Here is a 144,179-nt window from a genome sequence, read left to right on the forward strand (position 1 = left end):
CTCAAGTTGGGACTCCAGAGCAAACAGGAGAGGCTGAAACTAAGCCCTTACGTCTTGGGCAGCTGAATACAGTCTATATATACTTACTGGGGTGGGGAAGAAAAACAGGTGGGGTCTTTCTGCAAAGACACACCTTCCCTTCCATGAGATAATCTGTATTATTAACCTGAATACATAACATTAGTACCTACTTACCTTTCTTATTTGAAGAGAGATGTTAAAAAAACCAGTGATAAACATTTTATCTTGTGACCCAGTGCATATTCAATAACAAATTCTATTTCACAATTTTAAAAATGATGCTCTTTAACATGCTGAAAAATTTACAAATGAAGTAGAAGATTTGCTTCAAAATAACATGAGAGGAAAAAAATAACTTGAGAGGCAAGTGGACAGGAATATAGATAAAATTAGATCGGATATGAATTGGTAACTATTGAAAGTGATTATTGGTACTATACTATTCTTTACATTTTTTTTTCCATGCTGCTTGATTCACTAAACTGATTTCACAACCCAACTAATGTATCACCTGTTGCTTGCAAAACACCAAGTTCGAGAGTATAAAATTAAGCACATTTCAAAAGGATCCCATTACTCCATAATCTGATTGCAGGTACCTTTATTTCCTTCAAGCAGCACTTTCTCAAGATTTGTTTAAGGGGGAAAAAACAGCTTACATGTTCAAGCCATTAGTGATCAAATACCAATCAGAAATTAAGGTTATGAAGAAAAAGCCTCCTAAGGAGTTAGGATTTTAACCTGAGTGTGATGGGAATCAGCATCATGCTTTATTGTAGGAGTGGTAGGGGCAGATTTTGGATTTTGATTCTACAGGAATCTGACTGCAGCATAGAGGATGGTTTGGAAACAGAAAAGAGAACAACAGAGATTAGTGGCAAGGAGATTAGGTTTTGGCAAAGTCTACAAGAAAGATGATGAAGGTCTGAACTGGGGCAGTGGAGATCCAACTGCGGATGGAGAGGATAGATTTGAGAAATATTTAAAAGGCAGAATGGTTAGGGCATGTTGATGGCTTGGAGGAGGATGGGTCAGGGAGAAGGCCTGGCATATATACACACAATAAATAATATAATCAATGAAAATGTGTAATCAAAGCCTGAGGGAGATGCTTCACTAAGAACTCAAATTGGGGAAAGTCAGCCTCAGGAGGAGTTAAGCTATAGAGTCCACATACAATGGATGAAAGCAAAGATATGCAAAGTCAACTCAAAGAGAGACTAGCTATAGCTACTCAACCAGCCAAACCAGACTGTAACCTGATTAAACATATTAATCTAAAAAATGTGTTCATCAGATGGCCCAGGCAGCCCTGGCTGCAGAGAGAGAGGAGCTTCAGAGGCAGGAGGCATCTTGGCACCACCAGCAAGAGGGGAGTCTTGTTCAACCAATTGTGGGTGTTCTAAACCCTATGGCAACTTTTGCTGAAAACTGACATTCTGGTCTCTACAGTAGTCCCTGTGAACTTGCTTAATGGGAGCTCTGTTTTACTGATGAAAATCAAGTTTCTAAACTTGAAGGGCAGACCTTGGGCCACGCTGAATTCACTAATTAATAAATGCTGCTTAAGAGGTCTCCTGGGAAACTGCCAGGATTTCTCAGTCAACAGAGCCCTAACGTCAATAAGTACGGCCTTGTGAGAGCTATACTTTTTAAAAGTTTCTAGTCACCATTTGTTTTTACCAATGCTAGAAGTAGAATACTTCCTCTGGGAAGACTTCCCCGATCATCTGGGCTAGAACTATTCTCTCCTTCCTCTGGATGTCCCGGCATTCCTATTATAATCCTCAGTGTGTAATGTTGTGGAATTAATCAAGAGAAGATGTTTATCCCTCCTATTGTATCACCACTGATGGCAAGGCCCTCATAAGACTCTTCTATGTCCCTAGCCCAGCACAGCACTTGGAACACAATACACCTTAGCAAAAGGTGAATGGAATGACTGATTTTCTCACTGTACGTTTCCAACACTCAGACATTTAGGGATTTCTGCCAGTAAGAGGTACACTATAGATCTATGCATCGGAAATGTCTTAATATAAGGTTTTTTCAGCAGAACAGAGTGATTGAGGATGGATTCTGGAGTCAGACTGCCTGGATTAGAATCCTAGCTTGGGCACTTTTTAGTTCTGGATCTTAGGCAAGTTATTTAACCTTTTTGTACCTCATCTTTAAACTAGAAATAACAGTACCGAACTTAAAGGACTGTTATGGAGAATAAAAGGAATCATTATATATAAAGTGCTTCAAATAGTACTGGCAAATAGTTAAGTGTTGTTAGCTTCCAATAATTTTTTTTAAATAACTCTATCCACAAAAAAGAATGGAAGTGCTTTACACTATGAAACAGAATCCATAAGTATAGAATGACAAGGTGCAACAGCATGGCAAACTAAATTAGTAGATTTAATAAAACTTGCAGAATAGAGGCTTGGAAGTTAGCCTCTACTCCAGTGATTCTCAGAGTTAGGTTCCCTGGGCCAGCAACTTTAACATCATCTGGGAAACTTGTTAGAAATTCAAATTCTTGGGTCCAACTCTAGACCTATTGAAATCAGAAAAACTCAGATAGGGTTGCAATCTGTATTTTAATAAGCCCTCCAGGTGATCCTGGTGCTTGCAAAGTTTGTGAACCACTCCTTTCACTCAACATATACATCTAATCAGCCTTGAAGGCCTGCTAATTCTCCTAAATTAATTGGTCCCCATCTCTCAGGCCTCAGCCATAGCCACATTTTAGCTCCTTACCATCTCACCTGAATGATGCCAGCAACCTTCACCTGCTCTTCTTGCCTTGCCTGATTTCCCCGTAAAGCAATCCTCCAAGTCACCACCAATAAGATCTTTCTTACATACAAACACAAATACTTCACTCTTTGCCCACAGACCTAAACTCTAGCCACAGTGAATTACTTTGATACCTGCTACTTGCTAGCACACTATACCATGTCCTACCCCTTTGTCTTTTTCTTTCTTTCTTGAGAGCGAGAGAGAGCGAAAGGGCAAGAGAGGTAAAGAGCATGTGCATGCAAGCAGGGGAGCAAGGCAGAGGGAGACAGGGAGAGAATGTTAAGCAGGCTCCATGCTCAGTGCAGAGCCTGACACTGGGCTCAATCCCACAACCCTGGGATCATGACCTGAGCCAAAATCAAGAGTTGGACTGAGCCACGCAGGTGCCCTCACTTTGTCTTTTATATGTAGTCATCGCCTCTGCCCAGAATGCCTCATCCCTTTGTGCAGCAAATTCTTCAAAAACTACTCTTTGCCTACCATTTTATGCATTTTTCAGAGCTTTGCAAGTACTGATAAATTACTTTTCATTGTTGCTACCTTTGTGATTTTAAAATTTGTATTTCTTTAATAAAAGCAACACTGACCATCTCCCCTATGTACTTATTTATCACTTATGGTAATATTAACAACTAACAATGGTTGAGTGCCTTCATGGGTCAGAAACTATTCTAAATCTTTGTAAGGATTAAGTATGAGAATGAATTGGAAAATGTCTTTGAGATGCCATGTGCTATGTAGTAGGTCTATTTCATTAATCAAGAGCAGATATTACATGGATTATTCTATTTATGATATTTCTCCTCTGGCTTCTCACCTTTAAAAGAAATAGCAAGGGGCGCCTGGGTGGCGCAGTCGGTTAAGCGTCCGACTTCAGCCAGGTCACGATCTCGCAGTCCGTGAGTTCGAGCCCCGCGTCAGGCTCTGGGCTGATGGCTCGGAGCCTGGAGCCTGTTTCCGATTCTGTGTCTCCCTCTCTCTCTGCCCCTCCCCCGTTCATGCTCTGTCTCTCTCTGTCCCAAAAATAAATAAAAAATGTTGAAAAAAAAAAAATTAAAAAAAATAAATAAATAAAAAAAAATAAAAGAAATAGCAAGTAGTGGTTAAAACTCTGGTGCCAGATTCCTGAGTTCAAAGTGGCCAACTCTGCCACTTACTAGGTACACAACCATGGCTTAGTGGGGCATCTCTTCTATACAATGGGGACAATAATAATTATTATTATGTTTACATTACAGAGTTACTGTTATTGTGAGGATTAAATGAACTAATATATGTAAAACACTAAGGATTCAGCCTGGAGATTAATATGTTATTTGTTGTTATTATTTTATCATGTCCTGTTCTTGGTATTTCCTAGAAGCAAACTTTTTCACACAAAGACAAAGCATGGTAAACCGGAAAGAGTATCATGTTTTAGAATTAGAGAGACCAGAGTTCAAATCCTGGCAAATCTACTTGTTTTAATTTTTTTGAGCCTCAGTTTACCCATTTCAAATAGAGGATGATAATAGTATTACTTAGGGCTGTTGTAAAATTAAACAAGAAAACACAGATAAAATGCTTAGTATAGTGCTTCACACTCAACATGTATTCAATAACCAATGGCTTTTTCTTTCCTTTTTTTTTTTAAGATATAATCAGTTTATTATAAAAGAGACATGGAAATTATTTATATGATGAAAGATTCCAGAACTTCAGTGGAATGGGCAGCTTCACCTGAAAATCATTTCAATAATGACATATTTCAGTCTACATACTTTCCGAGAATGTCACCATCTTTAAATAAGAAGTAATCCTTATCATCTAGAACTGCTCTGGTGCCTCCATTATTCTGGAAGAAGAACTTTCTCTCCAACTTTTACAACTGTTGAAATCTCTCCACCTTTAGAGCACGATCCAATAGTTACTACTGTTGCCTGCAATACTTTTCTTTTAGATTTTTCTGGAAGCATGATGCCTCCCCTTTGGTTACAGTTTCGGCTACACACCTTTCAACTAAAACTTGGTCAAAGAAGGGCACCTGGATGGCTCAGTAGGTTAAGTGTCCAATTCTTGATTTTGGTTCCGGTCACGATCTTATGGTCTTGAGGGTTGTGAGATCGAACCCCACATCAGGCTCTGTGCTGGGTGTGGAGACTACTTAAGATTCTTTTTCCCTCTCCCTCTGTCCTCCCCCCACATGCGTGCTCTCGCGTGCTCTCTCTCTCTCTTAAAAACAAAACAAAACAAAAAAAAAACAAAAAAACCCCAAAAACCTTGGTCAAAGAGGGAAAGAAACTTTCTAAATGCCTGTCCTGCCATTCTCCACTCTCACACTGCCATCACAAGGAGACCAATAGCTACTTTCACTACCAGTAATAACATGGCTGACTTTAATTAAAGTAAGTAACATTAAAAAGCTGCCAAAGACGGGGCGCCTGGGTGGCTCAGTCGGTTGAGCGTCCGACTTCAGCTCAGGTCACGATCTCACGGACCGTGAGTTCGAGCCCCGCGTCGGGCTCTGGGCTGATGGCTCAGAGCCTGGAGCCTGCTTCCAGTTCTGTGTCTCCCTCTCTCTCTGCCCCTCCCCCGTTCATGCTCTGTCTCTCTCTGTCTCAAAAATAAATAAACGTTTAAAAAAAAAAAAATTAAAAAGCTGCCAAAGTGAAATCCTTCAGAAAAATCCTATGAGTCAAGTATTACAATATTCATTTAGATAACGAAAATGAGGCTCAGGGAGGCTAAGTAAGTTTCTCAAAGATATCTTTCTCCAAACTGGCAGACTAGGGATTCAATCCCAGGACTACATGAATTTTTTATGTCATGGTGCCCTCCTAGGGTCCAGGTCACAAATCCTCATTCAACAAATATACACAAAGCCATGTATGTTTCAGGCACTGTCCCTATGCATACACATTTCCTATCTTTCTTTCACAAAAACAGGACATGATAACTAAAAATAGTAGTTGATATTTATTGAGTATTTACTCTATACCAGGTACCGCATCAAGCACTTTACACATATTAATCAGTGCTGACTGTATACCTACCCCTCCTTGGACACAGCATGGACATAACAGAGAACTGCAAAACTCCATTTCAAATAGGATATATGGATAGTATGCTTTATTATTACTTAAAGTTTATTGTTCTCATAATTACAGGCTACAGTTTGGAAGTTTGAAACATAAGAGAAAAGTCTATAGAGAGCCCAAATAAATTTGAACAAGTATGTGGAAGATGGTTAAAACTTTGTAAGTAGTGCCACTTAGCTCTCAGGAATACTTATCTGTCCTTTTAAAGCACAGGCTCTGCAGCCAGAGTCAACGACATAAAATGTAATCACAAATGACTCTAAGACATTCATTTCCTACGAGTGAGCATGGAGCAAGATTATATATATATATATATATATATATATATATATATATATATATACACACACACACACACACACACACATACATATGTATATAATATATATACATACTTTAATATTATATTGGCCCACTGAGTATACATATTTTAACAAAAGGCAAGAATCTATGTAATCCAGTTAAACAAACATAAGGTTAGGGTACATTTATTACATCGAAAGTTGGTATTTATAAGTTACAGATATTTAATATTTTCCAGAGTGGCTTTTTAATTAAAAAAAATATTTTAAAAGCATTTCAAACATCTGTTCATTTTCCCAGTGCAAAAGAAGGTTATTCAAGTCAACTTACCTTTTTCCTGAAGTTTAAGGGGAAGGAAAAAACCCCCCAAAACCACTACCTAACAACTCCCAACACTACCCTTTCAATCAACTTTTGTAGTATATCCTTAGGTCACTGGATTAGTTTATCTAAATTAAAGACTTACGATTATGAGTCAGCCCTTGCTTCATATGTATAACTTCTATGCTGAAATGTTTCAATTTATAAAAGTATAAAAAAGCAGTGCAAGAATGTGGTTTAAGTTTGTTTTAAATTGTGTGTGGAGAGGAAAAAAAAGCACCATTTCAAGATAAAATGAATTGGATATTTTGGAATTTATTCATAGGCTAGGCAATAAGTTACTCTGATTAACACAGATCAATACCACCTTGACTTGGTGACCACAGAGATTTTTAGTTTGTAGGTGCATTTTTCATCTCGGTATTCAATACATTATCTAAGTCAATTACTGATGTTAAAAGAAAACTAAGGTTATTCTACAATTTACAGCCTACACCACAGTCTATTTCAAATTCAGCTTGTCTGCTAGCTCAGTTTTACAGGAGACAGGCTTTTAACACATGAAGAGCTTTGACAATTTGGTAGGTCTCTTCTCTCCCAATTAAAAAAAAAAAGATTTTTTTTGCTAGCCTGCCAACTTTATAGGTTAAAAAACAAACAAACAAACAAACAAACAAACCCAGGAAGAGAATTAACTATTTTAAACCACAAAGATGGACAAAAAACAATAATATGATTTAATACATGTCACTTCTCATTTGTATTCAGTGGAAGTTTTTACAGTTCAAGTAAGTGAGCCTTCATTAAAGGAAACAAAAATATATGTATACAAAAATTTAAAGTACCTTCCAGTTCTAGCTTGCTAAAGTTTCTTCTGCAAAGTACAAAAATAAACCTACCATGAACTAAGGAGGACAGTGCCATACCAATGGCAGAATGGCTGCCATGTTAAGATTTTTGCTTACCTTATACTGATGAGGATACTTTAAGTGATAGGGTTTTCTCCACTATCTAGTACTTAAAATTATGGAGAGGTAATCTGTTCATCTAAAATTCTTTAAGTCCAGAGAAGTTTTTTTAAAAGTATATTTCACACATGAGGCTTTAACATTTTTATTTAGGACAAGATTGAATCTGAAGCTGTAATGGTTCAATCTAAAGCATTCCTTTTTCAATAGTGGAGTCAATTTACGCAAAATATTTTTCCTTGTCTATAAAAAACAAAGTGAACGGTATTAATTATAAGGAAATACAAACATATACTTTAAACTAGCCAATTTTCACTATCATAAAAGAAATAGGATGTTCTTTCCCTTCCCCTCCCTCAACCATTCAAATCAGAGAAGAGTACTGCAAACTTTAAGAACCCCACTGGCTATCATCAGAGTAACTACAGAACAAGGGTAGCACAGGGATGAAACTATTTCTGTATATTCCAGAAGGCAGAAGCTTGGGTACTCTAGCTTTACAAGTAAAAGCACAGGCAGGCAAAAGCTCACAGTAAATGCACACCAGAATAGGGGTGTAGGTGAAGTTTTCTGACTGGGTTACTGCTTTTATAGGTGGAAAGAAAAAAAAAAAAGACAAATCTGAAATGGAGTAAGAAACAAAAACAAAAAACCAAAACAAACTTTTGTCACATTTACAGGAATCGCAAACCTTTTGTATTCCCATGCTCATAGGTAGTTTTCATACACACTGTAAAGAGCTTCAGTATTCAGGAAGAAGAATACTGTATGGTTGACAAAGGACAGGAGAATTCTTCATGCTTCTGATATCTCAGATTTGCTGAGTGCAATAGCCAGTTCTAAGTCTTCCTGCTCTTGCTGATTCAATCGGGCAAGCCTCTGCTCTTCCTCTCTCTCACTTTCCCTCTTGGCCCATTCGATCATATCTTCTTCAGAGGGATACTGCCATTTAAAAGATGGATAAACAAGTTAATGAGTAAAACAAACAAAAAGAAGGAAAACAGTTGTTACAAAGGACATTAAATACTTGTTTCACCTGCAAGGACTCTGGGAATAGTCTTATTTGCTACCTGTTAATTTTTTTTTCCCTGAAAACACACTTAGTTTTACCAGTTATTAAATGTGGTTTAATTTTAAAAATTATTACAGTCTACTGATAGAAAGTCTATAAAACTAAATATTAAAACACTTTTAAAAAGTAGAAATGCTTAAGGTGAATTAGGACATTTACAAACAGGTAGGCTAGCCTTTTAATGTAATGCAAAACACTAATTACTTCAACCTCAGGGAGCATCCTCACATGATCAATCATTTCAACTTAATCCCACTGATGATTTCCTACCTTACCCTCGCTCTCATGTACAGAAAAACTATGTAGCAAGAATATGCTGATTTTGCTATACATAAAAAAAGAATACTGGGTATACTAAACAAGAAGTGGACCAAATTATTTTTTTAATGCATTGTAAAGATTTTTGCAGGCACTGAGAACTTTTTGACTCAGTCTAAATAAAACTATACACTTAAAATTAATAAACCTTAAACCTTAACATCAGTCAGGGAAATATTTTTATCTACCCAAAACAGCAACACTGACAGATACAAAATAAAAAAGTTTTCCTTGGTTTGAAGTCTTGTCATACAAAGGAATACCATAACATGATGAAATTAAAGAAATTGTCAGGCTTTTTGAAGATGGTAGCTTTTTCCCTAGTGAGTTAGAGGGAGTTTGAAACTTAACAATACTTAACAAATCTTTCATAATGAAAAAAGGCAGGCATTTTTATTATGAGTTGCGTTATATTATACTATATTGAAATTCTGAAGTATAAAATAAGCATAATGCCTCTACTATTGTTCAAGACTTATTCCAATAAGATTCTGACTTGCTGAAATCATATTTAAGATATTAAATACCACAGCCAGAAGGTATTTTATAATAAGCAGATTATAATTTCCTAAAGAGAGCAATTTCTGGATTCTCTGCTTGAAACAACTCAAATTCTATGTAACAAAGTTAAGTCAGTATAATTCTGACACTCCATTTTCTAGTATTCAAAATATTGATTCTTATTCTGCTCCTTCACATTCAGAAGAAGCCACTGGACTTCTTCTATGACTATGGAGTACATAGTCAAAAGCTGGAAAAAAAAGAAAGAAAGAATGAAAGGTGGCTTAGTCTAATTTTGTCTGCATGCAGATTCCTGGCTACCTCCTTTCCAACTAGAAAGAGCTATAAGGATACATTGCCTGGTTGAATGACCCAATGCTATACTGAGGGAGACATGAGACAGACTGTGGCCAGGGTTACCCAGATCTTCTATTTCCAAATACATCTCAAGGGGCTAAGGTGGTAAGTAGAGGAAAATTCCTTTATTATAGAAGAGGCACTATGAAAGTCATTGTCTAAAAAAAATCTAGGGAAATGAAGCTTCTGTTACCTACTCGAAGATTCTTATTTAAAAAAAGCTTTGTTTTTATGTAAATAATGATGGAATATATATCACTGCTTTGTCCCTCCAGAGTGACACCTCCATAGTTGGTTACTCCATTTCTGTGATCTTATAGCCCTTATCTATGGGTTATCACAGCATCTTTCCATTGTTTTTAATGGTCTGCCTATTTCAGTCAGCTCTGGGAGAATGCAGAGTAAATATGGAATATATGGAATTTCTAATTGTGAATTAGAGCCCTCCAAGTAATTAAAGATTGTTTAGCTTGACAATTGTATTTATTTCATAAAACCAACATGTACATTTTAAAAATACTATCTTATAAAAAACAGAGTTTCGCCTTCTATTCAAAGAATCCTTGGCCTTACCCTCTCATATAATAGTTGCTGACAGGTCTCCAGAAATCATGAAAACTTTATACACAAACACACATACACAGTTACAAATACATAAGCTCATTATTGCCATTATTCATCCAGCGGGCAGACAGCAAATGACTCTCTAATGGCCCATCATCCATTACAATTTGCAAAATAATAACTGTCAAGATTTCATTTATATGTTTACTAAGACTAAGAGAAGGGTTTGCAAAACAACTGGTATATATCACAAGAACTAAGACTACTAAAATCATTTGTGCAATGGAACAATGTTAGAACCATCAAAACAGAATCAAACAGAAATTTTGGTTGGGAGAGGAATATAGATCATTTTTTGTATGTTGGTAAATTTAGTTGAAATGATGCAAATTTGGCAGACTCCAAAGTAATCTTTGAAAACCTTTTAAACTGTAAATGGAAATATTTTCCCCCAACCAGCCCATTCACAGTACTTACAGCACTGAAGTTAGCAAAATTGCTTGGGTCAGCCTCTTTATTGGTAGTGGTAGCAGTGGTAGTAGTAGAAGTGAATGAATCACAAAACATATCAGGATCTTTTTCTTTAGGGCTATCATTGTCTGGGAAAGGCTGAAATGGATCATTCAGTTTAAAAGGATCAGAAGAATCCAATTTGTTGATGGGTCTTTTCCCTGGATCAAAATCATTACAATTAACTCAACATGCAAAAATGGCAAACAAACACAGAAGAACATGAACACAGAGAGCATTAAAGAACTGGGGGTGGGGGAAGGGAGGTGAGTGCCTAAAGCACATTTTTTAGTATGGTCTTTAATGACCACACCAAAGGTCAGTCCTCAACTCTTTAACACACAACCTCTCAAATATATTCCAGCTCTATGTTGCTAAATGAAGAAACAGCAAAGGGGAAAGGAATGGGCCAGGAATCATTTCTGCCCAGAGAGTAAACCCTGTCTTCCCCAAAGTAGCATGTTCCCAAGAAGAGAGAGGAAAGGATGGAACAGGAAGAGATGACAAAAAATAAAGACAGAAATGGTCTTTGCTGTTATAACCTCAGCCTGATAGAGCAGGAGTAAGGGCAAATGACCTCTGAAAAATGACTATAACCCAGCAATTGCACTACTAGGTATTTATCCAAAGGATACAGGTGTGCTGTTTTGAAGGGATTCATGGACCCCAATGTTTATAGCAGCACTATCAACAATAGCCAAACTATGGAAAGAGCCCAAATGTCCATCAATGGATGAATGGATAAAGATGCGGTATATATACAATGGAGTACTACTTGGCAATCAAAAAGAATGAAATCTTGCCATTTGCAACTACGTGGATGGAATTGGAGGGTATTATGCTAAGCAAAATTAGTCAGAGGAAAACAAATATCATATGACTTCATTCATATGAGGAATTTAAGAGACAAAACAGGTGATCATAAGGGAAGGGAAACAAAAATAATATAAAAACAGGGAGGGGGACAAAGCATAAGAGACTCATAAATATGGAGAACAAACAGAGGGTTACTGGAGGGGGTGTGGGAGGGGGGATGAGGGGCATTAAGGAATCTACTCCTGAAATCATTGTTGCACTATACACTAACTATTTTGGATGTAAATTAAAAAAATAAAAGTAAAAGTAAAAATGAAATAAAATAAAATAGAAGACTATATTCTTCTGATTTTTCTCTGGATCAATCTATCTATCTAATACCTGGGAACATGATTAAAACTTACCTTGGAGTACCCCACCTCCTTTTTGCCACCTACGATATTTCAAATTGAAGAATGAAGAGAATGTTTTGAAGCCCAGGGCCTAAACTTTTGTGGTTGCTGATAAACTAATTTTTGATCAAACCACAGTGTTCTGCTGTCGCTCAACTCATCACCATTTTCAAACAAGTTCTCTAATTTTAAAGTCTTAACTTAGTACTTCTTGAAGGAAAATGACACATACAGGTGTTAAATATTTTCAAATACGTATTTTTCCTAAAATTTGTTAAGCTGCTAATAGCAATCATAACAGAGTCTTTTCATCACTGTAGCAGCTTACAAAAGATGTTCATATCGATCCTTCTAACAATCCTGTGAAGGTAGGCGAAATTGGAGTTTTTGCCACCACATCTAACAGCTCAGACAGCTGAGGCTCAGACATATGAAATTACACACTCAAGGGGCACCTAGGTGGCTCAGTCGGTTAAGCGTCCAACTTTGGTTCAGGTCATGATCTCGCGGTTTGTGAGTTCCAGCCCCGCGTTGGGCTCTGTGCTGACAGCTCAGAGCCTGGAACCTGCTTCAGATTCTGTGTCTCCCTCTCTCCGCCCCTCCCCCACTCACACTCTGTCTCTCTCTCTCCTTCAAAAATAAATAAACATTTAATAAAAATTTTTAAAAAGAAATTACACACTCAAGATCACAGAGCTAGTCTGAGGACACTCAGATTCAGCACCCAGATCTTTAAGCTCCCAGTCTCTTTAAGCTCTCTCCAACAAACCATCCTTTTTTCCTTGACACTTCTATAGTGATGTATACTCATTTTGCTGAAAATCCTTAGATTATATATTATTTTACTTAGGATTTAAAAAAATAACTTCTCTATTGGCATCATACAGGTATAAAACTTAAATAAGGGGCGCCTGGGTGGCTCAGTTGGTTGAGCATCCGACTTTGGCTCAGGTCATGATCTCACAGTTTGTGAGTTCCAGCCCCGTGTCAGGCTCTGCACTGACCGCTCAGAGCCTGGAGCCTGCTTCGAATTCTGTGTGTCTCTCTCTCTGCTCCTCCCCTGCTCATACTCTCTCTAAAATAAATAAACGTTAAAAATTAAAAAAACCCAAAAAACAAAAAAACTTAAGCTAATTGACTCATTTGTTTTTTTTTTCTTAATTTTAAGTCCATTATAGTTAACATAAAGTATCATATTAGTTTCAGGTGTACAGTGTAGTGATTCAACAATTCTAATATATTACTCAGTGCTCATCACTGTAACTCTTAATCTCCTGCACCTATTTCACACATCCCCCACCCACCTGCCCTCTGGTAATGATCTGTTTATTCTCTACAGTTAAGAGTCTCTTTCTTGGTTTGTCTCTTTTTTTTTTTTTATTCATCTGTTTTGTTTCTTAAATTCCACATATGAGTGAAATCATATGGTATTTGTCTTTCTCTGATTTATTTCACTTAGCATTATACTCTCTAGATCCATCCATGTTGCTGCAAATGGCAAGATTTCATTCTTTTTTATGGCTGAGTAATATCCCACTATATATATATACTGCATCTTCTTTATCCAATCATCAGTTGATGGACATCTGGGCTCTTCCATATCCTGGCTATTGTAAATGATGCTGCTATAAAGTAGGGATGGATAAATCTTTTCAAATTAGTGTTTTCATATTCTTTGGGTAAATACCCAGTAGTGGAAATACTGGATCACATGGTATTTCTATATTTAATTTTTTGAGTAACGTCCATGCTATTTTTGACACTGGCCACACCAGCTTGCATTCCCACCAACAGTACACAAAGGTTCCTTTTTCTCCACAACCTCATCAAGACTTGTTTCTCCACAACCTCATCAACACTTGTTTCTAGTGTTTTTGATTTTAGTAATTCTGACAAGTGTGAGGTGACATGTAGTTTTAACTTGCACTTCCCTGACAAAGAGTGATGCTGAGCATCTTGTCATATGTCTGCTGGCCATGTGAATGTCTTCTTTGAAGAAATGTCTGTCCATGTCTTCTGCCCATTTTTCAATGGGATTATTTGTTGACTTATTTGTTTTTTAATATACTCTTGACAATCTTACCTTCTAGAAATATATAATATAGGCTCTTTTTCCTTAAAAGATAGAAATCATTTAATTTCTTTACCTGATTTTTCAACAGATAATCGAGTATTAACAATTGTACATGCAATTTTTTAAGTCAAAAAAGAAAAAAATAATCTGCCCAAGAAATACCACAGGGAGGTTATTATGAAAGGCAAGCATAAAAATCTATAACTACTGTGGCTAAAAATTTGCCAAGGAGTGATACGTGATTAAAATAACCACGTACCAGATAGGTCTTCTCACATAACAGCCTAGCAGCACTATGTCTACTCAGGGATTGCCTTTTTAGCCACTTCTTGTGAACTATCTTCGTTAAAAACAAAACAAAACTAAAAACTAAAAACATTAAGAATTTATTCCTGGACCAAAAAAATTACTTTCAGAAAATAAAGGAATCTCTTATTAAGTGAGGTAAGATAATACTTTGCTTCAAGAAAAATACATTCTTTTAAATTGCTATGTTGCTGAATTCTGGATACCAAAAGGCAATATATTGTCACATCAAAGGATTTACGGAAACTTTTGCATTGGGCAGGAAAAGAAGGGGCCTTCAACTTAATCTTCTCTTACAGAAATTAATTTAATTAAAGCACCAAAGTGAAAAAACTGTTGGGTAAATGGTAATCAATGAGTTTCCGAAAAGCAAGCCATTTCACTGATAACTGTCCTTTCCATTTACTGCCACTCTAAAATGATTTAAAAAGAAATGAGCTCTTGCCAGAAAAGTGGTTCATGTTACCCATGCTAGCCTCTTAGGCACATGTCTGTAATTCCGTACGGAGGTCAGAACAGTTTCTGTCATGTTTTTTGACTTGTTTTGTTTAAAGCCCTTTATCTAAGTCTATGAGGCCCACACCAATATTTTTCAGAAGGAGAAAAAGCATCTCAGTTGACTTAAGAAAGATACCAACTCTCATACCAGGTGGTGGTGGGCAGGGTCTTGTTGGAGTTCCAGTCTTTGGTGGCAGTGCTGGGGGTACATCTTCACTTTTGACTGATGTTTCCTCAAGCACATTTTTTTTAATGACCACATTATTGACAGAGCTTGATGTGGCTGAACCAAAAGGATCTTCATTGTTGACCTTTGTTTGAAAAGAAATGTTATACGTGGTTATATAAATTATACCAACCAAATTATATACGGTCATGTAACATTTAGAAGAATGATCTTCATTATTATGCAGCTTTATTTATTTCAATTCGGAGAGCACTGACATGTTAACCTTTGCATTCAGGGCCAAAAGGGAAAAACTTTTAAAAAACTGTTTTATATGAGTAGTGATTATAACATCACTACTTATTAAAAGCAACATATCATACCAAAACAAGCCAACTCTGGATTAAAAGTCTTTCAAGCTTGGGGAACCTGGGTAGCTCAGTCGGTTAAGCGTTGGACTTCAGCTCAGGTCATGATCTCTTGGCTCATGAGTTCAAGACCCCACATTAGGCTCTGTGCTGATGGCTTGGAGCCTGGAGCCTGCTTCGGATCCTGTGTCTCCCTCTCTCTCTGCCCCTCCCCTGCTCACACTCTGTCTCTCTCTCTCTCTCTCTCTCTCTCTCTCTCTCTCTCTCTCTTAAAAATAAATAAACATTAAAAGAATTTTTTTAAGTTTTTCAAGCTTCAGGAAATACAATACCACCTGAGGTCCATTTTAAAGGGACTATATGTTCTTCCTCAAGTGAATATTTGATCCAAATGATAAAGAAAAAAAATACTGATTCCACACTTCCCAATGTAATTAAATATAGGAAAGATTTAATACTAATGCCAAAGAAAATAGCATCTTGAAAAACATTAAAAACAACTTGAAAGTTAATTTTTAAAAGCAAACTGATCCCATGAAATGACAAGACTTAACGTGCCTTTCTAATACTGGGAGTAATGAAAGATTCACTTTTCTATAATGAATCAAACATGATGGGTTTAGATCATATTTAGGCCAGTATTTTTCTACAGTACTACTTAAAATGTGGGCTGTACATAATTCTGTGTTGTGGGGAGACAGACACTGTGCTGTAGAATGTTTAACAGCACCCCTAGTCTCTATCCACTAGATATGAGTAGTCCCCCTCCCCAGTTGTGACAACCAGTAATGTCTCTAGACAATGCCAAATAACTGAGGGTTGGGGGTGGGGGAATAACATCCAGCTGAGAACCGATGATCTAGACAATTTTACATATACTCTAATTTTACTCTTTTGGTCTGAATCAATCCTAGAGCTACACTGGAAAATAGATAGTGGACATACAGAGCTGGACTATGTGTATTAAATGTCTTAATACTAACCCTAACAGCCTCAGAACATAAAATGAAGTAACCAATGCAGAGAAGATAGAATGATGCCCAGATTTTACAGCTATTGACCCAGATAGTCAACAGGGGGGAAATGTAGTTCAACTGGAAGAAATATGTTTAATTTTCTTTAATGCTTATTTATTTTTGAGAGAGACAGAGAGAGAGAGAGAGAGAGAGAGAGAGAGAGCGTGAGCAGGGGAGGGTCAGAAACAGAGAGGGAGACACAGAATCCAAAGCAGCCTCCAGGCTCTGAGCTGTCAGCACAGAGCCCAACACGGGGCTTGAACTCATGAACTGTGATATCATGACCTGAACCGAAGTCGGACGCTTAACTGACTGAGCCACCCAGGTGCCTCTTCAACTGGAAGAAATATGTTTAAAAAGGCAGAAGACTTGGGGTGCCTGGGTGGCTCAGTAGGTTAAACAGCCCTAATTTGGGCTCTGCATTGGCAATGTGGAGCCTGCTTGGGATCCTCTCTCTCTCTCTCTCTCTCTCTGCCCCACCAGCCTCACTCTCTCTCAAAAATAAATACTTTTTAAAAAAAGACAGAAAACTCTTAAAATGAAGCTGTTGAGCTAAACTGTCAGTAGAAAATTATAATTACCTGTACCATCACCACCATCTTTATGTATTGAAATATGTCTACTTTAATTATATCTTATCATTTCTTTTTTTTTTTTTTCAAAAAATTTTTCATGTTTATTTTTAACAGTCAGAGAGACAGAGCATGAGTGGGGTAGGGGCAGAGAGAGACAGAGATACAGAATCTGAAGCAGGCTTCAGGCTCTGAGCTGTCAGCACAGAGCCTGATGCAGGGCTCGAACCCATGAATCATGACATCATGACCTGAGCCAAAGTCAGATGCTCAACCAACTGAGCCACCCAGGCGCCCCATCTTATCTATCATTTCTATCTGAAAACAACATTTACAGTAACTTGCTGAAATCAAGTTGCAATGTCTGTGAGGGCTACATAACTGAAAGGAAGGATTGTTCCACTGGTAGAAACACAGTATATTTTACTTTCCCACTTAATCATTGCAGATTACCTTTGATAATGTGCTGAAGTCAGCAAATCCATCTTCAAATGATTCATTTCCAAAAACAGAAGCAAAGGGATCTGTGGCTAAAATGAATAAAGAAAATCAATCCAATAGGACAGAAATACATCAGAATTTCATGACCTCTTTTGGTTGGTACAAACATTCAGACAGATGAAAAACACCTAATCCTAAATATCAGTTCCTGAATTTGTGACTTAAGTTCACAAAGATAGTGAACAAATTGATACCTCACCCCTGACACACATACATTACATTCTTTTGTATAAATCAAGCCATGAATGATTTCAGATCAAAAGCAAGAAAACTAATTCTAGGTTTAAGGCTTTGGAATATGTCAAATCATATAGTTCCCATGCACTTAAACTATTTCTAATAAAGCCATCAAGAAATTAAAAAAAGCCAGGTCCCATTAATTTCACATTTCACACTCATCCTTCATGGCACATTTTAAATGTTGCCTCATCCACAAAGCCTGGGATAACCTAGGTGTCTCTAATTCCCACAGCAAGAAGTGATTTCTTCCTTCTTTGTGGCAGTGACTGCATTCTAGTTTGTATTATGGTTATCTGTGATTGATATGTCACCATTATTAGATTGTAAAGTCTTTAAAAAAAGTGAATACGGCTTATCCAATGAAAAATGGTCAAAAACATTTCTTGAATATCAAGTCCAAGAAAATACAGTTCTTACCCCCCAAAATCTTGCAGTCTAACAAGGAGTCTAACAAGAACATGTTGTAGGCTTCTTACATTTGAGATAGGTCTTTTAAACAAGGAATATATGGAGGTGGGAAAGAGAAAGACATTCCAGGCAGAAGGAACACGAATTGCAAACATAATTATTTAACCTGCTCCCAGGCATGAGAAGTTTTCTGTTCGATCACAGTGCACTGCTAAATGGATTAACATTTCAGCAGGAATAAACTGATCTACTCTGAACTATGTTTCATCTATTCAGGCATAATGACTACCAATAAAGTCAAAGAATGTTTATAAGAATTGTTACTTGATATAGGAAAACAGAAACAAAGGAAGGCAAAGAGAAGTACAAGAGACAGGGTAAGACAGAGCAAACAGGCACTGAAAAACTTCCCTTATTCTTCCTTAAATCTTCATCTTTACACCAAATTGGTTTTAAAACAAAAGTGTGTGATGAATCACTGGATTCTACACCTGAAACCACTATTGCACTGTATGTTAACTATAATTTAAATATAAAATTGAAAAGAAAAAAAAAATAAAAGTATGCCCACATAGCCATTTAAATGTGTAAAGTGTGCCTTTACCTCTAAAAATCAGTATACCATGGACATAAACTGAAGAGGGGCAGAAAGGCATATATTACTTTTGGTTGCTTTGTTACCAAGACAGTCATGAGGTGGAGGAAGCAGGTAAAGGTGGTGGGAAGAAGCATAAATAAAATCAGTCCTTTAGAAATATAACAACAACTCTGATCTTAAAGAAGAAAAAAATCCAGAGTTACAGGAAATTCTACACGTTAGCCATAAAAGATATTTTTTTATAACTACACAGCCTGGGGACCAGCCTAGTCATGGCTGTTGTTTTAGGCTTTCCCTTCTTTTTCCTTCTCTGCCTGTTATTGCTGATACCACAGCAACTGAGGCACAACCAGGGTACAGATGTTCTCCTGACTGGTAGAATGGTAATGAGGGAGAAGGAGTTGGCTCATTTCCTTGGAGGGACTAGAAAACCTGCTTCATGCTTGTTTTCTGCCACAGCTCTTACAAGAAGTCATGACATACATGGCAACAGTGTTGAGTTAGGTCAAGTTTGACTGAAATACTGTGAAGTGCACATTGTGAAAGACATTAATAAAACACATGACATTTGTGTATAAAGAATATGCTAAATATAGTTTACTGGAGTTTTTCTACACTTTCTTCATCAGAATAAACGACCTATTCAGCATTGGTCCAAACACTGGGGAATGTATCCTGGATGAATGACAAAGCACTTTTGCCCAAAGTGGGGGATTAAGACTTTGGCAAGAATTTTCTAAGATACTGATCATGGCTGATGTGAAGTAGAGGCCTGTCTAGAAACTGGAAGGACTCACTGAGTATGAACTTATCCAGACCATGTAACAAGACACAGTCCCACAAACTGAAATCATGACCTGAGCTGAAATCAAGGGTCAGATGCTTAAACAACTGAGCCACCCAGGTGCCCTAAGGGAAACTAGGTTTTTAAAAAATGTTTATTTATTTATTAAATAATAAATTATTTATTAATAAATAATAAACAAAGAAGGAGCACACGTGTGGGGGAAGGGCAGTGAGAGAGTAAAAGAACTTGTAAAAAACTTGTAAAAGAACTTTTGCAAGCCAACATAAAGTATATGTAGAAACTGAGTAACCTGCATTTGCTTTAGTATTCTTTCAGTCTGCAATGTGTCTATTCACAAGGATAAATGATAAAAAGACCCCAGTGTGAGGCAAAATATTCAAAATATCTGATGTCCTTCTATCTCTATTGTAATCACTCAATTTAAAAAAATATTTTTAATGTTTTCTTTTGAGAGACAGAGAGAGAGACAGAGCGTGAGCTGGCAAGGGGCAGAGAGAGAGGGAGACACAGACTCCAAAGCAGACTCCAGGTTCTGAGATGTCAGCACAGAGCCCAAGGTGGGGCTTGAACCCATGAACACAAGATCATGATGTGAGCTGAACTCAGATGCTCAAGCTACTGAGCCACCCAGGTGCTCCTGCAATCACCAAATTTTAGAAGTAGGAGTAATTTATCATTTAATTTTTAAGAACAAAAGTTTATCTTTAGGTTTATAATTATTTTGAAAGCTTACATTTTTCCTGTTCTATGGGATTAATCTTTTTTTCCTGGCTAACCTCTAAACTTCTTGGTGAAAAATAGCAGGGATATAGGGGTGAGAATAAAGAAGGCAAACATTGTGACCTTGGGTGTATAATGCCACCTCTAAGAGTCTCAGTGGTTTCCAGATGTTAGGATTTTGTGAATAAGTAAACTAAGTAAATACATTAAAAACAAACATACATACATAAAGTCGGGGGAGGGGACAGATATCTGCTCAACAAAAATAACTAAAAGAGTACATTTTTCATTTCACAAACAAAAGGGTTTTAAAAACCAAAAAGAAGAGAAAACAATCTTGGACTAAAAGATTCCTTTCCAGGAAAAGACAGCTGGCAACAATTCTTATTCTCTCTCTCTCTCTCTCTCTCTCTCTCTCATCCCTATTTCACTTGGAACTATCAAAGAGTATATTACAAGTAACATTAATCAGTAACATTAGCCAGGATTTGGAAATCATTAAACGAAAAAGTAGTAGTAGCAATAGCAGTAGCAGTAGCAGCAGTAGTAGTAGTAACGGTAGCTACCATTTACTGTGATAGGTACCACAATAAATACCTTAACATACATCATCTCATTTAATCTACCCAACAAACCCATTAAGTAGAACTATTAACCTCATTTTATTGTTTAGGAAATGGAGACTAACAAAACCTAAAGAATTAGCAACTTTTTAAAATTTTATTTATTTATTCTGAGAGAGAGAGAGAGAGAGAGAACGAGTGAGAGAGAGCACATGGGAGGGGCAGAGAGAGAGAATGAGAGAGAGAATCCCAAGCAGGCTCTGCACTATCAGCACAGAGCCCGATGCGGGGCTCAAACCCATGAACTGGGAGATCATGACCTGAGCCGAAACCAACAGCTGGACACTTAACCAACTGAGCCACCCAGGCGCCCCAGCAATTTTATCTGAATAAGTCCAGGCAGTTGGACTCAGGCACTCATGTCCTAATCATGACAACCCCTCTCTAAACTGTTTACACTTCCATTCAATTCAAAATCTTATGCCAGTGTAGCAGATTTGAGACAAATCATTTATTTATTGCTTCTGCAGTCAATTGATAAGACTCTGCTATGTCCCAGAAGCTCTGGGATGGGAGTGTAGGGATACAACATAGGATGACTCCCAGGTCTCTGCTTGGGCAACTGAGTAGATGGTAATGCTATTAACAGAGATGTGATATCCACAAGATGTTTAGTACTGTTTTATATTTCATAGGGTGAACAACTTTACTTTCTGACATACACCTATGACACATTAAGTAAAAGACCATTAAATATATATATACATATAATAAAAATATAATATAGGTAATATAGTAAACATCATTTTAAAGAATATAAGTAATAAATAAATTTTAAAAAATTACATACACATGTATGTGTGGAGAACAGGGCTAGCAACTTAGGTTTGTGGTTAGTAACATGATCAAATGTTAAGAAAGATCTCTCTCTCAAGTTAAAAACATACAAGTGCCTGGGTGGCTCAGTTAGTTGAGCATCTGACTCTTGGTTTTGGCTCAGGTCATGATCCCAGAGTCATGGGATTGAGCCTGTGTCAGGCTCCCCACTGAGCATGCAGCCTGCTTAAAATTCTCTCTCTCCCCAATACAAATAAAAACCATAATGAGATACTACCTCACACCTGTCAAAATGGCTAAAATTAACAACTCAGGCAACAACAGATGTTGGTGAGGATGCAGAGAAAGAGGAACCCTTTTGCACTGCTAGTGGAAATGCAAACTGGTGCGACCACTCTGGAAAACGGTATGGAGGTTCCTCAAAAAATTAAAAATAGAACTACAGCAATTGGACTACTAGGTATTTATCCAAAGGATACAGCAGTACTGTTTTGAAGGGGCACATGCACCTCAATGTTTATAGCAGTGCTATTGACCATAGCCAACGTATGGAAGGAGCCCAAATGTCCATCAATTGATGAATGGATAAAGAAGATGCGGTACGTATGTGTATACACACACACACACGCAAACACACACACACACACACACACACACACACAAACAATAGAGTACTACTTGGTAATCACAAAGAATGAAATCTTGCCATTTGTAACACTGAATGGAACTAGAGTGTATTGTGCTAAGCAAAATCAGTCAGAGAAAGACAAATATCAGATGACTTCACTCATATGTGGAATTTAAGATACAAAACAGGTGAACATAAGGGAATGGAAGCAAAAATAATAGAAAAACAGGGAGGGGGACAAAACATAAGAGACTCTTAAATACAGAGAACAAACTGAGGGTTGCCGGAGGGGTTGTGGGTGGGGGGATGGGCTAAATGGGCAAGGGACACTTAAGAGGATACTTGTTGGGATGAGCACTGGGTGTTATACGTAGGGGATGAATCACTGAGTCTACTCCTGAAATCATCATTGCACTATACGCTAACTAACTTGGCTGTAAATTAAAAAAAAAAAAAAAAAGATTCTCTCTCCCCGCCTGCCCCTCTCCCCCACTCATACTCTCTCTTAAAAACAAACAAGCAAACAAAAACAGGTTAAAGACTATACTAGCAGTGACATAGATGACAGATTATCAAGTAAAAAAAGAACGGAAGCAATTTAAGATCACACTCCAACTGAAACAAAGTAAGAATATCAAGCAAAGCTGAGCATAAGAGGAACAATCAGGGTCCATTTGGGGGTAAAACAACAGGATTTGGCAATCTATTGAAGGTGAGGAATGACAGAGAAGTCTAAGATGATTGGCTAACTGTATCATTAGCACAAAAGTAAAAATGCTAATACTTTGAAGGGGAGAGTATTTAGAAAAGATGATCATTTCAACTTTTAAGCTTGACACCTAAGGGGAAATATCCAGCAGGTAACTTGAAGGCACTGAAGGCTCAGGAGAGGGTTCAACACTAGAAGGCTAAATAGGAGTCATCAGGAAACAGGCTGTAGCTGAAGGCACAGAATTGGACATCCCCACCACAAGAAGTGTGTATTTTGAGAAGAACAAAAGCACCAGGCTAATACAGAACTAAAAAGATAACCTCTACTCTTAAGCTTTTTCTCCAGAACACTGAGATTATTCTCTTGCTCCTGTTTTGAACAAAAGGAGACATCTGTCCCAGATACCTCCTGGGAACAAGTTGTCTTGAGGGAACAGAGACCAGAGCAACAGGAAATCTCTCAGTTCATATTAGATCAGAAGTTCTCAAAGTGTGGACCCCAGAGGTCCCTAAGACCTGTTTAGGAAGATCTATAAAGTGAAAACTATTTTCAGAATATTAAGATGTTATTTATATTTCTTAATGTGCTGATATTTACAACAATGTTGCAAAACCAATGGTAGATAGAACTGCTGATGCCTTACTGGGAATCAAGGCAGCAGCACCAAACTGTACTATTTGATAACCATTGTATTTTTCTCCATCACAAACTTGCAGGGAGGAGAAAAATAAAGGGCAGTTGCACTTACTGTCCTGGATAACCAATACAAATTATTAGTTTTAATAAATTGTGACCCCAAGGCACACATCTTCTTGTAATTCTGAGTAACAAAATGGGAAATACACACAAAGCACCTCTGCTGAGTAGCAAGTATGATGGCTATCTGGAGGAAAAGCACTTGCATGATGGTGTGAGAAACAGGTTGAACTAGCTGCTTTTTTCATGAAATGTCCTTTTTACTTGAAAGAAATAACAGATAAACAATGATTATTCAGATTTGGGTATTTGGCAACATTTCTTCCAAAATAAACAGTGAATCTGTCACTTTAAGGAAAGCAACTGATAGTATTTGTTGCAGATGATAAAAATTCAAGTAAAAATCAGTATCTTGGAAAGTTGTATTTGCCCCAAATCTTAATATTATACCAATACTTAAAGACTCTGATAAGATGGATGGTGATACTAATAAATTTAACTTTAATTAAAAAAAAATTTTAAGTTTAATTATTTTAAGAGAGAGAGAGAAAGAGAGTGTGAGCAAGGGAGAGGCAGAGAGAGACAGAGACAGAGAGAGAGAATCCCAAGTAGGCTTCATGTCGCCAGTGCGGAGCCCAACATGGGCTCGATCCCATGAACCGTGAGATCATGACATGAGCTGAAGTCCAGAGTCAGACACTTAACTGACTAAACCATCTAGGTGCCCCAATAAATGTAATTTAAAAATATTTATACTGAAATGTGTCAGCATTTGTAAGATATGCATAACTCAGTGAACCAAGATTTCCCAAATGATCAATGCAAGTTACAAAATCATATATAGGTAAAAGATTCATTCAAAGTACAAGACAGACCAATGGATTTTAATGTAACAGAGTATAAAAGGTACTCAATACAACCCTCTTCCCGGGGCTTGGCCGGAAAGGGGGCCACCCCGTCACCCATCACACAAGGCACATTCGTGGGGAACCTGGTGCTAAACCATTCCTAGATGACCTGCTTGCTTCTGGGTCGGGGTTTCATACGTAGCGGAGCAGCTCCCTCGCTGCAATCTACTGAACGTCAATCCTCGACACAAGGGTTTGTAAAAAAAGGAAAAAAAAAAAGAAAAGAAAAAAAAAAAGAAAGGTCCTCAATACAGTTTCATGTACAATACTACAACTAACTTTGAAGAAACTAAAATATGTTGAAATGTAGTATAATAACAAAAAAGAATATCCACAATTATCTTTAAAAAGGTTGTTGAAATATTCCTCCTTTTTCCAACTACGTATCTGTGTGAGGCCGGATCTTTTTCATTTCACTACTTGAAGCAAAACAATACAGTGCAGCAGACTGAATGCAGAAGTAGATATGAGAATCCAGCTGTCTTCTGTTAAGGCAGACATTTAAAGAGTTTCACAAAAATGTATGAACAATGCTACTCTTATAATTTTTTTTGGTTTGAAGTTATTTTTCATTTTTAAAAAATTTTTTAACATTTTATTTATTTTTGAGAGACACATACAGAGAGAGAATGGGAGTGGGGGAGAGGCAGAAAGAGCGGGAGACACAGAATCTGAAGCAGGCTCCAAACTGAGCTGTTAGCACAGAGCCTGATATGGGGCTCGAACGCACAAACTGTGACATCATGATCTGAGCCACCTTGGCGCCCCTGAAGTTATTTTTCTTAAATATGTTATTTATGTTAATATGTAATGGGTTTCTTATCATGTTTTTAAAAGAAATTAAAAACTCTTTAAATTCTCAGTTTTAATTTCTAATATGGTTAGTACTTTAGTCTCTAATATGGTTAGTACTGATAGATATAACCAATATAAACAAAAGCTCTTTAAGGGCCTTCATTTATTTTTTAAAAAGCTGCTTGGGGAGGTTGGAAGATGGCGGCATAGGAGGACGCTGGGCTCACCGCGCGTCCTGCTGATCACTTAGATCCCACCTACACCTGCCTAAATAACCCAGAAAACCGCCAGAGGATTAGCAGAACGGAGTCTCCGGAGCCAAGTGCAGACGAGAGGCCCACGGAAGAGGGTAGGAAGAGCGGCGAAGGGGTGCGCGCTCCACGGACTGGCGGGAAGGAGCCGGGGCGGAGGGGCAGCTCGCCGGCCAAGCAGAGCACCCGAGTCTGGCAGGCAAAAGCGGAGGGGCCGGACGGAGTGTGTTCCGACAGCAAGCGCGACTTAGCGTCTGAGAGGTCATAAGTTAACAGCTCCGCTCGGAAAGCGGGAAGGCTGGAGGACAAAGGGAGGGAGAGTTGCTGAGCCCCCCGGACGACAGAGCTCAGCTTGGCGGGGAACAAAGGCGCTCGCCAGCGCCATCTCCCTCACCCATCCCCCAGCCAAAATCCCAAAGGGAACCAGTTCCTGCCAGGGAACATGCTCGCTCCACGCAAACACCCAACTCTGTGCTTCTGTGGAGCCAAACCTCTGGCAGCGGATCTGACTCCCTCCCACTGCCACAGGGCCCCTCCTGAAGTGGATCACCTAAGGAGAAGCAAGCTAAGCCTGCCCCTCCTGCCCCCGTGAACCTTGCCTACCCACCCCAGCTAATACGCCAGATCCCCAGCACCACAAGCCTGGCAGTGTCCAAGTAGCCCAGATAGCCACGCCACCCCAGAGTAAATCCCGCCCCTAGGGGAGGGGAAGAGAAGGCACACACCAGTCTGACTGTGGCCCCAGTGGTAGGCTGGGGGCAGACATCAGGTCGGACTGCGGCCCCGCCCACCAACTCCAGTTATACACCACAGCACAGGGGAAGTGCCCTGCAGGTCCTCACCACTCCAGGGACTATCCAAAATGACCAAACGGAAGAATTCCCCTCAGAAGAATCTCCAGGAAATAACAACAGCTAATAAACTGATCAAAAAGGATTTAAACAATATAACAGAAAGTGAATTTAGAATAATAGTCATAAAATTAATCGCTGGGCTTGAAAACAGTATAGAGGACAGCAGAGAATCTCTTGCTACAGAGATCAAGGGACTAAGGAACAGTCATGAGGAGCTGAAAAGCGCTTTAAACGAAATGCAAAAGAAAACGGAAACGACGACAGCTGGGATTGAAGAGGCAGAGGAGAGAATAGGTGAACTAGAAGATAAAGTTATGGAAAAAGAGGAAGCTGAGAGAAAGAGAGATAAAAAAATCCAGGAGTATGAGGGGAAAATCAGAGAACTAAGTGATACACTAAAAAGAAATAATATACGCATAATTGGTATCCCAGAGGAGGAAGAGAGAGGGAAAGGTGCTGAAGGGGTACTTGAAGAAATTATAGCTGAGAACTTCCCTGAACTGGGGAAGGAAAAAGGCATTGAAATCCAAGAGGCACAGAGAACTCCCTTCAGACGTAACTTGAATCGATCTTCTGCACGACATATCATAGTGAAACTGGCAAAATACAAGGATAAAGAGAAAATTCTGAAAGCAGCAAGGGATAAACGTGCCCTCACATATAAAGGGAGACCTATAAGACTCGTGACTGATCTCTCTTTTGAAACTTGGCAGGCCAGAAAGGCTTGGCACGATATCTTCAGTGTGCTAAACAGAAAAAATATGCAGCCGAGAATCCTTTATCCAGCAAGTCTGTCATTTAGAATAGAAGGAGAGATAAAGGTCTTCCCAAACAAACAAAAACTGAAGGAATTTGTCACCACTAAACCAGCCCTACAAGAGATCCTAAGGGGGATCCTGTGAGACAAAGTACCAGAGACATCACTGCAAGCATAAAACATACAGACATCACAATGACTCTAAACCCGTATCTTTCTATAATGACACTGAATGTAAATGGATTAAATGCGCCAACCAAAAGACACAGGGTATCAGAGTGGATAAAAAAACAAGACCCATCTATTTGCTGTCTACAAGAGACTCATTTTAGATCTGAGGACACCTTTAGATTGAGAGTGAGGGGATGGAGAACTATTTATCATGCTACTGGAAGCCAAAAGAAAGCTGGAGTAGCCATACTTATATCAGACAAACTAGACTTTAAATTAAAGGCTGTAACAAGAGATGAAGAAGGGCATTATATAATGATTACAGGGTCTATCCATCAGGAAGAGCTAACAATTATAAATGTCTATGCGCCGAATACCGGAGCCCCCAAATATATAAAACAATTACTCATAAACATAAGCAACCTTATTGATAAGAATGTGGTAATTGCAGGGGACTTTAACACCCCACTTACAGAAATGGATAGATCATCTAGACACACGGTCAATAAAGAAACAAGGGCCCTGAATGATACATTGGATCAGATGGACTTGACAGATATATTTAGAACTCTGCATCCCAAAGCAACAGAATATACTTTCTTCTCGAGTGCACATGGAACATTCTCCAAGATAGATCACATACTGGGTCACAAAACAGCCCTTCATAAGTTTACAAGAATTGAAATTATACCATGCATACTTTCAGACCACAATGCTATGAAGCTTGAAATCAACCACAGGAAAAAGTCTGGAAAACCTCCAAAAGCATGGAGGTTAAAGAACACCCTACTAAAGAATGAGGGGGTCAACCAGGCAATTAGAGAAGAAATTAAAAAATATATGGAAACAAACGAAAATGAAAATACAACAATCCAAACGCTTTGGGACGCAGCGAAGGCAGTCCTGAGAGGAAAATACATTGCAATCCAGGCCTATCTCAAGAAACAAGAAAAATCCCAAATACAAAATCTAACAGCACACCTAAAGCAAATAGAAGAACAGCAAAGGCAGCCTAAACCCAGCAGAAGAAGAGAAATAATAAAGATCAGAGCAGAAATAAACAATATAGAATCTAAAAAAACTGTAGAGCAGATCAACGAAACCAAGAGTTGGTTTTTTGAAAAAATAAACAGAATTGACAAACCTCTAGCCAGGCTTCCCAAAAACAAAAGGGAGATGACCCAAATAGAAAAAATCATGAGTGAAAATGGAATTAATACAACCAATCCCTCAGAAATACAAGCAATTATCAGGGAATACTATGAAAAATTATATGCCAACAAACTGGACAACCTGGAAGAAATGGACAAATTCCTAAACACCCACACACTTACAAAACTCAATCAGGAGGAAATAGAAAGCGTGAACAGACCCATAACCAAAGAAGACATTGAATCAGTTATCAAAAATCTCCCAACAAATAAGAGTCCAGGACCAGATGGCTTCCCAGGGGAGTTCTACCAGACGTTTAAAGCAGAGATAATACCTATCCTTCTCAAGCTATTCCAAGAAATAGAAAGGGAAGGAAAACTTCCAGACTCATTCTATGAAGCCAGTATTACTTTGATTCCTAAACCAGACAGAGACCCAGTAAAAAAAGAGAACTACAGGCCAATATCCCTGATGAATATGGATGCAAAAATTCTCAACAAGATACTAGCAAATCGAATTCAACGGCATATAAAAAGAATTATTCACCATGATCAAGTGGGATTCATTCCTGGGATGCAGGGCTGGTCCAACATTCGCAAATCAATCAACATGATACATCACATTAACAAAAAAAAAGAGAAGAACCCTATGATCCTGTCAATCGATGCAGAAAAGGCCTTTGACAAAACCCAGCACCCTTTCTTAATAAAAACCCTTGAGAAAGTCGGGATAGAAGGAACATACTTAAAGATCATAAAAGCCATTTATGAAAAGCCCACAGCTAACATCATCCTCAATGGGGAAAAACTGAGAGCTTTTTCCCTGAGATCAGGAACACGACAGGGATGCCCACTCTCACCGCTGTTGTTTAACATAGTGCTGGAAGTTCTAGCATCAGCAATCAGACAACAAAAGGAAATCAAAGGCATCAAAATTGGCAAAGATGAAGTCAAGCTTTCGCTTTTTGCAGATGACATATTATACATGGAAAATCCGATAGACTCCACCAAAAGTCTGCTAGAACTGATACATGAATTCAGCAAAGTTGCAGGATACAAAATCAATGTACAGAAATCAGTTGCATTCTTATACACTAACAATGAAGCAACAGAAAGACAAATAAAGAAACTGATCCCATTCACAATTGCACCAAGAAGCATAAAATACCTAGGAATAAATCTAACCAAAGATGTAAAAGATCTGTATGCTGAAAACTATAGAAAGCTTATGAAGGTAATTGAAGAAGATATAAAGAAATGGAAAGACATTCCCTGCTCATGGATTGGAAGAATAAATATTGTCAAAATGTCAATACTACCCAAAGTTATCTACACATTCAATGCAATCCCAATCAAAACTGCACCAGCATTCTTCTCGAAACTAGAACAAGCAATCCTAAAATTCATATGGAACCACAAAAGGCCCCAAATAGCCAAAGTAATTTTGAAGAAGAAGACCAAAGCAGGAGGCATCACAATCCCAGACTTTAGCCTCTACTACAAAGCTGTAATCATCAAGACAGCATGGTATTGGCACAAAAACAGACACATAGACCAATGGAATAGAATAGAAACCCCAGAAATAGACCCACAAACGTATGGCCAACTCATCTTTGACAAAGCAGGAAAGAACATCCAATGGAAAAAAGACAGTCTCTTTAACAAATGGTGCTGGGAGAACTGGACAGCAACATGCAGAAGGTTGAAACTAGACCACTTTCTCACACCATTCACAAAAATAAACTCAAAATGGATAAAGGACCTGAATGTGAGACAGGAAACCATCAAAACCTTAGAGGAGAAAGCAGGAAAAGACCTCTCTGACCTCAGCCGCAGCAATCTCTTACTCAACACATCCCCAAAGGCAAGGGAATTAAAAGCAAAAGTGAATTACTGGGACCTTATGAAGATAAAAAGCTTCTGCACAGCAAAGGAAATAACCAACAAAACTAAAAGGCAACCAACGCAATGGGAAAAGATCTTTGCAAATGACATATCGGACAAAGGGCTAGTATCCAAAATCTATAAAGAGCTCACCAAACTCCACACCCGAAAAACAAATAACCCAGTGAAGAAATGGGCAGAAAACATGAATAGACACTTCTCTAAAGAAGACATCCGGATGGCCAACAGGCACATGAAAAGATGTTCAACGTCGCTCCTTATCAGGGAAATACAAATCAAAACCACACTCAGATATCACCTCACGCCAGTCAGAGTGGCCAAAATGAACAAATCAGGAGACTATAGATGCTGGAGAGGATGTGGAGAAATGGGAACCCTCTTGCACTGTTGGTGGGATTGCAAATTGGTGCAGGCGCTCTGGAAAGCAGTGTGGAGGTTCCTCAGAAAATTAAAAATAGATCTACCCTATGACCCAGCAATAGCACTGCTAGGAATTAACCCAAGGGATACAGGAGTACTGATGCATAGGGGCACTTGTACCCCAATGTTTATAGCAGCACTCTCAACAATAGCCAAATTATGGAAAGAGCCTAAATGTCCATCAACTGATGAATGGATAAAGAAATTGTGGCTTATATACACAATGGAATACTACGTGGCAATGAGAAAGAATGAAATATGGCCTTTTGTAGCAACGTGGATGGAACTGAGAGTGTGATGCTAAGTGAAATAAGCCATACAGAGAAAGACAGATACCATATGTTTTCACTCTTATGTGGATCCTGAGAAACTTAACAGAAACCCATGGGGGAGGGGAAGGAAAAAAAAAAAAAAAAGAGGTTAGAGTGGGAGAGAGCCAAAGCATAAGAGACTGTTAAAAACTGAGAACAAACTGAGGGTTGATGGGGGGTGGGAGGGAGGGGAGGGTGGGTGATGGGTATTGAGGAGGGCACCTTTTGGGATGGGCACTGGGTGTTGTATGGAAACCAATTTGACAATAAATTTCATATATTGGAAAAAAAAAAAAATAAAAACAGAACAAACTGAGAGTTGATGGGGGGTAGGAGGGAGGGGAGGGTGGGTGATGGGTATTGAGGAGGGCACCTTTTGGGATGAGCACTGGGTGTTGTATGGAAACCAATTTGACAATAAATTTCATATACTGAAAAAAAAAAAGCTGCTATACTTGATAAATTCCAAAGTTACTGCTTGTGATTAAATAACCCACTTTCTTTTGTTGTTGAAATAGGAGTTGAAGTCTGGAATTTTCTCCACCAAGAGTCTTTTATGGATCTTCTACAAATTTCTTACTAATATGTATTAATTTCTTAACATTTTTCATTTGATTGTTTCCCCTGTGCTCTCAGTACCCTTTATCAAATTTTGGGTTCCAAGGATTTATTTTTTTCACTTACATTGTAGATAAAGAGGCAGGATAACACAGAGGAAAATCAGCGGAAATGGACTGAGAAACAAACTGATATGTAGCCCTGGGGCTCAGTTTTTCCTTCCATTTTTAGGAAATGAGGCTAGATAACAGTGTTCAAATCTTAGATGAAATGCCAATATATGGAACAAGTAAATAGGATTTTAAAAATTAACTCTGGGTGGCTTAGTCAGTTAAGCATCTGACTCTTGATTTTGGCTAAGGTCATGATCTCACGGTTTGTGAGTTTGAGCCCCACGTGGAGCTCTGTGCTGACAGTGGGGAGCCTGCTTGGGATTCTCTCTCTCCCTTTCTCTCTGTTCCTTCCCCATTCATGAGGACTCAGGAGTGCTCCCTCTCTCAAAATAAATAAATAAACTTAAAAAAAAATAACTCTAAAATCATTTTATGTACAAATTTATAATATTTACTTATGATGACAGTGAAAACATGAAGCAATTTTGATCAACAGAAATGTTTAAAGTCAGGAGTTGAACTTATTTCTGTAGTTGGTTTTGGTTGCTCTATCTGAAAAACAATTCATCCAAAGAAGTAGTTTTATACATTTTAAAACAAGAGCCTTGCAATCTCAGAGTAGTTGAAAATAATTTATATCCAGAGGTTTGCATAAAAACCAGTTAACCTGATAGTACTTTAAAACACCAATGTACTACAGTATGTCAATGTGGTTTGTAACATATATGAATGCATATATATTTTTACAAATTCAAAGACATTTAAAAAATATGAAACAAGAATCTGCCAACTCTCTGAAGACCTACCTGGAAACTAGTTTTGTGAAAAATAATATGAAAACTCTGGCCTATAGCAGGTCTATGATTCCTTCCAGTTCTAACAAAGTCAGCAATGTTAAGTTTGAGAGAGAGAAAAAAATCTGTGAATAACCTTACTGCCATTTTTATATTGTGAGAATTGGATGAGAAGATAAGGCAGAAGCACCATAACAAAGTGGCTAATAGCATGAGCTCTGATATAAGACATGGATTGGACACTGCAACAAGTAATGCAGCCTTCGGCAAACCGCCTAACCTATGTTTCATTTTCCTCATCCTTAACATGAGAAAGAATAGTACCTGTCTCTATAACCACGGAAAAGATTAAATGAGGAAGATGCAAAAACGAACTTTGGATGACCTTGTGTATAGCTGTTAAGAAAAAAAGTAAAAGAAAGTTCAAACCTCTGATACTTTTGGGTCTGTGTAAGGTCTCAGCCCCAGATACCACTAATAGGTAGCCTACTCAACTCAAAAGAGTTTTTGGTTCTAAGATCCTTATTCAAATCAACACATAAGCAGCATGCTAACAGCATGCTAACAGCAGGCTAACAGGATACAGGTTCTCATTTGTATGTAAGGATGGTTCAACATGAAAATCAATCAATAAAATACACTCCATTAACAGAATGAAGGAAAAGACTCCACATGATCCTCTTAATTGATGCAGAAACAGCATCTGACAAAATTCAACATCCTCTCATGATAAAAATAACACTTGGCAAACTAGGAAAAGAAGAAAACTATTTCAACATTGTAAAGGCCATATATGAAAAGCAAACAGTGAACATCATATTCAATGGTTAAAGACTGAGATTTTTTTTCTCTAAAATCAGTAACAAGCCAAGGATGCCCACTTTTCACCACTCCAATTCATCATAGAAGTCCTAGTCAGAGCAATTAGGCAAGGAAAAGAAAAAGGCATCCAAATTGGAAAGGAAGAAGTAAAATTATCTCTGTTGCAGACAATATGACCTCACATGTAGAAAACCCATACACACACAAAAAAAAACCTGTTTGCAATAAATGAATTCAGCAAAGCAGGATACTAAATCAACGCACAAGATCAGTAGCATTTCTATGTACTAACAATGAACAATCTGAAAAAGAAATTAAGAAAACAATTTCATTTATAATAGCATAAAAAAGAATTAAATACTCAGAAATTAACTAAGGAAGGCATGTATGCTGACAACTATGAAACATTCTGAAAGAAATGAAGCATACAAATAAATAGAAAGACAGGCCACTTTATGGGTTGGAAAACTTCATGGGTTGGAAAACTTCATATTGTTAACATGTTAATACTATCCAAAGCAATCTACAGATTCAAAGCGATCTCTATCAAAACCCCAATGATATTTTTCACATAAATAGAGAATTCATCCTAAAATTCACATGGAATCTCAAGGGAACCTATACAGCCAAAACAATCTTGAAAAAGAATAACAAAGTTACAGGTATCAAACTTCCTGATTTCAAAACTTACTACAAAGTTACAGTAATCAAGCAGTGTAGTACTGGCATTAAGACAGACATTTAGACCAATGATATAGAAGAGAGAACCCAGAAATACACTCTTGCACATATATTCAAAAGATTTTCTACAAAGATGCCAAGACCACTCAATGGGGAAAGGCCAAGTCCTTTCAACAAATGGCACTGGGAAAGTTGAGTATTCATGCCAAAAGAATGAAGTTGGACTCTTACCTTACCTTACTACAACAAATACAAAAAATTTACTCAAAATGTATCAAAGACCTAACGTAAGACCTAAAACTATAAAACTCTTAGAAGAAAACATAGGGAAAATCTTCATGACACTGGATTTAGCTATACTTTCTTGAAATGTTTATGTGCACATATTATGTGCTCAGGCATGGTTTAAAGTTCTTAGGACACACCACTAAAAGCATGGGCAAAAAAATTAAAAGTGGATAAACTGGACTATACTAAATAAAATTAGTTTTATGCACCAACAAACAGTATCAAAAGAATGAAAAGGCAACACATGGAATGAGAGAAAATATTTGTAAATCATATGTTTCAGAAGGGGTTAATATCCAGAGTAAATAAATCCTACCACTCAACAACAAAAAAGCAAACAACTGATTGAGAAAATGGCAAAGTACTTGAATAGACATTTCTCCAAAGAAGATAAGCAAATGGCCAATAAGTATATGAATAGATGCTCAATATCATAATCATTAGGGAAGTACAAATTAAATCAATGAGATGCCACTTTATACCCATTTGGTGGCTATTATCAAAAACCAGAAAGCAGTAAGTGTTGACAAGGATATAAAGAAATTGGAACTCTTGTACACTGCTGGTGTGAATGTAAAATGGTATGGCTGACATGGAAAACAACCCAAGTATCTACTGATGGATAAATAGATAAACTAAATGTGGTACATATATATAAAAGAATATTATTCGGTCTTAAAAAGGGAAGAAATTCTGATACACACTATAATATGGATGAATCTTGAGGATATAATGATATGTGAAATAAGCCAGTCACAAAATAACAGACACTGTATGATTCCATTTATGAGGTATGCAGAGGAGTCAAATTCATAAACACAGAAAATAAATGGTGGTTGCCAGGGGCTAATGGGAGAGGCTAATGAAGAGTTCTTATTCAACAGATACAGAGTTTCAGTTCTGAAAGATGAACAAGTTCTGGAAATGGATGGCTGTAATACTTGCACCAATGAACTATATACTTAAAAATGGTTAAAATAGTAAATGTTATGTATATCTTAACACAATGTTAAAAAACCCACTATCAGGACAAAATTGTTAAACAACCCCCACCACCCCCTATTCCCATCCTATATGTTCTGTAGGAAGAGTAATTGATTCATCCATTCATTCAGTCATATTATGTGCTCAGGTATGGTTTAAAGTTCTTAGGACACACCAGTGAATACAAAGATCCAAATTCCCTGGGACTTAAAATCTAGCGGCAGGAGGAGGAGAAAGATAGAGAAAAACAAAGTAACTTATTTAGTATGCTAGAAAGTAGTAAGCCATAATGAAAAAATAAAGAGTAGAGAATAGTAAGGGAGGAATGTTAGGCTAGGTGTGGAACTCATAAATGTTAAATAGGGCCAGAATATGCCCCACTGACAAGGGGACATTTTGGCAAAGATTTATTAAGGTAATGTAGCAAATCAAGTGAATATATGGACAAAGATCATCCCAGAAATAGGGAACAGCTAAGGGCCTAAGAAACTGGCCTGATGTTTCAGCAACAGCAAGAGAGCCAGTGTGGTTGGAGCAGAGTGAGTAAAGGGAATAATGGTAAGAGATACTGTTAGAAAGGTATAGGCCATTGTAAATCTTTTGCTGGATATAATCTGGAGGTAGAGCCAGTAAGATCTCTTGGAAGATTATGGATAACATAAGAGAAGAAGAACCAAGGATGATGCTAAGGTTTTAGGTCTTAGCAACATTAAAGATGAAATTACCATGAACTGAGATGGAACAAGTTGCAAGAGAAGCAGGTTGGGAGAGGAAGACTAGGTGTTCAGTGGCAGACATATGTGTTAGCTATACCTATCAGATATTCAAATACAGATATCAGAAGGTAGTTGGATATATGAGTTTAGAGTTCAGGAAAAAAGATGTGGCTAGAGATATAAATGAGCATATATATGGTATGTGAAGCCAAGAAATCAGATAAGGTCCCCAAGGGAATACAGATAGAGAAGAAAGAGGTCCAGAGTCTAAGACCTAGAGTAATAAAACATGAAGAAGTTGGAGAAGAGAGGAAGAATCAGCAAAGGAGACAGAAGGAATGACCCAAGAGGTCAATGGGAAACCAGAGACCTCATTTGAATGTGGGTCCATTCATTACTCTTCTTTAACCTTGTGAAACAGTTTCATCTCTCCATGTTTTGATTTTCCTTGTCTGCACAATAAACATAATACCAATTACCTCATGTAGTTGCTGTGAGATTTAAATGAGACCAGGTATTGGAAAACAGCTAGCCCATGTAGTACTGAGACTGTGCAAGAGCACAATAAATGGTATGTTATTAAAATGATTAACAACAATGAATGGTAGTTCCCTCTCAGGCTATTATAGTCATTTATTCTAACACTTTACATAAAATTAGTTAGGAACTAGAAACAAAGGCAATAGACACCCACAGTAAGCCTGCAATCTACTACACCAGCCTTAACCTGATGGTTCTTCTATCTATAAATAAGCTTTATCAAAACACCTGGTTTTCCTTGAACATGCCCTGTAAGTCCTGCCTCCCTTCCTTGCTCATGTTGCTCTCTTTGCTTCATTTACTCTATTTCCATATATACTTAACTAAAATTCTAACCCATTCTTTCAAGGCATACCACAAAAGCCACCTTCTGCTTTGAAATCATTCATGATTTACCCTGATTGGAGGTGATCTCCCTTTCCTTTAAATTTTTACAGTTTTGATGAACTTCCATGGCACTTACCATTTCAATCAAGAGTTAATTACAGTTGACCCTTGAAGTGTGTTATATGCAGATTTTTCTCAATAAATGCAATATAGTACTGTCAATGTATTTTCTTTATGATTTTCTCAATAACACTTTCTTTTCTCTAGCTTACTTTATTGTAAGGATACATATAACATACAAAATATTTGTTAATTGACTGCTTATGTCATTGGTAAGGCTGCTAGTCAACAGTAGGCTATTAGTAAAGGTTTTGGGGAATCAAAAGTTATATGAGGATTTGCACCTGCATGGGAGCGAGGTCAATGTCCCCAACCCCCATATCGCTCAAGGGTCACCTGTATAAATATATTAACCTTTCATTTTATTTTCTTAGGTCTTCCTTTCTAATCATACAATATCCTTAACAATATATTAATTCATCAGTTTAATAATGAGAGTCTAAAAAATGCACATGTATTTTTAAAAGATATTAATTTAACCACTGTTACTTCAATAAGCCTTTTAGAAATCTTATTTGCTGCTATTCTAAGCTTTGGCTTAAATCAATACCCAGCACTACATTAAATCTTGTTTTCTACATATCTGCCTATTATATTCCTTTTTGTTACTCGTGTTGGAAGTTAATTTCCAACCTGAAAACAACACACACTGCTAAATTTCATATTGTTATAATTCGTACAAGAAATCCAAATTGTGAAGGCATTTCTACTAATTTTTCTCTATGCTCATAATCCTCAACTTGTCACATCAGCAAATTTGTGTACTGAATAACTCACCCTATATTCATCTGGAAAAATAAGGAAATCTATTTTAGCATGGTAACTTAAGGAATTTACATGTTTGCGTCCACTTCCCTCTAATTTCCTGCTCTCCTACACAATAGATGGTCTGTTTTATTTTTTAATGAATAGTGAGAAAGAAGCAGTGTTACTTAGTTGCAGAAGCTTTTAGACAAACCGGACTTTGGTTTGAATCTTGGCTTCACCTGGTTCAAATCTAGTAAACTATACAATTTTGATCAAGTTACTTAAAGTTCTGGTCCTCAGTTTCCTGGTCTTCAAAATGGAAATATTACTTAAAAGGATAAATTGAAAATTAGATACCATAAATAAAGCATAAAGACCGGATGCTAGAATAACATTTAGCTTTTCTCTGTATTATTAAAAGAATCTATCCATTATTTGTAAAGCTATTACCATTACCTACTGGAAGCAACTAGTTTTTAAATTTAGGCCAAGATCCATTAGAGTCGTTACTGACTTAGAAAATACCAAACAACACTGCCTTTTATAAAGCAAAAAAAATTTTTATTGGTTTTACTGGCTAGAGTACATTTTCTAGCAAGATTTTTTTTTTCAATAAAGTATAGCTGACATACAATGTTACATTAGTTTCAGGTGTACCACACAGTGATTTGACAAATTTATATGTCATGCTATGCTCACCATGAGTGTAGCTACCATCTGTCACTGCACAACACTGTTATAATAGCATTGACTATATTCCCCATGCTGTACACCTTTTATTCCTATGACTTATTCATTCCATAACTGGAAGCCTGTATCTCCCAATCCCTTCCAGTAAGATCTTTAACATGAATAATAAATGAGATAAATGAATAAGAAAAGTAGAAAGTGATACGCCAACATTTGCCATTATTATTAGTAGATTACAATTGGCTCTATGCAGTAATTAAAAAAAAATTTTTTTAGTGTTTATTCAGTTTTGAGAGACAGAGAGCAAGCAGGGGTAGGGCAGAGAGAGAGAGGGAGACACAGAATCCGAAGCAGGCTCCAGGCTCCAAGCTGTCAGCAGAGAGCCCGACGTGGGGCTCGAACTCACGAACTGTGAGATCATGACCCAAGCCGAAGTTGGACACCCAACTGACTGAGCCACCCAGGCGCCCCAACTATGCAGTAATTTTAAAGCCTTAAGTAAGTAAATAGGACAAATATATTTGGAAACAAATAAAAAAGAAGCTTAAAGAAAAGGGTAATATTTACTGTTCAAAGAAACTGATCAATTATTTCCTTACCTGAATCACTTGCTGCAACAACAACTGTTCCACCAGGAGCAAAAGGATCATTGTGCTTCAATGTTTCTACCTAAAAAAATTACACAAAATCATGATTATGAGAAGCAATGTTTCACAGCTGAAACCTCATTGCCACACCAAGGAAAATATTCTTCACAAACTCTAAATTAGTTAAGAAATACAAGGCATTAGGAATAAATGTTTCCCCTTATTGATTTGCAATCTAATTAAATTGGAATGATAAACATCATTTTCTAATCTTCTTTTATTGTATAATATAATATCCATTCAAAATGGTATATGAAACATGCATGTCTTGACAAACAAGTATCAAATGAACACTTATGTAATCACCTTCTAAGAAACTGCCAACACCTCAGAAGTCTTATGTGCCCCTCTCCAATCACAATACCATCCTTCCTCGGTAGAGGTTATTATCATCCTGACTTTGGCGGCATTCATCTCTTTTCTTCATAGTTTTGCTACTGGTACAAATACACACTATTACAACTTTTCATTTTGAGGTAATTTTAGATTTCTAGAACAAGTGTAAAGATAATACAGAGAGTTCCCATATATCCTTCACTCAGCTTCCTCTAATATTAATATCACATGTAATCATAGTACATTACTAAAACTAAGGAATTAACACTGATAACAAAACTATAAGCTATAGATTTTATTTAGATTTTTCCAGTTTTTCCACTAACATCCTTCTATTCCAGGATGACATGTTGCATTTAGGGTGCATACTATTCTAACTCTTAAATATCCTAGTACTTAATATCAGTAAATACTAGATTTCTACTTTCTAATTGTTATCTAAAAATAATTCTAGCATTTGTCCCATCAGAGGAACGTACACATGTCCAGAGGAAGGGGGAGAAGAAAGGAGGGAGAAACAGAGGAAGGGAAGGAAGGAGCACTCCTAAAAAGATCCTTCTACTTTCAATAGCCAGGTAAGAATCTGGACCAAGTGACAAGGGTGAGTGGCTACAGAGTGAGGACTTTACCAGAAGCCAGAGATTTCTGCTATAGAACTGTTTTCCTAACTTATTTTAGTTTTTAATCATAAACAAAGTATGTACTTAGGAAGAATTAACTGAACTTCCTCTTTCTGGCATCAGGCTCTTGTTAAGAAGCCAACAAAAGCCTTAGCAGACTGTTAGATGAAAGGGGCATGAAAAGGTTTGGGAACATTTATCTCCTCTGACTCATGGCTATCCATGTCATGTGTATTACAGGCTCTATTTCTAATCATCAAGAAATTGGTTATTACAATTGAATGTCAAAGAATATTGCAGAGCTCAATTGATACATTTCCAAATAAAACAAATGTATTTGAAAAGAGAAAAGTATTGCTAACCAGGACTTGTAGTACAGTCTCTCTTTATAAAAGAGAACCCATTTAAACTACTATTAGAAAGTGGTATATATACACACAATGGAGTATTACTCGGCAATCAAAAAGAATGAAATCTTGCCATTTGCAACTACATGGATGGAACTGGAGGGTATTATGCTAAGTGAAATAGTCAGAGAAAGACAAAAATAATGTGACTTCACTCATATGAGGACTTTAAGAGACAAAACATATGAACATATGGGAATAATATAAAAAATATAATATAAAATAATATAAAAACAGGGAGGGGGACAAAACAGAAGAGACTCATAAACATGGAGAACAAACCAAGGGTTACGGGAGGGGTTGTGGGAGGGGGGATGGGCTAAATGGGTAAGGGGCACTAAGGAATCTACTCCTGAAACCATTGTTGCACTACATGCTAACTAATTTGGATGTAAATTTTTAAAAATAAAAAATAAAATAAAAAAAGAAGTAGTTAATATTAATGAAGCTTTTAGAACTAACGATGACTACTTATTTTAACTGATGCCAATAATATTATTATAAAACTATCACACTAGCTTATATTCTGATTATATTTGCTGAATGAATACAGAGCATTCAAAGGGGAGCCTGGGTTACTCAGTCGGTTCAAGTGTCCAACTCTTGATTTCAGCTCAGGTCATGATCTCACGGTGCATAGATTGAGCTCTGCATCAGGCTCTGTGCTGACCACACAGAACGGGCTTGGGATTCTCTCTCTCTCTCTCTCTCTCTCTCTCTCTCTCTCAAAATAAATAAACATTAAAAAAAAGAGCAATCAAAGAAAAATACTAAGCTGGTCTATATAGCCAGATAACTTTGCATGGTTCCTAATTTAATAGTCAAAATACCAGTGTGAGAAATAGTCACTGACGTAACCTAAGTCACCAACTATTATTGCTTCTTCTCTTTACTTTCAGGGAAGGAAATGCTAACAGGCCTGATTTTTAACAAAAGCTTACAGATTTATTTGCCATCACAGAGAGAATTAGAAAAAGCAGGCCTACATGAGTGTTGGGTTTAATTTCTATTACTTCATCACACTGTGCCCCACATAAAAGACCATTAAGACAGTAAGAGGAACAGGAGGGACTGTGCAGCCCATGAAGGAATAAGAGGCCACTAAATGTTAGGTTCAGTGTGATAATTAGGCAATTTAGTACACACAAGTAATTTCATAACTAAAATTCAGATGGCATGATTTTATAGAATGTTTCAAAATTATCATTGAAATTCTCTCTCTTAAGCATCACTCATCTACCCCTCCACTCTGACTATATCATTTAGTACCTACACAATGCTACCATACACTAGCTAGGACAGTAAGGAATGGCAACTATTTGGTTTGGGTTGGTTTTTTAAATTCCGTCCCTCTGAGAACAGAGACTAGCCTTGAGGGAATAGAAAAGACTTTTGGGGACAGACTCAGACCTGAAAACATAATAGAGGCCTATTTAAAAAAGAAGGACGATCACAAAACACAAGGGCACTGTAGCTGGGAAGAATAAAGTTTAAATCTTAGACTACCGTGGTGAAGACCTTAGATTTTGGTCAGATAGACCAAGGTCTGAATTCAGTCCTAACACTTACTAACTTACTATCACTTAACCTCTTTAAGCCTCACTTACTTTATCTAGAAATGAGTCTGCCGGTGCCTAGGTGGCTCAGTTGGTTGCATCCGACTTCAGCTCAGGTCATGATCTCACAGTTCATGAGTGTAAGCCCCTCATTGGGCTCTGTGCTGACAGCTTCCAGAGCTTGGAGCCTGCTTCAGATTCTGTGTTTCCCTCTCTCTCTGCCCCTCCCCTGCTCGTGCTCTGTCTCTCTCTCTCCATCTCAAAAATAAACATTAAAAAAAATTTTTTTAATTAAAAAAAAAACGAGTCTGGTAACCTGAGCTTCATGTGATTATTGTGAAGCTGAAATGAAATAACACAGGAAAAGAGCTTAGCACCACACCTGGCACAGAGAAGAGATGAGACAAACAGAGCTATTAGTATATTGCCAGTTTGGTTTTTTGTTTTGTTTTTAATGGAGAAATCAAGAGCAGTCAGCAAGGGCAATGTCAGTTTCAAAAACTGGGGAGGAAGGAGAACAAGTAAATAGAACAAACAGTGGAAAAATTTTACCAGGCAGGAGGAACAGGAGAAACTTGTTTTATTTTTAAGTTAGGAAGAGCTGCTTTGGCTTTCTTGTTCTTTAATGATAAGAGTGGAGAATAAGAGGGGCACCTGGGTGGCCCAGTTGGTTAAGCATCTGACTCTTGCTCTTGGCTCAGGTCATGATCTCACAGTTCATGAGTTCAAGCCCCACATCGGGCTCTGTACTGATTGATGGTGCAGAGCCTACTTGGGATTCTGTCTCTTCCTCTCTCTGCCCCTCTCCTGCTTGTGCTCTGTCTCTCAAAATAAAATAAATAAACTTAAAAAAATAAAAAAAGAGTGAATAAGAGACTAGAATAAGGTAAAAGGAAAAAAATTCAGGTTGCAGCCAATTTTAGAAGAATTTGGCAAATGGGTCCACATTGCAAACTAAGTGTTATAGGAAAACACAGTATCCAGTAGCCTGTGGAAACCACAAATATTCAGTTACGGAGGCACTTGCTCAGTTTTACATCAATGGAAAATACCAGTTATTGGCCAAATAGCTCTTTACTCAGTACAGAAAGAAAACAATTAAAGAATATCAAAATCTATTACTTTAAAAGAATCAATTACTCTTTTAAGGGAGTATTCTTAATCTAAGAGAATTAAAGAGACACAATTTTTTCTTTCAAATGCCTGTCAATCAACTGTTCCTTTTTGGGTCTGTTTTACTTTTGGATAAGAAATATCATCCTTAAAAAAAATAAGCCTCCAAATAAAAACTAAAAATAAAAACAAAAAAAATTCCAAAACCATTCATAATTATTGAATCTGGGTGATGGATACATGGAGGCTTATTAAAATATTTCATTATATTACTCTATCTTGGGTATGTTTAAATAACCATAATATAAAGATTTTGAAGGCTCCAGATGATAAAGCACTTAGCTGTATGACCTTGGTTACTTCTGAGTTCCAGTGTCCTTATTGTTAAAATAGGGCTACCAACACCTACTTTGCAAGGCTGATGATTAGAAAAAATGAATGTATAGCACACAGAAGAACTGGGATCACAGTATGTGGTTATTAAATAGTGACTGTTACTTGTATATATGTTCTCAAGAGAGTCTGACATTTAGTGGGAATTTGTATTTCTTTACAAGATTAATGTGTTATAAAATATATATAAAATATGTCTATAAAGTAATATAAATAATTTTAGTTTTCTAAAAGATCAATGCTGTTGTTTTTAGGTTGATTTTCATTATTTCAATAATGCATACCACACATTTCTGAAAAGCTTTATTGAAGACTGGTTTATGGCTTTCCAATCATTTATTTTAAATATCCCTAGTGGGATATTTAAATGGGGATATTTGAGCCTTATGAAAGATGGACTTGATTTTTCAATGAAATAAGTTACTCCAGACAATTCCACTGTGTGATAAAACTGTGAAATGCCAGTTTGAACCCAAAACTAGATGGATTGGATGAGACTGATTTTTTACATAGCCCATCAGAAGTAATCTAAAAGAGAATCCTTTCATCACTGTGTATTTCAAAAACTCACTTAGGGCACTTCTTATCCATTTAACAATTTTTAACCCACCCACTTACCGAAGTATTACTGCCATTGTTGGCTGCGCTGAAAGGGTCGGTACTTGAAGTGGCAAAAGGATCAGTAGAGGACTGCTTGAAGAAACAGTCAGATGCAAATGGATCTGAACCTTTGAAAGGATCACCTCCAAATGGATCTAAGAAAACACAGCACATACATGAAAGACTAAAAACTACTACACTAAATTTCCTATCACTTGAAGGTATGATAATTGACTTAATAAAAAGATATTTTTAACTTCTACAGAATCTAAAATAGGTACTTTGGATACAATTATTGATTATAAAAAAATATAGACAGTTGCACCTAAATAGCTTGAATTAATATTCTTTTTCCTATTTGTTCATCATTCACCCAAAGCAAATCAACAATGCCAACACTTACTACACAAAGTTTACCTGTATGCTAGGTTTAAGTAATTCCTCTAAGCAGGTGATTCTAATTTTAGGGGAGTGGGAATCACAAATTCCTTTGTGATTTGGTTAAAAAATACAGTCTTTCAACTAATAAACTTATTTGGAACAGGTTTGGGAAGCATAACCAAATGGTACACAAGATTTGCTTTAATTCTAATGTAAAATCCCAGGGAAAGAATATATTATAAAGCCTGATATTTAGTAATTCTTTAAGATGTTTTCTTTCCCCCCATTCATACACTGTAATCTTAGGAAAACAAAATGTTCTAAACCCTGTAGTAGCGCAGATCACTATACTCATCTAATCCTTGGTGAACAAGGAAAAATCAGTCTAAGTATTATTAAAAGCATCAAAATATAAACATTAATGTTATTTTTTAAAAAGTAATGCTAACAGTTCATTAAGCAAATTCACAAGCATCTACCACTTTCTTTCTAAAAGTGCCAGGCACCTACAATATCTTAGTGGGGCCTTATAACAGTTTAAAAATTGAATAAAAAAGAAGTCCACTTACTATAACTACCTTTGATCTCTCATTTCTAAATACAACATTAAGTTTATAATCAAGCAGAATCAAATTATAGCTAAGTTAGACCTCAATAATATACTCACCAATTTTCCCAAAAGGATCATCCTTAAAAGGATCACCTGTGATAAAATAAATAAGTAGGAATCACAATAACAATATTTACTGTGTGACATCATTACTTAAAAGTAACTTTAAACAAAAGCAAATTTTGTTAAAGCAAAGTCTCTTTCATTAACCACCTCAAAGTAGATAAAACACTAAATGCCATTCACCTTTAGGAAACACTCAAAATAATAAAGAGTAAAGGCAGAACATTAACATACCTCATAAAAGAGGCTAATTTTAACTGGAGTCAATTATACTTAACTCTTGATCACAAGTTGAAGTTACAGACAGAAGGGAAAAGGCAGGCACAACAGCAATAATTTTACTAACAAAATTCTCTACTCTTCACAAGAGTACTGGATGGGTATTACCATCACCAGTTCAGAAACAAAGACACTGAGCTTCACTGAAGTAAAAAATAATTCTTCTAGAACTAAAGAGTCCAGAAACAAACCCTTACATTTATGGTCATTTGTTATTTGACAAGAGTGCCAAGAAAATTCCATGGAGAAAACAGTCTTTTCAACAAATGATGCTGGGACAACTGGACAGCCACATGCAAAAGAATAAAGTTGGACCCCTATCTCATACCATATACCAAAATTAGCTAAAAATAGATCAAAGACTGAATGTAACAGCTAAAACTATAAAACTCTTAGAAGAAAACTTAAGAGTAAATCTTAATGACTTTGGATCTTAGATATGATATCAAAAGCACAAGTGATGAAAGAAAATACAGATAAGTAGGACTTGATCAAAATTAAGACAATGCAAAATACAAGAAAGTATTTGCAAATTATATATTTGATAAGGGACTTGTATTCAGAATATGTGAAGAACACTTAGAAGTCAACAATAAAAAGAAACAATAAAAAATGGGCAAATTATTTGAATAAAATTTCTCCAAAGAAGGTAGACAAATGGCCAATAAGGACATAGAAATATGCTCCACAAAAGATACTTGTAAATGACATATCCGATGAAGGGTTGTATCCACAATCTATAAAGAACTTATAAAACTCAACACCCCCCAAAAATAACCCAATTAAAGAGAGGGAAGAACACATGAATAGACATTTTTCCAAAGAAGACATACACCTGGCTAAGAGACACATGGAAGATGCTCAACATCACTCATGTTCAGGAAAATATAAATCAAAACTACAAGGCGTTATCACCTCACACCTGTCAGAATGGCTACAAGTAAAAACACAAGAAACAGGTGTTGGCGAGGATGTGGAGAAAGGGGAAGCCTCTTGCAGTGATGGTGGGAATGCAAACTGATGAAGCCACTCTGGAAAGCAGTATGGAGGTTCCTCAAAAAATTAAAAAAAAAGAAGTTTACCCAAAGAATACAAAAATAGTAATTCAAACGGGTACATGTACCCTGATGTTTACAGCAGCAATATCTACAATAGCCAAACTAGAGAAACAGCCCAAATGTCCATCGACTGATGGATGCATAAAGATGTGGTATGTATGTATATGTATCATGGATATTATTCAGCCATCAAAAAGAATGAAATCTTGCCATTTGCAACAATGTGGATGGAACAAGGGAGTGCAAAATAAGTCAAAGAAAGACCAATACCATATGATTTCACTCATATGTGGAATTTAAGAAACAAAACAAACTATTATAGGGGAAAACAATGAGAGGCCAACCAAGAAATAGACTCTTAACTATAGAGGACAAACTGATGGTTACCAGAAGGGAGGTAGTCAGGGGGATAGGTTAAATAGGTGATGGGGACTAAGGAGGGTACTTGTGATGAGCACCAGGTGTTGTACATAAGTGATGAATCACTAAATTCTACACCTGAAACTAATATTACACTGTATATTAACTAATTGGATTTGAAATAAAAACTTAGGGGGCCTGGGTGGCTCAGTCGGTTGGGCGTCCAACTTGATTTTGGCTCAGGCCATGATCTCATGGTTTGTGGGATTGGACCCCATGTTGGGCTCTGCACTTACAGTGGGGAGCCTGCTTGGGATCCTTTCTCCCCCTCTCTGTCCCTCCTTGCCCCTCTCTCTCTAAATAAATAAATAAACTTAGAAAGTAATAATAAATAAAAATAAAACTGTTGTAAACTGACCTATCAGTTTCACAAACTGATTTGGAAATAAATTGCAAAAAGAGCTTTGACACAGTGGTATATAACACAGTTTACATTAATATAAGGTATTTTAAATTATTAAACTTATATTTATTTCTTCAATAACACATTAGGCACCTTAAGAGCAGGGATCAGGCTTCTAATTGCTATAGATTCCATTGTTTTAAAAGCACGGTGTGGGCACTTTAGTAGTAAAAATTGCTGGTTGACTTAAGAGTACCTAATCTCTTCTCCTGGTCCATAATATCTCTTTCTTTTGATTCTTATTCTGAAGAAGAAAAATGCTCTTAATCAGAGGCTCGTAAGACATAATCAGTGGCTTAGTCCCACAAGTTAGTTGCCTGAAGAGGACAAATACAGCAAGTACAAACATATCACATCTCTACTCCCCTCTATTTTTGTTGTAATAAGTAGGCTCTCAAAACTAATTCTTATATAATTTATATATGAAATTCTTATACAGTTTATATATTAAAAAGCCTTTTTTTCTGGTAAACCCATAATATAAAAATAAGAGTACTTACTGCCAATAAAAGGATCAGACTGGAAAAAATCCAAGTTTGTATCTGCAACTGGATCAGGCAGTGAACTTGATTCTACATTAAATGGATCTCCCTAAAAATAATTTTAAATTAAAAAATATTGTTTTAGGAACCAGTTTTAAGATGTAACATTTTAAAATATAACATGCTATGAAAAATCAATGAAAGGTAATATAACAAATATTTCTATAGTCATAAAGTTCACTTAACACATTTTTCTTTCCTTAGCCTAAAACAGTATATAACCCATCCAGAAAAACCAGTAAAAGAACACTTACATATAAAATTATTTTTTACCTCTTTTGAATGTCTGTCACTATTAAATTCAGAACAAACTTTCTCACTAACAGCTGTAGTCACGGCTTCGTTGTCATCAGTCACACCAGAAGGCAGTATTTCAGGACTACTTCTTGCCTACAAAATATTAATGTTACATGGACTAACAATGTATTTTCTACTTGTCATAGGAAACTAACAAAGGATAACCAAAACATACTAAAAAATACAAAAGACAAACAGAACATATTCATTAAATGAGTTCTTCTCTTAAAAGCTTTCTTAGGAAAATGGTATCATCAAGTATCGAAGTCAATCAGGCCAGAAAACTTCAGGTCATCCTTAACTACTTCCCTTTGGTCATCCCCCAGCTAGCTTCCAAGTCTTGCTGAGTCAACCTCCTACCTTCTTCTCAAATCCATTCCTTTTCATCCTCACTGTCACTATCATCCATTTATAGTATCATCATTCTGGTCTCTAGCTCACTGTAAAAACCTTCCAAATGACTTCCTGCTTCCAATATGTGCCCTTCCAATCAATCCTTCTTATAGTAGCCAAAATAATAGATCTAAAATGTGAGTCTGATCATGACCCTTCTGGTTAAACTTTCTTCAGTGGTTTCCCATTGCTTTCTGGATTTTGACCAGTAGGTAAAAGGGCTTAAGAAGTGGCAGAAATCTCCATTTCATATCACCCTATGTTTTTGAAGGATAACCGAGTAATCTGCCTTTTGTACTTAAAAGAATATTATATAATGAATCCAAGATTGCAATGCCTAAATAAAAATCAGTTTGTTAATTTTATATCTTTTATATTTCTCAAGCTTGTATTCTTCTCATCATCATTCCTCCAATTACTGCTTAAGTTTAGGCTAAAACAGTATCACACAGACCATTCCGATAGTTTCTTAACAAATCTATGTGTCCAGTCCCACTCCTGAATCCATTTTCTACATTTTCTAAAAGGTAAATACAATCATGTCACTTCTTGCTTATAATTCTTCAGTGGCTACTCAGTGCAATAAAATAAATCACCCAATCCTTCAAGATGAATCCGAATATCTTACTCTCTAGCCCTTTGTAACCTAAAAGTGGTCATTTTTATCCAGGTACACATCATAATCACTTGTGGAATTTTTTTGTAAAAATATATGTACCTGGCACCATTCCAGAAACTCTAGTTCAGCAAGTTTGGAATGGGGTGCAGACATCTCTATTTTAAGAAAGAGGTAATGCAGGTAGCCACTATAAGAAAGCCTCATCTCCTATCAATACTCTCCCCACCATCACAAGATGGCCTTCAAGAACTTCTTGTGACCCTATGAGGCATGTTTTCTCCCATCTCATACCTATGCAAATGCTGTTTTCTCTGCCATGAACATAGCACCTTCTTCTTTACTTAACCCTTCTTACTCTGAAACTCACCTGTATACCTTTCTCTACAAAATCTTGAGCCCCCTCCAAGCTGTCCTTCCTAAATATCCTGTGCTTCCTTTATCACAGCCCTTTAACACAGCCCTTTAACACAGTGTAACACTACTAGACTGTATGCTACTTAAAGGCAGGGCTAAAGTCTTTTGTGTCTGCAGCTCTCACACATAATACAGCAGCACTGCTGCACATAGCTGGTGCTCTCTAAACAGCTGGTAAATAAATGTCCTCAACATTATGAAATAAAGAATTACTTTCAGCATCGGGTGAGAGTACTTAAAAAATGTTTTATAAAGTTACTATCTATAGAGCTGTTTTGAAAACACACTTTAGGGGCGCCTGGATGGCGCAGTCGGTTAAGCGTCCGACTTCAGCCAGGTCGCGATCTCGCGGTCCGTGAGTTCGAGCCCCGCGTCAGGCTCTGGGCTGATGGCTCGGAGCCTGGAGCCTGTTTCCAATTCTGTGTCTCCCTCTCTCTCTGCCCCTCCCCCGTTCATGCTCTGTCTCTCTCTGTCCCAAAAATAAATAAAAAACGTTGAAAAAAAAAAAAAAAAAAAAAAAGAAAACACACTTTATAATTAATTGATTGAAATTATATTTTACACTAATTAAAACTGTTAGAACTGCTGAATCAATACCTACTATCTGCCTCTTAGAGGGAAAAAAAACAAAAACAAAATTCAACCATCCTTAGATGAGGCAAGGCCACATATTTATATCAAGTATGATGTCAACAAAAACTTTTCTTCTTCTGAAGTTGATTATGGAGGTTATGTAACTATTAGACTCACTGGAGATTCCTGGTGTATGGGCTCAGACTCCAGGTTGCCTTGGCCTTCAGCATGCTCATTAAGGTTAGCTGTTTCACTGCTGCTGGTGCTGAGGCTGCAATAATCTGTAGCACCATTTACAAGAATGCTGTGTGGGCTACTGCACCAATTTAACTGATTATTATGGTTTTCCAGCTCTTTCATCTCCATCAGTTTCATTTGCATCTGTCAACACAAAGTAGAAATACAAAACAGAATTTATTACTAGAAAGACTCACAACAGAGAAATAGCTATACCCTTAGACTGAGTCAAAGATAAATTTGCTTCCATTAAGGAGAATCCTCTGGGGATGCAGTATGACTTAGAGATTTCAGTAATCCATCCCAGAAAGTTCTCCTGAAATTCCAGTAAAAATGGATTTGCTTTTGTACATCTTTTGAAAGTTTCAAGAATTTTGATTCAAATATCTGCATTTTGGTGTCCTTTAGGTATAATTGGGTAAAATGTCAGGGTATTGGGAAAAAGATAGCAAAGTAAGAGAGCAAGAGAAGATTTTGTGATGAAGCGTGGAAGAAATAAAGGAAGTTGAGGGAGAGCACACCAGGGTTTGGAGCCATCTACACTCCTATTGGGAAGGAAAGGAGTGAAGACGAAGGTAAAATGAACTACTGTCCTATGCTCTGGCATTATTTATTAATGGGCTAGAGTCCTAGGAATGGTCTCTAAAACTAAGCTATTCTAAACATGTTAAATAAAGGACAAAGTATTTTGGATTTCAGTATCCAAGTGACTTTATATTTCTGGGACAATAGGGGGACACAGAGGCAGAATTCAATAAGCTGTAATATTCAGTATTGAAAGAAAAAGATTGGGACCAGAAGCAGGAAAAAAATGCTTATTGATACCAACAACTATAATAAAGAAAAATAAATTAACAAACATCTCAAAGAAACTGAAGAGAGGTCAGAATCAAAATATGTTTCTAGTTGGGGTGCCTGGATGGTTCAGACAGTTGTGTGTCCACCTTTGGCTCAGGTCATGCTCTCATGGTTTGTGAGTTCAAGCCCCGCATCGGGCTCTGTGCTGACAGCTTGGAGCCTGGAGCCTGCTTCAGATTCTGTGTCTCCCTCTCTCTCTGCCCCTCCCCACTCATGCGCTGTATCTCTCTCTTTCAGATATAAATAAACATTAAAAAAATATGTTTCTAGTGAAAAGGAGTAATGAATGGAATTTTACTGAATAGTGCCCATTTTTCATAAAATATATTTTTCATGCTACATTGGAATTCCCTTTATTTATTAGCATGTTGTGTGGTTGTTTTGTTTTGTTTTAGGAAACATAAAAATTACCTATTAGCATTTCATAAATCAAGTCTCAATACCCCTAACCTTATTTTCTGCATAAGGTTTTTAAGTTGCTCATTTTGGAATCTGTAATTTACCAAAGGTCTTTTCAGGGTCATCAGCTGAGAAAGGAACACTATTTTGGACTGGGAGACAGATGTCAATCAAGCTCTATCACCTTCAACTCTCTTAGTCAAAGTTTAGTCTCCAAGCTTCCACTTCTCAACCCATGAAGTAAGAACTATCTCCACAGATGATTAAATGAAGCAGAAATTTTTGAAAAAACTCTGTAAAATGTAAAGGTCTGTGTAAACAGTGGACATTGAGTATAAAAGTGCCTAGCACACTGCATTTCTCACTATTATACCAATTAAATTTTCCTATTTCTTTTCCACTAATTCATTCCACATTTAAAAAGTTAAAGACCTTGATCTCTTTGTGGGCAGGGACCACAACTTTTGCCATCAACTTTGTATGTCCAACATCTAGCACAATGATGTACACCGTAAGTGCTTTTATGTTCATTGAATGGACACAAGTATTGTGTTTATAAATTTAAACAGTGGATTATCAGTAAGCATATGTATCTACCAAACTGTACTGTATTGAGAATTTAAACTAACAATCCAAAATACTACACATTTGTAACACATAGCATATGCCTTGTATATTCCTAGTGCTATTGAGTTGTGGCTTATAAATATTTTTTTACTTTAATCCATAGAAAGAAATAGATTTTACACCCTAACACAGTAAATATATATGTATTTATTTGAATATGCATGTACATAAACACATATATAGATACACTGATCCATATAAATAATTTACACACATGCACACACACATATATACACATACAATCGTGAAAAAATTTCATGATAGTACTTATCCTTATGCCATGTAATGCACCCTGATGTTTCCTATTCTGTCTTATTTCATTTTTATTTGTATTCATTTTTTCAAATACAAAGTATGTCTTTATTTTTTCTAAACAAAAACAACCGGTATAAGTATATATATGAATGCACAGGCACACAAAGACAGGTGCATCCATGTGCAGACAGAATTCTAAAAAGATACCATACTGCAAACATTGTTTTTCTCCAGGAGGTAGAATTATCAGACTTCTCACTTGCTATTTTTACAAATGTACATAGTGCAGTGCTCCATTATTAACAACAGTTAATTTGATCTTTTATACATTAAATACTTGCAATGTATATGAGGAGAACAAATGTGCATGTATAAAACAATTTTATGCTATTTGGATAAAACAATTTTATGTTTATGGGTAAGGCAGTGTTTCTCACTGAGTTGGGCACAATCACTGACTATACAGGCCAGGGAGATGTTTTCCGTGGGGACCAGAGGCACAGCTCTCCCCTTGTCCATCTGCTTCAGAGCTGCCCAATATCTCCTCTATATTTTCCCATTTCTGACTTTTTTCTTGTTCCTGACTGAACCTCCTAAAGCTCACAAAATTATTTTAACACACCAGGCTGCAAGCATTTGAGGAGCGATAAGATGACATTTATTCGCTTCCAGTTATCAGTGGATGTCAAGTTGGGTCGGCTTCATGGAGTCTGAAATAATGAACACCTCAGTGATTAGCAGCACCAAAGACTCAAAAGCTTTGAACGCTTCAGGACACTCTTGCTTTATTTCATTTTTTAAAAGAATTTTATCATGACCATTAAATAAATTTCAATACCCACTACACCTTTACAGTCTAAAATTTAAAACCTTGGGGTACTTAACTAGCTCAGTTGGAAAAGCATGTGACTCTTGATCTCAGGATTGTGAGTTCGAGCCCCATGTTGGGTGTAGAAGTGACTTAAATAAAAAACTTAAAAATAAATGAATGAATGAATGAATGAATAAATAATTAAAAGAATTTTCAAACCTTAAATACCCATCATATAGATGAAGCAGTATGTGGAAATACTTGCCAATCAAAGAGTTCTATGTAGGACAATTTATTCCTTATAATTACTTCTGAGACAATAAAATCTTGAACAAAACTAGGCTTTCCCGTGTCTCGCTCTCTCACGCAACTCTCTTCTTCCTTAGTCTCTGCATAAACTTAGAGGATATAGAGAAAAAAAATCACACAACTAACACAAGCTCTATCAGAATGCCAGAAACACATAGATTAAAATAGTATGTATCATGTAAGTAAGATACATAGACTTAAAGCCAGAGGTTCTTTGCTTTTTCTTACCATAAATACAAGGTAAGAAGATGAAAATTCAGCAAATCAGAAAATTTTTCTTCAATTATTCCTTTTACCAGAAAAGCTGTCTGGCTTTAAAGGGCAATTAAAACCGCAGGAAAATTTACAACTGGATTTTCATTTTTATAGACCCATGGGAAAATACTGCCCTTTGTGGGAAAGACACAAGTCACTCAGTCAAATGTAAGAAATTGCTATGTTTGTTCTTTCCTTTTTTATTTATTTTTTATTTATTTTTATTTTTTAAGTAAACTCTACACCCAACATGGGGCTTGAACGTATGACCCCAAGATCAAGAGTCCCATGCTCTACTGACTGCGCCAGACAGGTGCCCCTGGTATGTTTGTTTTTAAGGTTTGGAGATCAGATGCAAGGATATAATTCCTTCCACAGATCCCAAATATCTTCTGGCACACTTGGTAGAATATTTTGCTGAGATTATTTTCCTTGCTCATAAATACTGTTTTTATTTTCTTGGTAATAATTTATAATATCCAGAGTCCTTTCTACTTTTCTCATTTATGTTCCTTCCTTTGAAAAAAGTCTCCTTTCAAAAACCTCAAAGAAAATGAAAAGACAAGCATGATATGGGGAGAAATTATTTGCTAATCAAATATCTGATAAAGAACCTATATCCAAAATATATTTTTTTAAATGCTTGTAATTTCATAATAATTAGACAATCCAATTTTTTAAAATGGTCAAAAGACTTACACAGACATTTCATCCAAGAGGATTTACGAATGGCTAATAAGCACATGAAAAGATGCTTAACATCACTAGTCATTAGAAAAATGCAAATTAGAAACTATGGGACACCACTTCACACACACTAGAACAATTATAATCAGTTAGGTAGGCAATAAAGTGTTGTTAACATTGTGGAGAAACTGGAACCCTCATATATTGCTAGTGGGAATGTGAAATGGTACAGTGACTTTGGAAAACAGTTTGGCAATTTAAAGTTTAAAAAAATTTTTTTTAATGTTTATTTGTTTTTGAGAGAGACAGAGCACAAGTGGGGAGGGACAGAGAGAGAAGGAGTCACAGAATCTGAAGCAGGCTCCAGGCTCTGAGCCATCAGCACAGAGCCCAATGTGGGGCTCGAACTTATGATCTGCGAGATCATGACCTGAGCCAAAGTCGGACACTTAACCAACTGAGCCACCCAGGTGCTCCTAAAGTTAAAAAAAAAAAAAAAAAAAAAAAAAAAAAAAATTAAAAAAAAAAATTTAATCAGAACTTCACAATATAACCAACTATTCCATATCCAGGAGAAAGGAAAACACATGTCCATATGAAGAATTGTATGCAAATGTTCATAGCAGCATTATTCATAATAGCCAAGAAGCAGAAAGAATCCAAATGCCCATTAATCAGTGAATAGATAAACAAGATACTTTATAAATATACAATGAAATAAATGTTGATACATGCTACAACACAGATGAGCCTCAAAAACATTATGCGTGTGAAGGAAACCACATGAAAAAGGCTGCACAGTGTTTGATTTCATCTACATGAAGTGCTCAAAAAGGCAAATCTATAGAAATAGAAAGCAGATTAGTAATTACTTAGGGGTAGAAGTGGGGACTCACACAGATGGGCACAAGGGATCTTTTAGGAGTGATAGAGATGTTCTAAAACTGGATTGTGATGTTTGAACAATTCTAAATTTACTGAAAATCACTGAATTGTATGTACCCTTAAAAGCTGTGAATTTTATGGTATGTAAATTATACCTCAAAAAACCAATTTTAAAAAAAACTCAAAGAAGAAAATTATTTTAAAGAATATTCATTCAGTTGGTAGCAGTCTCACTAGGATAGCATTCTTTTGGGTTACCTGTATATTGAGTACCTATACTGGGATAAGAACTACGCTAAATGATGACAGAAAAAAAATGTGTAAGTTTCTAGACCAAAAAGCTCAGTCTGCTTGGGGAGACAGACACAGAAACAAATATTTAGGGGAAAATGTTACGAATGCCGTAACAGAAGTCGAGTCCAATAAAGGCAGGGTTCAGAAAATGCTATAAAGAAATAAGAAGTTAAGCTATGTCTTGCAAGATGAGTGAGTAGGTATTCACCTACAAGAGAGGGGAAGGAAATATATTAAGGGTAGGGCTTCATTATACATAATAATTAACTGAGAACATTGGACTACATGTTAGAAGATCTGCATTCTAGGCTGTGGCTCCTTTTTAAAGGCTATGTAACCATAGGTGAGTTGCTTAATGTTCCTTGGCTTTAGCTGGTTCAAATTCAAAATGAAAGGAATGAGCTACATGATCTCTCTGCTCCTAACTAACCATCTAACTATCATTCTACAAAATACTATTCTCCACATAGGGAAGCCCAGAAAAAAACAAAGCAAAAGGTCTATACTCTGGACTCACACAACATGGCACGTTTATCTATACAAAGAACAATTTTCTAATAAAAAAAATAAAGGTCTCCAAATGAGCAAAACTGGTTTTAAGATCAGAATCCCAATTTTGTAAATTTTGTTATTTACAAAAATAAGCAACAGTTAGCAAGCATTTATGTACCAAACACTACGCTAAAATGTCTCACAGTTATTTAAGCCTTTACATTGCATTTAATCCTTACAACAGACCTAAAAGGTAGAAGTACTGTTAATTTTCTAATTGCAAAGATAAGGAATCTGATACTAAGGTAATTCACACAGTTAAGTGGCAGAGACAGCACTTAAACCTAAACCATGTAACCACAAAACCCATACTCTTAACCAGGACTCCAATGATAATAATCAGATACACGATGTATAACAGTCTCAATTTATGACAGGCAACAAAAAACCTATTTGTACAAAATTAATGAAAAATGAATAATAAACTAGGCAGAGGGTAAAGGAACACAAGTATTATTCACTAAGAGGATATGGTGAGGCCCCGTTTGAGCATGTTTCTCGCTGTCACAAAGACTTACTGAACTGATTTCCTGTTGTGAATCTTGGAGGTGCTGCTGAAGAGGTCCGAGCTGAGCCTTCCCTGACTCCACACTCTCCTCCAATTCTGCCGTTTCTTGCTGTAAGCGACTCAGCTCCTCCCTAGCTTTGGCCAGCTCTTCCTCGTAAGTGGAGATCTGTGATTCTTGACTAGTCAATTCAGCTTTCAGGGATGAGATCTATCACATGGAAGTGAATGAGAAGAAAGAGAGATAAAAAAGAGATGTCATTAAAATGTTCCATAATGCAAATATGTTTATTTGTTTAGTTTACTATTGTGGTGTTTTTTGAAGTTTATATTTTTGGTAGAAAAGGGCAATTAGGGGATGAATAGAGGGAACTTGAAGGTATAGGTACCATACTTTCAGCTAAAATTTAGAAAAGTAGTACATTAAGGGCCCTCTTTCCCCTAAAGAGGGCCTGTAATTTCCGGATGAACAGTGCTCCAACTCCTTCATGTGCCCCAACTGTTGATTAGATTGCCACCTAACAACAACAGCAACAACAATAATAAGCAAAGCATGTTCCCATCTTACACCAGGAAAAGCAACCAAGGTATGGATACAGACAGCAGCAAATGGCCACTTTACCAGCTGGGCCTCCTCAGCGCATTTCTTTCTAACTTCCTTCAGTTGCTCCTCCAGCTGGGATTTCTGCTCATCTAGTCCATCAAGGAGTTCCTGTACTTGCTGTTTCTGGGCCTGTAATTTTTGCAGATTAGTATTCTCCCTTTGAACTTCATCTTGAAGATCCTGAAATACAAGAAAATTAACATATTTATTATCTTTGGAGAGAGGGGAAGGTTAACAATTTTTAAAAGATTACCTTAAGGGAAAATAAAGTCTCATCTTATTCAGCATATTATGTTGGTGGATTGGAGGAATCCTAGCTTTAAATAACGGTCTTTACTTGAGGATTTCTTCCCTAGACTCCAGGTTTTAAAATCCAATTTGCTTACTCAAATCTGTCCTTCGATGTCCGATGAACTTCTTGAACATGTCAAAAACAGAACTCCTGGCATTTCCACCCCCCAAATCTGCTTTATCTTCAGTCTTCCCCCTCAGTTTCTCTGGCCAAAAAGAGCAGCATCTTCTTTGACTCTTCTCTTTCTCTCACATCTCATCTCCATCTGTCAGCAAATCTTACTGCTTCTTCCTTCAGAATATATTCAAACTGACCATTTTTTTTCCTCTACCTTGGTCCAGGTCACTATTATCTCCTCCTGGATTGCTGCCTTCTAACTGGTTTCCCTGCTTCCACCCAGGCTACCTACAGTTTATTTTCAGCACATCAGCCACTGTTAAAAACCTGTGTCAGATGAGTCACTCCTCTACTCAAAACTCTGCATTGACTCCCCATCTCCCTTTCTATAAAAAGTCCTCACGGTGCCCTATATCTCTCAACTTCGTTTCCTACTGCACTCTCCCTTGCTCAGCCACTCTAGGCCTCACTGCTGCTCCTCCAACAGGTTCCTCTCAAGATCTTCCACTGATTACCCCTTCTTCCTAGAAAGTTCTCCCCCCAGGTATCCATATGGCTCAGTCCCTCATCTCTTTCAAGTCTTTGCTCAACCATAACCTTCTCAGTGAGGCCTTCCTCATCAAGCATCGCCAGTACCATTACAACCACCTCCCTTCCCTAAGTCTCCTTCATATATACCAATAATTTTATTCATTTTCTAGAACAGCTTTACTAAGATAAATATACTGAACAACTCACCCATTTAAAGTGTACAATTCAATGGTTTTTAGTACCTTTACAGAGCTGTGCAACCATCACAATTTCTTTTAGAACATTTTCATTGCCCCAAAAAGAAACCCCATACCCACTAGCAAGTCACTCTCTATTTCCTTCCCAATATCCCCAGCCCTAGGCAACCACCAATCTACTTTCCATCTCTAAAAGCTTTGTCTATTCTGGATATGGAGAACCATTCATGCACCCCTAAAAATAATGATATCTTTTTACTAACATACCGTTCAAAGACCCCAACAATCATTCATCAGAGTAAGAATCTAAGAACAACAAAAGAAAAACTTAGAAGGTTCTGAATTACACACGATTTATACAAAACAAGGACGTCTACAATAGCCCTTATAATGTGCTAGGTATTGGTCCAGGCTCCTTACATACATGAATTCATTTATAATCCATATGACTGACCTATGAAGTAGGTACTATTGTTAATCACATTTTACAAATGAGAAAACTGAGGCACAGATGGGCAAGTACTTGTCCAAAGTTACAGTTAACAGGTGATGGATTCAAACTAGGTTCTGATTCTAGAGTCTGAGCTCTTAATCACTAAGCTATACACAGTGTCTACAGATTAAACTTTCACAAGTACACCACTATTTCTTAAATACATGTAGATGCTTGGGTGATTAAATAAAACATTGAACAATGCTTTTAATAACTGATTTTTACTTATATTTTCTCAACCAACTGATTAATCTAAAAGTGCAACTACTATCATGCTGCTTTCTTTAAAAAGTTCCTTTAAAAGGGCCAACACAATAGATGATCATGAAACCCTTCTTGTGCGTAAATTCCATGAGTCTATGTGATCATAGATTCGTAATGGTAAGCTCCACTAGTATTTTATCATCAATTTCCCAGAATGCCTAATATTTTTTCATGCCTAAATTTTTAACCTTGCCTATACTATTAACTGAACCATACTCAAAATGAAGATGTTGTTTTAGATATGCACCTGGCATTGGCCCTCAATAAATACATGCTAGTTTTCATTGTCCTTTCCGTGACTCATGCTTTATTTTTCTGCCTTTGTTTCTTCCTATTACACATGTCCAACTTTCTTAAGAAAACAATTCATTGTAAAGAAGAGTTCTTTAGTCACTCTGCTATAAAATACATAATGGCTCCCTCTTATCTGTGGGATAAAGTAAAACTGCCTGCAAGGTACATTAGAACCTTTAATTCTGGGCCCCACATTATCCTTTCTCTTCTATTACCCTCTTTTCCTTATATTCACCAGTGCCCCAGCCTCAATACACCATCTTCTTTCTCCAAGACACAATATACTTCAATGTCCCTGTGCCTTTTGCCTAAGCCATTTCTTCTTCCTTGAGTGCCCTTCCATACCATGATTATCTGGAAACACTATTCATTCTTCAAAGCCCAGTCAAATTTAATCTCCTCGGACTCACCTTGAGCTTCCTTTACTTATGTTCTTACAGCAGTTTGTACCTAACCTCTATTACCACACTTACTACACTGTATTATAGTTACCTCTAAATAATAAGCTGCTGAAGGACAAAACCAATGTCTCACCTTTCTTTGAGGTTCCACAATCTAGTATAATGCTAGCACATTCCAGATGATTAAACAATGATTTGTAACTATCACAAAGTTTCTAGTACCTGGGAGAAACTATTGGAAAATGTGCCTGAGGTTGATAGAAAGAAAGGATTTTATGTTCTTTTAACATGCTGTGAAAAGCTTCACCCTGTATTTAAACTATAAGTAAATATTAATAGTAGCCTCAAACTGACCTAATAAATGGTTTTTGTTAAAATACCACTTAAGTTTCTGTACTGGTTCAATATTTTTATAGTCTATAGACCAAGACTGATCTGACATTTAAAATCTCCATTACTGTATGTGGAAATAATCTTTACTGCTTTAGCATTTTACTATAACATATACCTTTCTTACATTTTTAAGCGTTTATATTTGTGCTTTTTTACATAATATTATGTACTATTATTTTTTTTAAAAGAGAGAGAGTACGCAAGTTCGGGAGAGGGGCAGAGGGAGAGAATGGGAGAATCTCAAACAGGTTCCATGATCATCCTGGAGCCAAAATGGGGCTCAATCCCACAAACTGTCAGATCATGACCTGAGTCAAAAGTAAGAGTGGGATGCTCAACCACCTGAGCCACCCAGGTGACCCTATATGCTTACTCTTCAGGAAGGCAGGTTCACTTTAACACAGTAACTTGAAAAACTACAGTGGATTGAAAATTTCTTATAAGTCAATTATAAAATATTTTTTAAATGCCACCTGCAGCTCTAAAGTAATTTTACTGATTTGAGAATATAATCCATCATAAATACCTTACTTTGGTTATAAAGTTATTATTATATAGTTTATATATAATGATATGCTGGCCTAAAAAGCATTTTTTAAGAATCCTGTGGAAAAAATCTTTTTTCTTTTTCCCCTTAACTAAAAATGTGCAGGGGTGGGAAAAGGAAAAAATATCTGTTACCTACTCCCATCCTCAAACACTCTAAGTTCCCAACCTCTCTCAACCTCCTGCCTCCCCCCTCACCCCCCACCCACACCAAATCTTGGACTTCATCTCTAATAATACCTGGATGTTATAAATAGATATAATTTTGATGTCTCTACTTTTATTATGAATCTAATTAAAAACAAAATTTACCTTAAAAGGGTCATGTAATGTAAGAAAATGTCTAGGACCTAATGTTAATTTTTAAAAGCTAAATACAAAGGCATGTACAGTATAATCACAAATAAATATAAAACCATTTATGTATATTCATTAAAAATACAGCAAAATGTTAACAATGGCTCTCGCTGAAATTGTAGAGCTTTTTCTTTTTATATTTTTCTATATTTTATAAATTATGGACCAATATTACTTTCATAATCCAAAAATGTCAAGTTTGCAGTTTAAGTATCATATACCTCTGGTGGTTTCACACCAGTATAAAAATATTCAGATGTAGGGGCGCCTGGGTGGCTCAGTCGGTTGAGCGAACGACTTCGGCTCAGGTTACAATCTCGCGGTCCGTGAGTTTGAGCCCCGCGTTGGGCTCTGTGCTGACAGCTCAGAGCCTGGAGCCTGTTTCAGATTCTGTGTCTCCCTCTCTCTGACCCTCCCCCGTTCATGCTCTGTCTCTCTCTGTCTCAAAAATAAATAAACGTTAAAGAAAATATATTCAGATGTGACTGAATTTTTATGTAAAAGCTACCAATAGTAGGATTAATACTGGTTTCCTTTAATAAACTGAACTATTTTTCAAAACTAGCATTTTTAGTGAGCCACTTTGAATACACCCTTAGAAGACAAATTTATGCAAGAGGAAAGGGAATAAACAAGCCAATATAATATTTACTCATTCTTGACCTTTCTCTTCCACGGAGCAAACAAAGTCACTTAAATTTCCCAGCCTCACTTCTTAGCTGCAGTAAAAAGCCACTTAGTAACATAAAAGTATAGACCTCCAAGGGAAAGGTTACTGAGAAAATACCTCACATTAGTATCTAAGCTGGATAGATGTCCACATCAAAACTAATTATAATTAATGTTTCTCCATGTCTATTTCTAAGTATGATAAAAGATCTCTTAAAAAATTCCAACACTAGCTCATACACAAAAGCATCTACTTTTTCAGTAAGCAGATTTAAAATGATTAATTTGCACAAAAGCAAAATGAACAGATGCAAACATACACACTACAAGAATAAGAATCAAATTTCACTGCAAAAGGTGACAGATACACATCTGTGTAGGTAACAGATACACATCTGTGAAGGTAACAGATACACATCTCCCAAGGATCCTTACCCACCCCTCACCCCTCCAAACCCCCACCTCACCCTCAACCAGGGCAGTGGCAGGCTCTCCTAACAAACAGTATCTTCCACTAAACTAGGATAACTGACTCTTAACTTTAGGGTAGCCCTTTGGGAAAATCCTCCTCTGTGTACAACCTCAGCACTATCAAATGCCATCCCATGAAGTAAGTGACTAAAGACATTTGCAGAAGCCTTCCTAGTTATGCTCTACTTTCCGTGATCATGCTCTACTTGCCTATCTGTTCCATCAACAGAAGAAAGGAGAATAGCAGCAATTAGAGAATGGCAAGAATGGAGTGAACAAAAACTACAGTAACACAGTGCCAAGGTTTGTTTTAGAAAAATACCAAAGCAGTCACAGCAAAGGTTCCTCATCAGGGAAGGTATCTTGGCTTTATTTAAAAAGAACTTTCAAGGAAAATGTCCTGTTTTCTAGAAATCACACAAGGTACTGAAAATGATAAACTCATTCCCATCCTTCTATATCCCATGAAGTGCTACAAAGGTAGTGAAAAGAGAATTTAAACAAATAAATAAAAACTCTTTGCTATATTAAAAGACTAAAACAATTCATTTTAGCAACTCAAGTCAGTTGCACAACTGAAGAAGTAACTTCAGTATTAACCTAAGAAGTATTGGGGCACCTGGGTGGCTCAGTCAGTTAAGTGTCTGTCTTCAGCTCAGGTCATGATCTCAGGGTTTGTGAGTTAGAGCCCCACATCAGGCTCCCTGCTGGCAGTGTGGAACCTGTTTGGGATTCTTGCTCTCTCCTCTCTCTCTCCCCCTCCCTGCTGGTGCTTTCTCTCTCAAAATAAAGAAAAACCTTAAAAATAAACAAACAAACAAACAAACAAACAAACAAGCCTACAAAGTGTTAACAACATGAATACTTTTGCATCTGTTTCATATAAAATAGAGCAAAATATAAACAAAGATAGCACTAACTTATGAATAAAACACTTACTTAAAAACCCCAAAGCATATATACAGACATGTATTTATACTAGAATATCTATACCTGAAGAAGAATTATTAAAGAGAACAGGGGGAATTTTACACATTTTGGAAATCTTATAAAAATGCTATTGAATTGCTTTTAAAAATTCTATAGACTAATCCAAAACTAGAAATAATCAGGTACATTCATTATGTTGGCCTAATTTTCAAAATGGAAGTTATAGGAGTATTCTTTTTTAAGTTTATTTATTTATTTTGAGAGAGAGAGGGAGAGAGAGGGAAAGAGACAGGGAGACAGAGGATCCCAAGCAGGCCGCATGCTGTCCTTACGGAGCCTTACACAGGGCTCGATCCCACAAATTGTGAGATCATGACCTGAGCCAAAATCAAGAGTTGGATTCTTAACCAACTGAGCCACCCAGGCACCCCAGGAATATTCTTTTTTATTTTATTTTATTTTATTTTTTATTTTGAGAGAGGGACAAAGAGAGAGAGAGTGTGGACGCACACACACCCACACACACCCCCCCACACACACATATAAGCGGGAGGGACAGAGAGAGAGAATCCCAACCAGGCTCCGCACTGTCAGTGCAGAGCCAATATGGGACTTGAACTCACAGACTGTGAGATCATGACCTGAGCTGAAATCAAGAGTAGGACACTTAACCGACTGAGCCACCGAGAGAGAGAGAGAGAGAGAGAGAGAGAGCGCACGCAAGCAGGGGAGGGACAGAAAGCAAGGGAGAGAGAGAAAATCCCAAACAGGCTCTGTGCTTATAGCACTGTGGGGCTCAAACTCATGAACCGTGCATGAGATCATGACCTGAGCCAAAATCAAGAGTTGGACGCTTAACCAACTGAGCCATTCAGGTGCCCCAGGAGTATTCTTAATATAAAAAAGTTATCAACTGTAGAGCAAGATGTTTAGGTCAAAGAACAGAAAGGCAGTCTATTAAAGTAGGTGGGTGTTAGAAACCTCATCAACAGCCTGCCTTTATTTCCCAATCATATGCTTCCCAGCATGTTCTAAGAGCATTATCGCTAGGAAAAGAATGTTGAGCTCATGTATCTAATTTTACTTCCACCCAAAATAAGTCCTTCCTCTTCATCTAAGAAAAAAAAAAACTAAGTGATTAAAATGAAGAAAAATGGACAATTACTATCAATTACTGAACCTTTATTGATAAAGTATAACTAAGTGGGAGCTTCTTTTGCATGAGAATAGCATAAACAAGTATGAACTCTATGGAAAAATCTGACTGTTTGATACCTACCATGCTCCCAATCCTTTCTATGATTTCTGGGTGTGTCTTGTCCTATTTTTAAATTTTATGCATAAAACTGAAGTTTATTCATTTCTTTTGTCAACAGCTTTCTTAAATTTATCTCTATCTAATAATACCAACTATACTGAAAGATTTGTTCCAAGGTACAATTTCTTAGCTTAAGGAGTTTACAAGAGAGGCTGGAAGATACTGAATCATACACACTACACTAGCATAATAAGGTAACATACCGGACATACCATAAAAACTGAATACACACTCCTCTGGGAGTTCTGACAAGGAAATACTGATGTAGACTAAGGGACAGAGAAGGAAAAGTTTTATTTAGACAAGTGGTGGGATTTGAGCTGGGCTTTAAGGCACAGGCAGGGAGATAATTCACATAAGCAGGGAGATAGGGAACATTCTAGATCACCACAACAAAAGATGTAAGTGTGGAAATAAGAGAATATGTAGGGCACATAGTTTAGAGACAGACAATAAAAAAACAAAAACAAAAACCAAAAAACCAAGTAGTGCAGGAGGAGGATTTGTATCTCATCTTTTTTTTTCTACCTCCAATATACCCATGAGATACGACATCCTCCGATCATTAACCACGGCAGTGGGCAGCAGTAAAGATTTTCACATCTGAGAGTCATGATACTAAAATTGGTTTAGGAAGAAAAGCAAGAAGAAGATGGGCAAGAAGAGCACTTATGATCTGACTTCAAAATTTCAGATGTTAGGTAATAAGGGTGGCAATAATGAGAAAGAAAACACTGATAGAAATAGGAGAGTCTAAAATTGAAGCCAATTTTTTTTTTCAACAAAATGAGACTCATTTCAGACACACTGACTTCAAAATGATAAACACCAAAATGTCTAACTGGAGATGTGATGCTGGAGAGCAGAGAGCTTGATAAATATTTGGGAGTCACCAGCATATGGATGATAGGCGGCATGGAAAAGGAAGGAAACAAGGTGGGAGCATATGTATCAGTCAATCTCCGCAAAGGCAACAGAAAGGAAGGGGTCAGTGAGGCAGGAGAATATCTCAGAGAGCACAATTCAAGAAAGCAGGAACCAATGAAGGAAAGGCCAATAGATTGGGTCATATGATTATTCTCAGTTCTGGGAAGAAAAATTAAAGCACACTGGTACAGGTAAACAGCATACTAAACAGGATTACTGAAAGGCTAGAAAGAGGGAAAAAATGGCCACACAAAGAAAAGGAAGGAAGGAAGGAAGGAAGGAAGGAAGGAAGGAAGGAAGGAAGGAAGGAAGGAAGGAAGGAAGGAAAGGAATGAAACCAGGTTGGTAGCTAAAGTGGCAGCAATTGCAGAAAAAAACAAAAACAACAAAAACAAGGTATTTTCAAATTGGTGAGTCCTGTGTGCAGATAGCCCTAAATAAACATAGGAGTCAAAGGGGGAAGAGCTTGACAATAAAGGAGGGATAGATAATAAGGAGATGACAGTAGGGTATAGAATACTACTACTAATCAGAACATTTACTGAAATTTTACCTGGTACCAATCACTCTGTGAGGCCCCGTAACTGCATCATTTCATTTTATTCCTACAGCAACTTTAAGTGTTTGGTATTTTTATTATCCCATGTTACAGAATAGAAAACTAATATGTAGTGATTAAATCACTTACTTACAAACCTATGAAGAGCCAGAATCAAAAACTGAATTCAAGTTTGTCTGATACCAGGTTATTTCTACAAACTTCTATGCAACACTGAAGAAAGCACACATGACAGGGCATTCCTAATTTGTTTACTCAGAAGAAAAATTTTAATAAAATTGTATGTAGGCAGTTTAAGGTAGGAAAGAATGTGGGTCTGCTTTCTCCCCTTAACAAACAAACAAAAGCCCAAACCATATACATTTAAGATAGAATGGCCTTTTATAACTTTTTCCTATTGGGTTACTTTGGGTCTAATTTCTCCCTAGAACTTGATAAACTAGAAAGACTGCTGGTTTATCATATGTGTTAACAGTGATCATTTCAGGAAATAAAATTTGAAGTTAATTGCTGCTTTGGTTTTCAAGAAAAAAGTCTTGAGCTGAAAGTTTTCAAGATGGTAGTTCATAGGACTATAGACAGGAAACAAAAATTTATAAATTAATTACATAGCAGATTTTATAATTTACCTGTATTAGGAAGACTACAGAGCTGCAAAACAAAAAAGAACTAGTCTTTTGCACTTTGGTCACATGTAAATTTGGTTTCTGTGCTTGAGATATGAGCTCATATAATTACTATCTATGACTTTATAAATATGGAGAAAAGCAATCAAGTTTGGATTGGGCAGACATTCACTGATTGGTCAAAATTCCCTTACTTTCCTCCTGATATCTTCATTTTGACATTTCTCATTAGTGCCTACATTAGAAAGTGGGATCAGAAAGCAGTGAAGTTCAGGGGCACCTGGGGGGCTCAGTTGGTTCAGTGTCCGACTAAGGCTCAGGTCACGATCTCACAGTTCACGAGGCTCTGTGCTGACAGCTCAGAGCCTGGAGCCTGCTTCAGATTCTGTGTCTCCCTCTCTCTCTGCCCCTCCCCCACTCACGCTCTGTTTCTCTCTCTCTAAAATAAATAAACATTAAAAAATTAAAAAAAAAAGAAAGCAGTGAAGTTCTTTAATTTTGCTATTAATTAATAACTCTAGCTAATTGCCTTTTGCCAGAGAAATTAGAAAATAAAGCACTAGGACTTGGGATTACTTACAGATTTTAATTATCCATCTTATTCCTTAGTCTGTGCTTCATTAATGTATAAATCAGAGTTAACCAACAGACAATGAAATCTACTTATTATCAGTTCTTGTAAGCTGTCTTGTACTTCAGAAAATTGAAAATAATCACTAAAATGAAAAGTTTTAATTACATGTAGATGTCATTTATCCATGTCATTCTTAATTTAGTGTTTCATTACCATGATAATACAGAGATACCTGTTTAGGGGTAGAATGAATAATAAATCTAATATAAAGCTTTAATCCAATGTTCTTTTTTCAATGAACTTATGTTCAAACATTACAACTTCATCTGTACTAAGCATGCTCCAAGATGCCTTTTATTTACAGCACCTGATCAGAAAAATCAAATAATTTAGACTCCTGCCAATAAGACATTTTGGATTTAGCAAAGCTTACGATTTAACATATACCTTACCATAATTTCTAAGTGAAAAAGAACAAAGAAATCATGAAGAAATTTTGACTGATAACAAAACTTCTCAAATGGTAAGAAATCAAATATTCAAGGATAGCCCACTTAGCCTAAAAGGAACAATATAAATTCTAGTGTTGCTCCAAACCAGCCTTTTAAAAACTCACCTCTTCAAAAGACGCAGTAGGGAAAAACCAACAAGTAGATGTACACTAATAACAAGATATTGCCTACTGCAAAAACCTTTGTACTTTGAAATACCATCTGGCTAAATTTAGAAGCTGTCCAGTATTATATCAGTAACTATATCTATCTCTTCAGATTGAGGAAACATAGATTATTTTATCTTCTATTCTTAAGTTATTTTCAGCAAGAACTGCTTAAAGTCTGTGACTCTTTTGCATTTCCTAAGAAGCTCAAAAACTGCACAAAAATAACGTAATTGAAGTAACTACCCCTCATTTCAGTATCACAAAGGGAAATATATTAGTAATGACCTCTTGACTTTTCCATCACCTTTAGGAAAATTTCCATATATATAGTAAACGTAGTAATCTAATAAAATAACAAACTTGTAACAAGAAGTCTCTTTGGCTTCTTCCTCAATATCTCAGTAAATCATTCTTCCCACCCAGGCATAGTCCATCTGATAGACAATCTCTGGTGTATGTCCTACATCAAAACAAAACAATGGATCTACTAATTTAGAGCTTTCATCCATTGTCAACTATCAGCACAAACAGGGAAATCCAACATATAAGTAACATGTTTTAAAAGGCCCATCCATGAGCTCTCTTACTGGCAACTGATAACAGTGCTTCTATGTCCGACCTCCTGTATGCACTGGTATAGCATTCAAGAAACAGTGGTCACATGCATTGTTTACTGCTCTAAATGCAACACTGCCAAATTTTCTATATTTTTAATGTTTGAAATACCCCTTTTTGTACCATTTCTTAATCAAAAATTGAGGTTTTATTATCTTTTCTATTTGTAAAATGAAGCTACTTAACACAGCACTTAGTGAAAATGAATTAAATCTCTTTATGCTAAAGTTTAAGATACCCTGGCTAATTAACTTACAAAATGCTATTTTAAATTGTTTCAGTTCCCATCCTACCAGTATTATGAGAAACAGCCCTTTAAAAATACTAGGTCTCCTAGCTAACAAAATTTCACATTCATAAAAACCAATTTGCGTTTTGATGATGATGGTGGTGATAATGACAATCTCACTCATTTAATTTTATTAGTGTAATAATATTTACATCGTAAGTCATTCAAACTTACCTTTAATAATATAATATGTAGGCAAATATTATCTTAAAAATACTTTCAAAACTAGAAATTTATGCTGAAAAATACTGCTTTCTCATGGCAGTGTAATCTTTGTAGGCCAGAATTCAGAGAAAAAGAATCATTTTGCAAAAGGCAAATATTTATATTACATAAATAACAGGTTTTCCCTAGACCTACTCATCAATACCACAACCATCACATAGTAAATGACCCTATACATTTAAAATGAATCCTAAATCAGAAATAGAATACTCAATTTTACAGATCATTTACCTGAACCTCGCTTGTCCTCTGTTTAATAGTATCTTCTTTCTCCTTAAGGTCCTGTTCCACATTATTCTTTTCCCTAGAAGACCAGCAAACAATGCAAGAATATTTGAGAACATCAGCTACAGCCGGTATGGTTATCCATCCTCCTAATCCTGAATCGCTTTTTAAATACATAGTGAAACATTCAATTTTTAAGCGAAGGGCAGATTTTTCCACCCTCTTTTAATTATTTATGGAATAGAAATCAATATAAGCTCTGTTTGTAAAAAAAAAAAAATGCTTTCTCACTAAAATGTGGTGAAAAGAGAATAGATTAAAAAAGGAAGAGGAGAAAAATAATCAATGAAACACTCAGGTTTCACTGATCTCACTGTTGCTATGGAAATAATGTCCAATGAAAACCGCTGGTGAAAAAAAGGAGGGGTTGCATCAGCTCTGTAAGCTTAACCCTTAAGTACCACCGTCAAATCAAATGAAAATGGCTAATAGAAATAGCCAACAATATTAAGGAAAAGGACATTTATTGAAGTGTTAATTTCCCCTTAAATCACTGGTGTGTACCAATTTTAGAATGAAACAACATAGAGAAAATGGAAAAGACTGTCAATACACAAGCCATTTGCTCTATGAAATACCGCTCTGCTTAAAAAAGCTATTTTAGGACCACTTATCAATTCCAATTGATCAAATACATAAAACAACGTATACGAAGTAAAAAAAGAATCATATGAGCATTTATCTCTTTCTATATTCTTCAGATCAAACATACCAGGATCCACTTCTACTTTGAAATACCATTATCTAAATTCTCATATGCTTCCATCAGAGCTAGATTTCTAATGAATCAGTCTTAAACAACCTTAGATTCAGAATTACTATAAAGCTATTTCCTTTGATGTAATAAGTTTAACTGCCTGTTGGTACTGAAATCACACACACACAAGGACTTGCTCCCTTCATTTTTTCTTTTCTTTTCTACAAAGTGAGAGAGAAATCCATAGAATTCTGAAGCAATACATTTTTGGGGTGGGTGCAAAGGTAAAAGAAGGCCACATGAAGAAGGGAGGAGGCATTCACTAAGTCCTCCAGACTAGTACTACAGAGTTTCTCCTTAGAGCTTCAGGACTGTATTTCAGTTTCATCCCAGACATCACCCAAATGTAGGCTCAGGCTCCATTAAGCTGTAGCATAAAGAAGAGTGGGAAAATTATACCGGAGGGGATACCTAAGGGTCAATATTAATGCTACATTTATATTTCTGACCTATTTGAGGTGATATTTTAAACGCAGAAAAAATCAACTCTTTTGGAAATACAGGCACAATGTTCCTAAGATTTGTGAGGGAGAAAAAAAAGCACAAGAATAAAAGCTGTTTGTATACTGTTACTTTTAAACACTTGAGATGGCTCACTAACCGCTTGTCAGATGGTTCACTATGTGGGTCACGATGTTGTGGAGATTTTAAACAGTCCCTTACCATGCGAATCATTGTGGCAGCCTGTTCCTCCCATACCTCAATCTACTTATTATGCAAAGGTCATCCCCCACTTCTAACCCTTATAAATTTAGGTAACATTAAAAAATAGAAATCACAGGAAGAAAAAATCTAAGTATATATACCACACATATTCTGCAAGCTCAATTTTGGAAATTTTTTCTTTCCTCCTTATGTGAACAGAAGAGTGTTTTCATTCCTGCTGCAGCATGTCAGAGGTAAGTCACATGAAAAACTAGCCCCCTCCCCCAATCCCAAATTCTCAGAGGCATTCCACACAAGGTCAGTATCAATTCTGCCCCTTGTTTCTGACAGTAGCTAGTAACAAAAATAGAAAACATCACACAGTATCATAGACCAGCAATATACCCACTAACGTGTGTGTTTGTATTCAATCCATTCTGCTTCTCTGTTAACTCCTATTACTGACAGTGTCTGCTCAGAGATCAAGTGTGCAGGCAGGAAAACAGGGCTGCAAGAAAGCAGTGAGCTGACAAAATGTAGCCAAGACAGAAGAAAAAGAGAGCAAAAAACAAAAAAAAAGAAGCTCACTTGGTGCAAAATGGAAAACAGATTAGAAAGGACTGTCAGCTCTAACCAGCAAATATAGTCTATGTTTGGGTAAAATGGAAGAAGTTTAGAAGGTACAAATTTTTCTTCATAATTTTGGGTGTGGGAATGAGGATAGCAGTGGTGATATCTCCAAACATATCATGAAGATCATTTCAAACTATATAATAAATACGGAATCTTAAGGCATTAATTCTCATAGTACTGAGATCAGTAAAATTTTTTAATCCACTTTTATCTAGTAAAATTCTGGCCTCATGGTAACTTCTTTATTATCAAAATCAAGTAGTATAACATACATTACTAAACAGAAAATTCAAAAAAAAAATAAAATCAGTTATACTACCTTCTATAAAACCATCACAGTTGAAAATCTATCCTATAAATTAGACTAAAGATCAAATAATTTTCTTATTAACTTAGATTATAATTTCAGGGATGCCAAATTGCTATTCTGTGGTATTCCACAGACTCAACTTCTATAGCTATCCTTCCCATTTCAGGCAAGTAAAAATACCTAAATATATTCAGGTGCACAAAGGTGCTTAGGTACTTGGTCATATATTTTACATTCTCCTTTCTTTCAAGTAACATCACCTGTTTTTCTACAGGTGATGAATGCACAACTATACAAAGCATTCTGTTTAACAGTAGTAATTCAATAACCTAATTCTTTTCAAGATTCAGTGCCACAATAAAAAAATATTTATATGCAGTTTCCTAAGGAGCCCACCAATATATGTGGATAAGACAGATGTAAGATATATTTCAAAAATAGGTGTGTGAGCATTTTTCCCAAAGCACTACTCATCTTGGATGACAGGAAAAGCTATAGCCTTCAGCTTAGTAACTTCCAGAAGGGAAAAGAAGTGATTCTACATACCTTCTATCTTAGATCATCTCTTTGACCCAATTCACTCCCAAGATCCTGGCACATCCTAAAGAATCCACAAATACCAAAGCCAATATCTCCCTGGTTTCTAAAAGCTGCCGGTTCTGATTTGATGGAAACTAGTATGTGAACCAGCAAGAAAAACAAAGCCCAAGATAAGCTTTCAGAAGCCTGGATAACTGTATAAACCTACATAAAGTAGTCAAAACCTATTCCCAAGAACAAGCAAATTCGGGGAACCTGAGTCCATGCAATTCACTTTCATTTTCCCAGGCTCTGTTTAATGGCAAGAAGGGAGTGAGCCATCTGTCTTAATTTTGATATAATACCAATACTGTCAGAGAAACAGGATTAAGTCACCTTCAAAGCCCTTCCCAGAAACAGTTTTATGTCTTTTTTCTGAACATAAATACCCATTCTCTTCCAACCAGAAAGCAATAAAGAACAGAAACTAGTTGGAAACCAAAAATCAGTTAGTTAGAACTCATGAAGGTAACTTTTTCAATCCTGAAACTTACTTATAAAAATCTTTTTGTGGGGCGCCTGGGTGGCTCAGTTGGTTGAGCGTCTGACTCTTGATTTCAGCTCAGATCATGATCCCAGGGTCGTGGGACTGAACTGTGTGTCAGGCTTGGTGTAGAATGTGGAACCTGCTCAGTATTCTTTCCAACTCTCTCTCTGCCCCTCTCCCTGACTTGCACAATGGGATAATGAAATGAAATGAAATGAAATGAAATGAAATGAAATGAAATGAAATAAAATAAGAAAATAAAATAAAATATTTTGGGGCACATTCTGGGCTCTTATTAAGTAGCTTAACTGCCAATAAATCTATCAAGAAAACACAGAAAAGCAAGCTATTCTCATTACTCTTGTTACTATTCTCATTACTACACTATTATTCAGTAAGGCATTTAAGGTCTTATGGAGGACAAGAAAATAGGACTAAAAACCAGAGACTAAGATTCTAACCTGGCTCTGCAATGAAACTGCTTTTGTTTTTTGTTTTTGTTTTTCTTTTTTTTTTTTTGACTCTGATTATCACATAACCTTTCAGAGCCTCAGCCTTAATTTTCATTATGCAGATGCTAATATCTCTACCATCTTAAGATTTGCAAGGTAAATTGTACAAGATATCATGTAATTAGGAAAAAAGCAGGCTTTGAGCCTATGCTGTGCTCACTTTTTTACTGATAACATTAACATTACTTAGAATTTTAAATAACATTGGCGGAGTAATTTTTAAATTTCTTAAAAGGAATTATGGGTTGCAAAAGATTTTAGAAAACACTGATCTAGGGGCGCCTGGGTGGCTCAGTCGGTTAAGCGGCCAACTTCGGCTCAGGTCATGATCTCGCGGTCCGTGAGTTCGAGCCCCGCGTCGGGCTCTGTGCTGACCGCTCAGAGCCTGGAGCCTGTTTCCGATTCTGTGTCTCCCTCTCTCTGACCCTCCCCCGTTCATGCTTTGTCTCTCTCTGTCTCAAAAATAAAAACGTTAAAAAAAAAAAAAAGAAAAGAAAAGACTGATCTAATGTATAGAATATGTAATGTAATCACAGAAATTTCTGCCCCCTAAATCTTGCCTAATATTCAAATAACTATCTCTACTTTTAGAAACTCATTATATGGTTTTCAAAGCAAAAGATTTGGCATTAAATAGTCCAGAATTCAAATACTGGCTCTATCACATGGCAGCGTACTTAAATCACTGTAGTAACAACTATTTGTTCTGGCTGACCTTCCCTTCTCCTAGGACCCAGCAATCTTTCTTTTAGGAGACTGTTCCTCTCTTTCTCCCTCAACTATCACCTTTCTGCCCATACAGTTCAAGTAGACAAGGCCACCTCTTTACAGATTCAACCTCTCTGAGCAATGATTGGCCAGGGATTGTGGCCAGGGATTGGCTCCTGACCAAAGCTTAACCAGTCACAGTACACCAGCTCACCATCACAGGGATTATTCAAGAACAGGCCCATGACCAAAGACAAGGCAGTCAGGATCTTTATTTAGGATGCCTTCATTTGGAACTAATAGAAAACTATGGTAGGGGTGCCAGGGTGGCTCAGTTGGTTAAGTGTTGGACTCCTGATTTCAGCTCAGGTCATACTCATGGTTTGGGAGTTTGAGCCCTGAGCATTGGGCTCTGTACTGACAGCATGGAGCCTGCTTGGGATTCTCTCTCTTTCCCTCTATCTCTGCCCTCCCCCACCCCCCACATATGCTCTTTTTCAAAATAAACTTTAAAAATAAATAAATAAAATAAAAATTCATTAGAAAATTATTATTGCCACTACTGTATCTACGAGTACTACCTTTACAACAACAATAACTACTGCTATACTACTACTACTACATTACTAATTATGAAAACTACCATTTATTAAGCCTTTACTACATGATAGATGTTATGTGATAAGCACTTTACATGGATTATCTCATTCATTCTTAGGAAAAAGTATTCCTGTGAAATGATGAAGGTGGGCAAATGTGAGTCCAGGAGCTGGGGACATCTGTTGTCCCTGCCTAATGAGTAATAAAGTTTTTACATAAAAAAGCTGAGGTGAAAGGCAGGTAGAGATTTCCCGGTAGGGTTCAGGCTCTGGGTCCTTTTACCCCTTGTGATGGTTAATTTTATGCATTAACTTGGCTAGGCCATGGTACCCAGGTATTTGGTTAAATACCAGTCTGGCAGTTACTATAGAGATTTTTTTTTTTTAGGTGAAATTAACATTTAAGAAGGTAGACTTTGAGTAAATTACTCACCACAGTATGGGTGGGCCTCACCCAATCAGTTTAAGTCCTTAAAAGAAAAAAAACTGAGGTTCCCCAAAGGAAGAGAGAATTCTATCTCCAAACTGTTTTTGGGCTTGGGCTGCAACATTAACTCTTCCCAGAGTCTCTAACCTACCGGATTGTCCTGTCAGATTTGCCAGCTTCCACAACTGTGTAAGCCAATTCCTCAAAATAAATTGAATATCGTATCTACCTTATATAACGCATGTAGGAGTTGTTGCAAGGAGTGAAAAAGAATATACATAACAAAACTCCCTATGCAACTTTAAGACCTATCTACTGATTCAACAAACACTGAACCCTACTTACTACATACTGTCACCGTGCTAAACTTTAATGATACAAAAAACAATGAGATAGGTACTTGCCATTAGCAGTGTATGTGAGGGATTTGGCAGAAAAATATAAAAAGAAAGTCACAATGCAGTGTACTCGGTGCTAGAACAGGCAAGCACAAGGTGTTGTGGGAACACAGAAGGTAGGCACATGACTGTCCTTGGAGAGGGTCAGAAATGGCTTGCTTAATCAATCAGTGAAGGCAGATCATTAACTGCAAAATAAGCTGTGCAGATACTAAGTGCTATGTATATCAACAGAAATTACTCCAGCCTGGGAATGCTTTGTGAAGGAGGTGAGACTTCAGCTAAGCTTTGAAGGAAACAATGAGTATTAGATAGAAAAATGGTATTTCAAAAGGAAAGAGAGCTTATGCGAGAAAACACATGGGATATCAGCAAAATGGCAGACTAAGAGCAAAGAAGACTAAGAAGAAATCTTCCTAAATTTGATAAAATACACCAATCTACAATCCAAGAAGTTCAACAAACTCCAAGCAGGAAAACCCAGAAACCCACACTGAGATACATTATAATAAAACTGCTTAAAGACAGAATCTTGAAAGCAGTAAGAAAGACCTGTCACATACAAAGGATCCTCAATAAGATTATCAGTAGATTTCTCAGCAGAAACCTTGAAGGCCAAAAGGCCATGGAACGACATACACAAATGCTAAAAGAAAAACAAAGAAACAAACTGTTAACTAAAAACACTATCTGGTAAAACTGGCCTTCCAAAATGAAAGCAAAGTTCAGATATTTCCAGGTAAACAATGGCTGAGGACTTCCTCACCATTGGTACAAGGAATGCTAAAGTGAGTACTTCAGGTTGAAAGGAAAGGATGCTACTAAACGTAACTGGAAGCCATATGAAAATACAAAAATCTCCAGTGAAGGTAAATACATGGACCAGAACAAAACCCATTATTACTTTAATTTTGGTTTGCAACTCCCCTTTATATTTTCTACAGAATTTAAAAGACAATGTGTAAAAAATAATAAATCTGAGAGCATATAATGTATAAAGATGTGATTTATGACATCAATAACATAAAATGGAGAGAATAGAGCTTATAGGAATAGAATTTTATATGTCATTAAAGTTAAGTTGCCATCAAGTCCAATTAAGTCATTCAGTTTGGGATGATGAAAAAGTTCTGCAGATGAATAGTGGTGATAGTTGTACAAGAACATGAATGCACCTAATGCCACCGTATTATATGCTTAAAAATGGCTAAAATGGGTGTGAGACCTGCAATGATTGGTCTCTGCACTGATAGCGCTGAGCCTGCTTGGGATTCTCTCTTTCCCCTCTCTCTCCAGACCTCCTTCTCTCCTGCTCATGCTTGCTCTCTCTCTCTCTCTCTCTCTCAAAATAAATAAATAAACTTAAAAAAAATGGCTAAAATAGTAAACTTTGTGCCATGTATATTTTATCACAATAAAAAATAAAGAAAAAAAAAAGAAAGCGCAGAGGTGAGAAAATTCTAGATAGTAGACTAACTTATCTAGGATGAAGGGTTCAGGGTGGTAAATAAATAAACCTGGAATGGAAGATCAAGGTAAGATTATAAAAGAACTTCAGTACTACGTAAGACAGACTTTTAATATAGAGGCAAGGGGAGTCCTTAAAGGTTTCTGAGCTGAGCTTTTTTGAACTCCAAATGGCATTTACCACATAGCTCTTCCTTCTCTGCTGGCCTCTGTTCTGAAGAAGAGGAGAGGAAATAGAGACTCTTATTGCTCAGAAAACTGATGACAATTGCTAGAAAGGTAATAGAACACTCTGACGCTGCTTATCTTGAGAACTGCCAGAAATCTTGAGTTAGAGTAGAGTAACAATTATAGACAGTTGAGGAGAAAGTCTTGACTTCTAATTCAAACCAGTCTGAAAGTCAGACAGCATTTCACTCCAAGAACTCACAGTGAGTTGATAAAAACTTGAGTTAAAGTTTTGGAGTAAAGACATTAATTTGTACCTTAAGTATTTAATTTCTCTACAAGTTGCCTTAAACATACAATCTCTATATGACTATATATTACTTCATTCATTCAACAGTTATTGAATATCTACTACATGCTAAACAAGGATTAAAGTTAGGCCCCTACCTATAGCTTGCTGGGGAAACAAACATAACCATTAATTATAAAACTGTAAGACAAATGCTATAGGTATTATGGGAATAACTAAATTAATTCTGAGAGGCTGTTTTAATGAGTTTTACTTTTGAAAAATAAATTAGAGAAGATATTCACAAAGATAAATTACTGAAAAGAAAGCCTAGCTAGAACCAGGAAAAACACAAACTTTGGAGTGTGGCTCACATGACCACTGCCTCGTCAGTGGCAGAATCCAACATGTGATGGTTCAATTTTTTTTTTAAAGGAGAAATAAAAGCTTATTTTGCAAACCCCAAATAATTAATTTATTCTACTTATCTGACAAGACAAAAGGAGACGGAAACAGTAAAAGAAAAAAATGTAAAACAAGGGCTTAGTTTTCCTAATTATAAAATAAGGAGGGGCGCCTGGGTGGCTCAGTCAGTTAAGCATCTGACTTTGGCTCAGGTCATGATCTCACAGTCTGTGAGATCAAGCCCCGTGTTGGGCTGTGTGCTGACGGCTTGGAGCCTGGAGCCTGCTTCAGATTCTGTGTCTCCTCTTTCTCTGCTCCTCCCCACCTCATGCTCTCTCTCTCTGTCTCAAAAATAAATAAACATTAAAAAATGTTTAATAAGCAAAATATTGAAGTTGATAAGGACTAATTTATATTACATCTAGAAAGACTTCAGCACAACGCCAGCACACAATAAGTGCTTAATAAATGTCAGCTGCCTTTATTTATTTATTATTATTACCATTATATGATTTACTAGTATAAAGGTACATTTACTGGCTTTTTGAAAGTTTCAATCAAGCATCCAGAGTATGCCAGTTAGAACTTAAATAGATGGGTAGAGACTCATTTCTAAATCCTTCAGGAACTGAAACTTCTTAGTAGATACTTTTGTTTCCCAAAGACAGACTGTTAACACATCTTAAAAATTATTGCTCTCTTGAGGCACCTGGGTGGCTCAGTTAGTTAAGCGTCCAACTCTTGATTTCAGCTCAGGTCATGATCTCGGTAGTTCATGAGATCAAGCCCTGCATTGTGCTCTGCGTTGACAGTGCAGAGCCTGCTTGGGATTCTCTCTGTCCCTCTCTCTCTGTCCCTCCCCTGTTCACATGCATACACTCTCTCTCTTTCTCTCTCAAAATTAATAAGCTTTCTCTAAAATGTTTATTTATCTTGAAAGAGAGAGAAAAGAGTGGGAACAGAGAAGGGACAGAGAGAGAAGACACAGAATCCAAAGGAGGCTTCAGGCTCTGAGCTGTCAGCATGGAGCTTGACACGGGGCTCAAACCCACAAACCATGAGATCATGACCTGAACCAAAGTCAGATGCTTAACAGATGGAGCCACCCAGCGCCCCTCAAAATAAATAAACTAAAAAAAAATTACTGCTTTCTTAAACCAGGGAAGAACCCCTTAATAAGCTACCAGTGCCACAAAATAACACAAGCAAATGTAATTTCTACAGACTACAACTGATTGAGACCAGATCCAAAAGAAATACAATGAAAGTCACATATGTAATTTTAAATGCTCTATATTTTAAGAAGTAAAAAGAAACAAGTAAAATTTATTATAATACATTTTACTTAAGCCAGTATAGCCAAAATATTTACATTCCTTTTTGAAATCCAGTACATTTCACACTAATAGCACATCTTAATTTGGATTAGCTATATTTCAAGTGCTCAGTAGCCACATGTGGCTGTATTAGATAGACAGTACAGACTCAAACTTTATCAGGGAGGGTTTCAAATAAGGGAAGTCTCCCTAAATAAAGGTTTTAAATACTGAGCCATGCACTTTGTGTGAAAATTAATTAGACTGACTCCTTATTACCAAACAAAAGCACACTATAACCTAAAGCTTCAGTCATTCTATCAGTAACACCATTGCTGAGGTAATCACAATTGAGATCAAGGAGTACCACAAATCTTTACAGGGTCAGAAACAGGCCAGGTTGGATCATATAAGCAAAAGAGCTCCAGATACAATAGTATAAGCAATGCTCTCTTCAGAGCTAATGGTTCCTAATGGTATTTGAACTTAACTAAACCAAAAGCATAATTTTTTAAAAAAAAATTCAAACTGGGGACACCTGGGTGGCTCAGTTGGTTAACTGTCTGACTTTGGCTCAGGTCATGATCTCACGGTTGGGGAGTTCAAGCCCTGCATCGGGCTCTGTGCTGAAAGCTCAGAGCCTGGAGCCTGCTTTGGATTTTGTGTCTCCCTCTCTCTGCCCCTCCCCCACTCACACTGTCTGGCTCTCAAAAATAAATATTTAAGTAAATAAATAATTCAAACTGTATGCTAACACTGCCTTAAATAGGTTTTTTTAATATTTTATTTATTCTTGAGACAGAAACAGAGCATGAGTGGGGGAGGGACAGAGAGACAGGGAGACACAGAATCCAAAACAGGCTCCAGGCTCTGAGCTGTCAGCAGAGAACCCAATGCGGGGCTCAAACCCACGAGCCGCAAAATCATGACCTGAGCCGAAGTCGGACGCCCAACTGACCGAGCCACCCAGGTGCCCCTGCCTTAAATAGATTTTTAAAAAATCAATTCTTTAATATGACTGAGTTAGAGATCTATATATTTAGGAACATGGATTCTGGCTACCTGACTACAAAGTTCCAGTCTCTCTTCAACCAGGGAATGAGAATGTTCATTCAGCTACTCCAACCAATGTTTGCTGAGCACCTATTCAGTAAATGTTGTGCTTTAAGTGCTGAGCTGGGAATTGGGGATGATGATGATGATGATGACAACTATGAACATGTACTGAGAATTTATCACATTTCAAGAAAGATATTAAGCATTTTACATGGTATTGGTCACATTTCCATTTCACAGATGAAGAAACTGAGGCACAGACAACTAAGTTACTCGGCTAAGTCATGTCACATGTCAAACTACACAATCTAGTTAGAAAGCCATGCTCTGAAGTAATATACTATGTTGCCTCATTAGAAATAAGAGACAGTCTCTGCTATCACACATAGTTCACAATCTACTGGAGAAAGAAATATAATTCAGTATTATAAGTGTTCTGAGAAAAGGAAATTGAATGCTCTCCAAGCTGAGGTAGATATCAAGGAAACCTTCCTAGAAAAGAAGACTCATGTATTCTTCATCTGAAAAATCAGGATAAAACTACTTACCCGCTAGTGATATTGCAAGAACTGAATTAGAGAAATTACATAAAGCAAGCATAACACAATACATAATGACTATCATCGTAATTACCTATCTTGCTTACTGGTCCAAAACCAGGATAACAAACTGGCCTGACAGGATGTAGCTTTTATTTCCTGATGTTCTTGCTAAAAGGACAGAGACAGGAAGGAAGTAGAAGCTGACAGAAGGCAAATAAATATTAACTCCTGCCTCAGCACAATTCACCACCGCCACGCTATCTTAGTGACTGAAGCAAGTTTTGATTTTTCACTGTCAAGAACTTCTCTATTTGAGACACTTTACTTTCAGAGCAAGGGTTCTTAAAAATGGATTCATGGATAGTTTTCAAGTGTCTGGGAACTCCTGAAATAAATGCAAAATGGTATACATGGATACACATGTTCTTTGGCGGGCAGGGGATAGAATCTAAAAACCTTCATCGGACTCTCAAAGGAAATCCCTGACACAAAAACAGGTTGTCAAAATATGAAACAACAGCCCAATAACCTAATGCCCCTGTGAGGATTAAAGATCCTTTTATCTGTAAAATCCTCTTCTACAGTCTTCAAAATAAGCTATTATTCATATCTTTTGCCCTTTCATCCTTTAATATATGGCTCCTAGTCTGTCATAAACTTGGCAGGAATTAAGTCTGGGAAATATTCTAATATTTATAACATACTTTGATTTATTCATTCAACCTGCTAACCTATAATGAGATTTTGTTGTATCAGATACTGTGCGCCTTAACTTCTAGACCTATCCAAGTAAATAGGACATAGCCCCTGCCCTGAAGGAGTTCAAATTAAGGAGGGGGAACAAAAGGACCACAATAAAATATGGTGAGTATTATTACAAAGGAATAAAGTTTCTAGAAGTAGAAAGGGAAACAAAGCAATCAGCAATCAAGATTTTAGTGGTTTGACAAAGCAGATGATATTTAAGCTGGGTCTTGAAGCATAAGTTAAAGTTTACAAGGTAAAAGCTGTGCTCAGGCAAAGGGGAACAACTGGATGAGAGGCACAGAAGAATAAAAATGTGTGGCATGTTGACATGAGAGGTCCACCCACCACATGACTGGAGAAGAGGAATGAAACCAAAATATAGAGCACTATGCTCAACATTGAAAGTACACGAGCAAACACATAGTGTCTGCTCTCAAGGAGGTTGATGGTGTCAAAGAAAAGGATTCTACTTTACTCTGGGAGGTGGCTAAGACAAAAGAATGGTCAGGATACCAAAGGAAAACATGAAAAAGGAGCTTTTTAATTTTTTATTAACGTTTATTCACCTTTGAGAGACAGAGAGAGACAGAGCACGAGCGGGGAAGGGGCAGAGAGAGGGAGACACAGAATCCGAAGCAGGCTCCAGGCTCTGAGCTGTCAGCACAGAGCCGGAGGCGGGGCTCGAACTCACAAACTGCGAGACCATGACCTGAGCCGAAGTTTGACACTCAACTGAGCCACCCAGGCGCCCCAGGAGCTTTTTATTTTTTAAAGTTTATTTATTTGGCGGGGGGGTGGGGCAGAGAGAGAGGGAGACAGAGGATCCGAAGTGGGCTCTCTGCTGACAGTCAGATGTTTAACCAAATGAGCCACCGAGGTGCACCTGAAATAAGAGCTTTTAAACCATATTCAGAAAAGTGAGCTGAATCCAGCTGGGGATAAGAAGTCACTCAGAGATCTGAGTTGTATTTTGTACATCAGTTGGAGGTGCAAAGGAAGGAAGGAGAGACTCAAAGCACAGAATCAATTAAGAGGTTACAATAGTAATCCAGAGAAGAGATTAAGGGTTAGGAAAACTAAGACAGAAGCAATAGTACAGCCAGGACAGATTTCAACAATACTGAAAATTATTTTCTCATCTGTTATATAAGCTAAGCATTAGGGATAGAACAGTGAACAAGCAAATAGTCTTTATGTTTAAAAGTACAAAGTCTAGGGTGCCTGGGTGGCTCAGGTGTTAAGCATCTGACTTTGGCTCAAGTCATGATCTCACTGTTCATGAGTTCAAGTCCCACATCGGGTGAGCTGAAGCCCTGGTTCAGGTGAGCTTGTGCCCCACTTCTCTCTCTTTGCCCCTCACTCACTTGCGCCCTCTCTCTCTCTCTCTCTCTCAAAAAAGAGTACATAGGCTATTGAGAGATCCAAATAAAACAGACAATTATAATAAAGTATGGTAAATGCTATGACTACTATAAATATTAAAACTATGTAAGATTTGGTAAGTATGAGGGTTGGAAGGTAAACAAGTCAGAGAAGGCCCCCTCTTCCAGAAGAAGTGATGTCTAAGATGGGATTTGAAAGATCAGGAGGAGGTGACCAGGCAAAGGAGACAGAAAGGTAGGAGTGATTTCAGGAAACATTTCAAAGACAGAAGAAAAAAGAGGAAGAAAAATCTCAGATTTCTAGCCTGAGTGACTAGATAAATGGTGATGTCACTGAGAAAGGCAAATAAACAAGACAAGGATAGTGGTCAGGGGAAGATTAGGAAGTCATGTGCTACTGGACATTCTCTAGTAGGCAAATGAAAATATAGGTCTTGGGCTCAGGTGGGAGATACAGATACTTGAAAAGATTATGGTATTACAACTATTTCTTTTTACGTTAATGGTCTTTTTATTGGAAAAAAAAAAGACTAACATTTACAACTTGGAACAGACACGAAGTTTAATTACTTGAACAGCTGTTGATGCTTGTGCTGAAGTCTGCAGTTACAGCCTACTCTGCTGACTCCAAGTCATGGTTCAGAAGGTTTTAAAAACAGTTCAAAGATGCTCCCTCAGTAAAGGTTTCTTTTTAAAAATTTGTGTGAACGGTGACACCTCTAGTACAATGTGGATAACACTAAATCAATATGCATAGCATGCCATCAGGATGTGTATCATCGTCACCATGGGTCAGGGCACATGGAAGTACAAGAGGACCATCCTGCTAAGTGAAGCTACAACTAAACAGTTTATCCTTCACCCATTTTTCTGCACAGCATGCTGACATAAACCAATTTTAACTGTTAGTTTTGAATAAACCAGTTATGACAATTTATACTCACAAACTGAACTTGAATCCATCTGAACAGGTTTTTAAATTTGTTTTTTCATTTTTCATTTTCAATACAAATGCCTGACTGTGCTCCACTGTCAAGTCGTACGCATGAAAAACTGGCCAGCCCAAGCAACACATTAATCATTAGCAGTGGAACTGCAAGGAGTCCACTAAGTGCTTCCTTATCATTAATGTAGTACAAGTATTTATATTATAAAACTACTGTGTAGCTTGATCTTTAGGGGACAGGACCACCAGGCAATACATGAAGATTCTGTGTGTGTGGACATGAGGTACTTTTGAAGGTTTTGTTATATAGAAAACAGAAGGAGTAAATAAGCTTGTTTTTTTGTTTTTTGTTTTCCCAAGAGGTAAGTAAAAGATTCTATTTCATTCTTCTGGGGAAGGGTGGGGAGAAGGAATTGAAAGTAGGTCTTCATCTTGCGGTCATTATCTGTACGAATTTTTCATAGTTTACTTGTCCATCTCCAACAATATCTGCTTCTCTGATCATCTCATCCACTTCTTCATCCGTTAGTTTTTCTCCCAAGTTTGTAACAACATGACACAGTTCTGCCACATGGATATAACCAATGCTATCCTTGTCAAAGACTTGTAATGCCTCACCAGTTTCTTCTTCACTGTCTGTATCTTTCATTTCTCTAGCCATCATAGTAAAAAATGGTGCCATTACCGTCAGCCTCCACCTTTTTGATCATGTTCTGCAATGTGGCTTCTGTTGGGTTCTGGCCCAGTGACCTTCTGACAGTTCCAAGTTCCTCTGTTGTGATGGTGCCAATCACCATCTTTGTCAAACAGGGAGAAAGCTTCCTTGGACTCAGCAATCTGTTCTTCAGTCCGTTGATCAGCCATGATATAAACGAAGGGAGGAAGAACAGAGGGAGCAAGGGTGGCAGCACCAGCACAGGGGCTGGAAGGGTTGGTGGGGACGCCTCTGCTTCTGCTTCTGCTGCTGCTGCTTAGGCTCAGTGCACAGTTAGCACTATGTCGCTGCCTCCACAGACTCCAAGTAATGGCACTGTGCCCGCGAGGCTCCAAGCACCACTGCCCTGACATTACAACTATTGCTTTTCCTTCTTGAAGTTAAAAATATCATGCTAATTTAATCTGATTGACACAATTAAATACCTATATAGAAAATGTTGAAGGAATTATATTAAAAAAATTTTTTTAATGACAAAAGACATCCTGCCTCAAGCTCTCAATGTCTTATATTTTCAACTAGAAACAACTTTGTGAACCAGACATGGAAATGTCTCATTTTCTGACTAATAACAAAGAACATTCTTTACCCAACTAACTCTTTGGGTTATATACAGCTTTTCTTATCTACTTTGATTTTCAATGCTCAAAACAAAATATTATTCTAAGGAACATACAGTCTTTTCATTATCCTTTTCTGTATTTTCCAAATGTTTACAAGTATGCATTATAACTATCATTGAGAGGGGAAAAATAAATTTGTAAAGCACCATATTCATTATATACTCATTACAATTCCATATTATGTATTGTTTATTTGCAGGTTTGGGCCCTGCACTAAAATTAAATATCTTCATCTAAAAACCAACAAATAAGAAGGGGCTAATCTTTTGTCAAATAGCAATTTAGTAAAAGCCATAAACAAAATTTGTTTAAATTTTTTCCTGTTTTATAGTTATACTCATCACATCCTGATATATTAATAAACAATTTAAAGGCTGAAGAGCAGTACTATGGCACAGAAAAAAATGTTACAATAACAAAAACCAAGATTTATAATGCACTATCTTGCAGAGTGGTGATATAGTGACCTAATACAACCATTTACAAAAGTGAGTTTTAGCAACCATAATTTTAGTATGGGTTGATGAGTTTCATTATGACATTACTGGAGTTGACAGATGATGGAAGTTTGCCTACACTGCAGATCTTACCTAAAATAAAAGCCTAGGAAAAATATGTTCACAAATGCCAAATCATGTATAAGTGTTTTACACATTTATACAATGTGACTACAACCTAAAACCCAACAAATTTGACAGATTCCCAATTCAAGAACGATTAAATAAAGTAGCATTTACCAAGATACAAATTAGAAACAGAAAAGTGTGTGTGTATATGTTTATACAGTCAACTTGAATTTTACTTTACATACCTCTGTAGGTCAACTATTTCATTGTTAAGGGTATCTAGCTCCTTAATAGCAGAGAAATCTGCAACAGGACTTGATCCTATGATGTTCTAAAAACAAAAAGTTCACAATTATAATGTTATTACTATGAAATTATATATGGTGAAGCATTAAAAATTTTTAAAAGCACTACATGGATGCAGACTACTCCATATTTTACAGTACTAATACTTTTATTTACGAAAATCATATCTAGTGCAATTTTATACACACACACACACACACACACACACACACGCAGTTATATATTGAGACATTTTCCCTTAAATTCTCTAAAAGCTGTTGCTCTACAATAGGTGCCAACACTTCAGATCCCAAAGTCTTTGTCACTTGATCCTAGTGCCTGTTTAAAACATTGAAGTAAAGCAGGTATCAGATTTATAAACTACTTCCTCCACTGCAGAATACATTTCTTGGGGAGATGTAGGGTGGCTTTATTTGTACTTGTGTCATCTGGCCCAAAGTAAGTAAACAAATTTTGGTGAATCTCAGAACCATAATGGTAGTTGATTATATTCAATTCAACATTTACTTTTGTTAAACAATTTTAGTGCCTACCCTATTTAAAGTAAAACCAATTGCTCAGCATGTTCCATAATAAATATTAATATCACCATATATGAAACGATCTTCATATATGACATCCTTTACATATGGTTTTCTTTCAGTAATGAAAGTGTCAAACTTGGTCTCTGAAAGGCACCTGTATTTAGAAAATCTAGCTGGGTTTATTCTGGGATCTGCCATCCTACTAGCTGCATGATTTTACTGTAAAATAGGGAAATAATCTCTTCCCTGCCCACTTTAAAAATTAAATGAAATAAATATTGTATGTAAAATCACTCCAAAACTTTATGACATTTTATAAATGTAAGGTACTATTATAATTAATTTCCTCCAACAGAATATGCTCTTAAGATGGATGACCTCCCAATGAGTTGTTTCCACCCTGGCTCAATCCTCCTTTGTGAACCATTTCTGATGCCTTTTATAGCTGCTTGAAGTCAGGGCAAGAAGGTAACTGCTTCTTCAGACACCTGACCTATCCCCAGTGCTACAATCAGACTGACAAATAACAAAATAATCACCATTAAAAATTGTTAAAATTGAGGCCTGAACATGTAAAACTAAAGTATACTAAGGACCTTATTAGCAGAACATAAAACTTAGTATTATGAACTTAATGTATGTCACCAACTTGGACAACAGAAAAAGAAACCTAAAAGTTCATAATATCCCATCTCCTCACATTCATATGACGATTTACAATTTACCAAGCACTTTCAAATCCATTAATCAATTTTCAAAACTAACCTGAAAACTGGGTTGTAGCAGTTATTATTATTACTAACTCAATTTTAGAGCTAGGGAACCAGATTAAATGACTTGCTTAAAGTTGAACCCAGCTAAAAAGGACCCATTGATTAGGAGACCTCTGGTTAAATTCAAGTCTATTTCACACAATGCCCCTTGGCACTTGCATATCAAGATCATTTAAGGTAAATGAAACCATTACCCTAAAAGCCAACGTGATAAACAGGTATGTCAATAAAATGTGGCAAATAATTCCTTCCAATTTTTCAGCACACTGCATTATTAGTCCTCAGATGTTTTGTTTTGTCTATCACTACCAAAATTCAATACCAAAATTCATCTATTAGGATTCAATTAATGCTAGTCTCAATTTCATATTAACCATAGTAAGTAAATGCACCTCTTACTGTTTTACTGTGTTTCACTAATATACAGACCCTTATCATCCTAAATTAAATCAGAAATTTTAAAGTGGATTTCTGAACATGACAAGTATTCACTAGGATTTTAAATCTGTCTAAATTTGACTTATGAGCTAGGTTACCTGGCCAGACAGTTTGACAGTTGAGTAAAATGAAAAATTAGCACATGATCTCACTTTTACCACCAAAAGCAACTTACATCACCTAAATGCTACTGAGAAATCTGCTATGAAAGGTGCAAGTATACCAAGAAACTCATGACTTCCACACCTCTTCTGTCACTCTAACTCAAAAAATGTGATTCACAGCTGACAGTCTTTCACTATCAAAAATATCATCAAATAAGAAGGAGACAAATAAATTTAACCTCAAACAAGTTAGAAGGGGATACCACAGATGACTCTAGAAGGAAGATTAGTGTACTGTAGTTGGTATAGCTTGTGTCACTCCTCAATTATTAACAAAGAAATTAAACTCCCATTCTAAAGTAATAAAATGGCATGCAACAAGGAACATGGAAAAACTTTAGCTAATAGCATCTGAAGTATAAGAAGGGCATATGGAGAAAAATGTAGCCTGTTCCCTTCTTTCAAAATATTTTCTCTCACCCTATTTTGTGCATTACACAAAAATTCCACTTTGGTGATTTTAAGTGGATTAAAGAGCCTAAGGAAGGCAAGCTAAAATGCATACAAGGACCAAGTGACAGACATGTGACAAAATCATGCTGTTTAATTATTTTCTCTGCATCAACTTTGCCGCTTAAAAAGCCTCTAATTTCAAAATTGTAAACCAAAAACTGTAATGCTAAAAAAGGCATAAAGTAAAGCTCTAACCTTGAGAGAGTAGAGTTAAGAAACTGACAGTACAAGAAAGGCGAAAAGCAGAGTGCTGCAGAATGGAAAAAATAGTCCAAACTAGAAAAAACACAGAAAGCAATATTCAAAAAAAGATTAGTCAAAGCTGCAAAAAAAATGCAGTTCTAAAAAATTTAGATTATAAAGAGAAAAGAGATTATTCAAGAGACAAAACAAATGCAAATTTTTAATATATAAGGTTAAAAATTGTGATTAATAGATAATAGTGATAAAATCCCATTTTAATGTGTAATACTGATATCTAATATAAATAGACAAAGTCATCTATGTTCTAGTGAATGGACTTCAGACAAATCTATTAAAAACTCTGCACAGCAGATGCAACCTGTAGTGTCTACTAATGTTATAGACTTAACTGAACAAACATAATTTCAGAGAGTTTTGTCATTATCTGTAATTTGTATTGCTGAGAGACTTAGTGGGTATAAGATAAAGGTGGCAAGGGGAAAAAAGTCTGCATAGGTGAAAAAAGGGAAGAAACAACTGAAATACAGGTATTGTAGAGAGCACACATATAAATTTGTAACCTTTATCTTTCTGGGTGGCATCACTTTTAGCTTTCTCCACAACTTGGGGAATCCATGTCCTACATCACAAAAAATCTCAAAACCTTCACAAAATGTGCCCCCACACACACCAAACTCACAAAATAGATAATCAAATGTTTATTTTATTAGAAAATAAGAACAAAACTCTTAGAAGTAACTTCTGTACCTGGTGGCTATAAATTTCCATTTAGTTGACTTTGGGGAAAAATCCAATTTTGACTTTTACTAGGTTAAAATGGGATTTTTTAAAACCTATGTGACAAAACTAATGCAAACTAAAATATTCTCCTGACATTTCCAAGACAGCTCTCCTTACATCACACATTTGACAACTCTTACTATATCTAACTCTGAGGAATCACCACAGCAATAATTGCTTTATAGGTCACAAGAGATTTAAAGATACAAAGCATGTATTCTTAAAGGCAAACAGCCATTAGACAGTGTGAGTCCTTTTAAAGCTCTATTAAGGGCAAGACACTGTAAATATACTATGCTAGGAAGGATTTCTAGAGGAAAAGAGAAAAATCAAGGCACAGCAAGGGTAATATAAAACAATGTAGTTTTGAAAATTCCCACTGCTGGCCAGAAACCTGGCTGAAACCTGCTGGTCACTGTTTAGATGTGAGATTTTGGCCATATCCTCAGGAAATGAAGATCATCTATGTGGCAAAAACCACACAGATTTCTTCTCAACATGATGTTTTTCTTGTTTATATATAAAATTGACACCAAGAAATAATAATCTTCCAGATTTTGTTTTCAAATTCCTATTTTCTGTAAGAGTGAATCATCAAATGAAACACAATAATTCCTATAGATTTCATTTAAATTTTATACCTTATTCATAAAAATTAATTCACAAATCCAAGAGGGGTAAAAAAGACCACATTTTTCCACTTTTTAGGTTGGAAAATATGGTTGCCATATATGTAATGAATGTTGGGGTAAATGAGCTGCAGCCCAAGGATGTCATACAAGGCATTTGAACATATTTATAGACACAAACTAAACCACAAACAGTATACTGCTCTGCTCCTAGCCAGATACATTTTCTTCACTATTTCCTGCAAATCAAGTCTGTCATCTAACACAGCACTTGTTCCTTTCTGTTAATACATTCAGGTTTTCTTTTAAGTTGTCTTACCTTCTGTAAACTGGCCCTGTCTGATGGTGGAACCATCTCAGGAGTAAGAATGTGAGGAGGATCAATGCCCTTTATTAACTTTTGATTGATTAAGTGAAAAGCCAAGGCAAACTGATCCTTTGAAAGCTTCCCACAGTCCTTTGTGTCACATAATGTCCTGTACAAATAAACAAAATGAACAGAATATAAATGCTACAACTACCATTCTAAAAATCCAGGAAAAATGTAATAGGACTATGTAGCTTCTTAAAAATGATCAGTTGAATTAAAAAGAAAGTCATAATTTTTTTGTGTATGGCTTGCCCAAAACTCACTCAAATGTTAGAAGAGAGAGATCAGCTAAAAGTTTTAAGAGAAAGAGAATGTTCACCCTGGTGCTGAGCAGAGGTCTCTTATATGAGTTTGCTTTGTGCTTTCTCACCAATTTCCAGAACCATTACAGGTTAAGAGTTGTAGTGGGCCAAAGAATCCCAACATTCTAAATATTAAAAGATGTTAAAAATGAAACCGAAGTCTCAACAAATTTGGTTCATTAGTGGCAATAGAATGATTCTAAACCAAGCAAACATTTCCATGTTGGCTTGCCTCCTGCAACTCTTGGGAATAGGCGGATATAAGGATCACCAAGTCAAAGTAGAAACAACAGCTGCAAATGGAGTTCATATGTGAAGAGAAGGAAGCAATCTGGAAAGCTTTACAAAATCACTTAAAGAGAAACAGCAAATGTTTTATCCTATTTTTCTTTTTCTTTCTTCCTTTCTTTTTTCTTTTGTTAAGCTCAGCTTTCTGAAGTCCTGATCCATTTCATTCATTTAAAGGCAATGTGGCCTGATGAACAGACTGTGGGCTAAGGTGTCAAAGAAACCCTGAATTCCAGCTTCTCTACTTATTTCTTCTTGTGATCTTGGACAAATTTTTTTAACCTCTTCAAGCCTTAGTTTCTTCATCTATAAAGTAGAGAAAAGACATATCCTGCAAGGTTACAGTGAGAAGTAAGGCAAAGTACATAAAAAGTCTGGGCATAATGCCAACAAACAAGCCCATGACAGCTGCCATTTATTAAGTACACTGCCTAGCCTAGGCACTTGAAAGTGGCAGCTATTATTAGTTATACATATTTAATCTTTCCTAGTCTTGAGTTCTTGTTCCTCTTAAGGCAGATCTACTGTCCTCCTTTGTTCTTTTCTAAGTTTCTCTATGCAGCTATGTGGTTCCACACCTGATATTTGCTGCCTCTTGAAAACCTCAAGATAACCTCTGGTATAGTCAGGTGGATTGGCAGCAGGCACACTATAAATGTTCATATGCATTGTCTCATTTAGTGTGAAATTCACTAGCGACACTAAACTTCATGTTTTTAAGGACCAGGTGTGTACTTCCTATGAAAACGTATAAAAGTATACATATACCCTACAGAATTATGTGAGCACACATTGAAGACACTGTTTTTTATATTGCTTACATTTCAGATTTTTGGATTCTCCCTTAAAAATTTAAGTTTAGGGGTGCCTGGGTGGCTCAGTCAGTTAAGTTTCTGACTTCGGCTCAGGTCATGATCTCCCAGTTCATGGGTTCAAGCGCCACATCGGGCTCCGTACTGACAGCTCAGAGCCTGGAGCCTGCTTCAGATTCTGTGTCTCCCTCTCTCTCTGTCCCTCCCCCACTCACGCTCTGTATATCTCTCAAAAATAAATAATAAACATTAAAAAAAATTTAAGTTTAATTGATATAAACAGATGCTGCATTTTAACATTTTAATAATCATTAACTGACACTGTCAATCTTATAACAGGTAATCCATTCTCAAACTTTTGTCCATTATCCAAAAGAAATCTCCAGATTTAAATTTTCTCCATAAAGAATTTTGAAACAAAACTGTCCGATTTATAAATGCCTAAAAATAAGAATGCACAAAACTAGAGTTATACAAAACCATATTTTTTAAATCAACTTAAATAAAATCTTACCAAATATGGGCTAGTAAAGGAGAAGGTAAACCTGTCTTCAGGAAAATTTCACGGACTTCCAATCCAGACACAAATCCATCCATATCTTTATCAGTTTTCAAGAAGATCTCATCATATTTAGCCTTTTCTGCAGGGGCTACAACCCACTACAGGAAAACAAAACAAAACAAAACAAAACATGTATGCATACACACACACACATATACACACATACACACATATATGTAAAATTTTTGTCAGAATGAGAAAAAAATTGAGGTGTCATTCTTTCAACCCATGACAGTATCTGTAAAAATTCTAAGCAACTCTACCCCACTAACTATAACAACAGTGTACCATTTCCATCACACCCTAATCAAAATGCTGTGGTGAAAAGAAAATTACAGAAGGAAAGTATAGGTCAGCTGGGACTACATTTACAGATGCCCTTTTTACTTTTTCCTTAAAAGTAATTTACTTAAAAAGTAATTTACTTAAAAGTAATGAGTAAATTCAAGCATAGTTAACTCTTGACTTGTGAATAACCACATTAATATGGGTAACTGGGAAAGTCTATATAAACAAAATATTCAGTTAATTCTCAATCTTCATTTTTTATAATTTCATTCAGCATTCTTAAATGTAGCTGAACTGGCTGATTTGCATATTCTGTGATTATTTTCCTTTACTCAGCCTGACAAGCAGCAGGCTGGAGGAAAAAAAGGCCTTAGACAACCCAAAATTGGATAATCTGATCCCAAATAATCAAGAGTTAACTGGGGATTAAAAAAACAAAACATCTATTAACTATACCCAGGCAAGCATGCCAGATTAGCATGGAGTATCTTCTGTCTCCAACTTTAATTCCAGGTAGATCAAGGCAAAGCCAATAAAACATCCATATACCTAAGTAAGGCCAAATGCAGAAGAAGATTTATCTGTCTTCTCCAGGACATCACATTATGCAGGTTTAACCAGAGGGTGCTCTAAATCTTTGATCCCTTTGATTGCTCCTTCTATCTTCATCAAGCAATCAATTGTTAAATGCCATGCACTTAAAAAAAGTCCTTTAACACTGATAGATCTATACCTGTCTTAATGGTGCTTTGGTAGGTAAAATGCCTACAGGTGGTAAGGAGTGGTAAGGTTCCTTGGCTGATGCTGAAGAGGGGATCAACCGCACAGAGCCTGATATACTGACCGTTTTTCTCTTAGAAGGTGGCACCAAGGCAGGAGGCAAGGACATTGGCACTGGTTCTTTCTCCAATGCGCAGTATACCAAAAACATGGCCTTCAAAAGAGATGAACCAGGGTCATATATATTAAAATCATTTAACAACATACACCCACTAAATAGATTACTGTTTAATAACAAAGCATCTTCAAGCTGTCACACATTCTTTTTTTTAGAAATTAGAGTGGGAAAAAAAGGAGGAAAAGAGAGAGAGATGAAAGGAAGAAAGGAGAAAAGGAAATAAATCAAAGTCAAGCAACTGTTAGAAAGATATCCAGAGCAGCAAAAACTCAGACACATACCCTTCAACTGAAGTTCTTGCAATGTTAAAAGCATACAATCAGGGGAAAAGGTATTTGTAAAGAAAGAGCTAATCTCCTAAAATGAGTCCCTAGAAATTAACAGAAGCAAAAAAAAAAAAAAAAAAATCCAATAGGAAAATGGGCAGAAGAGCATAAACAGATATTTTACAGAAAAGTATTATGAATGGCCTATCCTTTAACATACAAAAATATGCTCCCTTTCACTCAAAAGAAAACTTCAAGTTAAAACTATATTAAAATACCATTTTCCACTTAATGGCAAAAATCCCAAGTTTCATAATGTACTTTGTTAACTAGACTGTGCAAATAGGCCCCCTCAGACATTGCTCATGGGAGCTCAAACTGTACCAAGCCTATGAAGGGCAAATTGGCAACAACTACCAAATTTATTTACTTCTCCTTTGGCTCAGCAATCCTCCATCTGGGAATCTACCTTCAGACTTACCTGCCTACATAAAAAACACTATGTGAAAAAGATTATTAAGAGTAGAATTATATGAATCAGCACCCAAGTCCTCAAAACAAAAGACTGGTTTAAAAAATTATGGTACATCTATACAATAAAATACTATGAAACAAAAACAGAAACAAAACCAACAAACAAAAAACCATGGGAAACATTCTCTATCCTAACTGGGATACCTTCACAAATACATAAAACTATCAAAACTCATCAAATTATATACTTAAATTGAATGCAATTCACTATATGTGGTCCTCAATAAAGCTGACCCAGAAAAAAAAAAAAGAATTATGTAGACTTCTCTATGTGAAAAGATATCCAAGTACAGTGTTAATGTATAAAACAGTGTATACAGTGTGTTATCTTTTGTCGTAAGGAGGTGGTAATTATTAATATGTACTTACATTTACATTTAAAAATTCTACTGGTATGAACAAGAAACTAAGAAAAGTGGTTGGTTATAGAGTAGGTATAAATGGAGAACTGAGGGCAAGGATGGAACTGACATTTTTTCCCACGGAGTATCTTATACTGCACTGATTTCTGAACCATGAGAATATATTAGCTATTAAAATTATTTTTAATTACTAAATACATAAAGATTTGCATAAAGCATTCTACATATAGAATGCCCCAGGATACTCCCTTCATTTTAAAGAATTCAAGACACCTTCAAGACTTTCAAAAGATAAAGTTTCCGTGACAATCTTCAAGCATATGAAATTAATCAAAGCAACTTGGAACCTCCAAAAAAATTCCAACAGCAACTGGAAGGAAGCTTAACTACTTATTTTGTTTCCACTGAAAATGACATTTTTCCCTGAAAAGAAATTTGCTTCCAATTCTAAGTTTTATGAGCCTTTCAAATTAGTATTGATTGAACACCTAATACAATAACACTCATCCATGATTTATGATTACTAATATTTTATATATGAGGAAACTGAAGCTCAGAAATGCTGACTTGCCTGATATTTTTAAAGAAGTCATAGTATAGGGTTCAAAGCAAGGTCTGGCTACAAAGCTCTTATTTTCCCCAGATTTGACCAGCTGCATTAGGAGAATCCATGTAATTTTACAATACCATGCTGTCCTCTACAGGGGCTAAAACTAACCTTTCACCCTTTGGGACCCAAATTGTAGAAGGTATCAGAATTACCTGGACAACGTTATAAAGCACAGATTTCTGGGCTCCATTCCCAGAATTCTACAATCATTAAGTCTGGGTTGGGCCAAATATTTTACATTTCTAAGAAGTTTCCAAAGATGCTGATGCTCTTTGTCCTGGGACCACATTTAACCATTTGACCCAAACCAAGAACTCTCCTCTCCCCATTCATTAGTCAACTTGAAGAATTCAATTTAGTTTTAGAAAAACACAAACTTTAATTCTGCAAAAGCTTGAAACTCCAGAGTGAAAACAATCTGGCTAGCACATACTTTCAACCAAATTCACGAAATGTGTAATATTATTAAATTGGCACTGAGCTAAAAGAAGTGACTAACATGCACATTAAAGGTCAGCATTCCTCTTGCTGCAGATGGGAGTCATTTCCTGGAAAAAGTAGACACTAGAAGCAAAAAAGCTATGTCAGCTATCTGCTGCCAATAGACAACACATTTTTTGAAAGTTAAAAAAAAGTATCATTAATTTGATGTTGCCTTGAAAATAGTTTCCCTCACAAAACTGAAGCCAAAAATTTGTCTACCAAATAAAACAGAAAAAGTGAACAGTATACTGCTGGGTTGCAATTTTTTTTATTATATTGTACTTTATCCTAATCAAAGACTGCCATTGAAACAAATACAGCAACTAAATCAAATGATGCACCATATTCACAAAAAGAAAGGAAGGAAGGAAGGAAGGAAGGAAGGAAGGAAGGAAGGAAGGAAGGACCTAGCAAAAACAAGCCTAAGCTTTCTCAGTGATAACAGGGAAAGAGGGGATTTAGTTTTACTGTTGCAGTCAATTACCAGTAGCTGCTCACTTTCTTTGCCTTTTTTTTCCCTCTGTGCCTTTAGGGAATATTTCTCAAATTTTAGTGGCCATCAGGATTCCTGGGAGGGTTTCTTCGACCCTACCCCAGAGATTATGACTCAGTTGGTCTGGGGTAAGGCCTGAGAATCTACAATTCTAATACGTTCTCTGGTAATGTTGATTTTGCTGATGGGAGACCATACATTGAAAACCAGTATTTTAGGAGTATCTTAAGAGTTTTATTTGCTCATTTGTCTCCTCAATCACTTGACCTGCCAAGTTTTAATTTCTTAAAATAGCATTCTGGGATGAAAATAACAGCCATTTATTATGTGTTACAAATAATACAAGTTTTCTTCATCACTGTAATTCAACAAAATATTTACTGAGAATTTCTAGCCACCAGGCACTGTGCTAAGCACTAGAAATACAAAAATAAAAAGATTTTTCACATTTACCGCCCAATAGAAGCAGCAAACATGTAACAAGTTAATTTCAGTCCAATGTGAACGTGTTAAGACAAACAAGAAAAAAAAAAACTAATAAACCCCAAAGTGCCAAAAACTCTTCACATAATGAGGACCCAACAAATGCTACTGACAAAAATTTAGACCACTTACTTGACAGAAAAAGGTAAGGCCTTGTAAGAATGTAAAAATCAATATGAAGGATCCGGAAGGAAGATGGCGGCATAGGAGGACGCTGGGCTCACCATGTCCTGCTGACCACTTAGATTCCACCCACATCTGCCTAAATAACCCAGAAAACCACCAGAAGACTAGCAGAATGGACTCTCCGGACCCAAGCGTAGACAAGAGGCCCATGGAAGAGGGTAGGAAGGGCAGAGAGGCAGTTCGTGCCACACAGACTGGCAGGAGAGAGCCGGAGAGGCGGAGGGGCAGCCAGCCCACCCGGCAAGGCAGAGCGCCCGAGTGTGGCATGCAAAAGTGGAAGGGCCGGACGGAGTGTGTTCTGACAGCCAGTGGGACTTAACATCTGGAATGTTATAAGTCAACAGCTCTGCTCTGAGAGGGTGAGGGCTAGAGAACAACGGGAGGGAAAGTTGTTGAGCCCTGAAGGACAGAGCTCAGCTTGGCAGGAAACAAAGGCGCTGGCCAGCACCATCTCCTTCGCCCATCCCCCAGATGAAATCCCAAAGGGAACCAGTTCCCCTCACGAACTTGCTTGCACCGCGCAAACACCCAATGCTGTGCTTCTGTGGATCCATCGCTCCAATGGGTCTGCCTCCCTCCCAATGCCACAGGGCCCCTCCCAAAGCAGACCACTTAAGGCAAAGCAATCTGAGTCTGCCCCTCCCGCCCCTGTGCACCTTGCGGATCCACCCCGGCTACTACGCCAGATCCCATTGAAGCAGCACCACAAGCCTGGCAGTGTGCAAGTAGCCCAGACAGGGGCCACACCACTGCACAGTGAGTCCTGCCCCTGGGAGAGGGAAAGATAAGGTACACACCAGTCTGACTGTGGCCCCAGCAGTGGGCTGGGGACAAACATCAGGTCTGACTGCGGCCCTGCACACCAACGCAAGTTACTCCAGACAGCACAGAGGAAGAGCCCTATAGTTCTGCGCCACTCTAGGGACTATCCAAAATGACGAAACGGAAGAATTCTCCTCAAAAGAAACTCCAGGTGGGGCACCTGGGTGGCTCAGTCGGTTAAACGGCCGACTTCAGCTCAGGTCATGATCTCGTGGTCCATGAGTTTGAGCCCCGCATCAGGCTCTGTGCTGACAGCTCAGAGCCTGGAGCCTGTTTCAGATTCTGTGTCTCCCTCTCTTTGACCCTCCCCCGTTCATGCTCTGTCTCTCTCTGTCTCAAAAATAAATAAAAGTTAAAAAAAAAATTAAAAAAAAAAAACTCCAGGAAGTAGCGACAGCTAACGAACTGATCACAAACAATTTAAGCAATGTAATAGAAAATGAATTTAAAATAATAGTCATAAAATTAATCACTGCGCTTGAAAAAAGTACAGAGGACAGTAGAGAATCTATTACTACAGAGATCAAGGAGGAGTCAGAGGAGCTAAAAAAATGTTATAAATGAGCTGCAAAATAAAATGGAGGCAACCACAGCTCGATTGAAGAGGCAGAGGAAAGAACAGGTGAATTAGAAGATAAAATTATGGAAAAAGAGGAAGCTGAGAAAAAGAGAGATAAAAAAATCCAGGAGTATGAGGGGAGAATTAGAGAACTAAGTGACACAATTAAACGCAACAATATACGCATAAGTGGGATTCCAGAGGAGGAGGAGAGAGGGAAAGGTGCTGAAGGTGTACTTGAAGAAATCATAGCTGAGAACTTCCCTGATCTGGGGAAGGAAAAAGGCATTGAAATCCAAGAGGCACAGAGAACTCCCTTCAAACGTAACTTGAATCGATCTTCTGCACGACATATCATAGTGAAACTGGCAAAATACAAGGATAAAGAGAAAATTCTGAAAGCAGCTAGGGATAAACATGCTCTAACATATAAAGGGAGACCGATAAGACTAGTGATGGATCTATCTACTGAAACTTGGCAGGCCAAAAAGGAATGGCAGGAAATCTTCAATGTGATGAACAGAAAAAAAAATATGCAGCCAAGAATCCGTTATCCAGCAAGTCTGTCATTTAGAATAGAAGGAGAGATAAAGGTCTTCCCAAACAAACAAAAACTGAAGGAATTCGTCACCACTAAACCAGCCTTACAAGAGATCCTAAGGGGGAGCCTGTGAGACAAAGTACCAGAGACATCACTACAAGCATGAAACCTACAGACATCACAATGACTGTAAACCCCTATCTTTCTATGATAACACTGAATGTAAATGGACTAAATGCTCCAACCAAAAGACACAGGGTATCAGAATGGATAAAAAAACAAGACCCATCTATTTTCTGCCTATAAGAGACGCATTTTAGACCTGAGGACACCTTCAGATTGAAAGTGAGGGGATGGAGAACTTTCTATCATGCTACTGGAAGTCAAAAGAGAGCTGGAGTAGCCATACTTATATCAAACAAACTAGACTTCAAATTAAACGCTGTAACAAGAGACGAAGAAGGGCATTATATAATCATTACAGGGTCTATCCATCAGGAAGAGCTAACAATTATAAATGTCTATGCACCGAATATGGGAGACCCAAATATATAAAACAATTACTCACAAACATAAGCAACCTTATTGATAAGAATGTGGTAATTGCAGGGGACTTTAATACTCCACTTACCGCAATGGATAGATCATGTAGGCACAGGATCAATAAAGAAACAAGGGCCCTGAATGATACATTGGATCAGATGGACTTGACAGATATTTAGAATTCTGCATCCCAAAGCAACAGAATATACTTTCTTCTCGAGTGCACATGGAACTTTCTCCAAGATAGATCATATACTGGGTCACAAAACAGCCCTTCATAAGTTTACAAGAATTGAAATTATACCATGCATACTTTCAGACCACAATGCTATGAAGCTTGAAATCAACCACAGGAAAAAGTCTGGAAAACCTCCAAAAGCATGGAGGTTAAAGAACACCCTACTAAAGAATGAATGGGTCAACCAGGCAATTAGAGAAGAAATTAAGAAATATATGGAAACAAAGGAAAATGAAAATACAACAATCCAAACACTCTGGGATGTAGCAAAGGCGGTTCTGAGAGGAAAATACATTGCAATCCAGGCCTATCTCAAGAAACAAGAAAAATCCCAAATACAAAATCTAGCAGCACACCCAAAGGAAACAGAAGCAGAACAGCAAAGACACCCCAAGCCCAGCAGAAGAGAAATAAAAAAGATCAGAGCAGAAATAAACAATATAGAATCTAAAAAAACTATACAGCAGATCAATGAAACCCAGAGTTGGTTTTTTGAAAAAATAAACAAAATTGATAAACCTCTAGCCAGGCTTCTCAAAAAGAAAAGGGAGATGACCCAAATAGATAAAATCATGAATGAAAATGGAATTATTACAACCAATCCCTCAGAAATACAAGCAATTATCAGGGAATACTATGAAAAATTAATGCCAACAAACTGGACAACCTGGAAGAAATGGACAAATTCCTAAAACACTCACACACTTCCAAAACTCAACAGGAAGAAATAGAAAACTTGAACAGACCCATAACCAGCGAAGAAATTGAATCAGTCATCAAAAATCTCCCAACAAATAAGAGTCCAGGACCAGATGGCTTCCCAGGGGAATTCTACCAGACATTTAAAGCAGAGATAATACCTATCCTTCTCAAGCTATTCCAAAAAATAGAAAGGGAAGGAAAACTTCCAGACTCATTCTATGAAGCCAGCATTACTGTGATTCCTAAACCAGACAGAGACCCAGTAAAAAAAAAGAGAACTACAGGCCAATATCCCTGATGAATATGGATGCAAAAATTCTCAATAAGATACTAGCAAATCGAATTCAACAGCATATAAAAAGAATTATTCACCATGATCAAGTGGGATTCATTCCTGGGCTGCAGGGCTGGTTCAACATTTGCAAATCAACCACTGTGATACATTACATTAATAAAGGAAAAGAAAAGAACCATATGATCCTGTCAATCGATGCAGAAAAAGCATTTGACAAAATTCAGCATCCTTTCTTAATAAAAACCCTTGAGAAAGTCGGGATAGGAGGAACATACTTAAACATCATAAAAGCCATTTATGAATAGCCCACAGCTAACATCATCCTCAATGGGGGAAAACTGAGAGCTTTTTCCCTGAGATCAGGAACACGACAGGGATGCCCACTCTCACCGCTGTTGTTTAACATAGTGCTGGAAGTTCTAGCATCAGCAATCAGACAACAAAAGGAAATCAAAGGCATCAAAATTGGCAAAGATGAAGTCAAGCTTTCGCTTTTCGCAGATGACATGATATTATACATGGAAAATCCGATAGACTCCACCAAAAGTCTGCTAGAACTGATACATGAATTCAGCAAAGTTGCAGGATACAAAATCAATGTACAGAAATCAGTTGCATTCTTATACACTAACAATGAAGCAACAGAAAGACAAATAAAGAAACTGATCCCATTCACAATTGCACCAAGAAGCATAAAATACCTAGGAATAAATCTAACCAAAGATGTAAAAGATCTGTATGCTGAAAACTATAGAAAGCTTATGAAGGTAATTGAAGAAGATATAAAGAAATGGAAAGACATTCCCTGCTCATGGATTGGAAGAATAAATATTGTCAAAATGTCAATACTACCCAAAGCTATCCACACATTCAATGCAATCCCAATCAAAACTGCACCAGCATTCTTCTCGAAACTAGAACAAGCAATCCTAAAATTCATATGGAACCACAAAAGGCCCCGAATAGCCAAAGTAATTTTGAAGAAGAAGACCAAAGCAGGAGGCATCACAATCCCAGATTTAGCCTCTACTACAAAGCTGTAATCATCCAGACAGCATGGTATTGGCACAAAAACAGACACGTAGACCAATGGAATAGAATAGAAACCCCAGAAATAGACCCACAAACGTATGGCCAACTCATCTTTGACAAAGCAGGAAAGAACATCCAATGGAAAAAAGACAGTCTCTTTAACAAATGGTGCTGGGAGAACTGGACAGCAACATGCAGAAGGTTGAAACTAGACCACTTTCTCACACCATTCACAAAAACAAACTCAAAATGGATAAAGGACCTGAATGTGAGACAGGAAACCATCAAAACCTTAGAGGAGAAAGCAGGAAAAGACCTCTCTGACCTCAGCCGTAGCAATCTCTTACTCGACACATCCCCAAAGGCAAGGGAATTAAAAGCAAAAGTGAATTACTGGGACCTTATGAAGATAAAAAGCTACTGCACAGCAAAGGAAACAACCAACAAAACTAAAAGGCAACCAACGGAATGGGAAAAGATATTTGCAAATGACGTATCAGACAAAGGGCTAGTATCCAAAATCTATAAAGAGCTCACCAAACTCCACACCCAAAAAACAAATAACCCAGTGAAGAAATGGGCAGAAAACATGAACAGACACTTCTCTAAAGAAGACATCCGGATGGCCAACAGGCACATGAAAAGATGTTCAACCTCACTCCTTATCAGGGAAATACAAACCAAAACCACACTCAGATATCACCTCACGCCAGTCAGAGTGGCCAAAATGAACAAATCAGGAGACTATAAATACTGGAGAGGATGTGGAGAAACGGCAACCCTCTTGCACTGTTGGTGGGAATGCAAATTGGTGCAGCCGCTCTGGAAAGCAGTGTGGAGGTTCCTCAGAAAATTAAAAATTGACCTACCCTATGACCCAGCAATAGCACTGCTAGGAATTTATCCAAGGGATACAGGAGTACTGATGCATAGGGGCACTTGTACCCCAATGTTTATAGCGGCACTCTCAACAATAGCCAAATTATGGAAAGAGCCTAAATGTCCATCAACTGATGAATGGATAAAGAAATTGTGGTTTATATACACAATGGAATACTACGTGGCAATGAGAAAGAATGAAATATGGCCTTTTGTAGCAACGTGGATGGAACTGGAGAGTGTGATGCTAAGTGAAATAAGCCATACAGAGAAAGACAGATACCATATGGTTTCACTCTTATGTGGATCCTGAGAAACGTAACAGAAACCCATGGGAGAGGGGAAGGAAAAAAAAAAAAAAAAAAGAGGTTAGAGTGGGAGAGAGCCAAAGCATAAGAGACTGTTAAAAACGGAGAAGAAACTGAGGGTTGATGGGGGGTGGGAGGGAGGGGAGGGTGGGTGATTGGTATTGAGGAGGGCACCTTTTGGGATGAGCACTAGGTGTTGTATGGAAACCAATTTGACAGTAAATTTCATATATTAAAAAATAAATAAATAAATAAATAAATAAATAAGAATTTTCATTATTATGACAACTTACAAAATGGGAGAGAGGGTAAACCCTCACAGTCTACCACTGACACCCAACTCTGTAGGATGATTAATAGCCTGAACTAATAGGTTTGATTGGTAAAAGTTGGCCTGTACTAATAGAAGGCAAACATGCTTAAATTTAATACAGATAAATGAAGATTAGCTTATTCAATAGCTTTGCACAAATAAAATTAAAAATTCACAATTAATGGGTTACCAGAGACCCAAAAGAATCAGCAATGAAATATTGTTTTTCTTTTTTTAATTTTTTTTAATGTTTTTACTTATTTTTGAGAGAGAGAGACACACACACACACACACACAGAGCATGAGCGGGGGAGGGATAGAGAGGGAGACACAAAATCCGAAGCAGGCTCCAGGCTCTGAGCTGTCAGCACAGAAGCCGACACAGGGCTCGAACTCATGAGCTGTGAGATCATGACCTGAGCTGAAGTCGGACGCTTAAACGACTGAGCCACCCAGGTGCCCCCATCAGAATAAATTTTTTTTAAGTCATGTCATCTACAGAGATAATTTTATTTTTTTCCTTTCTAATTTGGATGACTTTTATTTCTTTTTCTTGCCTAATTGCTCTACCTATAATTTCCAGTACTATGTTGAATGGAAGTGGTAAAAGCAGTCATGCTCATCTTGCTCCTCATCTTAAAAAAACTTTCAGTCTTTCAACACTTAGTATAATGCTAGCTGTGGGTATTTATATATGGCTTTTATCATGTTGAGGAAGTTCTCTTCTATTGCTAGTTCACTGAGTATTTTCATCATGAAAGGGTGTTGAATTTTGTCAAACGCTTTTTCTGCATTAATTGAGATGATCATGTGGGGTTTTTTCCCCCTTCATTCTATTAATGTGGTATATTACATTGATTGATTTTCATATGATGAACCATCCTTGTAAGTGTTTCATTGTCTTTTCCTGGAAATATATCCACAAACCAGGAAATAAAAAGCATCCTTTTAGAGGATGACTAAATGACAAATGACTAAACTTTGACCAGAAAAATACTGTCAACTCATCTGTATTGTAATGTGAAAAGATCTGTTGCTTTTCAGTCCCTAGTTTAGTAAAATACTAGCAGGATGATACCGTCAGTCACACACAGTCCACCAATTTGTCATCTGGCCTACTTAGCATACTCCTCTCTTCAAATGCAAGTTTTGCTCTGGGGGTTGTCTACTGCTCACTCATACAGACTCTGCAGAGAATTACCTACACCAGAAACTGTAATTGCTTAACCTCTATCTGGAAAGTAGTAGGAGTAAGAATTTCTACTGGAATTGGAGTAGGAGATAATTTTGGTGAATGGGTACAGAGACAATATTCAACTAGTCTCAATTTCAAGTATTCTGTAATAATTAGTGGACCATTTGTTTTTCATTTCTAGTTAAGGAAATATAATAACTCTGGCTGGAGCACTTACATGAACAGTAAATTTGACAAGGGATTATTGAGGGAAAGCAGCTAGGAAGATTAAAGATAACTAAAATGACCTATTTTGCTTAAAGCTCACAGTTCAGGGTCAATTGGAATATTATACAAATATGCTTTACACTAGTTTATGTGAATCAGTAGAAGACTCAATGCATTAACATGCTAACACATCAGTCATTTCCTATTTATACAAACTGCTGATCCATTCATTATGTGTCATTGCACTAGGCACTCTTGACAGAGAGATGAACAAATAGGACTTCTTTCCTCTCCCGTAACTTAGTCTTAAGAGAAAAAAAAAAGAAAAAGAAAGAAATTATAACACAATGGCTAAATACAAAAACGTATTTCATGCACTAAGCTGTCAGACAAATAAGAAAGTATTAATATATTGTACTTACTATCATTATTACCAGGCAGAAACAAAGTACAGAGAGAAATATACTAAGGAAATACAAAGTTTAAAAACTTGTTTGTTCATTCATTATTCATTCATTTAGACATTTGTTGTACATCTATATGCATTGATATTGGGAATACTAAAATAAATGAGAAACCACAGTCCCTGACATTGAACACTCAAGTCTAGAGGGAAAAACAGACAATAATAATCTACTGTGATAAGTGCAACAAGAGGAAGTAAATATAGTTGCTATGGAATCAGAGATACCTAAAGGAGACAAAAAAGGAAAAATCAATAAAAGTCAGGTCTGAATTATTTTATAACAAATAGAAAAAGCTGAGGAAGTCACTTACAAGTGACATCTAAATTAAATCTTAAAGGAACCAGTCAAGCAACTATAAAGAGTACTCCCATCTCAAGGCCCCTACACTTGCTGTTCCATCTACCTGGAACGTGTCCATAGATACTCATATGGCTTACTTCTTATTTCATCAAACTCTGATCAAATTAAACTTCCTCAGAGGGGCCTTTCTGACCATCCTATCTAAAGCTGCTCTCGATAGCACCCTCTTCTCTTACCCCACTCTTACTGTTTTTCCTAGCTCTCATCACAATTGGACACACTTATTATCTATTTGTTTCTGTTGGTCTCCCTCACTAGAAATATTAACCCATGGGGCCAACGACTGTCTTGCTTACTATGTGTCACAGTACAGACACCAGTGCTTGATCGATAGGAGGTACTCAGTATCTATCAAATGAATAAAGCAAAGAAGAGCCAGAAAAATTCAGGCAGAGCAAGAAAAATGTACAGAAGAAAGTTATGAAAAATGGGCCATGGCTGGGTACTCTTGACCAATAATAATTGTAATAGCAATTATTTTTATTAAGGATTCACTTATGGACCAAGCACTATTCTCAGCAATTTATTTGTATTATCTCATCTAATCTTCACAATCTATAAAATAGACACTCTTATTCACATTTTACATATGAAGAATCTGAAACACAAGGAGATTAAATGAGGTACCCAAATTCACATAGCTAGCAAATGGCAAAACTAGAATTCCAAGACAAGCAGTACAATGCCAGGGCTCATTTAACCACCTTTTTAACCACTGCCCCAAAGCATAGAGAAATGATAACCTCTCTGGGTTGTTTCTACATATGTTTAAAAAAAGAAAGAAAAATATCTACTATAAGCAGTCTTCGTGAATATTATATGTTTCATATACTTAAAATACTTATATATTACACATCAGTAGTTTTTTCAGAATATGAACTACATTTACCATGCAAAAGGCTAAGTAAATCCCCCACCCCCAAGTTTCTGATTCTGATTCATAATAGGACTGAATGAGGTCTAAGAATTTGCATTTCTAAGAAGTTCTCAGATGATGCTGATACATACAAGTTCACTCTCAAGAACCCCTGAGCTACATAACCAAAATGTGAATTAATAATACTTTCAAATAACATAGGTTTCTTGAACAATCAAACGCTGAACTAGGCACCTTCAAGGTACTGTATATACATGTGCATGCTTTCCTCTAAAGATCAGGGACAGAACAAGAATGTCCACTCTCGACACTTCTATTCAACCTTGTATTAGAGGTCTTAGCCAGCGAAATTAGGCAAGAACATTGCATAAAAGGCATTCAGATTGGAAAGGAAGAGGTAAAACTCTCTCTATTCATAGATGACATGATCTTATACAGTACATAAAACTTCCTAAGGAATCCACTAAAAACCTATTAGAACTAACAAATGAGTTCTGTAAGGTTGCACGATACAAGGTCAATATACAAAATTAACTGAATTTTTATACACTTGCAATGAATATGAAAATGAAATTAAGAAATCAATTCCATTCAAATAACAAGAATAAAGAAGAATAAGATACTTAAGAATAAATTTAACAAAAAAGTACAGAACTTACACTCTAAAAACTATTAGACATTGTTGAACAAAATTAAAGATATATAAGATGGGGAAAAAAATCACATGTTCATGGATTGGAAGACTTAACATTAAGATAGGTATATTCTCCATACTAATTTACAGACTCAAAGCAATCTCTATGAGAATTCCAAATGCTTCTTTGTAGAAAAGGATAAGCCAATTCTAAAATTCATATGGGATTGCAAGGAACCCAGAGTAGCCAAAAACAATCCTGAAAAGAAAAACAAAGTTACAGGACTAACACTTCTCAATTTCAAAACTTACCACTAACACCCCTGTAATAAATATTCCCAATACAGCTTTATTAGATGTTCAAGCTTCAGGATAAGGTTCAGTAGCCATAGCTGTAGTATAACCAAACACTACAAGCATGTCCCCTAAATAAATTTAAAAAACTATTAAACCTAAAAAAGATCCCCCGAAATTTAATACAATACCACAACCGATACCACCAGCCACAATCAAACCAAACCCACCATAAATTGGAGAAGGCTTTGAAGAAAAACTTACAAAGCTTACTACGAAAATTGTACTTAAATACAATGTATGTTATCATTATTCTCACATGGAATCTAATCATGACCAATGATATGAAAAACCATCGTTGTATTTCAACTATAAGAATTTAATGACCAACATTCGAAAATCACACCCCCTCATTAAAATCATTAACCACTCATTTATCGACCTACCTGCCCCGTCCAATATCTCAGCATGATGAAACTTCAGCTCCCTATTAGGAGTCTGCCTAATCCTACAAATTCTTACAGGCCTTTTCCTAGCTATACACTACACATGAGACACAATAACCGCCTTCTCATCAGTCACCCATATCTTCCATGATGTTAACTATGACTGAATTGTAATCAAGACAGTGTTGTACTACACAAGGATAGACATATAGATCAACACGATAGAATTAAAAGTCCAGAAATAATCTCATGCATCTATGGTCATATGATTTTTGACAAAATCATTTGGTGTGGAAAGAACAGTCTTTTCAACAAATGGTGCTGTGACAACTGGAGATCCATGCGAAAGTATGAAGTTGGACCATTATCTCACACCATGTACAAAAAACTAACTCAAAACAAATTAAAGACCTAAATGTAAAAGCTAAAATTATAAAACCCTTAGAAGAAAACATAGGGATAAATCTTTATGACCTGATATTTGCCAAAAAATTCTTGTATATAACACCAAAAGCACAACAAAAGAAAAAAAAAAACAGATAAACTGGACTTCATCAAAACTTAAAAGTTGTATGTATCAAAAGACACTGTCAAGAGAGTAGAAAGACAACCCACAGAATGGGAGAAAATATTTGCAAATCATATATCTCAAAAGGGATTTATATCTACAATATATAACGAATACTTACAACTCAATAACAAGAAGACAAATAACCCAATTGAAAAACTGGCAAAGGACATCAATGAACATTACTCCAAAGAAGATATACAAATGGCTAAAAAGCACATGAAAAAATGGTAGGCATCATCTGTCATCAGAGAAATGAAATCAAAACCACAATGAGATACTATTTCACAGCCACTAGGATTCTGAGCACAGCTGGAATCGAAAAGTCAAATAACAATTATTAAAGAGGATGTGGAACCTCATACACAGCTGGTGGGAATGTAAACTGGTGCCGCTGCTTTGGAAAACAGTCTGGCAATTCCTCAAGCAATAAATCATAAAGTTACTATGTGACCTGATAAATATCCAGCAGATATAAAAACATATATCCACACAAAAACCTGAACATGAATGTTCATAGCAGATTATTTATAATAGCCAAAGGAGAAAACAACCCAAATGTCCATCAACAGATGAATGGATAAAGAAAATGTAGTATAACTGTACCATGAAATATTATTTGGCCACAAAAAGTAATGAATACTGATACTTACTACAACTTGGATAAACCTCAGAAACACTATGTTAAGAGAAAGAAACCTGGGAATGCAAGCTGGTACAGCCACTCTGGAAAACAGTATGGAGGTTCTTCAAAAAACTCAAAAAAGAAGTACCCTACGACCCAGCAATAGCACTACTAGTCATTTATCCAGGAGATACAAGTGTGCTGTTTCAAAGGGACACATGCACCCCCATGTTTATAGCAGCACTATTAACAATAGCCAAAGTATGGAAAGAACCCAAATGTCCATCAATGGATGAATAGATAAAGAAAATGTAGTATATATATACAATGGAGTATTACTCGGCAATCAAAAAGAATGAAATCTTGCCATTTGCAACTACATGGATAGAACTGGAGGGTATTATGCTAAGTGAAATTAGTCAGTCAGAGAAAGACAAAAATCATATGACTTCACTCATATGAGGACTTTAAGAGACAAAACAGATGAACATAAGGGAAGGGAAACAAAAATAATATAAAAACAGGGAGGGGGACAAAACAGAAGAGACTCATAAATATGGAGAACAAACTGAGGGTTACTGATAGGGTTGTGGGAGGGGGGATGGGCTAAATGGGTAAGGGGCACTAAGGAATCTACTCCTGAAATCATTGTTGCACTGTATGCTAACTAATTTGGATGTAAATTTAAAAAAATAAAAAATGAAACAAGTTAAAAAAAAAAAAACAAGAGAGAGAGAGAGAGAAAGAAACCAGTCACAAGAGTCCACATAGTACATGATTCCATTCACACAAAGTCCAGAATAAGAAAATCTAATTGAGACAGAAAATAGATTAGTGGTTGTTTAGGACGGGAAAAGCATGGAAGAGAAGAGGATGATACCTAAAGGGTACAAGGTTTCTTTCTGAGGTGATAAAAATGTTCTCAAATTGCCTGTGGTGATGATGATTGCACACATCTATGAATAGACTAAAAGTCACTTAAGTGCATTTTTTAAATGGGTAAATTGTATGATATATAGATTATATATATGTCAATAAGTTTCTTTAAAAAGTAAAAAATTTTTTAAAATGCTAAAACAATACAGCGGGAAGCTCAAAGAAAGCTTGTTAACAATTAAACAATTTTCAGTAAATTTACAATTCCAGAGTATGCTTTTCTTTCCACCTAGCCTCATGATGAAAAGCTATAATTACTACTTAAAAAATAATTTTAAAATATTTTTAATAGTTATTAAACATGTATAAGTATATAAGTCATGCCAATCATACACTTATTTTAAAAAATAAAATGTTTTGGGAAGTTTTCTTTATAAGTGTTGTGTGTGTGTGTGTGTGTGTGTGTGTGGTTATAGGAAAATAAATCTTGTCCATCTTAATCTACAAATACTGATACTGGTAAAATTCCTATACTAAAATAAGGAAGAAAATAGTCATAAAAAGCTGTCAGGATATAAAAGAAAAAAAAAACTGTCAAGCACAGAGACAAGCCAGGACATTTTAAACAAGTCTGGCTCAAAGTACAGTCAATAAAGTTAAGTTTTTGAACTGTTCTCAAGTGCCAGATGGTTCAGAATCCACCCCCAGGTCTTACAAGGCCCTGCATAAAAGTGTGCCAGAATTAAAAAAAAAAAAAGCAAAAAAACAAAAACATGGAACAGAATGTAGAGAACAAGACTAAGAATGAAAGCAACCCAGCCTACAAAAAAGGATGAAAACTGTAAGAAAACTGAAATCATCCAATCTTCTTCAAGCTACAATTTTTAATGCCAATTTCCTATGCTAAGTGAACTTCACAAACTATAAATGTAGTTTGCAGCCAAATTAAATATATTCAACTTAATTCCTTCACAATAGTATTTTTAAGATTATTGTTCCTATCTGAGTAAAATATTGCTTTCCGCTTTGCCATTCAAGATCTTATAAACATACACCAAACAAAAATTACTCAAGTTTAACTTCAAAACCCAAAGGTATAAAAAAAAAACAAAACCCAAAGGTATATATAGAAAAATAATTTAATTATGTGGTAAATACCATCTATAACTCTACAAAAAAGAATTCAGCAAATGGTATATGAAAGGTTATTTGCAACAGCATTAATTATGATTTATACATCAATTGCTATTATTCGTGAGGGCTTAAGTAAACTATAAAACATCCAATTAATGAATACAGTCTAAAGACATTAAAAAGATGCTATGATGATCACATAGAAAAACACCTATAATGTTAAGGAAAACATTACAAAATTGTGTGCGTGCGTGTGTGTGTGTGTGTGTGTGTGTGTGTGTGTGTGTGTGTGGAGAGAGCCAGGTTATAACTACATTTTAAAAAACATGTAAAGATGGGGCGCCTGGGTGGCTCAGTCAGTTGAGCGGCCTACTTAGGCTCAGGTCATGATCTCACAGCTCATGAGTTTGAGCCCTACATCGGGCTCTGTGCTGACAGCTCAGAACCTGGAGCCTGTTTCAGATTCTGTGTCTCCCTCTCTCTCTGTCCCTAACCCACTTGCATTCTGTCTCTGTCTCTCTCAAAACAAACAAACAAACAAACATTAAAAAACATGTAAAGAGGGGTGCCTGACTTCGACTCAGGTCATGATGTCACAGCTTGTGAGTTCGAGCTCACACCGGGCTCGCTGTGGTCAGCACAGAGCCTACTTTGGATCCTCTGTCCACCTCCCTCTGCCCCTCCCACCCACTTGCTCTCATTCTCTCTCTCTAAGATAAATAAACATTTTTAAAAAAAATGTAAAGAGTCGCCTGGGTGGCTCAGTCAGTTGAGCGACTGACTCGATTTCAACTCATGTCATAAACACAAGGTCATGGGATCAAGCCCTGCATCAGGCTCTGTGCTGAGCATGGAGCCTGCTTAAAATTCTCTCTCTCTCTCTCTCTCTCTCTCTCTCTCTCTCTCTCTCTCTCTCTCCTTCTGCTCCTCTCCCTTGCTCACTCTCTCTCTAAAATTAAAAAAAAAGGAAAAAAAAGGAAAAAAACTAAAACTTTTAAAGAATGGGGTAGATGGTGATCCATGCTTTTCCTAACTATTATTCTGCATGTCCCAGTTTTCTTCAATGAGTAAAGAATTTTGGACATGAAAATATCTAAAACAATATTTACACGAGTTCTGCAAATAAGAACAACACTTCTATTTTTTTTTAAGTTTTAAGTTATTTTTGAGAAACAGAGAGAAAGCACAAGCAAGGCAAGCGCAGAGAGAGAGGGAGGGATTCCCAAGCAGGCTCCACAATGTCAGCGCAGAGTCCGATGTGCAGCCTGATCTCACGAACCATGAGATCATGAGTTCATGAGATCATGACCTGAGCCAAATCAAGAGCCGGATGCTTACCCAACTGAGCCACCCAGGTGCCCCAACAACAGCACTTCTATTTACTGAATGTCTCCTATATTTCAACAATGTATATACATCATCCATAAGGAAGTTCTGAGAGTTTAGGTAACTTGCCATGGGCACCCACAGAGAGTACAGTGGCAGAGGGAGAATTCAAATCCATATTTGTCTTGTACTAAGTCCAGTGTTCTTCCCACTGTATAAAACTTCTGTCAGTATCCCTGGGATAGATATCTTGATACTCTGAATATTCTATATACTATTTTACAGTAGGTCACATATTCTTTGAAGCCTATTCCTTGAAATCCCTCCCTAATGTCCTATGCTCGAAGTTAAAAAATCTGGCTTTATTACAAAGAAAAAAAAAGCAGAGAATAAATCATAAGAAAATGGATGTTACATCCCCCAATGTGGACCCTATGCACCAAAATAAAATTTGACTTAAGTCAAATGTTCCTATGGTTTTATGTTGTCCTTTAAGTACAACCTGAAATGTCATCTATAGTATCAATCAATTTAAAAACTAAATTACCACAAAAAGTTCCATCATAATCACAGGAGACTCCACAGCACCCCAGGACCTTAGTTCTATCATCCTTTTTCAAGGTACTTAACATCCCAGAAAGTCAGTGTTTATCTCCCTAAAAGACTAAAAAGTACTTTAGTATATGCATGAGTCTAGGCCTTATTTTCTTTGTATGTCTAAGGCCTAACACAGTGATGACATAGAGGAGGCATTCAGTAAATGTTTTCTGAAATAAGAGACCAACCAGCAATAACAGAAGCATCTTTGGTGCACAGAAGTTTCACATTTTTCATATATGCCTAATGATAAATACCTATGCTGTCTGTACCTACAGAATACAAGATAAAATGAAGTTACCAATAATCCTTGGTATCAATGATCTATGAAAATTCTAAGTACAACATTTCATAAAAATTAACAGCCCTATAAATAACTAAAACCCACTAATTATAAATATTTGGCTAGTGCTGGTAGTAGTTATTATTATAATTATTATTATTATTAGCTGCTACCATTTAAACTGATCGTGGACATTTATATCCATTATTGCACATAATCTTCACAACAAATCCTGCAAGTTGTTTATCCCCCATTTTATAGGCTTAAAAAAACAAACAAAAAAACAGAAGCTAAGAAACTTGCTACACAATCAAATAAAGGATGTAAACCTCAGACATTCTCACTGTAAAGCCCAATACCTCCCATTATTTCACCCTAGCTCTCAACAATGTTCACATTTGGAGTGCCAGATACCCTTAAGTCTAGTGGTTCTAGGTTTTATTTAATAAAATAGTTTCTTAGGGAATTTTTTTCTGATAACATGGAGTCATCTTTAGCGATAAAATACTGAAGGAACTCCAAGTCCAAACTAACATGTCCAAGAGAATACTAGCTTAAAAATAAATATTGGCATAATGTACACAAACCCAGACAGGCTTAGGTTTTCGTGAGTAATAAATTCCTAGGTTGCAAAATGTAACACTACCTTCTATCAAGTCTACAAAAACCCTCTACTATCTGGTACAATAATCACTTTCTAGAGGTGTGGGCTATGCAATGATAAGTTGATTTTCACATAAAAAGATGTTGCAGCCTAGAACGTATGTTCAGTTAACCAAGCATTAGTATCATAATTACATCTGTTAGAGCTATTATTCTGTCCTCAAAATTACAACACACTTGCTCAATTTATATGAATTGTTTACACTACTTGGGTTACAATTCTTGCTCCACTACTTAGCATCAGCTTGACCTTGAACAAATTACTTCACCTCTGTGCTTAAATTTCCTTTTTGTGAAACAAAGATAACAAGGATGATCCAGTTATCAGGTGGTAAGGATTACTGAAAAGTTCATCAGGTTGTAAAGATTATTAAAAACAGTGCCTGACACATAAGTGCTCAGTATTAATTATTATTATTATCCCAATATTGACCTCTTCTCTCTCTCCCTCTTTCTGTCACACACACGTACACATACCACACTCTGAATAATTTGTTCCTTTTATATAACAATAGAGGAATATAGTATCATGTGAATGTTCATTTTCATAAAGTTGTCTGACTTATTGTCAATGAGTGTTTACAGGAAACAGTATAGCAAATATGTTTGAGAACAGATATGCCCGGGCTTAAATCTCATATCCACCACTTACAACACAACCCTAAGTAATACAGAAGATTAATTCCTATTTTATAAAGACTATGAAGATCAAGTGAAATGTAGAAATCACCTAAAAGTACATAATGCTTATTAGGAGTTTAAGAACAATTAGTCCTCTTCCTTCTCAATACTATTATAAGATTATTTTCCTTTCAGTATCTTTGCATTACTATTTAGCCCACTAGATAGAATTGTTCCACAACTAAAGATCACACTAAGGAAGGCAGAGAAATCGCACATAAAATTAAATTCACAATTTCCAATTTCTTACCATGTAAATTTTTTAAGTTCAAAATCTATGCACAATTAGCCATTCATGGCTCATGGCAGGCTAGGGAATAAAAACATGAAGATAAACTACTCCCCCATTCCTATCCCAAGAAGGCATATATCTCTATATCTCCTTTATGCCTTACTGGATCACTAAGGTTAAAAAGTATATATTTAAACTAGTGATGCTCCAATGGAATACTACGTGGCAATGAGAAAGAATGAAATATGGCCTTTTGTAGCAACGTGGATGGAACTGGAGAGTGTGATGCTAAGTGAAATAAGCCATACAGAGAAAGACAGATACCATATGGTTTCACTCTTATATGGATCCTGAGAAACTTAACAGAAACCCATGGGGGAGGGGAAGGAAAAAAAAAAAAGAGGTTAGAGTGGGAGAGAGCCAAAGCATAAGAGACTGTTAAAAACTGAGAACAAACTGAGGGTTGATGGGGGGTGGGAGGGAGGGGGGGGTGGGTGATTGGTATTGAGGAGGGCACCTTTTGGGATGAGCACTGGGTGTTGTATGGAAACCAATTTGACAATAAATTTCATATATTAAAAATAAATAAATAAATAAATAAACAAACAAACTAGTGATGCTCAACTAGGGGCAATTTTGTTCCCCAAAAGACATCTGGCAATATCTGGAGATATTTTTGATTGTCCCAAATGGAAAGAGTACTATTAGCATCTCATGGGTATGGATGCTGCAAAACATCCCACAATGCAAAGAACAGCTCCCCACACCAAAGAATTACCTGGCCCAAAATGTCAACAGTGCCAAGGTTGAAAAACTATGATCTAAAATATCTAAAATATTGTAATATAGAAGCTTTCCCCCAAAAAAGTATGGTCTTGCCCCACTGTTCTTGGCCAAATTTTTATTTTTACTGAAACATAATCAGACATAAGCGTCTTGATTATTCCAGATGAGAGACTCCTGGTACCATTAACTTCCCCTTACAAAATCCTCAATCTAACAGGGGAGGAAGTAAGGCTTACTTTTCTTTGTATACCTGTACCATATAAAAAACAAGTTTTTAAATGAGCTCCAACCTTCAATTTTTAAATGCACTTTCAATTTATGAAAGCATTACTTATATCACAAAGTTAAGTTTCTTATATCTTACTTCTACCTTACTCTTGTACAAAGTATTTAAAAGTTCACATTTATGTAAAAGGAAAGTACAACGTATAAGGTTAATTTTAACATCATTTTTCTATATCAGGTTGACAATGAATAAAAGTTTGCTAAAATACTATACTTATGAAGCTATAGAGGAAAAGGCACATTCAGACTGCTGCTGGTACAACCTTTCTGAATGCAAATTAGTAATATCTATCCAAATATCCTTTGGCCCAACAATTATACCCACCAAAAACTAATGTACATATACCTGTTCACTAAGGTGTGCAAAAGAATATTCATTCCAGCACTTCAATAATATAGAAAACAATTGGAAACAACATATATATCCACCATTAGGTGGCTAATTACAGTATATTTATATAAGGCAAGATCCTAAAGTTTTATTTATTTATTTACTTATTTATTTATTTTTAATGTTTGTTTATTTTTGAGAGAGAGAGAGACAGTGCAAGCAGGGGAGGGGCAGAAAGACAGGGAGACACAGAATCCGAAGCAAGCTCCAGGCTCTGAGCTGTCAGCACAGAGCCAGACGCGGAGCTCGAACCCACAAACTGCAAGATCATGACATTAGCCAAAGTTGGACGCTTAACCGACTGAGCCACCCAGGTGCCCCGATCCTAAAGTTTTTAAAATAATGAGGGAGAACTATATGTGCTAGTATAGAACAATCTCCTAGACTAAGCTAAAATAATAATAAATAAATAAATAATAAGCTGTGAAACAATATGCAGCCTTACTAAAAAGAAAAATTATGCATACTTACACATACATCACAGATTATTGCTGGAAATACACAAAACAAAGTGGCAAGAATGACTGCCTCAGGGAAGGAGACTGAGGGCCCAGAACAGGAAGGAGACTTTTATGGGTATTGTTTGAATTTTTTTTTAACATGGGCTTATGCTTTTATTTACTGACTGTAAAACTTAAGTCACAAATTCTGAGCCTTAGTATTCTCCAACTTGAAATGACAGTAATAGCCCAGCTTATTGGTTATTGGGAAAATCAAATAAGAGAGCATAAAATTCTTTGTAAATTATAAAGCAGCACACAAAATTATAAATTAGTCCTCTGACAATTCTCCAAGCCAATTATAACAATAGTTTCTATTATTCATTCTTCTGACCAATTTCTCTAAATGTAAAGATGGGAATGTTTAAGATGAAATGTGAGTGTAATCTTAGAACACAGATTTTCACTTTATATACATTCATTTCAATTTAACAGTAAATAGTCAAAAAAAGTTATCATACAGAAACGCTAAATCAGCAGACTCCAGAAGAAATACACACTGTTGAAAAGAAGGTAAATAAAAAAACTATAACCATGCTCTTATAAAATCTTGGTCCCTTCTTTTTCTTCCAGTCTTTTTTCTATGCATGCTTAACTGGGTTAGATCATTTTTCTAAATAAAATGTCTCCACTTTGTAACACAGCATTCAAATGACAACATTCTTCAAATTATTAAAAGCTCCTAATAAAAATAATTTTTAATGAAGACATAATATTTTATCTTGTTGATAAGACTTTAACCACTTTAAGATGCAATTCCAGTGTATGGGTTTGCCTAATGAACTCTGCTTGGATTAACTTTTCATTTATTTCTACCAACTCTCCAGGTAACCAGATATTTCTCTTTCTCTCATTCTGCCTCTCACTCAACTCATTTTCCTGCTTCTGGTTTCCAAAGTTCCAATATTAAGTGCAAAACTCACGAAACAAAGAAGTGTGTAACTGTGTTTAATTCCTTGAAAGCAAGTATAACACCTTAGATTAAGTCCTTAAATCAGACTACTAGTGAGAAAGGAGATTAGAACTATGATTTGTTACTAAATAAAGATGCTCAATCTTTTTCTACTATTTTAGCCCATTATTGTTCTGTCTGCAAATAGAGTGAAAACAAAGAAATAACACTCTTAGGTTACTCCTGGGAGACTCTGTATTGGGCCAACCCAACTGTTCCTAATTAATTTTAACTATGACAACTCCTCCCAAATGCTGGACATTCCAAGCCATTTTTGAGAACGGCTGAATATCACTCAAGGAAGTATGGATTTCCTGAGTATACTGGACTATAATTTCAGGAACAGAAGAAAAATACCATTATTGTGCCCTTCCCATAGTAGGAACTCAAATAATATGTCATGTTAAATAAATACTCTTTCTGCTTCTGAGAACATGTTGTAATTTTTATGCTCTGTCCTGATATTTACTGTCATAACTGTTAAACCACTAAGATGGCACATTAATATACATCATGTATTTTTCTCTTTAATGAAATTGAAAACAAACACCACAAACTGAAATTCTGAGAGATTTCTCCTCCAACTACCAGTTTCTATAAAGCAGTTATTATCACTCTGGCAATTAAAAAAAAAAAGCATTAAAAAGAAAAGTATTCTTAGAGCATTTATTGTTTTAGACCATTTACTAAGATTTTTTCAATTAAGTCCCATTCTAAGGGCCTCTTAACATTTTTTAAAATGTTTATTTATTTATTTGAGAGAGAGAGAGCACACAGGGGAGGGGCAGAGAGAGAGGAAGAGAAAAAATCCCAAGCATAGCAGGAGCCCAACACAGGGATTGATCTCATAAATCGTGAGATCATGACCTGAGCCAAAATCAAGAGTCTGATGCTTACCTTACTGAGCCACCCAGGTGCCCCAATATAATTCATTACATCCAAAAATGTTTTTAAAGATTCTATTTTTTTTTTTAAGTAACCTCCACTCCCAACATGGGTCTCGAACTCACAACCCCAAGATTAAGAGTCACATGCTCTACTAACGTAGCCAGGTAGGAGCCACCTAAGGGTTTTTTTATTATTAAAAAAGAATTCTTGCTAAATTAAACAAGAAAACTTCAGCATAAAGCTGAACTGCAGGAAGATCATTTAAAATACTCATATCATGTCATATTTCAATAAAATAAAAATTTATCATCATCAAGAACACCACTTGTGTACCCACAATTGTACTGTCAACATACCAAGACATTGGCGATTCAGAGGCAAAAGACATGGCTTCCAGCCTCAAGAAGTTTACTATCTAATTAGGACAATAGGACATTTACTGAAAAAAAGCATCAAAAATACAAGGGAGCATTGGATATGCCAAGCATTTAGTACGCAGAGAAGTAGAATAAAATAGCTTTTGAAATCTTTGGTTCAAATCTCAGATCCACCACATACTAGGCTCATGTAAATTACTTCCCTCATTTGTAAAACTGAGTGTTAAATGAAGTAAAACCCCTTGCATATAGTAACACCCTTGTATATATAGTAAGTATTCCTTACATATAGTAAGAAAGACTGAGAGTATTATTAAGGATACAGGCTTGAGGAAGAAATGGGCAATTGGAAAAGCTTAAGGAGAGAAAGTATTAATATCTTTTTTGTAATCTATCACCACAAAGCAAAAAAATCACAAGATCTCTCTCACTCAAGTTTCACTTCTTACTGATTAGAATAAAATAGAATGCCTAGTGAAGACAACTGAAATTAGAAAACACTAAGGCTATATAACACTAAAGTACCCTGGGAAAGTCCCACTAGAGCTATAAATCATAGAATATTATCTATAAAAAAGAATGTTAGTGGGAAAGGTCCTTAAATCAGCTAATTCAAACTCCCCTACTAGAATATAAGTTCCATGTTTTGTCTCCAGGAATTGTTATGTATTTTGTTCCTTAGTATAGCCGCAGTACCTAGAATAATTCCTAGCACATAGTGAATGTTCAACAACTTTTTGTTGAATGACTATTAAAATTAAGAAAATCGAGGCCCTGGAGACCTAACTCAATGCCATAGAGTTAGCTTTTGGCATATCCGAGACTGGAACTAACATTTCACTACTCTAGTATTCTATCCTCTCTAGGAGCTAGAATATGATAATTTAGATGATTTATTTTGGTGGCTGGGGAGTTGGCAAGTTGGTTGTCAGGCAGGGAAAGAGGAAGGAAGGAATAAATTAAAATATTTTTCACATTTTCCCCCCCAAACTGCCAGTTTTGCTTAACTGATAAAGGCAAAATATTATAAACAAGACAATCCCAGCATAGTGCCTAGCACATAATAGGTACTTAACAAATATTTGTTGAATGAAAGAACCTACTCCAAAACCATTATTATCTCACGACCAGGGGCAGAAACCAACCCAAGCATCTGTCTAATCTTTTAACTGTCACAGAGCCCTTTAAAATTTGCAGTCATTCATAAGACAGTTTTTAATCACTTTCTTCCAGATGGGCACTGAGGAAGAGAGATGAATTAAAAGATGTCCCTGCCCTGGAGGATTTCTCTCTTGAGTATGCCTATGTCTAAGTGTGTGTGTTGGGGGGGTGGGGGGGTGGGGAGTGAGGGGGGAGGCAGTGAGTATAACACAAATAGATCAATAATGAATGTGAAACCAGGCTGATTATCTTAGTTTATTTGCTTCAAGTAGTTAAAAAATTAAATTGAAAATATACAAATTAGAAAAGTTTTAAAATAACAAGGAGGCACATTAGGGTATATTAACACTTAGGTTCTTTTTCATGTCCCTTTACATGTATCTTATTGCTTCTTAATGTCTTAAAATCAAAATATTCTAAATTGATTTAATTTGAATTATCAGTATAAAGGAACCATCAACGTACATTCTCTCATATGTGAGACACTGAAGGATAATACTGATTCAGTATTTACCATGTGTACATGTTAATATTTAAATACATAACCACAAGAACATATTTAAATTATTTAACTGTCTATAAAACTGACAGAGCCTGAAGAAAATTTCCAAAGATGAATGATAGTAAACAGAAACTAAAAACACAGTATTACCCAGGGAGAGAATAAAGTATGCACACAACTAAGAAACAAATCTATAGAAGACTTCGAGAGAAAAAAACTTCAAGAGGGAAAACTGCCTGAATTGGCCAACACAACCAGAGAGCAGGAGCCTGCCAACAGGATCTTATATAATGCAAGTCACTAACTAGACTCATAAGAAGTGAACACCCAAAAGTCAATGTTGCCACTACTCTTATTTGAGTTTCAGGATGACCCTTCCAAAGGGATTCACCGCCAAAACTAAACTGCCACATTCCAAGGATTCTCCTCTGTCATCTGCTTGTCAAAATACGATAAGCAACACCAAGAAAACTGGGAAACAAACAGACTTCACTTAGGAAACTGAGAAATCCTGCAAACTGAAGTTAGTTATTTTACCTGAGGTACATGTTTATAGGTGACTCCAGAGAAAGAAAACATTTTTTTCACTCAGTTTCTCTATCCCAGAGTGCTAAATGAAACACTCCAAAGCCTTCCGCTCCAACACAGAAAACTCCAAGGCCCAAATGTATAAGCACTCACAAATCTAGGCCAAGGAGACTACAAGGTGGCAGGGAGATATAAGGCAGGAAGAAAGGCTGTGGTGGGCCTCTATGGGGAGTACATGGTCACTCCCCAGCTTTGGGGAGAACAAACTGAGAATTTGAGGTTGAGGGTGAGTTTTGGTCAGAGGAGCAGGAAGAGACTGACAGGTGCATGTCACCTCCTCATCATCCTGAACATCATGAAAAGATTACAATTGGCTTTCTTTACAGACAAGGAGGAACAAGGCTTCCCAGAGTGAATGATGTTGAAGCACAAGGTTTTCTGGGAAGCACAAGGACTGGACTCTACAACAGAAAGACAAGAGGAAAGACCCCGAGAACAAGTTCGCCCATAATGAGTGATCTCTATAGTCGTTCCCAGCACCAAGACTGGTGGAACCATCACACCTGTAAAAGGATGTTTCCCTGTTATCCGTGTGGGCAGCGATTAAGTGAAGCCCACCGGGTAAGAGTAGAAGCAGGAAGAGACGGAACTGGGGGGGGGGGGGGGGGTCTGACCCAGAAGGAAACCTGATCAGGAGAGGAAGAGGCTGAACTCAGGAAGAGGCTAGCAGGGTAAGCAGTTGAGAATAAGACAGACTTGGAAGAGAGGCTGACTATCAGAAACTGCTGGGGAAGGGAGGGCTTTCACTGGACTCCAGTGGGAAAAGGCCAGTTTCGAGAGGAAAGACTGGCTTAGAGAGGGCCCTGGGCGTCTAGGTCTGGAAGGTGAGTATTAACTACGGGAAGCGCTCTGCATGGCCCAGAGACCAGCCTCGTGCGGGGCAAGGGCTGACCAGGGGGTGAGGCTGATCCGCGCGAGCTCAACAGGAGCTCACCTGGAGTGCGTCTGGCCTGGAAGAAGGAAACTTCCTGGCTGGGTGAAAGCTGCGTGGAGTGAGAGGGGCCAGACGTCAGCTGAGCAGGGTAGGGGGCACGGTCCACTCAGCTGTGGGACGTAGGGGCGGCGGGACCGGGCGCTGGGGTGGGGGGGGTAGTGTGGGGCGGGGTCAAGGCTGCAGCCGCGGAGCTGCGGGCTCGGGATGGCGCCCTCCCTCAGTCACAGTGTCTCACACTCGCACATATACACACGCTCTCGCTCTCACCATCGGCCACCCCGCCCGGGGCGAGAGAAACTGCCCGGGTCGGTGAACCACAGGACGGTGGGGGAGGGGGCCGGGTTGGGGACACCGGCCGACCGAGCCGGACGGGCGGGCGGCGTTACCTGTGTCAAGGAGAACTGGGCCGCCGCAGCCATGGTGTTTCCATCATGCACAGGAGGGGAAGGAAGGACGGGCAGACTGGGGCTCGGGGCGGGGAGGAGGCGGAGGGAGCGGTCAGAGGCGAGGCCCGGGCAGGCGGGCGGGCGTCTCCCCTAACTTCGACAACTTCCCTCCTCTTGCCCGCCCCGCCCCGCCTGGCCCCGCCCGCCCGGCGCCGGCGCGGCAGCGCCCAAATCCTGGCGCCGGAATTTGAGCTGCCGGACCGGAGCCTTACACAACCCCACCTCACCCCACCCCCACCCACCGGGGCCGCCTGAGAAAACCCGGTGCGGATATAAAAGTAAGGCGGACGGGCTGTGTAGGCTTTAGGCAGGCCACCTACCTACCCTAAGCTTCTGCTTCTGAGAAATAGAGGAAATCATACCCAAAGTCCAGGTTGCTTGTGAAAACTAAATGAGATCATGATAGAAATAACAGTACTTTATATATGCTAGACTCTGTGCTAGACACTTTATCTTTCAAGGTTATGAATAGAAGGAACTGAGACACAAATAAGTATTTTACCTAAGGTCATACAGCTGATTAGAGAGCCAGATTAGAATCAAGGTCTGACTCCAAAACCTTTCATTTAACCAGCTGGTATTAGGATGTTATACTGAAAAAGAAGACTTTTGGGGCACCTGGATGACTCAGTCGGTTAAGCATCTGACTCTTGATTTCGGTTCAGATCATGATCTCACGGGTTCATGAGTTCAAACCCCGCATCAGTCTCCTTGCGCTGGCAGTGGGGAGACTGCTTGGGATTCTCTCTCTCTCTCTCTCTCTCTCTCTCTCTTTCTCTCTCTCCTCTCTCTCTGCCCCTCCCATACACTCACTCTCTTTCTTGCTCTCTCGAAAAATAAACGTAAAAAAAAATTTTTTTAAATAGAAAGAAAAAGAAGACTTTTAAGTCATTCCATCCAGGAGCCAAAAACCAAGTGGGAAGGGTGGAGAAATAATTTTCTTGCCTGCTTGCTGCCTGACACACTTATATTGTTCAATAAAAGAGCGCCGGGACTTGCTCAGGTACCTGCAGCATACCTAACTCCTCCCATAGTCCACCCAGCAAACTTCTACTTTCTGAACACTTGCTCAAATATCTTCCCCTCTGCAAAGCATCTCCTGACCTCTGCAAGTCAGAGTTACACACTCTTCTTTAAGATTTCTTCTCTACCTTATGAAGTCATTATCACTCTAATGACTCTTTACATCTGCCTACCCCTCTAGACTGAGAGCTCCTCAATGGCAAGGACTATTTCTGATATATCTCTATATCATCAGACCCTAGCATAAAGCATGTACTCAATAAAGACCTTTGTTCTCACCTGTGTTAAACATAACATATTCTACACTATCTCATACTGCCATCTTCAGTTGGAATTACCAACCAGTTCCTAGAAACCCTGATTTTTAAAGACCTGGCTTATATGCCACCTACTTTAAGAAGACTTCTGGGAACTCCCACTTCACCTCCTAGTTGCTCTGATATGATCCTTATTATACTCTGCCTTGTTTTTAAGAATTAAGGGCTTTTCTGTACCCCACTACACTATAAAATCCTTGAGGACAGGGGGCTGACTCATTACTACATCCCACTCTCAGTTTAGCCTACCACAGAGTAGGCCTCAACAAATGTTTTTGCCCAGAATTGGTCTTCCTTTCTCAGTCATGGTGGCTTCCCACATCAACAAACCACAACTCTATCAGGCCCATGCTCTTGTCACCATTATCATAGCGGTCCTCATTTGACCTACCAGGAGAGCCAACTGAACAAGACCCATGTGATGGAGTAAGCCTCACCTAAATTTTTAGACCTTTGCCACCATAGGCAAACCATCCCAGAAATGCCCCCAGAAACTCCTTACTCCACCCCCTTTTTACAAGGTGCAGCCATACAGAGCCAGCCATGCACATCTGGTGAACAACCACTTATTAAAGAGTCTCCTTTGGCTTTTTTGCTGTTATCCTTTTTAACTCAAGGGGGAAAGGGAGATACTGTTTTAAACTATTCTACCTTGATACATTTATCAGCTATAACCACAACTGATGTTTCTATTTGACTCTCCTATTTTACATGATCACATTTGAGCTTCACAACAACCTTAAAAGGCATAAACCCACTTTATATATGCAGTAAATGAAGGTTACAGGGGTTAAATGACTTGTCCAAAGTTATACAGCTAATAACCAAAGCAGTATAGCATAGCAGAATAAACAGGGCTTGGACATCAGAAACATCCAGGTTACAATTCTAGCTCCACCATTTACTAGCTGTACAATCTTAGAGTTACTGTGAGGATGAATGAAGTAACAAATGTGAAAATGCCTAAAGATGTAGGTAGTTGTAGATGTAGATGTGGGTTAAGAAGTTTGAAAGCCATGGAGTAAGTTACCATGAGAAATACAAATTCACTTGCTATTCAAAGAAGTTCCTCCAAATGATATGAAATATGAGATAATACTCCTGGTTGGATAGAGTGGAGTTCCTCATGTATAGAGTCTTCTAGAAGGCAGTTGGGGTAGTAAAAAGCATATTGGAATCATTTCGTGTGAGACCTCAAACAAACTATTTAACCTTTTTTAATGATTTTATGTTTTAATTAAAATGCAATGCTAAGCCATGAACACAAGCTGATCTGCATCAGTTTCATTTCTTACTGTCCCTAAAGTTTCCAGGGCCACGTGTTCTTTCTTTTTTTTTAACTTAAAAACACTTTTTAATTTTTTTTACATTTACATCCATGTTAGTTAGCATAGAGTGCAACAATGATTTCAGGTGTAGATTCCTTAATGCCCCTTACCCATTTAGCCCATCCCCCCTCCCACAACCCCTCCAGTAACCCTCTGTGCATTCTCCATATTTAATAGTCTCTTATGTTTTTGTCCCCCTCCCTGTTTTTATATTATTTTTGCCTCCCTTCCCTTATGTTCATCTGTTTTGTATCTAAAGTCCTCATATGAGTATATGATATTTGTCTTTCTCTGACTGACTAATTTCACTTAGCAGAATATCCTCTAGTTCCATCCATGTAGTTGCGAATGGCAAGATTTCATTCTTTTTGATTGCCAAGTAATACTCTGTTGTATGTATATACCACATCTTCTTTATCCATTCATCCATCGATGGACATCTGGGCTCGTTCCATACTTTGGCTATTGTTGATAGTGCTGCTATAAACATTGGGGTGCATGTGCCCCTTCGAAACAGCATACCTGTATCCCTTGGAAAAATACCTAGTAGTACAATTGCTGGGTCATAGGGTAGTTCTACTTTTAATTTCTTGAGAAAACTCCATACTGTTTTCCAGAGTAGCTGCACCAGTTTGCATTCCCACCAGCAGTGCAAAAGAGATTCTTTTTCTCCACATCCTCGCCAACATCTGTTGTTGCCTGAGTTGTTAATGTTAGCCATTCTGACAGGTGTGAGGTGGTATCTCATTGTGGTTTTGATTTGTATTTCCCTGATGATGAGTGATGTTGAGCATTTTTTCATGTGTCGGTTGGCCATCTGGATGTCTTCTTTGAAGAAGTGTCTATTCATGTCTTTTGCCCATTTCTTCACTGGATTATTTGTTTTTTGGTGTTGAGTTTGATAAGTTCTTTATAGATTTTGGATACTAACCCTTTATCTGATATGTCATTTGCAAATATCTTCTCCCATTCCATTGATTGCCTTTTAGTTTTGCTGATTGTTTCCTTCGCTGTGCAGAGCTTTTTATTTTGATGAAAACCATTTAACCTTTTTAAGCCTTAGCTTCTCATATATAAAAAGGAGCATATCAGGGGCACCTGAGGTGGCTTGGATCATAATCTCATGGTTTGTGGGTTCAAGCCCCACATCCAGCTCCTCAATGACAGTGCAGAGCCTGCTTGGGATTCTCTCTCTCTCTCTCTCTCTCTCTCTCTCTCTCTGCTCTTCCTCCACTCTTGTGCTTTCTTTCTGTCTCTCAATAAATAAACTTAAAAAAAAAAAGAAAAATGAGCAGATCAATGTGGAAAATGTGGAGGAAATATAAGGAATTATTACTGTTATAATCGCTGTGTGATTCATAGTAAATCAAAAACAACACATTGTATTTTTTTAGTATTGCTTTTCACAGTTTATAAATATTTTCACATATAGTATTTAGCACAAGTCTTAGAGATGAATACATAATAAAAGTTTATTGAAATGGACTAAATGCATAGTCTCATGTGTAGCTATTATTTGCATCTTCATTTTATCCCCATTTGACAGATATGAAAACCAAGGAACAAATATTTTATAAACAACTTGTTTAAGCAAAGGCAACTTAAAGCAGGTTTGGGCCTTGGTTAAAATAATAATAATGATAATCAGAGCCCTCAGCAAGGGAAGACAAGCTCAAAATAATTACATGGGAGTTTCCCCAGACCCCTTTCCAGACCACCAATAATTTTTACTGGCTTCCTTTTCCACTTATTGGTTCTGGTTTAAATTTAAAACTTGACATGTAATGGAGGATGGGAATGATGGTCCAAACCCCCATAAAGGCCTAGAACTTCTGGGACTGGATATTTTTTTAAATGACACACCAATGACAGTTTGCAAATGCCTGTCCCAGATCTCATCAAAGCACTGGGTCATATTCTAAATCTATTTTAAGAGAGTAAAATGTAGCTACTGGAAGATATGTTGTGATCTAATTCATTGTAATAGGAATGAGCTTCATGGAGCAGACAAAAAGGGCTTACCTGTTTTTCCTAGGGCAACTTAACGTCTTTGGCTCTAAGCCTCATATTCCTCATGTGTACATTGGAGATATTAATATCTACCTTGTAGGGATGATAAAAGGGCTACAAATCATGCATAAATGTTTTATCAAAGAGCCTTGTTTGGAATAGATGCCCAGTAAGTGGTAGCTATAAGGATACCTTTCTTCAAGATCACCATTTAACTCTACCCATCAGACAACTCTCCAATTACTAAGTAAGTTTTGCAGATACATTGGCCATAAGAAAGGAGTGCCTCAAACAGCTGATGCATGTATCCCTGTTATAGGCAAGGTAGATGGTCCCTAGGTAATAAAGTTGTGTCTGGTGACTTAAATCCGGATACTAACAACCAAAAAATGCTGTTTTCATGTACCTTATTTCATTTAATCCTCACAACAACCCAGGGATTATTATTAATTTTATTTTATAGAAGAGGAATTTGTCCAAATCCATAGTGACAAAGGTAGAAATTATACATAGGTCTTCCAACTCAAATGTGCTTTTTACTAGGGCATGTTGCTGGTGTCCTGTAGATATTGATCACGTCCAAGAAACCTTGATAAAATGGTGCTTTGACCACGGAAAGCTGAAGATGAGGTTCTGGGTTATAACAACCATAAACTCAAGACAATCCTGAAGAGGAGCACTTAGACCATGAACAGCTTTGTCATTGGCCTTTCTGTCTTTCTATCCTACTCTAACTCCCACTCCTTCTCCCAACCCACCCTTCAGGGACACCACAACTACTTTTATTTCTTTATATTCCAACTTTAGAGGTGACTGTCCTATCAGCTCTTCGTGAACAAGGCACATTTGTGATGTCAGCATTTAGAAATACAGGATGCTTGATTGAAACTATGGAAAAAAAGCTGAGGAGCTCTCTGAATATACAAAGAACCAGTTTATTTGCATGAGACTTTGAGAAAGGCCTTCCATATAAATGGTGCTAAGTTACAAAAACAAAAAAATTAAACTACAATTGTAGTGATAATCTGGAGCTCATGCTTGCAAGCTGTTGGTTGCATAAATATAGCCCATTATTGTTCATGTTTGCCTAGGGCAGAAAGAGTATGTGAGGCTGCACAATAATAACAATTGTGCTACACAAATAACTTTCCCTGTGCCAGGAACTGAAAAGAACAAGCAGTAAGATTTTTAAATGCCACGCACACCCAGGGTGTGATAGAACATTTCAAAATTGTCTTCATCACTAATTTTTCAGGGCAACGGGGTGTCCTGGGAAGAATCTGAATTTAGAACTGGGAAGGCCCAGTCTGGTCCAGTCTCAGTTCTGCTACTTCCTAATTTTGTGAATTTGGACATGTCTGTGAACTCTACCAAGCCATTGTTTCCTGCTAAACTGAAGGTAATAATAGGTAATAATAGCACCTACCTGGTTGTGCTATTATAATGATTAAATGAGGTTTCATGTGAAAGCAGTTAGCCTGTAACCTGGCACACAATGGACACTAGATGAACAGTAGCTTCTTTTTCTTCTTATTAGAGATTATTTAGGATTTGAGAAATCAGAAACAAAATAGAAATCATTTTTAAAGATCTCCCCTGGTTTACCAAAACTTACCTTAATGGGTTTTTTAAATAAAATCCATTTATCTATTAGTAATATTTATTGAGTACTACAGAGTAAGGAAGATTGTTACATTCATGTCCCAGAAGTTCCATTGGCTTCTAGTGAGCAAGCAAATGCTGTTTTATACTTGCCCTGTTTCCTTCTTTTTTCTTTCCTTGCTTGCCTTTCTTTCCTTTTTCTTTCTTTCTTTCTTTCTTTCTTTCTTTCTTTCTTTCTTTCTTTCTTTCTTTCCTTCTTTCCTTCTTCCTTTCTTTTTTTCTGTATGAAAGGTCCTGGAAACTATAAGAAACCCAAAGAACATCATGGGAAACAAAATATTTGCACTCAAGACTGCAGGTCCTTTCATCTGTGGATTTCAAAGCATTGTCTCCAACACTAATTACTAGCCCTGCTTAACATGTGGGAATGCTGAGACACCATCAAATTAAGAAGCTTGCCCTAAATCACAAGGCAAGTCAGTGGATGGGCTACAGACAGAACAAAGCTGTCCTGTTTGCCAGCTTTGGGCTCTAAATTAGGACACATGAGAGTCAATAGAGGCTTCTCCTCATTACGAGGAGAAAAGTTTGGGGAATTCTGATTTTGTGCCTTTGAATCATTTCAGTGACAAGAGCATGGGCTTTAGAGTCAACTTGGACTTCAAATCTCAGTTCAGCTTCTTAAGAACTGTGCAAAGTCAAATCATAAGTTAAGTCTTAGTTTCCTTCTCTTATAAAATGGGGATATGCATTCTTACATCTAAGGATTTAGGGAGAGTTAAATGATGCAACTTTTGTGAAACTACCTGGCGCCATGTCCTGCACTTAGCAGGTTCACATAGTTGGAGAAAACTAAGACCTGCCACATACACACATAATGACAAATAACTCTTTCAGTCAAAGATTTTCTAAGGCATAATCACAGTTGTGTCTCAGTTAAAAATGATGACTCTGTACTGAACATCTTATAACACAAATAGAGGATGCCTTGTTTAGTCCATCGCTTTTCTTAATTTATTCTGTGCTTTTTTCCATAAAAAGTCCAAGCTATCAGCAAGTTTTGTTGGCTCAACCTCCAATATATATCTGAAATTCCATTTCTGTTTTCAAAATATATTCCAGATCTGACCATTTCTCTGTCTTCACTGCCACCATGACCTGTCTCCTGGGCCACTCCTAAAGCTCCTTAACTAAGCTCCCCAATTCCATGTTTGCACTTACATCTATTACCCTTATCACAGACAGAGTGGTCTTTTAAAACAAACAAACAAAAAGATCTTGTAATTTCTGTTTAAAACCCTCTGGGACTTCTCAGACCCCTGACCATCACTTACAAAGGGGCCAGGTCTTTCCAGGTAAAGTAGGAGTCAGCAAAGAAGAACAAGTATGTTTTGAGCATTCTGAGATGTTTGGTGGAATGGAACATGGTGGGGATAGAAGAGGGAGGAGCTAGCAGAAAAAGATAGAGGAGATGTTAGGACATACTCAGAAGGAATCATGTCCGGGTCAGAAGAGGCTGAGGGAAATTTGTTTTTCTTGAGGTTCTCAGACAAGCAAAATCATTAGTGGCCACAAAAGGGATCACTATTGTTTTGTGTTGATAACATTTTCAAATCTAGTTACCTTGATTTTTATAAAGGACAATATGTAATCTATTTTACCCTTTCAAAAGGAAGTCAGGAACCCTGACATCAGGACAGTGGTTAAGAGGATGGGCTTTGGAATCAGACAAATTTGAGATTAGATCAAGGTCCTCTACTTATAAACTATAACAGCATGGACAATTTACTAAAAGTCTTTGAGCCTCAGTTTTATGGAAACTACATCAGAGTGATAAAGGAAATTAAATGGACAATGCTTATAAAGCACATTACACGGTGTCTGGCACATGGGAATAAGTGCTCAACAAATGGGGACTATCATATTATGGTTATGACAATGATAATTAATGATTTGCTTATCCTTATAATTGTCCCATGTTGTCTAACTTTACTAATAAACACTGTCAATGTCTTCACCCCTAACAGAGATCTGAAGTAAATCTGTCAAATTTTGAAAATCTCAGGAGACTGTCCTCATTCCTAGAAACATTTGGCCCTGAGAGATTAAAAAAAAAAAAAAAAGGTACCTATTTCACTGAAGGCACTATCCACTCTATCCTACAGTCCAGAAAATCAAAGTATGTAAAGAGAGGAGTAGCATGATGTTTGCATTTAACTGTATATGAATGTAATTATATGCCTTCAGTGCTCAGTGTTTAAAGAAAAGGGGTTTTGTTGTTACTTTCAATATTATCTCTATATGCAAGCCAAGGATTTCAGCTGATGCTCAACCAGAGAAGCAAGGATTTGATTTAAGCCTGAAGAAAATAATTGGCTGTGTTGAACTTATGCAGACACAATGTGTCTGTATATTATACTGAATAATTTCTAGAATTTATCTGGGATAATTCTGACAATACACAAGTTTTGCCTTACTAAGTGTCAAGCTTAACCTCAAGTAAGATACAGCTGTTCTTTTTGCAAAATTATATTCTATAAGTAGGTAAGATGAAGGAAGTAAATGATTAAGAGCACGGGTTTTGTGTCGCAGACTTGGTTTCAAATTCTGGGAACTTAGGCAAGTTACTTAACTACTCTGCCCCTTATGTGTGAAATGGAAATGATAATCCCTACCTCACTACATATTTTGGGTAGTTTTGTTACATCAAAATGCAGTGGGGTCTAGAATATCATCAACTTTGAAGAATTGGATTCAAGAAAACCAATAGTTTTTGAAAGGCTATAAATTTTAATTTCTATATAAAACAAATTATCTCTATAATTAAATGTCTACCCAAAGGACACTGAGAAAAAAATTTTTTTTTACTACTTAACAAAGAAGATTCTGATTGGAACTTCAAGGGAACAGTAATTATTTCAGGCCTATAAGGGAACATTGAACAACATCCTGCAAACTCCTAGCCTAGTAGGCTCATTTTCAGACCACTGATTAGAACTACCAAGGACAGGTTTACTGAAGTATGGGACTTATAAAGAGCAGATAAATAGGCTTCTACCCATTTATTAATTTATTCAACAAGTTAAGTTTTAAGTATATGCTATGCCCCAAGCATTTTGCAAGGTAGGGGAGTTACAAAAGTGTATAAGGCATAGTCTCCACCCTCAAGGAGCACATGGCCTAGAAAGGAAGACAGACAAGCAAAATGGCAATTATAAATGCAATGTAATAAAGTTAAAAGAATAAGATTCAAGTGATGTGGAAATACACTGGAGGAATGTAACATCTGCACTGTGGGACAAGGGAGGGGAGGCTTCCTAGTAGAAGTTGTGTATAAGCTGAGATCTGGAGCATGAGCAGAAATTACCTTGAAGCAAGGGATAGATGGAGAGTGGAGTGTATCAGGCACAGGGAATAATGTGCACAATGGCCCAGAAGCAAAAAAGAGCAAGGAGCTGGGAAAAATACTGTGATTCAGTTGGGTCAGATTTTAAGGATGCAAAGCTAACATGAGATGCAAGTAAGTAAATGAGAAGTGAAATCTTTATTCTTTTTTAAAAAAAAAAATTTAACGTTTATTTATTATTGAAAGACAGAAAGAGACAGAGCGTGAGCAGGGGAGGGGCAGAGAGAGAGAGGGAGACACAGAATCTGAAGCAGGCTCTAGGCCCTGAGCTGTCAGCACAGAGCCCGACAGAGGGCTCAAACTCACAAACAGTGAGATCATGACCTGAGCTGAAGTTGGACACTTAACCGACTGAGCCACCCAGATGCCCCTGTGAAATCTTTATTCAAAGGGCAATGTGGAGTCATTGAGAGGTTCCAAGGTTGGGAAATAAAAACCCAAAATTGTGTTTTAGAAAGGTCACTCTCAGGGCTCCTGGGTGGCTCAGTCAATTAAGCGTCCGACTTCGACTCAGGTCATGAGTTCAAGCCCTGCATCGGGCTCTGTGCTGACAGCTCAGGGCTGGGAGCCGGCTTTGGATTCTGTGTCGCCCTGTCTCTCTCTGTGCCTCCCCATCTCACACTCCGTCTCTTTCTGTCTCTCAAAAATGAATAAATGTTAAAAATATATATTAAAAAAAAAAAAAAGAAAGGTCGTTCTCTTCAACATTGTACTGGAGGTTCTAACCAGGGCAATTATGCAAGAAAAAGATATGAAAGGCATCCAAATTGGAAAGATGTAAACTATCTTTATTCACAAGTGAGATGATCTTGTATGTATGGAAATTCCAAAGGAACAACAAAAAATTTATTAGAGTAAACAAATTCAGCAAGATTGCAAAATTCAAGATCAATAGCAGTTGTATTTCTATATACTAGCAATGAATAATAGGAAAATGGAATTAAGATGATAATTTTATTACCAATAGCATCAAAAAGAAAACGTACCTGAGAATAAATTTAAAAGAAGACATTTGAGACTTACAACTGATAACTCTAAAACATCACTGAAAAAAAATTAAAAAGACCTAATAAATGCAGACTTTTCCTGTTCATGGATTAGAAAACTCAAGGCTGTTGAGATGTCAATCTTGCAAAAGATTCAAAATAGCCAATCTTGAAAATGAAGAACAAAGTTGAAAGATTCACACTCCCCGATTTCAAAGTTACCACTAAAGTAGAGTAACCAAGGCAGCTATTGGTTATTGCCATAAGGAGGTATTGGCATAAGGAAAGACATATAAATCAATGAAACAAAATTGAAACTTCAAAAATAAACCCATACATTTATGGTCAATTGGTTTTCCTTTTTTTTAAGTAATCTCTACACCCAACATGGAGCTCAAACTCACAATCCCACAAGATCAAGAGTCTCATGCTCTACAAAAGAGCCAGCCAGGTACCCCTATGGTCACTTGATTTTCTTTCTTTCTTTTTTTTTTTTTAATGTTTACTTATTTTTGAGAGAGACAGAGACAGAATCTGAGTGCGTTGGGGCAGAGAGAGAGGGAGGCACAGAATCCGAAGCAGGCCCCAGGCACCAAGCTATCAGCACAGAGCCGGACGCAGGGCTCGAACTCATGAGCTATGAGATCATGCCCTAAGCCAAAGTCGGATGCTCAACCGACTGAGCCAGCCAGGTGCCCTGGTCACTTGATTTTGAACAAGAGTGCCAAGACAATTCAATGGGGGAAAGAATAGTTTTTTTCAACAAATGGTATTTGGACAGCTGGATGTCCACATGCAAAAGAATGAAGTTGGGCCCCAACCTCATTCCATATATCAAAATAGTTCATTGATATAAAATGTAAGTCTATAAAGCTCTTACAAGAAAGTAAGTTCCCTAACTCTAAAACATTAAGAGGAAAACATAGTTGTAAATCTTCATGACTTTGGATTAAGCAATGCTTTCTTAGCTATAACACCAAAAGCATAAGCAACAAAAGGAAAAATAGATCAATTGAACATCAAAACTTAAAACTTTTGTGCTTCAAAGGGCACCATGAAGAAAATGAAGACAATCCAAGGAATGGGAGAGTATTTTTGCAAATTATATGTCTGATAAATAAATTGTTCAGAATATATTTAAAAAGCCTTACAGCTCAACAATAAGAAGATACATAACCCAATTTTAAAAATTGGGTAGGGGCTCCTGGGTGGCTCAGTCACTTAGGCGTCCTACTCTTGGTTTTGGCTCTGGTCATGATCTCACAGTTAAGAGAATAGCCTGCTTGGAATTCTCTCTCTCCCTCTCTCTCTGCCCCTTCCCCCCTCAAAATAAATAAACATTAAAATTTTTTTTTTAATTTTAATGGTTTTTTTAGATTTATTTTTGAGAGAGAGAGAGCCAGAGTATGAGTGGAGGAGGGGCAGAGAGAGAGGGAGACACAGAATCCAAAGCAAGCTCCAGGCTCTGAGCTGTCAGCACAGGCCCGACATGCGGTTCAAAATTCGTGAACCACGAGATCATGACCTGAGTGGAAGTTGGGTGCTTAACCGAATGAGCCACTCAGGAGCCCCAACATTTTTTTAAATGGGTAAATTATATGAATAGGCATTTCTCCAAAGAATATGTACATGTGACCAAAAAAATGCGCAAAATATGCTCAACAGCTCACATCATTAATCGTTACGGAAATGCTAATCACAAACACAGTGAAATAGCACTTTACACCTACTAAAATGGTTACAATTTTTAAATGGATAATAACAACTGCATATCTACATGCAAAAGAACGTTGTTGAGATTGTTATAATAATCTAGTATTGGGGCGTCTGGGTGGCTCAGTCGGTTAAGTGTTCAACTCTCTATCTCAGCTCAGGTCATAATCTCACAAACTGCAAGATCGAGCCCCTCATCTGCCCTGTTAGCATAGAGGCTGCTTGGGATTCTCTCTCTACCTCTGTCTCTGTTCCTCCCCTGCTCGTGCTTGCTCTCTCTCAAAATAAATAAATAACCTTAAAAATAATAATAATCCAGTATTGGCAAGGATGTGGAGAAATTGGACTCTCCATTCATTTCTGGTGGAATATACAATGATACAGCCACTCTGGAAGACAATTGGGCAGTTCCTCAAAGAGTTAAACATAGAGTTATCATATGCCCCAACAATTCTACTCTTAAGTATATAGCCAAGGGAATTAAAAACATATGTCTGCATAAAAAACATGCACATGAATATTCATAATAATGTTATTTATAATAACAAAAAAGTGTAAAAAAACAAATGTCCATCATTGATGAATAGATAAATACACATGGTATATCTACACAATGGAGTACTATTCAGCAATAAAAAGGAATGAAGTACTGATAAATGCTACAACATGGATGAACCTTGAGAACATTATGCCACATGAAAAAAGCCAGATATAAAAGGCTTTCATGCCCCACATTGTATGATTCTATGTATATGAAATGTCCAGAATAGGCAAATCCATGAAGACAGAAGTAGATTAACAGTTGTCAGAAGCTGAGAGAAAGGGAAATGAAGAGTAACTGCTAATAGATATAGGGTTTCTTTTTGGAGTGATAAAAATGATCTGCAATTAGATAATGACGATGGTTGTGACTCTGTGAATGTACTAAAAACCACTTAATTGTGCATTTGAAAACAAAATAAAAAGAAAGAGATGTCACTCTGGCTCTGCGTATAGGATGGAGCAGTGAGGTCAAGGATGTTTTAAAGAGATACAGTTAAGAGTTGTTGGGGCCACAACTATAGCTGAGACAGTGGTGATATACTTAAGAGGACTGATTATAGAGATATAAAGTATCTCTAAAGTGGTTAAAGTTGTGGGCTGTAAATAAAAGCACATCCTGATTCCAACTTCAGCTCTACTACTTGCTAGTTGTATGATTTAAGTTTCTTAGCCTTTCTGAGCCGCAGTTCCCTCATCTATAAAATAGAGATGATAAAAAATAGAATCTACCTCACAGAGCTATCATGAGTATTTGTTCATTAATTCAAGAAACAGTTATTCAGTACCTACTATGTGCTAAGCTCTGTCCTAGGTACTGAGGATATGGCAGTAAACAAAACAGACAAATTTCTGTCTTCATGTAGCTTATATAAATTATTTATGAAAGTACAAATATATGTAATATATATAATCATAAGTTGATAAGGAGAAAAATATATCAGGGAAGAAAGAAAGATGGATGGGAAAGAATATGAGAAGGAAGAAGGTTTGGGATTTTAAGGGTGGTCAGAAAGGTCCCATGGATAAGGGAACATTAGAGAAAAGACTTTAAGTAAGAGAGTGACAAAGAGTATATCTAGGGTGGGGAGCAATCAAGGCAAAAGGAACAGCAGTGCAAGGCAGGAGTATGCCTAGTGGATTTGAGAAATATGAAGGACACCAATATGGCTGGGGTAGAGTGAGGGAAAGGGTGAATGATTAAGAAAGGAAGTCAGAGAGGTTATAGTATCCTACATCAAGTGAGGCTTTATGGACCATTTTAAAGACTTTGCCTTTTACACTGAATGAAATGGAAAGTTACGGGAGTTTTGAACAGAGGAAGAACATAGTATAGCTTAGGTTTAAAAAAGATTATTTGGACTACTGTGGGAAAATATAGTGTAGATAACAAGAGCAGAAAGCAGTAAAATAAATATGATATTGTTACAACAATCCAGATATGATGATGACTTGGGTCAGAGAGTTAGCAATTGGAGGTGGGGGAGAATGGGAGTTGGGGAAAGAAGTGGTAGGAAGTGGTCAGATCTGTATATATTTTGAAGGTAGAGCCTACTTGGTTTGCTAAAGATCTGAGGTATGAGAGAAGAAAAGAGCCAAGGATGATGCTTGGTTTTTGCCAGGTTTTTGCCTAATGGGGTAAGATGGGGGAAGACTGTGGAAAAAACCAACTTGGGGAGAACATCAGGAATTTTGTCTTGCTCTAGGTTTGCTTTTTAGCAAACCTTTTAAAAGCAAAGCTTTTTAGGTGCTTTTAAAATTTTGTTTTTTATTTTAGAGAGAGAGCAGGGGAGAGGCAGAGGGAGAGAGAATTTTAAGTAGGCTCCATGTTCAGCATGGAGCCTGATGCAGGACTTGATCCCAAGACCCTGGGATTATGACCTGAGCCAAAATCAAGAATTGGACACTCAACTGACTGAACACCCAGGTGCCCCATAAGTTTGAGATACTTTTTAAACATCTAAGTTGAAATGTCAAGAATGCAATTGGAATAAAATGTGGAGTTCAGAGGGCCAATAGCATTAAAACCATGAGACTGGGTAAGACTATCTGTACAAAGAGTGTCTGTAGATCCAACAAGTCCAACTGCAGCCACTCCAACGTTAGAGATCAAGGAAATGAAGCAGAACTAGCAAAAGAGAGGGAACTGAGAAGGAGCAACCACCAGTGAGTTTAGAGCAAAACCAGGAGAGCATGGTGTCTGCCCTGGAACCAAATAAAGACAAATGTTTCAAGAAGAAATGAGGAAGGAAGGAAGAAGTTAGCAAATGTGCCCGATCTGATCATAGAGCTACTTAGATAAGAACTGAGAATTGACCTCCAGATTTATCCACATGGAGTTCTTTGGTGACCTTGGTAAAAAGAGCTTTAGTTAAGGGAGGGGATAAAACCTGATTAAAGTGGACTCTAGAAAGAATGAAAAGGTAGGACTTGAAATCAAGGAATAATATATAATTCTTTAGAGATATTTGACTGAAATGAAGAGCAGAGAAATAATGTGTTAGCTAGAAGGGAATATGGAGTCAAGAGAATTTTCTTTTTTTAATATTAGATATACTATAGTGCTTTTTTAAGCTGATGGGATGATCCTTTGGAAAGGGAAATATGATGAGATAGATAAGAGAGAGAATTGCTGGAGCATAAGGGAAAGGATTGGCTTTCAGAGTACCATTGAGAGGACAGGAATATGCAGGCATGGATGAAGGTGGGTGGGTTATCTGCTGAGAGGGAACAGAAAGAAGAAGGTACTGGAAGTTTGAAGGGAAAAAAGGTATGAAATAATCATTTAGGGAAAGTAGATGGACTATTAAATAAAATGATTACCAGATAGCAGTATAGTATCACTTGAGATTAGTGGTAATGAATTTGTAGAGTCCAGTTGACATCATTGTGGGTTTTCTTCAACAACTTTACAAAAGGTAGAGAGTAGGTGGAGAGTTAGATTGTCCTGGGTAGGAGTTTTGTGAGGCAAAATAACAAAGCAACAAGAGCAAAAGAGAAGAAGACATATCAAGGGAATTATTATAACATTGGACATTGGAATTTAAGTGGGTAAGAAAAGAAGTAAGGATATAAGATGGGTAAGGAATGGTCAAGAGGTGTTGGGATCACTGGTCCAGGGGTTATCAGAGCACTGTTAGAGTTGGGATATTGGAAGGAGTGAGCTGGAAAGGCAGGAGTGGTAGAAAGATAAGAAAGAACATTGGTAAGGGTGCCTGGGTGGCTCAGTCGGTTAAGCATCCAACTCTTGATTTCAGCTCAGGTCATGATCTCACAGTTGTGAGATTGAGCCCTGCATGGGGCTCTGCGCTGAGAGAAAAGCCTGCTTAGATTCTTACCCACCCTCTCCCTCTGCTCCTCCCCAACTTGCATGCCCCCTTTCTCTTCCTCTCTCTCTCTCTCCCTCAGAAGCAAAATGTTTAAAAAGAAATATTAGTAGATTACTAATAAATGGAAACACTCCCTAAGAAATAATAGTAGTATTAAGACCCAGTCTATGCCCTCCAAGTGCTCATTATGTAGTGCAGAAGAAAAGGCAGAAATGAATGCTCAAGATAAGTACATGCAATGCCTGTGGGGGCCAAAAGGAATCTTCAAGTAAATGTGAGGGTCAGATCAAGGAAAAACATCCAAAGAAGGTTGCATTTGAGGTGAACCTCAAAATGGAGCACGTGCAGAGCACAGCCTGATATACCACAGCACTTAAACTATTGCAGCAAGTGTTCAGAAAGCAGTGGTTGGAGGGGCGTGTGGGTGGCTCAGTCAGTTAAGCGCCAACTTTGGCTCAGGCCATGATCTTGCGGTCCATGGGTTCCATGCCTGCATCAGGCTCTGCGCTGACAGCTTAGAGCCTGGAGCCTGCTTCAGATTCTATGTCTCCCTCTCTCTCTGCCTCTCCCCTGGTCACACTCTGTCTTTCTCTCTCTCTCTCAAAAATAAATAAACAGAAAAGTTTTGCAGGGGAAGGAAAAAAAAAAGAAAGGTTAGAGAGGAAGTGAGCCAAATCATAAGAGACTCTTAAAAACTGAGAACAAACTGAGGGTTGATGGGGGGGTGGGAGGGAGGGGAGGGTGGGTGATGGGTATTGAGGAGGGCACCTGTTGGGATGAACACTGGGTGTTGTATGCAAACCAATTTGACAATACATTTCATATTTAAGAAAGAAAGAAAGAAAGAAAGAAAGAAAGAAAGAAAGAAAGAAAGAAAGAAAGAAAGAAAGAAAGAGAAAGAGAAAGAAAGAAGGAGAAAGAAAGAAAGAAAGAAAGAAAGAGAAAGAAAGAAAGAAAGAAAGAAAGAAAACCGTGGTTGGTGCATGGGATGGGAACTATGGCAGGACACGAGACTAAAGCATGGGCTGGGGCCAGGTTAGGCTGGTAATAGTGTGAGCACTTGAAACATCAGGCTGATGTATGAGCATTTTTCTACAGGTAATAGTGAGGTTAGGAGCCCTTCTGCATAATTGAGCCCACTTGTTAGCATGATAAGAAGTCATATTGGTTTCTGTAATTTAATCAATCTAAAAGTGCTTTCTTCTCCATTATATATTATGTCATATTTATAGTTTTGTACTTCTCTTGGATTTTCTGATTGTCCTTGTAAGATCATCTCTAGTCTACTGCATTGATACTGTTATTTCTCTGCAAATAATGTATTGCCACATGCCCATTCCCTTTTTTTCCAACTTCATCTTCCAACTTCAACTTCATCCCCCAGTGTTGGTAGGAAAGTCTCATTATGTGACCCCTTTAGGCCCTACCAGAAAGGGGTAGGAAATAGGTTGGTTGTGATCAGAACTATGCTGTCCAGAGCATTAGGACTAGTCAAAGTGGACAAGATTTGGGGCACCTGAGTGGCTCAGTCGGTTAATCGTCCGACTTCAGCTCAGGTCATGATCTCATGGTCCTTGAGTTGGAGCCCCGCATCGGGCTCTGTGCTGCCAGCTCAGAGCCTGGAGCCTGCTTCGGATTCTGTGTCTCCCTCTCTCTATGCCCCTCCCCTGCTCATGCTCTGTCTCTCTCTGTCTCAAAATAAATAAAAACATTTTTTAAAAAATTAACAAAACAAAACGAAACAAAACAAAGTGGACAAGATTTGAAGGTGAAGAGTCAAATCCTCCCAGGGTAGAGGAAGACATAAGGGGCACAGTCTCACAACAGAGGTCACAATTTTTTCAGGAACTCAGTATCAGTACCAATGATGGAGTCAGTCTCTTTGCAAGCTATATTTACGATGTCATTTGAAAGTATCAGAACCTCTGTCTTTACAGACTAACCAGGGTAAATGTTAAAACCATTATCTTTTCAGGGTGCCTGGGTGGTTCAGTCGGTTAAGCATCCGACTTCAGTTCAGGTCATGATCTCACAGTCCGTGAGTTTGACCTCTGCATTGAGCTCTGTGCTGACAGCTCAGAGCCTGGAGCCTGCTTCAGATTCTGTGTCTCCCTCTCTCTCTGCCCCTCCCCTGCTCATGCTCTGTCTCTCTCTGTCTCAAAAATAAATAAAAACATTTAAAAAAATTTTTAAATCAAGCAAGAACTGCCTTAAAAAATTATCTTTTCTACCACATTATTGTGGTTTGGTCAAGTCCCTTCCCTCCTCTGGACCCAAGGCCCTGTCTATAAAATGTGGGGGCTGGATTCATCCTTTTCTAGAGCTGCTTCCAACTGACATGCTCTAATTTTTCTGTTACCTTCTATTCTGTATTAAATTCATGACATGTGACAGGCATTTTTCTAAGGATGAGACCCTTTTTCTCACTCCCTTCTCTCCTCACCCTTGTTATGAATTATGTTGGTCTTTTCTTGTTTAAAAGCTTTGGAAAAAGTGATGTGTTAGGAGGTTTATTTCACATGGCATATTTGAGAGAAAATCACATAAAGGGCTTTGTTTTGTTCCAGCAGCTGAAACAGTAAAACCACCAGAATGACATACAGCGTCATTTTGTACTGCCCTCAAGTGGTGACCCAAATGTCTTCTTGGTTGTAGTTTAAGGAATAAAGTGTTTTCAGAGGAGCCTAACGCAACTGGCTTTGATCGAATCTCTCATAAAGGATGGGCTGAAGCTCATCGTTGTTTTCATCAGCATACAAATCTGTTCTAGTTTCTCCTATCTTTAAAGAGCTATTTTATAACCCTGACTCCCTCTCCAGTCCTATTTCTCTGCTTCCCTTCAGAGCCAAATTTTTCAAGAGTTATCAGTATACTCTTTCTAGTTCCTCATTTCCAGTTTATTTTTAAGCTTTTTACTTCAAAATAATTGCAAACTTTCAGAAGAGGTGCACTAATATTATGAAGAATTCCTATACACTCTTCACCCCAATGCACCAGAATTTAATATTTTGCCACAGTCTTTTTGTCTGTGTGTGTTTGCATATGTGTATGAATGCATGCATATATACAAATGTTTCCGGAACCATTCGAATTATAATATTTACCCCTAATACCCTAAATATTTGAGTGTGTATTTGCTAAGAACAAGGACATTCTCTCTCTTTTTTAATTTTTTTAAATGTTTGACTATTTTTGAGAGAAAGAGAGAGAGAGAAACAGTGTGAGTGGGAGAGGGGCAGAGAGAGGGAGACACAGAATCCGAGGCAGGCTTCAGGCTCTGAGCTGTCAGTACAGAGCCTGATGTGGGGCTAGAACTCAAGAAATGTGAGATCATGACCTGAGCCAAAGTCATGGTTGACTGAGCCAACCTGGCGCCCCAGGACATTCTCTTATGTACCTGCATTCCTCCCCCACCCCAAGTATGATGATCAAATTCAAGAAATTTAACATTGATAGAAGTCCTTATATTTAGTACATATTCAAAGTTCACTTATTGGCCTGATACTGTCCTATCTAGCAATTTTCCCTCTGATCCAGTGCCTGATCCCTAATCATGCATTACATTTAACTGTCATGACTCTTTAGTCTCCTTTAATCTAGAGCAGTTCCCCAGTCTTACATTGTTATTCATGATATTGACATTTTCGGAAAGTACATACCAATGTTTTGTAGAATTTCCTTCTATTTGGTTTTGTTTCATGTTTAGTTATAATTCTATTTCTTTTTCTTTTTTTTTAGAGGGAGCAGGAATACTACCCAGGGGATGTTATGTCCTCAGTGCATAAGGTGAGGAAAAACATTATGTCACCTGGTCCCATTATTGTTCACCTTTGATCAGTTGGTTAAGATGGCATCTGCCAGGTATTTTCACTATAAAGTTAGCATTTTTTCCCATATAAATAAGTAATTTGGAGAGATACTTTGAAACTGTGTAAATATCTTGTTCCTCTTCAAATTTATGCTCAAAGTTTTCAACATTCATTGCCAATTGATAGTCTCTACTCCTTCTATGTCTTCAAATGCTGATTATGCTAAAGCTTCTAAATTCATATCTTCATCCCAGACCTCTCTTCTGGGCTCCAAACTTACAACCAACTGCCTAATTGATATCTACTTGGATATTTCACTGACATCTTCAGTTTAACGTGTGTAAAATAAAACTCCTGAACAACATCTGAATTCATTACTCTAAAGGTGGTCAAGTGGTGATTTTATCATTCCATTATTCCACCTACATTTTTAATTGGCATTATACTGTAAGCAAGATCTTTCCCTTTTCTCCTATTTATTTGTATATTTATTATTGTCAGTATAGACTTATAGATTCTTATTTTATTTAATAGGCTATAATCTATTACTGTCATTATTCATTTTAATGTTCAACTTGTCCCAGATTTGGTCAGTGAGAGCTCCTTCTACTGGCTCCTGTATCCTTTTGACACACACCCATCTTTTTTTTTTTTTTTTTTAAGCACTTTCTTGCTTTCTGGCGTAATATAGCATCCCAGGTACATCTTTTACTTTTCCTGTCTAGTCTTGGAAATCATCCATCTCCAAAGAGCTCCCCTTTTAGTAGGCAATGGTATTTAGAAACCAAGATCTGGGCACCAGATATACTTATTGTTACTGGGGTATAATTGCTTTTAGGCCTTTTAGGTAAACAGAGCCACGAAGGAAAAATGGCAACTTAACATAGTTTAACTATTTTTAGTCATGAATTCATTACTGGCACACTCTAATTCCAATTCAGCACCACAGGGTTTTTTATCCTATTCCTTATTTGCATCTCCTATTCCTTATTTTCCTGCAGTGGGAGCTCTGACTCCCAACAGCATCATTGTCTTTTTTCATTTGCTCAGTGTTGTGCTACACACAAAATAGTTTCAGAATTGTTATATCCATGTCACCTAAAAAGTCTATTAAATTGGATTCAAAATTTCTTTGTAGTTTTGTTTTGTTTTTAGACTAAAGGTATATATGCAAAGTACTGCATTCAAAATTTATTTGGATTAAGTTTTATTTTCCTTCAGAATGTTTGTATTACTTATTTATATATAGTTAGGTTTATTTGTTTTCTATTTATATTAATTTTTAGAATCCCTTTCATTCTTGTAGATTCAAATTTCTGTTTGAATATGTTAAAGTTAACATTGTCAAATACATATGATAACATATGGAATGCTTCGCAATTTGTGTGTCATCTATATGGAGGAGTCATGCCAATTTTCTCTGTTTTGTTTTAGTTTTAGCATATGTGCTGTTCAAGTAAGAAC

The 144,179-nt window shown here is 37.1% G+C and overlaps 1 protein-coding gene, 1 non-coding gene and 1 pseudogene across 4 annotated transcripts in view; all 3 read right to left on the reverse strand.

The window, feature by feature from the left end:
* Positions 1-6,349: 6,349 nt before the first annotated feature.
* Positions 6,350-94,065, reverse strand: EPS15 (epidermal growth factor receptor pathway substrate 15). Of its 3 annotated transcripts, XM_042997137.1 has the most exons (17): positions 93,675-94,061; positions 92,495-92,640; positions 90,528-90,684; positions 86,183-86,268; positions 69,607-69,679; positions 57,645-57,806; positions 57,036-57,233; positions 50,526-50,729; positions 48,326-48,442; positions 48,011-48,101; positions 45,345-45,380; positions 44,315-44,451; positions 39,224-39,293; positions 17,464-17,540; positions 15,037-15,199; positions 10,770-10,963; positions 6,350-8,422 (listed from the first exon to the last, which is right to left on the reverse strand). In XM_042997137.1, the coding sequence occupies exons 1-17, from the start codon at positions 93,813-93,815 to the stop codon at positions 8,276-8,278; spliced, it is 2,199 nt and encodes a 732-aa protein (XP_042853071.1). In that variant the 5' UTR covers positions 93,816-94,061; the 3' UTR covers positions 6,350-8,275. The 3 variants fall into 3 exon arrangements, with proteins under 3 accessions (XP_042853071.1, XP_007077284.1, XP_042853072.1); XM_042997138.1 differs by lacking the exon at positions 10,770-10,963 and having other exon boundaries at positions 8,330-8,422; positions 93,675-94,065; XM_007077222.3 differs by lacking the exons at positions 86,183-86,268; positions 90,528-90,684; positions 92,495-92,640; positions 93,675-94,061 and having other exon boundaries at positions 69,607-69,828.
* On the reverse strand, positions 82,512-86,176 carry LOC102960225 (annotated as a pseudogene).
* Positions 94,066-144,073: 50,008 nt separating the features above from the next.
* Positions 144,074-144,179, reverse strand: part of LOC122241702 — a 108-nt gene continuing 2 nt past the window's right edge. Inside the window, exon 1 of the small nuclear RNA XR_006221935.1 lies at positions 144,074-144,179. This exon is cut by the window's right edge and continues 2 nt beyond it. This is a non-coding gene — a small nuclear RNA (U6 spliceosomal RNA).

The sequence above is a fragment of the Panthera tigris genome, chromosome C1 (assembly GCF_018350195.1).
Source record: "Panthera tigris isolate Pti1 chromosome C1, P.tigris_Pti1_mat1.1, whole genome shotgun sequence".
NCBI classification, from domain to species: domain Eukaryota; kingdom Metazoa; phylum Chordata; class Mammalia; order Carnivora; family Felidae; genus Panthera; species Panthera tigris.

Excerpts from the sequence above, each read along its gene's own strand:
- EPS15 (XM_042997137.1), bottom strand. The coding sequence starts at position 93,815 with ATGTTGTTAAATGATTTTAATATATATGACCCTGGTTCATCTCTTTTG. Across the intron at positions 86,269-90,527 it reads ACAGGGCCAGTTTACAGAAG|AACATCATAGGATCAAGTCC; the intron begins GTAAGACAACTT and ends TTTTGTTTTTAG. Across the intron at positions 15,200-17,463 it reads ACTTCAGCACATTATCAAAG|GTCAACAATGAAGATCCTTT; the intron begins GTAATCTGCAAT and ends TTTCAAACAAAG.